This window comes from Pinus tabuliformis, chromosome 7, assembly GCF_031772625.1.
Source record: "Pinus tabuliformis cultivar Carrire ecotype Pingquan chromosome 7, CPIR1, whole genome shotgun sequence".
NCBI classification, from domain to species: domain Eukaryota; kingdom Viridiplantae; phylum Streptophyta; class Pinopsida; order Pinales; family Pinaceae; genus Pinus; species Pinus tabuliformis.
In genome coordinates, this window is record NC_142293.1 from 1125730996 (window position 1) to 1125875174 (window position 144179).

The 144179-nt window shown below is 37.7% G+C and overlaps 2 pseudogenes; both read right to left on the bottom strand.

The window, feature by feature from the left end:
* Window positions 1–33478: 33478 nt before the first annotated feature.
* On the bottom strand, window positions 33479–35444 carry LOC149251475 (D-2-hydroxyglutarate dehydrogenase, mitochondrial pseudogene; annotated as a pseudogene).
* Window positions 35445–38936: 3492 nt separating this feature from the next.
* On the bottom strand, window positions 38937–88550 carry LOC149251476 (D-2-hydroxyglutarate dehydrogenase, mitochondrial pseudogene; annotated as a pseudogene).
* Between the last annotated feature and the right edge of the window lie 55629 nt (window positions 88551–144179).

A 144179-nucleotide genomic window follows, 5' to 3' on the forward strand; every position in this document is an offset into this window, starting at 1 on the left:
TGATCTCGTCCTTCTATATCTTGCTGGTTGAAACAGTGGAAATAGGCTTTGCATCAATAATCATATTCCCGTTTTCATTCCCATTGTTGGTTTCTGACTTACATTCAAAACATGCATCTGATTCAGGACCCTTGAGTTAGACCACTAGTGACTGCTTTGCTAGACACTCACTTGTGTTGTGAGTGGGGCTCTTATGGAACTCACACCATTTCCCCATGTCCTTCTTTGTCTTTGTCATGTTGTTCTTCACTTACAACTTTGACGGGTTGTTATGGGTCACCCTACCTTGGATTTCCCTTTGTTCTATGGCTTGGGGGCACCTTTCCCTTGCTTCAGATTCACAGATCCAGAGTCTCGCTTCTTCTGTTTAAATTTCTACTCAATCTTGACTGCGTATTGATAGGCAACGCAAAGTGAGGATGATCAAGGTGGATATTAGTGGCCACCCTCCTATTCCACTTAGACCCCTAGCATTGTCTCTCTCAGTTTCCTTAATTGTAGCATAATTTATTATTTTTGGCAATTTTTTGGGTTCTAAACTTCTAGAGACATTTTGAGGCCCTAAACGACGTTTTTTGGGAAAACTGAGAAAAAAAAAAGCTTTGGTTGATGTTCACATCCGAAATTTGTATTCCTTGGATAGATATTTCTAAGGAGGTATTGTGCACATCAAACAGAGATCGTATGCCAAAGTTACGACCTCGAGAAGTTGATGTATCAATTTACCTAAACTGGGCCCATAGTTTTGGTGCTTCATCTCCTAGGGTTAGGTTTTTGGATGTTTGGGGTTTTCCATTGTTTCTCAATAATAAATCGGCCTTTGAGCCTCATTGTAATACAATCTAGAGGCATGTAGCCACCACATCTCTCCTTAGAGATAAGCTACCATCGACCGAACTAGTTTTATTTCCTTTCTGTTTGTAAACATATTTCAGTATTTGATATTAACGAAATGAAGTGTTATTTCTGCTGCATCTTTGTATTTATGATTATATCTATAATTTGTTACATTCCTGTTTAAGTTCATATCAGTGGAATCAGAGTAGTATAATCTTTCTCTGTTTTTCTTTGCATGTCCCCAATGAGGTCAGGATATAAGGAGTTAGGGATCGAATTGGTCGAACCTTCGCAAGTCAAGCCTCGCAAATCTTAACGACCTACCATGGTAGAAGAGAAGAAATACGAGGGGGTAGGAGATCCTATCAAAATCTTGCACTAATAATCCCTCGAGCAATAGAGGAATGCGATGATGCAAAAATTTACCCACATCCTCCAATGATTACCCAAAGGCAATGTATCTCCTTCCAATAGCTACTTTGAAAGGGCCACACCCTTTTAGGTACATGTTAACTTTGACATCCCCATATTTGAAGGTCAGATAGATGTGGATGTCGTAGATAAATGTTTAAATCTACTGGAAGGATATTTTCCTATTCATGATTTTTCCAGTCAGGAAAATATTACTTTTGCACTTCTCAAAGCTGCCCCCCACATCAAGGACTAGTGGGAAACCTATTGTGAGAAGAAGGATTAAAGTACACCCTCACTATTTTTAGCCACACCTGCTTGGAATTCATTCTGGGATGCCATCAAGGAGTAGTACTACCCTGTCAGTAGCTATGAGGATAAATACATAAAGTGGACCATGCTGCGGAGAGGAAGCACCAAACCTATGGGCCTCATTTGGTTAAATTGGTACATCAACTTCCTGAGGTCGTAATTTTGACATACGATATCTGTTTGACACGCACAATACCTCGTTAGAAATATCTATCAGAGGAATACAAATTTTGAGTGAAAACATCTAGAAAAATTTCATGTTTTCCGGTTTTCCCCAAAAAAATTCGTTTAGGGCGCTAAAACAACTCTAGAAGTCCAAGACTTGAAAAACTGCCAAAAATAATAAATTGTGGTACAACTAAGGAAACTGAAAGAGACAGTGGTGGGGGTCCAAGTGGAATAGGTGAGTGGCCACCTATATCCACCTAGATCAATCTAACACTAGAGCTTCATGTAATGATTGCAGATGGAGGCACCATAAATTGTTTAAAGAAGTGCCATAGTATTAAGGTCAATATTAGGGAGTACTTGTTAGATAGTCCCATGATTGCAATACAAATGGGTGGTGTTGATGTTTTATTAGGGGTCCAATGGTTAAAATCATAGAGATAATGACCTTTAATTTTCAATACCTCTTCATAATATTTACCTCAAAAGGAAAGGAAATTGAGGTTACAGGTATCCAAGGGAAACCATCTAAAGTGATAAGCTCTAATGGAATGACAAAAGTAAAAAAAATGGGAACCCAGATCTAATGGCACAAGTATGTTTAGTAAATGTTCAAATGTCAATATTAGCTATGTCATGGTATCTCCATAAATATGTCAACAATGATCCCAAGGCATTTAGATTAATTCCCAAGGGTCTTCCACCTAATCATGATCATGACCATGCTATTCATTTGTAGTTGGAAAATGTACCGGAGATAAATGAAGAAGGGAAAATCATATTAGAAGTTAAAACAATATTTGAAACAAGGATTAAGTAGCCAAGTAACCCAACAATTTTGGAGTACATCGTCAAATGGAAGAACCTAATGGTGGAAGAGATTACATGGAATGATGACTTATTATTGCAGAATTAGCAACTAGTCAAGTGTTGAGGACAACAATTTTTTGAGGCATAAGGGTATGTTAAGCCCTATATAAGCCCCATTTCAACGTAAAACCCTTATTAAGCCTTATATATTGTGTTATTACATTTCTATTATTATATTGTTATGTAGGCTAGAACCTCTCATTGTCCCATTTTATTATAATTGCATCCCTTGTCCTCTATATATACACTGGAGACCTAGTCTTAGAATAAACAAATATTTTCGTGTACATTGTATTCACTATAAAAGGAGGTTTCCCCTCAAAGGAGACTATAACTATTGGTTTCTTATTGTTTTTAAGGCACAAGGATCATAACAATTAGTTTTCAGTTTTTACATGAATAATGGACGCTCCTTGATGAGTATTTACAATTAGAAAAATGTGTCCCATTTAATTAGAAACTATGGAAATTCTTATAGAAGTTTCTTATAGCAATACAAAGCTTCTTGTAGACAAAAGACAACCTCATTCTTTTCAAGGATATTAGTTAGCAATTCATGTTTCTTCACAATGGATGCTGCTATTAATCAATAGATTCATGTAAAAGTATTTATGGCATAGTTAGGGTTTGGTCATTTAAGGTTCCATTTCTTATTTTATTGTAATCATATTCTTGCAATAGAATATATTTTATTGTTTTTGCTTCATTCCCTGTAGTTAGAAGAATAAAATTAGGATTAGTTTTATTTTCTAAGAGCAGTTTTGGCTCCTTGCAAATTAGTTTCATAGAAGTGATTTTCAAGTCCTCCATTTACTTCCTTTAAGTAATTTTCCTTTACTAAGAATTGAAAGATAATTGAATTGACATTGTTATTACTCAGGTTGTTCCCAAAAGTTGTAAGAAAGGGAATACGACCGAGGTAACCACAGACCAATCTTTTAGATACAAAATCTAGCCAATCTGTATCCAGAGAGGGCTCTCTCTTTATGATTTAGCTTTGTTTTTAAAGGTGTTAGGCTAGTTATGAAGTTCAAGGGTTTTGTTTTGAGTTTGGGTGGTGAGATTCAATAGAACAGTGAGGTAAAACAGAACAATTCAGTCCATTGGGCATGATGGAGTCAAAGAAGGATGGCTTTCTGGATTTGGTTTTTCAACAGAGGATGGCTTCACAGAGCAAGGTAGTCAAACAGGGAAGGGCAGTTAAGAATCCTTCAACATATTGAAAGAGGGAAAATGGATGATTACTGATAAGGAGCAGTTAAGAATTCCTTAGCAAATACTCAATATGAGAGAATCAGGAAACAGGAGCAATTAAGAATTCACTGTTTATGCTAATTTTGAAGAAAACACAGAGAATAATAAAGACTGAAAACAGAGTGCAGTTAAGCAAATTCTGAATTAACCTTTTTCTTTACCATTCAGATTATGAAACACAGGTGATATAATAAACATGAAAACTATAAAACACAAGATATAAGGGACTTATTGATCCGGAGGTTGATTCAAGAATTATGTGACAAGTCCTCTGCTTCAATTCTTCATCCAATAGGTCAAACAACAATTGGTTCCAACAGATTTGTATTCCAAAATGTTCAGTATTACAGCACCGTCTACGAATTTACATAGCACCAACCTCTCCAAAACTCAAATGAAGGGGGTATTTATACAACAAAATATGTACAAACAATATCTCATCATAGCGGTGAGATAATATCTATTTTTAACCTAAAACAATGTACAAGTAACATAGAAGCCACTCAAGAAAGATAACTGATGTTGTGCTGGATGCAGTCCTTTAGGGTTCGGCTTGCAGCTATCCTATAATAGCTCTGCGCCGACTGTTCGTATTAATTGTGCATTAATTTTGATGTGATTTTCTTCAATGTCAACCTGATACTCTTTAATTTTTCTGACATTCTTTATTGCTGATCTGCTTTGCCTTTAATTATGAACTGATACTCTTTGACTTGCTTTGATGCTCTTTAATGCTGAACCGACCCCTGCTCACCGCTGCCTGATATTTCGCCTAAAATTTCCCTTTTTCCAAGGACAACAGCGCGGCTATGGATATCTCCGTGGCTGGTATGTCGAGTTCTGTGGAGATTTGCTAAGAAACCACGGTAAATGATGCACTGATAGCCAATTTGTTTGGAGATAGCTGGAAAAGGTACCTGTGTTTTTAGAGGAACACTGCATGCTGTAGTTTGAATGGCTGTGAGCCCATCGGTGTAGCCCTTTCTGGTCGGAGGCGGTCTAAACCTGGAACATTTGATTTTGGTTGCTTTTACACTTGGAGCGCGATACACAGAAAAACGTAACAAAATGACCCTTTTTTCCTTTTATTGAACAAAAATGAATTTTGGTGGGAATTTATGACTTGAAGGACAGATGATGTCAGCGGTGGTATAGGATAAATGACGTGGCGGGTGGCGTCAGCTAAGGGTGAGGTGGAGGTGACATTAGCAAAGGGTCAGTGGGAGGGTGGTAAGCTATTTTGGCCCACACCACTTTTAGGGTTGCGGTTTCGGGTGAAGGGCTAGTGAGTAGGCTGGGTGAGTGACGCGTGGCAAAAGGTAAAGTGCCAAAACCGTTGGTTTCTCAGGATTTAAATATTAGCAATGGAGGGGGTTGTGAAATGGTTATAGGTCGTCAAATGAACAGGTGCAGAATGGATGGTGGACGCAATCTAGAGATGGCGGGGGGTTAATGTATGCGGGCCCAATATAATATAAGTGTTTTTAAATGGTATTGGGCGAGTTTTTATTGGTTGTGGGGGGGATGGTTATTAATTAACCAGGGTTTAATTAACTCCACTATGTGCGTGGGGAGGTTCTTAACAAGTCCCAGATGCACTTATTAATCCACCTTTGTACAATGACTATGGTTATAGTTAACTAAGGCAAAAGTATGTAAAATAGCGGGATTTTTATTATATATACATATTTACGGGATGGGAACTAGTGTATGGGAATTATATAATAACATGTTAATTGTTAATATGGATTTTGAAAAAATAGAAAGCGCCAGCGCTAAGTTCGAAAACAATTTATCTTTTTGCAGTTAAACTTAGGCTTCGGATAAGATAGGATTCTTATGAGGAACTTTTTCCAATTTCCTAAGTAAAAAGGGTTTTACTTAGGAGATGTTTATGAAATGAGATGAGATGGAGTGGCTTTTTAGGGATATTAAGAATAGATCCTTAATATTGGAGGGGGGAAATTGGGAAAAAGGATGAAGAGAAATTAGTTATGAAATCTACCTCACTTGAGCTGCTCCAAGAGTAATGTCTGCCATAGCACCTTGTGATAGAAGCTTACGTTAACACATTTTTTAAGAGACAAAACCTATCACAAGTCTCATTCTGCAACAACAATCTACCTACCCTGCCTACTTTGCCTAACATTTTTTCCTTCTTTATTTGGGTGCACTTGGACTAACAAACCCTCATCAACTTTTCTTTTCTTTTCATGGTAAGCCTACCCAAGTCTGCACTTATTACTTCCAAGGTCTCAGATCAAACTGTTGAGCTCCTTTGCTTCTCTACCTATCTACTTATCTGCCAAGATTAAACAGTTTGGATAGATTTTATTCTCTATCCCTAAAACATGAAATTCAAATATGAACTGGCCAAGATTAAGTTGTTTGGCCATTCATCAATTGTGGCATAAGGTTCACAAGCCACACACAATGCTTTATTTGCAGAAAATGAAAAAGTAGTGGCTTTTTGGACTTGCACACTTTCCTGGTCTTTCTTTATTTGGGGTTCATTTCTTCTCATTTTTTCTTTTGACCATTTTATTCTTTTTACCCTTTGATTTTTCTTTTAGGGCATACCCTCTTTACATTTTTTACATTTTTTGATTTTTTTGATAATATGGAAACCTTTACAGCAAGGAAAGGATGAACATATTACAGAGCTCATCAAGTCAATCATGAAATATGACACCTATTGGTATAGGAGTATAACAGACATAAAATAGGAATGAATATATGCATCTAGAGTAAAGAGAGAAAACATCTTTCATACACAGTGCACAACATCTCAAATATTTTATGACCTTGGGTTGATAATTAAAGTAGAAGAACTACAGGAAGGTAGCATTCTTGCTACATTTTTTAGGCCCATCACTTTTTTGCACTATTTGAGGTGCCAAAGTTTACAATTATCTCTTTCAAATTTTACTTACATAAGCACATAAAAAAGAGAAGAAAATTCTTATTATCATTATTATACTTATTCTTTTAAACAACATGCATGCTTTGACTTAGAAACAAGTCAACAAAATTCTTACCAAAACACCCTATTCCGAACCAAGAAATATTGAAGACCTTAAAAACCTTTTGGGAGAGGCAAGCTATAGAATTTGAGAACCCCTCTAAAGAAGAGGGAGCTCCATCTAAATACACCAGGGTTGAAGAAGAAGAACACCAATAGATTTTTGAATTTCTTATCATGGAAATTAATGAAGAAGAAAAAATGAAGAACATCATTCCCTATTTACTACCTCATTTCTATGGGTTACCTACTAAATACCCTAAAACCTTCTTATTTGAGTTTGTTTTTTATGTAGGAATTGCGACTACATAAATGATGAACAAAATGTTAAAATATTTCGTTCCACATTGAAGGACTAAGCTCTAAGATGGTTTATAAGCCTACAAGGAAATATAATCTCTTATTGGAATCATATGAGGCAAAAATTTAGTGAAAAATATTAAAATTATTGCAAAGTTAGAGATACTAGAGATGAAATCTTTATAATGACCCAAGGGGAAAATGGATCTCTAGAAGACTAGTAGGTAAGATTTTAGCTAAGCTACAAGAGAGCACACAAATGCATTGTGGATGAAGACTCACTGAAACTTTTTCTTTTGAGAGGACTCAGGGAAGATGTTATGAAACCAGCTCAAGAAAAGATAGATCAACGCCTTAGAATTCAGCCTCTTCGAGGGGGCAACCTCCTTTACATTACATAAATGAACAATTCTTTTATGATACAAATGAAAAAACCTCCTTTCTATATATAGGAGTCTAAGGAGTCACAATATAATCCAGCTGACCTAACAATAATAATATAAAGCCACAAAAATAACAATAGAGTGATTCTATGGGGCACAGAAATAACAACATTGGGGTAATAGGGGCACAACAATATAAATAAGGGGTATAACTACAATAGTAATGGGGTAATCACTAGTATTATAGGGACCCAACATGCCCCTCTCCTTCAAAAAAGTGTTGTCCTCAACGCTTGAGTAGTTCTGGATACTTCTGCATAAAATTCTCATCCTCCCATGTGGAATCTTCAGCGGATAAGTTCTTCCACTTGATAAGATACTCTGAAATTGACCGATTTCGTAGCTGTCGAGTTCTTGTTTCTATGACTGCTTCCGGTTCCAATATAATTTTTCCTTCCTCATCAATTTCTGGAAATATTGTTTGCACTGGGAGCTTGTCGCCTATAACCTTCTTTAAACATGAAACATGGAAAACTGGGTGCAATCGAGAAGCTGCAGGAAGCTCCAATTTGTATGCCATAGTACCAATCTTTTGCAACACCTTGTACGGACCATAATACTTTGGTGATAATTTATTATCCTTCTTAGCTTGCTTTAAGGACATTTGCTTATATGGTTGTAGTCGTAGGAATACCCAATCACCTACATCAAAACTTCTTTCACTGCGATGTTGATCTGCCTGTTGTTTCATTCTATTTTGTGCCAACACGAGGTTATCCTTTAAGAGTTGGAGGACTTGTTGTTGATGTTTGATGTGATGTTCCACTGCCTGAACCTTAGAATTTTCTCTTAAATATGATGTGATGGATGGTGGTTGATACCCATAAAGTGCCATAAATGGGGTCATTTTTGCTGCTGTATGGAAGGAAGTGTTATACCACCATTCAGCCAGAGGCAACCATTTGACCCATTGTGTCTGTTTATCAGCTACAAAGCAATGAAGATATCCTTCCAAACATTTGTTTACTATCTCAGTTTGCCCATCAGATTGAGGATGATAAGATGAGCTATGAGCTAACTGAGTACCAAGACAAGAAAATAATTTTGTCCAAAAATTTCCAGTGAAAATGGGATCTCTGTCACTTACAATAATCTTTGGGTTTCCATGTAGCTTCTGAATTGTTTCCATAAATGCAGTAGAAACTGTACTGGCTTTAAATGGATGTGATATTGCACAAAAATGTGCATACTTGGTAATTCTGTCAACTACCACCATGATGACACTCTTTCCCTCAGACTTGGGTAAACCTGTGATAAAATCCATTGAAACCTCCTCCCAACGTTGGCTTGGAATGGATAAAGGTTGTAATAGACCTGGTGTCTTAATTGTTTCAACTTTATTTTGTTGGAAAACCAAACATTCTGCCACAAACTTTTCAATATCTGATTTAAGGCCATCCCAAAAAAATTCCTTCTTAACCCTATGGTATGTTTTTAAAAATCCCGAGTGCCCTCCTAAGGGAGAAGTGTGCAATTCCATAAGAATCTTTTGTTTTAGCTGGGAATTCTTACAAAGGTATAAGCGATATTTGTACCATAATGAATCATTTTGCCAGCTAAATGTATCAGACGTACTGGAATCTTGTTGTAGCTTTCGAATAAGTGCCCACACTTCTTCATCATTCTTCGATTCCTCCCTTGCTTCATTTATCCAATCTGGTTGGATAATAGAAATGTCGCACAACAATTCTTCCACATCCTCATCATTTCTTGAGAGTGCATCTGCCACCACATTTTGCTTCCCTTTTTTGTAGATGATTTCAAAGTCATAACCCAACATCTTTGTGACCCACTTTTGTTGCTCTTCAGAGGATAATCTTTGTTCTAAAAAGTATTTAAGGCTATCATGATCCGTTTTTACCTTGAAGTGTCTTCCCATTAGGTAGGGTCGCCATTTCTTAAGTGCATGGAGTATTGCCAACATTTCCTTCTCATAAATAGCTTTGCTTAAAAACTTTCCCTTGATTGGACGACTTTCAAAAGCAATGGGTCTTTCATCTTGCATTAGAAAAACACCAATTCCATTTCCTGAAGCATCACATTCCACAATAAAGGTTTTTGTGAAGTCTGGTGTAGCTAAGACCGGTGCTTGGCACATTGCCTCTTTAAGATGTTCAAAGGCCTTTGTTGCTTCCGGAGTCCATGAAAATGCATCTTTCTTCAATAATGTTGTTAGAGGTGCTGCTATTCTCCCATAATTCTTAACAAACTTGAGATAATACCCTGTCAACCCAAGAAATCCTCGCAGATGCTTTATGGATGTGGGGATTTTCCATTCCTTAATGGCTTTAATTTTGCTAGGGTCTACCTTAACTCCTTCATGAGATACAATATGACCCAAATATTCCACCTCTTGGACTCCAAAGAAACATTTGGATCTTTTTGCATATAATTGTTTCTCCTCCAATAGTTGTAGCACCCTGTCAACATGTTCGACATGATCCTTCCAAGTCTTGCTGTAGATTAGTATATCATCAAAAAATACTAACACAAATTTTCTAAGGAATGGTTTGAAAATTGAATTCATCAAACCTTGAAATGTTGAAGGTGCATTAGTAAGGCCAAAAGGCATGACCAAAAATTCATAATGACCCTCATGAGTTCTAAATTCCGTTTTCATAATGTCTTCAATCTTCATTCTGATTTGATGATATCCCAAACGAAGATCCAACTTGGTGAAGTAAATTGATCCATGCAATTCATCCAGTAATTCATCAATGACAGGAATGGGTAACTTATCTTTAATAGTGAGCTTGTTGAGCTCCCTATAATCCGGACACATGTGCCATGATCCATCCTTCTTGTGCACCAATACTACTGGAGCAGAGAAAGAACTTTGACTTGGTTGAATTATACCAGCCTCTAGCATTTCTGCAACCATACGTTCAATTTTACTTTTTTGGACATAGGGATATCTGTACGGCCTGATGTTTGGAGGAACACTTCCTGAATCAGATGAATAGCATGATCATGATCACGCATAGGTGGGAGACCTTTGGGAGTCTCAAATACATTGGAATGATTATCCAGGGATTTTTGGAGATCTGGAGAAATAGATGATTCCAATGTGGAAACATCTAGCGAACATAATTGTGCAATTACACCTCTTTGCTCCTTTTTTAGAAGCTTTGTCATACCATTAGAGCTGATTATCTTTCCTGGTTTCCCTACAATACCCCTTAATTCAACTTCCTTTCCTTCCGTAGAAAATTTGATGAAAAGTTCTTGAAAATTAAAAGCTATTTTACCCAAGGATTATAGCCATTGGACTCCTAGTACAACATCAACACCTCCCATTGGAATGGAAAGCATTGGGCTAGTCAATACATATTCTCCCATGGATAGCTTGATATTATGGCACCTTCCAGAGCAATTTATTGTTCCTCCATTTGCAATCATCACTTGACACTCTGGTGCTGGATATAGGAAGCAATTCAATTATTTTGCTACCCTACAATGAATAAAATTGTGGGTGCTTCCTGAATCAATCAACACTATTACCTTTTTCTTCTTGATTTGTCCTTCTATCTTGATGGTTTGAGGAGTGGTAATTCCCACCAATGCATTACAAGATATGGTCGGATTTATTTGTTCTTCATCTAGGCTTTGTTCCTGGAGTATATCTTCTTCTTTTGACCTTTCTTGCTCCTTTTCTTCTTCATCTTCACAATCTATGTAGAATAATTTCTTCTCATCACACTTATGACCTTTAGTGTATTTGCTATCAAAACTGTAACAAAGCCCTTTTGCTCTTTTTTCTTCCAATTGTTGTGGTGTCAACCTTATAGGTTGTGGAAGACTAGGGGCAACAACACTTTCGTCTTTATAGTTGTGAGTGGTATGCTTCCTGGTTGCCATAATTTTGCTTTCCATTTTTCTTGCTAACCTGAATGCCTTCTCTAATGAATCAGGTTCCCAAAGGTGAACATCATGTTGGATATTATCCTTTAAAGACCCTATGAACACATCAATCCTATGCTCCTCTAGAATATCTTTTACCCTTATGTTCAATTTTTGGAACTCCTCAATGTGCTCCATTACTGAACCCTTTTGTTTGATACTTATCAATTGGCTAAAAAAAATGTTGTTTTTTGTATCTTCATAATGTGCTATCAATTCTTCCGTAAAAATTTCCCAAGTGATAAAATTTTTACGAGAGCAAAGCCATTGATACCATACAAACTGATTTGGTCCCAAATATACAGTTGCCATATGTACCTTTTGTGTATTTTGCACATTATTGAGATCGAAGAACTGCTCCATCTGTAATATCCATGTGGCAGGATCCTTGCCATCAAACTTCCTCATATCGATTTTTGGAATATGGTGGGTCTTCGATACAACATTAGCATCTATGGAATCATGATTAACATTACTTTTGTTCACATCATGAGTTTCCTTTACAACCTTTTCACCATTAGTAAGTATTTCTTGTAGAAAATTTGTCAAATTTGTCTTCAAATCTGCCATGTCTGCCTTCAAATCTGTCCTCAAATCTGTCTTCAAATCATCCATCTTAGCTTCCATGCCCTTTATCTTAGATTCCACACCATTTATCTTAGATTCCACGCCACTTATCTTAGCTTCTATTAGCTTTTGTGAGCGTGACATTTGTTGCACTTGTTCTTGTAATTTTGATATATCATGTAGCATTTCTTCCTCTTCTTCATGAGTCATGCTAGGGCTTTTAGGTTCCTTACTAGGTGTTTGAAATTTCTTTCCTTGGGGCATCAGTTACCAATAATAATGCTTTACTATGCCCTTTGAATTCCGTTAAACCAAGCTTACACAAAAATTAAAAAAAAAACTACACACCTTTTTTCACTTTATAGAAGCCTGATATTGAATCTGATGTATCTCTGAAATTTCGGATCATCCAGTTCTGAAATTGTGACCTGTAGTAGCCTTCTGTGTCCTCTTTCCAATGCCACAAGTCTGACCCAAATTGGATTCTCCAAGGAATAGTTATGTGAAATCTCCCACAATGACTTGCTTTTAGACTAGTTCAGTAGAGCGAACTTGTACAACGTGCCATGAGTCACTGTTTCAACCTTTGAATCTGAAACTCGCATACAAGAAACTAAAATCTGTCCTCTTTCTGTACCTTCTTACGAAATTTCAATCCGATCCCCAGAGAGAAAGTTATGACGATTTTAACCAAGTCACCTGTTTTGAATGTAATTCAGGGGTCTGCAAAAAGACCAACTTCCTCAGATCATATCTCCACAAATATCGTGCAAAAAGATCTGAAATTCTGACCCAAGGTTAAGCGCGATTTCTTCTCAAATGGGTTTTTTTTGTGACTTCTGAAACATCACAGAAAAAAAAGTTATAGCGAAAATGCCACGATGACCTGTTTGGAGCAGCGAAACCCTAGAATCCAAAGCTCTGATACCAAATGTTATGAAACCAGCTCAAGAAAAGATAGAAAAGATAGATCATCACCTTAGAATTCAGCCTCTTCGAGGGGAAACCTCCTTTACATTACATAAATGAACAATTCTTTTATGATACAAATGACAAAACCTCCTTTCTATATATAGGAGTCTAAGGAGTCACAATATAATCCAGCCGACCTAACAATAATAATATAAAGCCACAAAAATAACAATAGAGGGATTCTATGGGGCACAAAAATAACAACATGGGGGTAATAGGGGCACAACAATATAAATAAGGGGTATAACTACAATAGTAATGGGGTAATCACTAGTATTATAGGGACCCAACAGAAGAACTCATGGAGACACTTAATATCCTAGCAAATGGAGATCTACAACTAGATTATGGGGGCATTACGCAAATTTCTAGGAATCACAAAAAAGATAGTAAATAAAAGGGAAAAAATGGTAAGAGTAATAAATTCTTCTCCTCCTTCCTCTGCAGTCACAAAATGAATAGGTGAAATCTTAGAAGATATAGAAACATAAATTATTCACTTACTATCACTAAATATGGATACTTTACAGGAAATTAATAAAAAGGAGGAGGAAGCAGTAACGACATTATCGATCGTTTTCCCTAAATGCGTCCACTCAATATTATAGAAATATTTTCCTTTTTAGAAGAGTCTCATCCAACTGACAAGTTTCCTTGAATTCTAGGACTCAATGACATATAACAAGGAGTAGAAGTAAACATGGAGTTAGTATGCTTCATCAATTGAAAGAGACTGATAGCACTAAGAGCCTTCTAACAAGGTATGAATTATAACCTCCATTGTATTTTAATGGATATAATCCACAATTTCAATCCTAACCTTAGTGTCAAACTAGTCCACCTCCTTATGCTATGCCTAATCAATGGTAGTATATAAATCAACCCATTAGTCCTTATAAGCAATTCCAAAGCAAAAACTCTCAATGGAATAAATTTTCACAAGGATGGAGGCTCATAGTGTCTCAACCACTAGCCTTGATGCCTCCTCCTCCTCAACAACATAATATGCCTGAAAACGCCACTCCTTCTAAACAACGTCAACTTCCTACTCAAGTTTTTCCTAACCTCATAATAAAAAAATTAGCCCATGTACAATAATGGGACTTCATACCAAAACTATTACCTAAAAGTCCATGAAACTAACCTTATACCAAATAAGGTACTATATGCTCCTCTTACTCCCCCACCAATAGGATATATACAAAAAATAAGGAAATAACATGTTCCCTAACAAACTCCACAAGTTCTATCTTATCCTGAAAGATTAACCATGGATAAAATAAACACATATGAAGAAACTGATATTTAAATAGAATTTAATAACTTGTGTGTAAAAATTCCTCTTTTATAGGCCATTAAGGATGTTCCCGTATATAATAAGTACATTAATAAAGAATGTCATAGGATCCATAGGAGAAAAAATAAGGATGCCCCTACCATAAATTTCATAGAGTAGTTAGCATACCTTATGCTTGGGAGGCTCGTTATCCGTAGGTATTTGTATATTGGAAACCTTGTAGTAAATCTCCATATCAACCAAGTCTCAATTTATAATACCATAATTGATCTAGGTGCAATCATTAATTTCATGACCAAGGAGACAATTCTGAAATTCAATCTCCAATATTCTCGAAGGCAAACAACTATAGTGCTTTAGCTTGTTTATGGACCAACAATGTGTTAGTTTTTTGTAGTAGTGAATAGGTGTTCTAGTCTCTATGGTATCTACAAGGCTAAGGAAAACAAGATCTCCAAAACCCAAGAAAATTTTCATTAGAAACACCTTAGAAATACCTCAATTAGATTAATTAGCCAATTATTAAATATTTCCTAAGTCTAACTTAGGAAAACTAGTTAATTAAATCAGATTAACTGAGGGAAATCGATTTTTCTCTAGAGATGTCTGGAAAAGTGATTTGAAGGAGTCAAGATGATCTTAGCCATCGACTAAGATGTGATCATGGTCATTTTGAATCCAAAAAAAAATATTATAAGAGCAAGTCAATGGGGTTTGGAGAAGTGACACAAAGCATTTGAGCAGTTTGACTTACCGAGTTGCAATGGTTCAGAAAGGGTGTAGTCAAAGCAGAGGTAGACATTGAGAAACTAGGTTTCAACAAAGATTTAGGAGTAGGATTCTAGAGAATATTTCCTCATATTTTCCAGTGTCCTAGTGACAGGAAGAGGAGGCCGAATTTATTTGCATAGGAGGTTGATTCAGCTAGTGCGAGTAGTCGGTTAGCCATTGTGAGTTTCCCAAAGGAACTTATTTCAATTTTTCAATGTCAGATGTATCACCTGGAGACAGAGTGGGTCAAAGGAGTTGCTGGAGGCAGAACGACTTGTAGGGAGGCATTCCTAGAGACTATGCGAATTTACCCATAGCTGCAGTGCACATTTATGACAGGCTATGTGAGTGCCAGGGAGAAGTGTAAGTGTCTTGGGAGAGGTCGAGTTTGGTTGCATAGGAGACTTTGAGTCTCCAGATTATTTTGCCAGTAGATATTAATTTTTTTCGGAGCTTTTCCAGTATCAGACAAGAATTTTATTGTACTCTCAAATTGTTGAACAATTAATAATATTAAAACCCTCATCTGCTCCATTGGTTTTCCCTTCGGGTGTTTTCCAGGGACGATTGTCCAAAAATATTGGTGTTAGATTTATTTTGTGTGTGCATTATTTTCTTAGTTTTAGTATTTTATTTTCCAGAACATTTTTATTTCATGAAGATTGTAATAGTGTATTGTTCATTATTTATAGTAAGTAAATTCACAGAAGAAAAATAAACTACATAAGTTCAGATAGTAATACCCAGTAGCTGCAATCGTGGAAATTTCACATGGTATCAGAGCAAGGTTAGTGCAGATAAAATAGATTAATGCACTAAATAATAGATCTAGTTCAGATGTTTTTTCGCAAAATAGTTTTGCATGATAAAATTAGCATATGGCACAAGAAGAGAAAGCATGAGGGTTTCGTAACCCAGCTTATTAATTTCTCCAGTGTATTTGAGTTTGCATATTTTCTAGAGATGGCAAAAAAAGGATTTAGAGACTAGGATAATTTAGATTTGTCTTCCAGGTTTGAAGATGAATTCACTTAGATAGCTTGTGTCTCTAGCTCGACTTCATAGGGTGTACAACATATAGACAATGGAGCATCAACACATATCACAGAGGTTATAGACTACTTCTCTAGATACAGGGAAGAGGAGATGGAATTCCAGATACAGATGGGAAACAAAACAAAATGTACTACAGTTGGGGGAGGTACCGTTGACAATTAGAAGGAGTCAGGTACAAGCACCAATGTTATAGATTTGTTGCATGTGTCAGGTTTTGGTATGAACCTAATTTAGTTTCTAAACTACAGGATAATGAATATGATGTCTACTTCGTATAGAAGAAGGTGTTCATAAAGCACTATATTTGGAATGAGGTGAAGCAGATTGGGGTTTGAAACAACAAATTATATATGTAATGTCTCCTCCCACAGTTACCCACTTTTAAAAGCTCTCCAGGGTAAACATGAGCTGAGTGTCACTATGATATGACCTGTCCTCCAAGTTCTAGTTATGGAAGTGGGGCCTATAAACTGAAAGTAAACTAACATCTCTTAGAGACTACAAATCACTTAGGAGCCTACAAACCACTCTAGGTGATCAATCTCTGAGATGGAACTCATTTTCACCAGGTTTGCACCCCAACCAAACCTTTCACACATTGTGTGTGCAGTTATGAGGCTCCAACCGCATCCATAAGTCTGCCTGCATGCGATTGTGACCCAAATTCCTCCATTTTTTGTATGTAATCGCAAGATCTATGCCACTTTTTTGGGCTAGCCTCTAGAGCACTACTCAAAACTACTTGTAACTTTCCAAAATCATAAAAATGGTGATAACAATGTTAAGAAATCAAAACTTGAGTAAGAACTTAACTTAGACGTGCCTAATACCAGATATACATTTCATCAAACAGATAGTTAACATATATGCTATAGGTCATGAATGCATATGTGATCATAAAATTCTGAATTTCAACTGGAAATCACCAAAAAGGCTCAATGCCTTCTCAAGCTAGCTGCAACAACACTTGTTATCCCATGCATTCATCAACCATCCAATAACTCATCAAATCATGAACAAGAGCCATAACTAGATGACATCATAAAAGCATGCATATAACCAAAATAGTAATCTTGGAAAATCAACCATAAGATGACCATAATAACTAGTACAAGTGCTCATAGATCACAATAGGAAAATAACTCATATTAACATATGAAAATGCCAACCAAGTTAGGGACTTCCACATACCACTCGACCATAGATTTGGCTGAACGAAATATCTCTTTTAGCTAATCACCCCTGTGCCATATTCTAAGCATGAATGTGGGATCAGAAGGGTTAAAAAAAAATAAAACCAACTAGGGCTTCCAAAGTCCAAGCCACCTCAACCCTCAACCATAGTTATTTCACCTATATGGTCCATAAATCACTAACATCAACCAGATTGGTCTCTACCCAAGCTGTCTAGGGCTCCAGGAACTAGTCTCATCCCACAGCCTCCAGGGAAACCAATTTTTTTTAGGGATATAGAGAATTTGTCCCAAGCCACGGGCTTTAGGGACTAGTAACTCAACCACAACCTCGAGGGAACCCAAGTTGTTTCAGGGCTCCAAAGAATTTTTTCCAACCCAAAACCATAGAGAACTTGATAACCAACCAAAAAACCAAATGGGAAAACCCATTACATCATGGTTATCCAGGAAATGGAAAGGCAAGGACGAAGCCACTGTCAATCCAGGCAAATATCCATGCCAATGACAACACATAACTAAGGAACCGCATGCATATAATATGCATCCAAAAACCAACAAGGAGATCACACATGCAACGTGCTACCTACAAAGTAAGCCTGATGTAGCTTTTGATCCAACTATCTCATTGCACTTCCTTACTTTCCTTGCTTGCTTTCTCCAAATCCAAATGAATGCTAGAGTGATCCAAGAATACTCTAAGTGTGCAAGAGTGTAAGGGAGCCAAATGTTAAACTGACAAAAGCCATCAATTGTTTCTATGATGCTTTTTTTATTATTGATGTCTCCTTTTCTTCATTTTCATTCATTTTTCCTCTAATTTCCCTTGCATGCAAATTTGTGTCCCTACATCTTCCTTTTCTCCTATTTTCCTTTATTTTCACAATTAAATTCCATTTATTGTCTCTTTTCCTTTGTCAATTTCCATAGCCATTATTAATCCACAAGTGATGCCCACTATAATGTTTTCCCACCATTCAACCTGGAATATGTGTCCCATGACGTTGGCCTTATTTTTATTTACATGGAAAATCAACTAGGGGCTACTACAACAGGGAAACATCTAGGGGCTAATATTCACAGGTGGGCTAATTTTCCATGCTTTTCCAAAAAAAATATTTGCCACTTTCCATTTTTTTGAAAATTATTTTACCCTAAAAATCACTAAAATTTTATATATACTAATATGAAATAATTAGAAATCTAAACATTTTTACAAAAATATCATAAAAAAAAATTAAAATTACATATTGAGGACTAGTAAGATTTGCCAAGGTTTCTTAAATTAAAGATAAACTTCCATCCTTAAAATTTTCCATGTACTACAAATGCCTCCCCCTTGGGTGAACATCGTCCTCAATGTTAAACGATGCTTATAACAGTCAAAACATGCTTCCCATGGAGTTTCACAACACAAATCGATGCAACATTTACATCATACCAATCTTCTGAACTAGGAAAACAATACTACTTATTAGAGATTTATAACACAACTCAATGTAGTATTTACAACATATTGATTATTGAAGATTATAACACAAATCATTGAAATATTTACAACACACGCACACACACACATATCTATATATATAACCAAAACACATAAACCAAACATATATTCTCGACCAGCAACTCAACCATCAAGTAAGGAAGGATACAAAGCCCGCATCTGATCAGCCATCACCCATGTAGATTCATCAACCCCAAAGTGCTTCCACTTCACTTTAACTTGCTCTATTGCTCGATTCCAGAACATGAACTATTTCTGCTGCAAAATGCACTATGGCTTTGGCTATAATTCTCCCTCCAGTTCCACCTACAATACAGACCAATCAATCAAATGATCAACATCCTGGACATATTCTTAAGGAATTAAACATGGAAGACATCATGGAATTTCACTATTGGCAATAGTGCAAGTCTATAGGCCACTGGTCCAATCCTCTCAAGGATCTCAAAAGACCTATAATACTGAGGTGCTAGCTTGGTACATGACCCAATCCTAAAGGAGCTCCTCTTGGGATTGATGCGCAAGTACACATGCTCTCCAACCTAAATCGTTAATGCTATATGTTGATTTTTATAACTCTTATTCATATCCTATGTTTCCTTTAAATTCCTCTTAATAACTTGAATCTCTTGCTCCATCTCAGCCAACATATCTGGTCCAATCAACACCTTGTTCACTGGATCACTCCAACTGATAGGAGTATTACAACTCCACCCATAAAGAGCCTCAAATGGAATCATCCTTGAGGAATCCTATTACCCAATATTATATGCAAACTCAACCAGTGGAAGATACTCCTCCCACTTCCACTATTGATGCATGACATACATCCTCAACATATCCTCAAGAATCATGTTAATCCTCTCTGTTCGTCCATCTTTCTACGGATTATAAGCTATATTGAAAGCTAACTTTGTCGCCAAGCCTACAAACAACTCCTTCCAAAACCTGGAAGTGAACGTGTCATGCATCTCTATCTGATATGATCTTATTGGGAACACCATGCAATCTCACTATCTCCTTGATGAAGATATGAGCTACCTCACTAGCTGAATTAGTATATTTCATTGCAATGAAGTGAGCTACCTTTCTCAACTTGTCAACCACATCATGATGGAATCATGCTTTCTAGATGTCCTTGACAAACCTGTAATGAAGTCCACTGAAATGACCTCCCATTTCCATTATGGAATCGGAATAGGTTGTAAAAAAATAGCTAGATGCTTACACTCTGCTTTCACCTGCTGACATTCCAAACATCTTGCAACAAAATCAACCACCTCTTTCTTCAAGTTCAACCAATGATAAAAATTCTTGACTGCTATCAAAGTCTTCTGGTATCTTGGGTGGCCTGAATATGGCTTGACATGAAACTCCCTCAAGATAATTTTCTTAATATCACTATTATCTGGAACATATATTCTATTCCCAAATCTCACCAAGCCATTTGTCGTGAGGTGATACTCCTTATCTCTATCACCTTCACCTTGTTGCTACAATGTATGCTTCAGCTATTGATACCTCTCATCATGCTTCCCTGCATGCAAGATCTGCGCCTGTAAATATGTCACATAAGAGCTCACAACTGAAATGTGATTCACCTGCACTATTCTACTAAGAGCATCCACAAATCTATTATCCTTGCCTTTTGATGTACTTGATCTCAAAGAAAAACTCACTCAGGGTATGCAACCATTTAACTTTCCTGGAATTTAGATTAGGTTGGTCAAACATGTACCTCAACCCACTATGTTCACTCATAAGGGCTAACCTCTTACCAAGAAGATAATGTCTCCACATATTCAATGCATGAATGGTAGCTACCAACTCAAGATCATGAGACATATTTCCGTTCGTGCTCATTCATCTTCCTTGACTCACAACATACCACTTGCCCTTCCTGCATCAGGACTCTACCAATTCCTTCCTTACAAGCATCTATACATGCCACGAACTCCTTATCAGGATCTGCAATCTTAAAAACTGGAGTATTTGTAAGCAAATTCTTCAACTAATAAAAACTAACTACACACTCCTAATTACATTCAAACTTCTTCCCTTTCCTCTACAAAGATGTAATAGGATATCCAATCTGTGATAAGTTCTTGATGAACCGCTTGTAATAGCCTCCTAGTCCTATGAATGATCTGACCTCATCCACATTCCTAGGAGTTGGAAACTCCATGATATATTTAATATTTTATGGGTCCACTGCTATGCCTTCCTTGGAAACAATATGGCCCAAGTAATGAAACCGAGATTGAAAGAAACTACACTTGCTAATATTGGAATACACTTGATGATCTCTCAACAATCTTAACATTGCTACTAGGTTCTCTTCATGCTCTTCCTAATTCTTGGATTATATCAATATATCATCAATACACACTATCAAAAACTTGTCTAGGTAAGGGATGCAATGCACTATTCATCAAACACATGAAGGTGGATGGAGCATTGGTTAGACCAAAAGGAACTTACAAAAACTCTTAATTCCCATACCTTGTACGAAATGCAGTCTTGTAAATTTATTCTTCTTTGATGTGCACCTGATGATATCCTGATCTTAAATCAATCTTTGAGAACATTACAGCTCCCTGCAGCTGAAAAAACAAGTTATCAATCCTTGACAATGGATACATGTTCTTGATAGTCACCTTGTTCAATAACCTGTAATCAATGCATTATCTTAGAGTACCATCCTTCTTTGCAAAAAAAAATGCACCCCAAGGCAACACACTTGGCCGCATGTATTCTTTATCGAGCATATCCTTTAGCTGCAACTTTGATTCCACCAAATCTGGAGTACCCATCCTGTATAGAGCCTTAGATGTTGGTGCTACTCCTGACATCAACTCAATAGAAAAGTCCACCTCTCTATGTAGAGTTAGCTCTGAAATATTTTACGTAAACACATCTTGAAACTGCTGCAAAATAGGATTCCTCTTCAATACTTCATCATTATCAACATCCTTCCCTTTGTCACTGGAAATATGAAATGAAAATAATACACATCCTTTCCAAAAAATACGCTTTTCCTGCATAGTTGTAACCATTCATACTAATGCAGGCTTCTTCTATCCCTGCAAAATTCTCCTTTCCCCATCATCATCCAGGCACTCAATAGCCTTATCATAGCAGTCCACTTTAGTCCTGTGAATGAACAACCAATCCATGCCCAAAATCATACTATATGATCCCAAAGGAAGCACATTTAAATGTGCTGATGTAGGAATATCATTAAGCTCAAATGCACAAGATCTCTCCCAATGAAGAAATCTTCTCTTAATGCTCCCTGTAGCCAACTACACCAACCAAGATTTTGCATGCACTTCTTTATTCAGCAACACTTATCCACCAGGTCAGGAATGATATAACTATAATTCAATATAGGATCAATAAAAAAGGAAACAACTTGATCACAAAGCTTAAATTCCATCTCAATAATGGATGCCTGATGATCAACCTACCTATTATCCGTTGTTGCATAAATATGAGGAATACTTTGACCAACATCTCCAACTGTATGTGCCTCCTGAGCACTATAAATATGAGGCCTGCCACCCTAGTGCCATGGGAAATCACTCATGCGATGCTCTCCACCACAATTCCAACACCTCAAAGGCTTCCTACCGTTTCCCTTATTCAGATCCTCAGGTTGAAATACATGTCCTTTGTCAACTGTATTGAACTTCTTATAAGGTGCCACATTCTCCTTGTCACTCACATCCTAAGGTCTTCCTCACTTCTTAGCCCTTTCCTTTAGTCTTCTCATTAATTTTCCAATCTTGCTAAGGATCAAACTTGGCTTCAATTGCTCATAATAATTCTTTACCTTCCCAATGACTTCCTCTAATGACCGAGGCTCATCATTCTCAATCTAATCTTTAAATTCTAAAGGAAATCCATTGATTAACCTTTGGACCTTTGTATTCTCATCCTTGAGGTAGGGCACATACCTCAATATCTCCAGAAACTTGGTCATGTACACTTTATATGTCATGGAACCCATTTTCAACTCATAGAACTCCTTGGCCTTCTTGTCATAAATATCTCTCAGACAAGTACTTCTTCTTGGAGAGTCTTTTAAACTCATGCCAACTTAGATCCTCTACCCTAATGCCTCTAACATGCTTTACCTCTTCCCAATAAATATATACTTTTCCCTTAAGCCTGAATATAACTATCTTGGCTTTCATATTCTCTGAATAATCATGCAATCTAAAGAGCTTCTTCATCCCAAGCAACCATGCTTCTAAATCTTCTGGTTTCTTCACATGCCCATCAAAAGTAGGAGACTTGGCTTTCTTGAATTCTGTGGAAAATACTTCATCTCACTCCTCCTATAAGGATGCTTGTGGTAATGAAGATGATGCCTCTTAGAACTGGAACTAGAATAAAATCCATGAGTGCTAGCCTGCCTATCAGGTGTATCGAAAGATCTCCCACCTCTGACTATATCATATATGTCCAACCTGTATCCTGATTAAGACATGCTACCATATTCCCCATTAGTATTCTCCTCCTATCCATGACTGACCCTCAATTGTCTCTACTTCTACAAATCTGAAAGACTCCAAAGGATGACTGCATTAACCTCTGCTTTCTTTTCTTCATCTCTAGCAATCCTTTCTGTTGCCTTAATAAACCTACTATTATCTACCTCACAACTTTTGATCTCTGCCTTCAAACTTCTCAATGTATCTACTATATCAAGAGAGTACTCTTCTCCTTGTTGCTAAACTGACCTATCCCATTCCATTGATTTCACATTAGGCCTGTAAGGGGAGTCATGTGAACTGTAGTCCACCATTCTTCTCTTCATATCTGATATTCTATCTCTTACAAACATGTCATGTTAGATAAACCAAATAGAAGACATAATCAAAATCATACCTTAGTGTATTTCAAGGGAGGATATCTCATCTACATAATCAATCCATATTAGCCTGATATAACTTCACAATCATATCAAATCATACATAAATAAGGTCATGATATCCATAACAGTAACTAGATAAAATGCATACATGATAAAATGATAAACAACTAATATGCATGCATAACAATCACATATACACCAAGGTCTAGTGATGCAACCTCGCTCTGATATGGCCTTGTAATGTCAGTATCAGAGGAAAGGTTGTATGGAATGAAACTGCTCTGATACCACCCTGTAATGCCTCCTCCCACATTTACCCACTTTGAAAATCTCTCCAAGGTAAACATGAGCTGAGTGTCACTATAATATGACCTGACCTCCAATTTCCAGTTATGGAAGTGTAGCCTACAAAACAGAAGTGAGCTAACATCCCTCAGAGACTACATATCACTCAGGTGTCTACCAACCACTCCAGGTGATCAATTCCTGAACTGGAACCCATGTTCACTATGTTTACACCCCAACCACATCCTTCACACACTGTGTGCGCGGTTATGAGGCTCCAACCTCACCCATAAACCTTCCTACATGTGGTTGCAACCCAAATTCCTCTGTTTTGTGCATGCAGTCGCGAGATCTATGCCACGTTTTCAGGCTAGCCTCTAGAGCACTACCCATAACTACTTGTAACTTTCCAAAATCATAATAATGATGATAAAAATGCTAAACAATCAAAACTTGAGCAAGAAGTTCACCTTAGGGGATTTTTGAGGTCTAAAATGGGCCTCTTAAGAAAAATGTACAATCAAAATAAAATTTATCAGAACCAATAGGATTCAAGATGGCGATGTCAACCATGGGGGATGATTCACCATTTTTGGGGTACAAAAGTAAAAAGATTAAAAAATAATAAAATAATAAAACTAATTTTTCAACTTGTATTTTCAACTTATCTCCCTAAGGTTTTACTCAAATTTCGAGCAGGAGTACTCATTAGATGCAAAATTTAATTCCTCATCCAAGGAGTACCCATGTTGCATACTTTCTATGGATCCTGCTACATGAAAAATCGTGATTCCAATCAAGTTTTTCATGTATTTCTCATTTTTCGTGTAGTGGGGTCCATCGAAAGTATGCAACATGGGTACTCATTGGATGAGGAATCAAATTTTTCATTCAACAACAAGTGTTCCCGCTCAATATTTGAATAAACACATAGGGAGAAAAGTTAAAAATACGATTTGAAAAAGTAGTGTTTTCTTTTTTGCCTCTAAAATTTGGTGATGTAATCTAATCGTATTTTATTATTTCCACTATTGTTTTATAATTTCCTTAGGAGGCCCATTTTAGATCTCAAAATTCCCCTAATGACCTAGACATGCCTAATACCATATAGACATTTCGTCAAACAAATACTAAACATATAAGCTACAGGTCATGAATGCATATATGACCATAAACTTCTAAAATTCATTTGGAAATCACCAAGAAGGCTCAATGCCCTCTCAAGCTAGTTGTAACAACACTTATTAGCCCATGCATTCATTAACCATCTAGTAACTTATCAAATCATGAACAAGAGCAATATCTAGAGCACATCATAAAATCACGCATATAACCAACTTATAACCATAATAGAAACCATGAGAAATCAACCATATGATCACCATAATAACTAGTACAAGTCCTAATAGATCAAAATAGGAAAATAACTCATACAAACATATGAAAATTCCAACCAAGTCATGTACTTCCACATACCACCCAACCATAGATTGGGATGAGCCAAATTTCTCTTTCATCCAATCATCCCTGTGCCATATTCCAAGAATGAATGCGGGATCATAAGGGTTAAACCAAAATAAAACCAACTAGGGCTTCTAAAGGCCAAAACACCTCAACCCTTAACCATAGTGATTTCACCTATATGGTCCAATAATCACTAACATCAGCCAGATTGGTCTCTACCTAGGCTATCTAGGGCTCCAAGAACTAGTAACTCAATCCACAACCTCTAGGGAACCTAAGTCGTTTTAGGGCTCCAGAGAATTTGTCCCAACCAACAGGTTCTAAGGACTAGTAACTCAACCCACAACCTCTAGGGAACCCAAGTTGTTTCAGGGCTCTAAAAACTTTGTTCCAACCCATAGCCATAGGGAACCTTAGGTCCAATTAGAAAATCAAATGGAAAAACCTACTACATCATGGCTATCTAGGAAATGGCAAGGCAAGGCTGAAAACGCTGTCAATTCAGGAAAATATCCATGCCAATGAAAACAAATAACCAAGGAACAACATGCATTTACCATGCATCCAAAAATCAACAAAGTTATCGAACATGCAACTTGTTACCTGCAAAGTAAGCTTGTTGTAGCTGTTAATCCAACTATCTCCTTGTGCTTCCATGTTTTCCTTGCTTGATTTCTCCAAATCCAAGTGAATGATAGAGTGCTCCAAGAATACTCTAAGCGTGCAAGAGTGTAAGAGACCAAATGCTAAACTAAAAAAGGCCATCAACCATTTCTTTGGTGACTTTTTATTATTGATGTCTCCTTTTCTTTATTTTCCTTCGTTTTTCCTCTAATTTCCCTTGCATGCAAATTTGTGTCCCTTCATCTTCCTTTTCTCCTATTTTCCTTTATTTTCATAATTAAATGTAATTTATTCTCTCTTTGCCTTTGCTAATTTCCATAACCATTATTAATCCACAAGTGATGCCCACTATAATGTTTTCCCACCATTTATCTTGGAATATGTGTCCCATGACCTTGCTCTTATTTTTATTAAGTGGAAAATTAACGGGGGGTTGTTACAATATAAGTTGCATCTCGATTCTCCAAAGGCACTAGTTAGCAGCTATAGTAGCAATGGTAGAGAGTTGGGTGAATTTTGGCATAGGAGAATGGTAAATTTACACCATGGAGCACTGAAGATGCCCAAGGAGAGAGTGACTAGTGTTCCAGAGTTAAGTGAAAAACACGATGATACATACAGGGGTTGTGTGGTTGGGAAGTTCACTAAGGTAGGGTTGCCAGGAAGTGATAGTAGAGCAGATGGTGAGTTGCAACTTAATTATACATTCAGATATTTGTGGCCCAATATTCACCATATCTCTCAAAGGGTATGAATATTTCGTAGCCTTCATAGATGACTACTCCAGAAAGACATGGATCTACTTTTTGAAGACAAAATATGAAGTCTTAGTCACTTCCAAGAGTTTAAGGCTCTTGTGGAGGACATGAAAAGAAAAAATATCAAAGTTCTTTGTACAAATAATGGAGGAGAGTACAAAAATAGCGACTTCATGGGGTTGTATGCAAAGGAGGGAATCAAGAGGGACTGGATAGCTCCATAAAATCCACAAGAGAATGGAGTAGTGTCTCATGGAAGAACATGACTATTTTTGGGGTAGAAAAAACTACATTGTATGACCAGGTTATGCCCAAGTTCTTATGTGCAGAGACATGTAGCACATCGATGTATGTATAGAATATGGGTCCTCATAGGGTGTTGGGGAAGATAACACCAAATGAGGTCTTCACAAGGAAGAAACAAGAGGCCGGTCACTCTAGAATCTTTGGTAGTATAGAATACTACAATGTGCCAAATGATAAACACGCCAAGCTAATTCATACTACATAGAAGGGATATTTTGTTGGATACAACAAAACATGCAAGGCATATGGGATCTATGTTTCGAGAAATAGGAGGATCATTGTGAGATGGTACATGAAGTTACAAGAGGATAAATCCTTAAGGAGGTCTTGCGAGTTGCCAATAGCTGATTAGAGTGAAACAACAAAATCTCCAAGGGCTGAGCAACAACAACAATAGGAAAATTCACAAGAACAACATAGCACGAGTTTAGTTACCAATATAAGGACTAGCTTAGGTGTAGAAGGTCCCATGTCTCCACAATAGACATAGCAAGAGGGGCAGGATGAGGAGCTAGAAGCACCACCCACCACCAATGATAGAACCAACAGAGAAGTTCGTTAAACGTTGTAGGATGCACATGAGTTTGTGGTAACTGTTAGGATGGGCAAGAGGGAGGGTGGACAACCCGACTAGTACAAGGTGTTAGTGATAGGGGTCGTTAATGAAGAATGTTCCAGTTATGAGGAGGCTGCACAACATCAAGTGCGGAAGGATTCCATGGTGGAGGTATATAGCTAAATCATGACAAACAATGTATGGAGGGTCATGCCTAGACCTGTCGATAGGTCAATTGTAGGATCCAGATGGATCTATAAGATCAAGTACATTGTAGATGAAATTGTAAATAATTATAACTCTAGGTTTGCAACCAAAGGGTATGCGCAAAAGGAAGGTATAGATTATGAGGAGGCCTTCGCACCTGATGAGCCCCAAATTTGGTAACATTTTGGGCTCATTTGGCCTAACTACCCTTGTTCAATCCTTCATTTTTCATAACTTATGCATTATTTTTTAGTATGTTTATGTCATTTGTACGAATAAGGGTAGTCACTATTCCTAGGTGGCTAACATGTGCTCATTTCAGGATTTTTTGACACATGTTGAAGCAAAACCGAGCAGACATGGGCTAGGAGACAACCAAGCTTGGGTTGAGGATTCATAGGGGGGTTGTCTATGGCATTAAAAATGCCTCCCTCAAGATCTTCACCCCCAACTCCGAGCTCCAAAGGCCACCAAAACCGGATCTAGAAGGCAGCCAAGCAGATTTCTTGGAAGGAGTTGTTCACTCACAGTTTGGGTAGCCAAGTCCCATAAACTTAGGAGGCTAGCTAGGGCCTCGTAGTGTATAAATGTTAAGGATTCAGCCTTCGAAAAGGACTTTTTGAAAAACTCTTGCATATTCTGCACTACGGGCTGCTAGCTCTGTTTTGTTCTTTTGTAGCCATTATTGGCATAACTCTTGACTTATGATTGTTTTTTGATAATGGAAAGCAGTCAGATTTGATATCAGCTCTGAGTTTTTTTATAGGAGCCATAGCTCTCAGGGTTGGGCCCAACATGAGAGCCTAGGGCCTCCTTCTTTGTATTGTTATCTTTCCTTTCAGCACTGTGATTTTCCTTTTTATGCATCTGAAACGAAGTTTGTTGAGCTAGACTTAGTTGTGTTGGTTAAGTAGGTTATTGTTGAGGAATAGAATTACTTCAGATGTGTAGAACAGATTGATAAGATAAAGATTGATAAAGCTCCAGAAGAGGGTTGCCTGCACTCTCAGTTTCACCTCTCCCTTATTGGATCAGGGGCTGGAATTGTGGAACCAGTGCTGCTCAACAAAAACACTAGTTTACTTGACCATGCAATCGTTGGTGTAATGTTTTTCATTTGTAGAAGTTAATCATGCGTTCAGACATTTTTAGATGTTCCTTTGATTAAGTGTTGTACATGGTTCTCTTTGGAAATAAAGTTGTTGTTCATTTGTTTCGTTGACAGTTTGGATAGATTAGCTAAGATTTCGATTGTATGCAGAATTTGGTTGATTCAGTTAAGTGCACACCGTGCAAGGCATATCCATATTTCTCTCATCCACCTAAGCTTTGTCCAGGCCAGCTGCTCCATCTCCTAGTTAGCTTCTTCGTCTCACAACTACTCTTCTGTCCACGTAACCCTACCTTCTTGCTCTTCCATTGCCTTAGCCTTCCTTAAGACAAGTTAGCTCTCCACATCCTCTCATCACTTCATCCCTCAGTCATTGGGTCATCTCAGACCCCTACCCTACCTCCCTATCCATTCATGCATCCTCTTTCACTCACCCATCTTCCAAAATCCAATGTCAGAACATCCTGTAGAAATCCCTGAAACATCCTGTAGAACCCCTGCAGACTTCCTGTAGGAGCTCACAAGTGAGGTTGCTGGATAGCCAAACTTGGTGAAACTTTCTGGAAGGGTGTTAGGGACTCCTTAGAACCTCTCTGAACCTTCCCAACCTTTTCCAAGCATTTCTCCTCCTTGATCCACCCCTGCACAGTAAGAAGCCAGTTAAAAGTACATGTATGATAATTTTGATAACGTAATCAAAAATACAAATAAAAATGTGTTCTTTAGATAGAGATAGCATAGGCATGTGCATTTCACCTTTGTAGAAGTAATGGCATCTTTTTCAATAGTTTGCATCCTCTCCTTTGCACAGTAGGACTAGCTAGTAGAATTAGGGTTTGCCAGGGTTTATGTTACTCTTTGGTCTTCAGTTTCTTTCTGCAAGTAGATCAGCTTGCTTTGAGTTAGCTTCCATCCATCAGGTACAAACCTTCTTCTAAGAGCTCATAGAAGTTGGCTTGAGCCCCTAGGGGACTTGTGCCAGCTGACCAAGTGACAACTGCGGCAAGAGCTAGTACTTGTGCATACAACACCATCGCTTCCAAGTTTGTTACGAACTACCGGGTTGATAAGAGTAAAGAAGGGAGTCCCAAGAGTTGCAGCATTATTGCTGCAATACTGGAGCCCACCATCTTTTTGGCGCCATTGCGGGGAAGCGTCAGAGTATTGGTGATTGCTACTTTTCTTCTATTTTTCTACACTCGCCTTCTGCTAAATAGTTTATTTCATTTCCATTCTGCAATTTCATTTCCGCAAAAGTAAAATAGATATTTCCTGCTTTCATAGAATAGCATTTCAATTCTGCAATTTCAATTCTGCAAGCGTAGATTAGCAATTTCAATTCTGCAAGCGTAGACTAGCAATTTCAATTCTGCAAGCGTAGACTAGCATTTCATTCCTGCAATTTCATTTGAGCAACGTAGCTTAGTCCTTTCCTGCTTTCATTTCAATTCTGCATCTTCATTTCAGCAAGATAGCTAGTTGCAGATTCAATCTATTTTAGTTTTGCAGGTACAAGCAGAAAAAGCAAAAAGCAATCAAAAGCCTTTCCATTTCATGCCTCGTAGGAACAGAGGTAAAACCGACAAATTCTTACCCAACACCCCCACCACTTCACTGAGTCACCCTTCTCTCTTCTTTGGTGGCAGTGATCCAAAATAACCTATAGGCGAGCCTCCTGAGACATACGAAGATCCTATACCAGAAGAAGAGTTAGAAACCATCCCACCTGAAGCCATGGCTGAAGATGGAAGAGAAGATGAGAGAATAGAAGGTGCCTTTCCCATCCGAGAGACCAATGGAGACATGAAAATGAAAAACATAAGCCCCTCCGCTTTACCTCACTTCCATGGATTGACTACTGAAGACCTTGATATCTTCTTGTTTGAGTTTGCTGTCCTTTGTCGAACCTATGACTATACAGAAGATGAGCAAAAACTGAAACTCTTTCCCTCTACCCTCAAGGATGCAGCATTACGCTGGTTCATGGGATTACCTGGAAACAATATCACCACTTGGGCTCAGATGCAGCAAGCTTTCAATACCAAATACCGGGACTACTGTAGGTCTAAGGAAGCCAAGGGAGAGATCTTTCGGATGACCATGGGAAATGATGAGTCTTTAGAAGATTATGAGGAAAGAATCCAACTTAGCTATAAACGGGTCAGGTGCACACTCGACCCTGAATCTCTCAAGTTGGTCCTGCTCCGAGGAGTCCCTGAAGGCCTCCTTGATACCCTTCACATGCTAGCTGGAGAAGACATCTACCAACTACCTTACGAGGATATAAAGACTGTGTTTAGAAACCACTCTAGGGCAACCCAGAAAAGAGGTAGGGAAAACCCCCTTTCAGCTAGTGCTACTTTCTCCAATCATGAGTTTGTTAATCAGCTGGAGGACCTCAAAAGTGAGGTGAGACAGACCATTGCCATGCAACTTTATACATTCCGAATCCAACAAAAGAAAGAGGAAGCTGAGAGGGCTTTGGCCATCTTCTGTCCTAGGTGTACAAGGAAGCACCCTAAGAACGAGTGTCCCTTACACTCAGTGGAGGTATGCTTCATTTGTGAGGAGGACCCGCCCACGAACCAATGCCCAACCTTACCTAGGTTTAAGGCCATGTACCAAGGAACTGAGGCACCCACTGAACCTCTCTACTTCCTCAACCAAAGAAGGCCGCATGGACCTAGACCTTACCAGCAGGGGATGCAAGGTGTTAGCGCTTGAGATTTCACCTCAGGCTGAGAAAGGTAAACCTCAAGGCAACATCAAACCATTCAGCCCCGTAGCTAGCCCTACGGGGCAGGAAAAGGCTCTCTCCGGTCTATCTTGTAAAATCTTCAATTAGGGAGATGACCAACTAGGTAACACTGATATTAGGCTAGTAAAGTGATTAGAATGATTGATTTGGGGTTTTTAATTAAATAACGGGGTTTTTCTAGGCTGCATGGGCAAAATCACAGCTTCAAACAGAGAAATATAATGAACAACACAGGTTGACGACTGAGGCAAGGTAGGCAAGGAATTTAGCATCAAATCTAGATTTTAAATGGGATGGCAAGACTGGTGAGGAGCTGACAAGGGCATAGAACTGAATCCTTGTCAAACAGAAGAAAACATTGAATTGAACAAACTTATAGGCAGAGCATATAATACTATGAATTCTACCTAAACACTTCATTTGCTCAATTAGAAATGATCATGAGGTGAATGAAACATAACAGTTTACATATGAGACAAAGGGAAAACTTATGCTAAATTAACATACCACATGAATCTCAGAAGTTAGAGCTGTGAAATTTTCATTAAAAATCCCTGCAGAAAACTGTACATTGAAAGCTCTGTTCCAGCACTCAGCACTCAGAAAACTCCCCTCTTCCCTCACTCTCTTACAAACTGATTATTTTTATACATTAGATAAACTATTCTAAAAAAAAAAAAAAAAAACAAACAAACAAACAAACAACAGATCAACCCAACAATAAGGGCACTGTTTGAACTGTAATTACAAAAAATTAGAAAGGAGCGTTCATCTTTTCTAAAATAAAACAACATCTCCTAAAAATCTTCCGATGGCCGACACATGGAATAACTGTTGGGGCGCAGCTACCTTTAAATCACTAACTGGGGTCTTGAAATAGGAGATCACCAAAGATAGAATCTTTCGCTGTCCATTGCTTGTATGCAGAGCGATGCCAACCAATCAATTGGATGCAGAGCGATGCCAATCAATAACTGCAAGGCACTCGAACGGAGCCTTTGGATCCCATTCAGCATGAAAGCAAGTCAAGTGACCATTAAAATCATAGCTATCGACAATCTCAAGGCTTGTACAGCGCAAATCACCAAAGATAGAATCCTATAAACGTATCCGGTTAGCTCGGCGGGTAGTTATGATTTTACTGCCAGTTGTTGGCGAAAAATAAGCAGGGTTCACAACATGTGGGTGTTCCAACTCTCCGAGGAAGGCCCCAGCTCCTAATTGGCGAATATCCCAAAGACAAGCAAAATGATCATTGCCACAGCTGATCAGCCAGTGAAGGCTTCTTTACAAAACTGAGTTGCTTTTGCTTTGTTTTCTTTTCAAGTCCTGTTGCTTTAAATGTTTCATTCGAAGCAAGAACTGAAAATATCCACTCCTCATAAGCATGTTTCAGCATTTTCTTAGGCCTTTTCAATCCTCTTCTGTGCAACTTTTATGGGAAATCGTAACTTCACCTGAGATTAATAAATCAACCGGGATGGAGAATTCCTCAGCAGCATTGTGTGAGCTCATTACCTATTCTGCATCATCAGCATTCATCTGGTTCTATTTTGAACACATAAAATAATGGTGCTACGACTTAATTCATTCCTTGCACACATCTAATCCCCGGGTTCAGCTTTGCGAAAATAAGATTGCGCTTCAATGCTTCCTGATCTCCAATTGCAAATGTACAATCTCCAGAGAAAAATGCGTATCTGGCTGTGTACGTTTTACATCACGCTCAATCTGTTCGATTGTCTCTGTATCCTGTTTGATTGTCTCTGTATCAATAACAATGGCATAGAACGCAAAACTCGAACATCCAGCAGGGGAAAGTAAGAAATCTCCTGGACCTGCACTTAACCAATATCGCAAAGATCCTTTCCCGCAATGTGAAGCAGCTACAGTCTGAAGAGAATGCTCCTTAAAGATAAGCGATCAAAAGGAGGAATAATCTTTGCCACAGACGCAGATCTCAGAAACCGGTCCAGGTGTGGGTCCAATTCATAACCATTAATTATCATAGCAGTTTCAAACACACCATGCCCTCGTGCGCATTTCATCAACAAGTTCATATAGGTGTTGAATAGGTAGTGATAAATCATATTTGTAAACAGCACCTGCTCTCCCTAGTGCCTCTGCAATACCCTCACGTATTCACCAAAATGCAGCAATCTGATTGTAGTCTTGTGCCACACTACCATCAACAATGAGACTATTTTCAAGACAACTCTCCAGAAAGGCATCCAACTTTGCTTTGTCATGCAACTGGTTGCTACCAGTAGTCTCAATCAAAACATAGAATTTCCCCTTTGAAGAAGGTAAAGGGTTCCTGACACCTTCCAAGTGATTCAAAGCCATGTCCAAAGAAGCAAGATTCAAAAATTCAAATGTTGAGATAATCTCTCCCAATTTCCTTTTAGCTTCAGAGAGAAGTCTCTTGCAGCTCAAGTAATCTCCACATGCAAGAAAGGCAAGATTTATTGATGAAAGCCTTGGTGGTACAAGAATTGAAACCTTTGTGACTATGCCAAGGGTGCCTTCACTTCCAATGAATAACTGCTTCAAATCATATCCCGTATTGTCTTTTCTCAAGGTTCCAAGCATATCAACCACAGTGCCATTTGCAAGAACAACTTCAAGCCCTAGAACATTTCCACGAAGAGACCCATATCGAAAAAGACGTATGCCCCCTGCATTTGTGGAAATATTTCCACCAATTTGACAGCTACCTTTTGCACCGAGGTCAATGGGCATCATATACCCCTGATCAGCTAAAAATGTGTCAAGATTCTCCAGGACGCAACCAACTTCACAAACCAAGATGCCACTAACCTTATCACATGAAATTATGTTGTTCATCAACCCCAGATTAACAATCACCTCATCAAAAACAGGGACACTCCCACCCACGAGGCCAGTATTACCACCTTGTGGAACAACTGCTAGACATCTTGAATTACAATATTTAGGATCTGTGAGACTTCTTCAGTGTTCCTAGGACGAAGTAGGAGTTGGCTTGAACCCTTATATTTCCTCATCCAATCATGATTTTCCGTAGCCAATTCATCTTTATCCTGAATGACATTTTTCTCTCCAAGTATATTTTGAAAATGAAGAATATCTCTAGCTTCTATAATAGAAAAGGAAGGATTTCTCTGTATTTTCGTAGCTGCAGTTCCATAAGATCTTGTCTGGGAATCATATAAACTTTCTAGCTCTGGAAGTGGAGGAAAAATGAGAAAACCAAAAAGACTTGCATGCTGATTGAAAGGGCTGTCGTTTATTCATAAGCCTCATGCTGAACTTAGGGACTTTTTTTTCTATCAGTTCCCAATTGAGGTAAAACTTCCAAACATAAATTGTCCTCCGATCTATATAACTTGGAGCACATAAACGAAGCATATTCAAGATGGTGCTGACTTGCCGCCAGATGAACAATCGGAGAAGATGTTGGCAGTAATTTCGCTGCTCGGAGTTCTGGGCACTTTGCTTTGTCAAAGCCTATTACTTCTCCCCAACAAAAGTATTCATAAATTTCAGCATCACCAGCTGAAGCAAGACAAGCAGCAACTAGAAGACGAGGCGATGAAGATATCAGCCCAACTGACCCAACAGGCAACATCAATTTTCCAGCATCAATTTTCCAGAAGAATTCTTTTTCTCACGTGACCCCTCTCTAATTTCATCCAACACACTTGGAGATTTTTGGTTGCTCATTCAAGGCAGCCTCTGCTACATGAAAAACTGGATTTTGATTTACTTTCGATTCGTCATCTTTGCTTGAAGTAGACTGATCTTGGAAAGATTCACAGCTTGTCGTGTACGAGTAATGGATGAAGGAGCGGAAGGTATTGTTGATTTGATTATTAAATTGCTGGACTTTGATTGTTGATGATGCTTTGAATTGTGCTTGTGCAGGGATAGGAGCTTGAAGTTGCTGCTGCCTTTTGAAGAGCTGGAGATAAATTACATAATCTAAAACAACACATTAATGATTTCTTCTTCAAAACAGGGTTTTGAAGAAGAATCAATCTCTGACATGAGACAGAGTCTAACATCGGCTCCACTTGGGATGGCAGCTGCCGCTCCGTGGAAGTGCCAAGAACCGCAGAACTTTGGGAGAGCAGACAGTGCCTCCACCCATTGGGCAATGGAGTCATCATCAACACAACTCTTGAATTATTTTCAAACTGAAACTGAACTCAAACAATCTTCAAGCAAACTAAAACCAGATGCTGCCCTTATGGCTGCTTATTTATTTACATAGCTACCCTAATCTGCTGTACAAACACTAAATCAGGTAATACGAAAGTGCCAAATTAACCATTCGAGTAAACCTGAAAATGATGCCGCTTGAGAATGCTGCCACGAAGTCACAGATGCAGTTGCTGGCAGCCCTTCATGCACATACTGACCCTGGTCATGGAAAAGACAGCCTGATCTGTCAATCAAAGTGAAAAATGTGTCCATGTATGCCGCAATAGGATCACGGAAGCCTGTTGGCTGCCCCAACTCTGCAACACATACTTCCAACTGCACAGTGTCAATGTAAACCTCTATAGGCAAGTCTATGATTTCTTGTTTCGATGGAGGAAGGATTTCCAAAAAAATTTTAGGGTCTTGGAAATCGTATGACTGAATTTGCTCATCTAACCATTGAATCTCATCTTCAATTCTTTCAACAATTAACTCACACAATTCAATTTTGAAAGACTTTAAAGATTTCAACAAATGAAGCCAGGTACTGTAAACATCTTCATCCAATTTAGTAGCTGCTAATAAATTTCTTATTTCTTCTACAGCTTCACACAGGGCAGGGTCTGCCACATACCCTTCCATTGCATGAATGGATCAGCAAGCACTGGAATGTCTGGATCGAGTTGGAGTCGCCAGGTGAATGGTTCAGCCTGCATATGTATCTGACTACTGTCCACCATCAGCATCAGATCTGCACCTTGATTGCATGTACTGGGACAAAACAATCAACAAGTCGAATGTTCTCCCCAGTATGGTCGCCACTATGTTAGCGCTTGAGATTTCACCTCAGGCTGAGAAAGGTAAACCTCAAGGCAACATCAAACCATTCAGCCCCGTAGCTAGCCCTACGGGGCAGGAGAAGGCTCTCTCCGGTCTATCTCGTAAAATCTTCAATTAGGGAGATGACCAACTAGGTAACACTGATATTAGGCTAGTAAACTGATTAGAATGATTGATTTGGGGTTTTTAATTAAATAACGGGGTTTTTCTGGGCTGCATGGGCAAAATCACAGCTTCAAACAGAGAAATATAATGAACAACACAGGTTGACGACTGAGGCAAGGTAGGCAAGGAATTTAGCATCAAATCTAGATTTTAAATGGGATGGCAAGACTGGTGAGGAGCTGACAAGGGCATAGAACTGAATCCTTGTCAAACAGAAGAAAACATTGAATTGAACAAACTTATAGGCAGAGCATATAATACTATGAATTCTACCTAAACACTTCATTTGCTCAATTAGAAATGATCATGAGGTGAATGAAACATAACAGTTTACATATGAGACAAAGGGAAAACTTATGCTAAATTAACATACCACATGAATCTCAGAAGTTAGAGCTATGAAATTTTCATTAAAAATCCCTGCAGAAAACTGTACATTGAAAGCTCTGTTCCAGCACTCAGCACTCAGAAAACTCCCCTCTTCCCTCACTCTCTTACAAACTGATTATTTTTATACATTAGATAAACTATTCTAAAAAAAAAAAAAAAAAAACAAACAAACAAACAATAGATCGACCCAACAATAAGGGCACTGTTTGAACTGTAATTACAAAAAATTAGAAAGGAGCGTTCATCTTTTCTAAAATAAAACAGTATCTCCTAAAAATCTTCCGATGGCCGACACATGGAATAACTGTTGGGGCGCAGCTACCTTTAAATCACTAACTGGGGTCTTGAAATAGGAGATCACCAAAGATAGAATCTTTCGCTGTCCATTGCTTGTATGCAGAGCGATGCCAACCAATCAATTGGATGCAGAGCGATGCCAATCAATAACTGCAAGGCACTCGAACGGAGCCTTTGGATCCCATTCAGCATGAAAGCAAGTCAAGTGACCATTAAAATCATAGCTATCGACAATCTCAAGGCTTGTACAACGCAAATCACCAAAGCTAGAATCCTATACACGTATCCGGTTAGCTTGGCGGGTAGTTATGATTTTACTGCCAGTTGTTGGCGAAAAATAAGCAGGGTTCACAACACGTGGGTGTTCCAACTCTCCGAGGAAGGCCCCAGCTCCTAATTGGCGAATATCCCAAAGACAAGAAAAATGATCATTGCCACAGCTGATCAGCCAGTGAAGGCTTCTTTACAAAACTGAGTTGCTTTTGCTTTGTTTTCTTTTCAAGTCCTGTTGCTTTGAATGTTTCATTCGAAGCGAGAACTGAAAATATCCACTCCTCATAAGCATGTTTCAGCATTTTCTTAGGCCTTTTCAATCCTCTTCTGTGCAACTTTTATGGGAAATCGTAACTTCACCTGAGATTAATAAATCAACCGGGATGGAGAATTCCTCAGCAGCATTGTGTGAGCTCATTACCTATTCTGCATCATCAGCATTCATCTGGTTCTGTTTTGAACACATAAAATAATGGTGCTACGACTTAATTCATTCCTTGCACACATCTAATCCCCGGGTTCAGCTTTGCGAAAATAAGATTGCGCTTCAATGCTTCCTGATCTCCAATTGCAAATGTACAATCTCCAGAGAAAAATGCGTATCTGGCTGTGTACGTTTTACATCACGCTCAATCTGTTCGATTGTCTCTGTATCCTGTTTGATTGTCTCTGTATCAATAACAATGGCATAGAACGCAAAACTCGAACATCCAGCAGGGGAAAGTAAGAAATCTCCTGGACCTGCACTTAACCAATATCGCAAAGATCCTTTCCTGCAATGTGAAGCAGCTACAGTCTGCAAGAGAATGCTCCTTAAAGATAAGCGATCAAAAGGAGGAATAATCTTTGCCACGGACGCAGATCTCAGAAACCGGTCCAGGTGTGGGTCCAATTCATAGAGATAACCATTAATTATCATAGCAGTGTCAAACACACCATGCCCTCTTGCACATTTCATCAACAAGTTCATATAGGTGTTGAATAGGTAGTGATAAATCATATTTGTAAACAGCACCTGCTCTCCCTAGTGCCTCTGCAATACCCTCACGTATTCACCAAAATGCAGCAATCTGATTGTAGTCTTGTGCCACACTACCATCAACAATGAGACTATTTTCAAGACAACTCTCCAGAAAGGCATCCAACTTTGCTTTGTCATGCAACTGGTTGCTACCAGTAGTCTCAATCAAAACATAGAATTTCCCCTTTGAAGAAGGTAAAGGGTTCCTGACACCTTCCAAGTGATTCAAAGCCATGTCCAAAGAAGCAAGATCCAAAAATTCGAATGCTGAGATAATCTCTCCCAATTTCCTTTTAGCTTCAGAGAGAAGTCTCTTGCAGCTCAAGTAATCTCCACATGCAAGAAAGGCAAGATTTATTGATGAAAGCCTTGGTGGTACAAGAATTGAAACCTTTGTGACTATGCCAAGGGTGCCTTCACTTCCAATGAATAACTGCTTCAAATCATATCCCGTATTGTCTTTTCTCAAGGTTCCAAGCATATCAACCACAGTGCCATTTGCAAGAACAACTTCAAGCCCTAGAACATTTCCACGAAGAGACCCATATCGAAAAAGACGTATGCCCCCTGCATTTGTGGAAATATTTCCACCAATTTGACAGCTACCTTTTGCACCGAGGTCAATGGGCATCATATACCCCTGATCAGCTAAAAATGTGTCAAGATTCTCCAGGACGCAACCAGCTTCACAAACCAAGATGCCACTAACCTTATCACAGGAAATTATGTTGTTCATCAACCCCAGATTAACAATCACCTCATCAAAAACAGGGACACTCCCACCCACGAGGCCAGTATTACCACCTTGTGGAACAACTGCTAGACATCTTGAATTACAATATTTTAGGATCTGTGAGACTTCTTCAGTGTTCCTAGGACGAAGTAGGAGTTGGCTTGAACCCTTATATTTCCTCATCCAATCATGATTTGCCGTAGCCAATTCATCTTTATCCTGAATGACATTTTTCTCTCCAAGTATATTTTGAAAATGAAGAATATCTCTAGCTTCTATCATAGAAAAGGAAGGATTTCTCTGTATTTTCGTAGCTGCAGTTCCATAAGATCTTGTCTGGGAATCATATAAACTTTCTAGCTCTGGAAGTGGAGGAAAATGAGAAAACCAAAAAGACTTGCATGCTGATTGAAAGGGCTGTCATTTATTCATAAGCCTCATGCTGAACTTAGGGACTTTTTTTTCTATCAGTTCCCAATTGAGGTAAAACTTCCAAACATAAATTGTCCTCCGATCTATATAACTTGGAGCACATAAACGAAGCATATTCAAGATGGTGCTGACTTGCCGCCAGATGAACAATCGGAGAAGATGTTGGCAGTAATTTTGCTGCTCGGAGTTCTGGGCACTTTGCTTTGTCAAAGCCTATTACTTCTCCCCAACAAAAGTATTCATAAATTTCAGCATCACCAGCTGAAGCAAGACAAGCAGCAACTAGAAGACGAGGCGATGAAGATATCAGCCCAACTGACCCAACAGGCAACATCAATTTTCCAGAAGAATTCTTTTTCTCACGCGACCCCTCTCTAATTTCATCCAACACACTTGGAGATTTTTGGTTGCTCATTCAAGGCAGCCTCTGCTACATGAAAAACTGGATTTTGATTTACTTTCGATTCGTCATCTTTGCTTGAAGTAGACTGATCTTGGAAAGATTCACAACTTGTCGTGTACGAGTAATGGATGAAGGAGCGGAAGGTATTGTTGATTTGATTATTAAATTGCCGGACTTTGATTGTTGATGATGCTTTGAATTGTGCTTGTGCAGGGATAGGAGCTTGAAGTTGTTGCTGCCTTTTGAAGAGCTGGAGATAAATTACATAATCTAAAACAACACATTAATGATTTCTTCTTCAAAACAGGGTTTTGAAGAAGAATCAATCTCTGACATGAGACGGAGTCTAACACAAGGGACATCCCAAGCCTATTATATCCCCAACCAATCTGCTCCTATTCCTTCTTGGGGCCCCCCTGCTCATCCTCCCTGGTCTTACCCACCTCAATACCATACTCAGCCCACTACTCATTCGTTTCACTCACATGTCCAGCCATAGCCTCAGTGGAATGCACCTCAACCGGGGTGGAGGCCCCAATACAACACTCCTCCCGCCATTTTGCCTCCACCACTAGCTCAACCACAACCATTACCTCCTGCTCCTCCAAGACAACCCCAAATGCCTGCTCAACCGAACCCGAATCCCAACAACCGACAGGCCCAACAGGTATATACCGGGGAAACAATCTGCCCTACCTATGCTGTGGAGATCCAGGAAATCTGGGAAGACTCTTCCAGATCGCCAACCTCCTCCCCTAGAGGACGAGGAAGATAAATAGGAAAGTGAACCCAAGACCACTCCACCCTTTCCTGAGAGACTAACAGTAACCACACAACCCGACCCAGAGGAGAATGAGCTTCTGGGAGAACTCAAACAGTTGTGTGTGAGAATACCACTTCTCCAAGCCATTAAAGATGTACCAATATACAAAAAATTGGTTAAGGAAAAGTGTTTCAGGCACCCAAGCAGGCGAAAAAGAGATGCCTCAACCATCAATGTCATAGGACAACTGTCTGATCTTATGTTGGGGCAAGTAATCTGTCCAAAATATTTGGATCCTGGGAGTCCTGTAGTTGATGTCCACATCAATGGCACCATCATACCCCACACTTTGATTGATTTAGGGGCTACCATTAATGTGATGACCAGGGATACCATGCTCAAACTCAACCTTTAGGGTTCCTTAAGGAAGACCTCAACAGTCCTGCAGTTGGCAGATCGTTCCACCGTGACTCCCGAAGGGATTGTGGAGGATGTCTTGGTCTCTGTTGACTCTTGGGAGTATCCTGCGGATTTCTTGGTTCTTCAGCCAAAGGAAAAGCTTACCGGATACCCCCTTATTTTGGGAAGACCTTGGTTAGCCACTGCGGATGCTACATAAGCTGTCGAGCAGGAAACATGACCATCAAAAATGGTCCTATGTCCAAGCAGCTAGTCTTATACCCTCCTGCCCAACCTCTATTAGAGCATGACTTACCACTTTGGTTGGAAGAAGGAGAAGAGGATGAGGTGTACTCTGCACCCTTGTGCACCTTAGAAACCACTAGGGGAGGTCCTCAAACTGAGGATGATTTGATTGAGACCTTGATTCAGAATCTGCCTCCCAGTGCATTGTCCTTAGAGAAATTGGTGGAAGACACTCAAGCCAGCACCTTAGTGGACCTTTGTGTGACCGATCCACTCTCTCCCAGAGTAAAAATGTGGAGTTTGGCCCCGAGAGAACGTTAAAGATCAGCTCCTCCCTATATCCTTCCCAGGAAAAGGAGCTGTATAGTCTGTTGGCCAGTCATCTAGATGCTTTCGCTTGGAGCTATAAGGAGATGAAAGGAGTCCACCCTTCGGTCTGTACCCATCACATCTACATCAAAGAAGAATGTAAACCAGTCAGGCAACCTTAGAGGAGAATGAATCCAGCCCTTAAGGACATTGTCAAAGAAGAACTGCAAAAATTTTTGGATGCAGGATTCATCTACCCCATCTCGGATAGCGAGTGGGTGTCCCCTCTGGTGTTGGTACCCAAGAAAAATGGAAAGTGGAGAATCTGTGTGGACTACCGAGAACTGAACAAAGCCACCAAGAAAGACCACTTTCCTCTGCCTTTCATAGATCAAGTGTTGGATGGACTAGCAGGGAAGAAGTTTTTCTCTTTCCTAGATGGGTTCAACGGGTATAACCAGATCCAAATCAGCCTAGAAGACCAAGATAAGACCACCTTCACTTGTCCTTGGGGTAACTTTTCTTACCAAGTCCTTCCCTTTGGGCTATGCAACACTCCTGCCACTTTCCAAAGAGAAGTATTGAGCATCTTTTCTGAGCTGGTCCATGATTCGGTGGAAATCTATATGGATGACTTCACTCCCTATGGGTCCAACTTCCAAGAAGCATTGTCCATCTGGGAAAAGTCCTAACCAAGTGCATTGAGATGAACCTATCCCTCAATCCTGAAAAATGTGAATTCTTGATGACTGAAGGGACCGTGCTAGGACATACCATTTCTCACCAAGGATTGCAGGTGGATCCTAATAAAATTGCTCTCATCGAGAAGGTTCCACCTCCTCAAAAAGTAAGAGATGTTAGGAGTTTCCTAGGCTTAGCAAGATATTATAGAAGATTTATTAAAGACTTCAGTAAGCTAGCCTCGCCACTGTTTGGCCTCTTAGCAAAAGATGTTGAGTTCAAATGGACGGACGACTGTCAAAGGGCTCTGAATGAATTAAAGGATAAGTTGGTGTCCGCCCCGATATTAAGAGGTCCAAACTGGGCCCTACCTTTCCACATCCACACTGATGCCTCGAACAAAGCCATAGGGGCAGCCTTAGGATAGGTTGAACAAAAACTCCCATATGCCATATACTTTGTCAGCAAAAACTTATCCAAGGCAGAACTGAACTATACTGTAACTGAGAAAGAGTTCCTGGCCGTGGTCCATGCCCTGAACAAGTTCCGACACTACATCACTGGCTATCAAACATTTGTACATACTGATCATGCTGCAATTAGATATTTAATGAATAAACCAGATGTGAATGCTCGTATTATTAGATGGTTACTTCTGTTGTAGCAGTTTGATTTGACTATCGTTGACAAACCAGGTAAAGAAAATGTTGTTGCTGACTTCTTGTCTAGACTGGATTTACCTGTAGGTGAAGATGGAACAATGGACGACCAGATGCCAGATAAGCATTTGTTTTCTATCTCAGTACTCTCCCCATGGTTTGCTGATATAGCAAACTATCTGGTCTTAGCACAGTTCCCTCCGCATCTATCTTCCAAAGAGAAAAGCAGAATTGTAAGGAAGAGTGCCTCATTCACTTGGATCGGGAGCAACCTGTTCAAACTTGGCCCCGATCAAATCTTAAGGCATTGTGTAAGGGAGGAGGAAGTCTTTGACATCCTCCTAACCTGTCATGACGAGCCTTGTGGAGGACATTTTGCAACCAAGAGGACTGCCTTCAAAATTCTACAGGCAGGCTACTATTGGCCCACGCTTCATCAAGATGTCAAGAGATATATCAGCCAATGTGACCGATGCCAAATAATGGGGAAGCCAACCCCAAGGGACGAAATGCCTCTCCAACCTCAAGTGACTCTTGAACCATTTGAGAAGTGGGGCATGGATTTTGTGGGTCCTATCAATCCTCCTTCAAGGCAAAGGTCTTACATCATTGTGTGCACAGACTATCTGACAAAGTGGGCAGAAACCAAGGCAATCAAAGCAACGACAAAAGAAAAGGTGGCTGAGTTTGTAAGAGAAAACATCTTCTACAAATTTGGTTACCCAAGAGAGCTAGTCACCGATCAAGGAAGCCAGTTCACCTCCAACTTAATTGAAGATTTGCTTGCTCATCACAAGATCAAGCATAGGACTTCCACCCCCTATCATCCTCAAGCAAATGGGCAGGTGGAAATCACCAATAGAGCATCAGAAGGGATTTTGACTAAGGTGGTGAGCAGCAGCAGAAAGGATTGGGCAGATCGCCTCGTTGAGGCCACCTGGGCTTACAACACCACCTGGAAGACCAAAACCGGTTTCACACCTTATGAACTAGTCTATGGGAAGAGAGATTTGCTCTCAATTGAGTTCGATTACAACACATTGAGGATGGCAGCTCAGCTGGACCTAGATCTCAGCCATGCCCAACAAGAAAGGTTATTGCAGCTGAATGGGCTAGATGAACACAGAATGCAGACCCTTCTCCACTCAGAAGTGGTTCAACTTCAGAGAAAGATATGGCATGACCGGCACCTCAATGACAAGTAATTCCAACCGAGAGATTGGGCGCTATTGTATGATTCCAGACACAAGGATTTCAAGGGGAAGCTGAGGACAAGATGGTTAGGGCCATATGCAGTGGAGAAGTGTAATGATAATGGGTCTGTTCTTATCCGGACCATCGATGAGGAAGCCATCCCCATGCTCGTCAATGGGCATCGACTAAAGATCTACAGGAAACCTCTTTCGAGGCAAGAGTTCATCAAAACTGTGGAAAAATCAGTGCTGGTCATAGAGAAGGGTTCTGCCTCTGTTTTGGGCATACCCTGAGCATCCAAAAAAAAATCATAATAAAAAGATCCTTGGGTGAAAACCTTTCTGAGGCTCCCAAGGCAGATGGTAGGAGTGAAAACCTCATTGAGGCGCCCATGCTGTCTCTCTGAAAAAATTGGAATAAAAACAAAAAGACCCTTGGGTGAAAGCCTCTCTGAGGCGCCCAAGGCAGATAGTAGGGGTGAAAACCTCATTGAGGCGCCCCTGTTGTCAAAAAAAAAAAAAAAAAAAAAAAAAAAGAGAGAGAAAAAACCAAGGAAAAGAAAAAAGAAAAAAAGACAGAAACAAAAAAACAGGCTCAAGCTTTGGAAATTAATGCAGGTTGCAGGTATTCCATGCAAAGAAGGAGGCCTCTCAACTCAAGGATAAGGGTCCCTACCATGCTACTAGGTGACCTCACCAGCACTCCCTCCAGAAACACTCATCTCTTCCAAGCTTTGGGCACGGTCTGGTCATAGTTTAGCCTCCTACAGGAAGCTACAGGACTTTCTACAGGAAGTTCTGTATTTCTATAGGAAACTTCCTGTAGAATCTTGGGACGGGCCAGGACCGACTATGTAGAAGAATTTGAAGCCCGAAATCCAATAAGGAGGCATGCAACCAATGTTTTCTCCATCACCCACTGCTGTCGCCTCCTTCCACCACCATTGCTGCCATACGATTGAAATACCTGCGCAGTCAAACCAGAACGTTGGACTCTAAGAATAAGTCATTTTCAAATGAAAAACAAAGCATGCAGAGGCCGCTGCGCTACCTGTCAAGGCAATCCGAAGACCCTGCAACCGTGAACGTGACTCCACCATTTCAGCCTGCACCTGAGGAGGAGAAACAACTACAGGATGTCCTACAGGAATCCTGTAGCAGTTGATCCGGCTAGAGCGCACGCCATGAAGATACCTGAAACTCATGAGCCGGCGCATGCACCATCCACAGCCAAGCAACCGGTCTCGTAACCAGCAGCAGTCAGCAAAAAGGAGCTCCCGTGCCTGTGCACGAAGCGGCAGCAAGCGGATCCGTCACCCTCGTCCTGAAGCATGAGAAAAATAACGTCACGGCCGCACAGGTAAGTGCCTCACACTGTTTCGTCAAATTACCTGAACAATACTTCAAAATGTGTGTAAATATGAAAATGAATGGGTTGAGCAAGTCGGGTAGCCATTCAACTGGCCACCACAACCAGCCCGACGGCCTCGTCCGATCCGAAAAGCTTTGGGTGTGTCGACGAGACAGGAAATGGACACGTGGGAAGAGTCCAGTCGGAGAGAAGCGGCGATCTAACAGGAGTGGCGGTGGTAGATATGCAGGGAATGATTCGGCGGTCAGGCAGACATGCAGTGGAATGATCACAGGTGACGTCGGCCAACGGGCCGACGAGGACAGCTCACCCCCGCGCCATGAGTTCCGCAGAGATTCAAATCTACCGGCTAGATCACGTATGGCGCACTACACTCATTTATTCCCAACCGCTTTGCAGCCGAGTACGCATCCGCAATTTCCTGAAGGTTGATACTCCGAGTTCTCGGCCTGTTCAAACATCTTGTTGTTGCACAGAAGGCCCAGAACCACTGAAGCGCTCCCCAGAACCCGTGCACGACTTCTACAGGAAGCTGCGCTACAGGAAGCTCAACGTTACAGAGAAATTAAACTGTTCACGTCAAAGGTGGCAAGTCTGGAACGAGGTAAGCCTGAACATAGTCCTCCCATGCAATTGGTTCGAAAGGTGGTGAAGTCGACGTATCAAAGGGGTAGAAAACCGTAAATTTCAGTCTGTGCATGAATTTGCAAGTGTCTTCTTATTTCTGCATGAGAATTGTCATCGTAGTGTGTATGCGGGATTTTCTACAGGGTTTGGTTCATAATTGAGCCACTATCAAGGCTCACCCGTAGACAGCCGTGAATTTATAAACTGTGTGCATGATAGAGGCGTAACTCTCTGATCTGTCTAAGGAAATCCCAAAGATCCATATTTTTATACGCGCCAGCCAGCTCAGGCCAACACAGCAAGCTTTTACCATGCCGGGTGGGTTCATCAGGAAAGAGCCTACAGACTCAAAGAAGCTACGGGAAACCCCTGAGGTGGTAGACCTGTTTTCTTGTGCACGGTGGATGACATTCTATGACAAGCTTCAAGGTCACAATGACAAGGTTGCAGAGGAATTCCTGTGATCCTTGCAGCCAAAGTCCAAAACGTTGGCTGTTGTCAACTTCAGAGGTTTGACCCTCAGACTTACCCCACAGTTCATTAGCAGGGTCACTGATCTACCGATGGGGGTACCTTGGGATAAGGAGGAGAGAAAACTGGGCTAGAAGGCTAAGAAGGAATTCTTTTTGCCGGAGGAGCAATTCTCAGAAGACAAGAATGGAGTGCGAAGAACTAGCCTACATTCGTTCTGGAGTGAGGTCAGCCTCCAAATTATGAAGTATATCACGTGCGAGGGGCGGTTCAGCATCGTGTATGGATACCATTTTCGGCTGCTCACAGAACTTAGGCACCAAATGGACCTACACTCAGAGAAAAAGTTGAGCATCCCTTACTTCCTCCTGCAGTCCATGACTGAGTGTGCCACTAAATTGAGAGAGGGGACGCCAGATCAGATAGCCCATCATGGGCTCATTAAGCTCCTCGTGGAAGATGCACTCCACACGTATATCGTCCCTCTCTCCTGGGAAACCTTCCGAAATTTGACTAAGGATGATGACATCCGAGTGCTGGCTGAGGAGCTCACCTCCTCCAGCAGCGAGGAGAAGGAACCAATTCAAACAGAGAAGAAAGAGAAAGGCCAAGAAACCATGGCCAAAGCACCAAAGAAAGAGCACAAGGGAAAACAAGAGGAAAAACAAGCTGCCAAAACAGAGGGTGACAAAACCACATTAACCCCCAGGGAGAAACGACTACAGAGCAGGGTGGAAAGGACTGAAAAGGTCCATGTCAGTGAGGGCACCTCTAAGGCAGCCTCAGCAAAATTGAAAGAAAAAGCACCCTCAGCCAAGAAGACTAAAACGGTGCCATCTGTTTCTACAGGAAAATTGAAAACGGCTTCTACAGGAAGCCAGAAATCAGCCACTACAGGGCTTTCTACAGGAAGTCCTGAGAAAAGAATACAGAAGGAGAAGACGGCCGAAATTATTGCTCGGGAGGCAGCAGCTGTGCTGGCCACCCTAAGTACCTCTCCCAAGCCAAAGGAGAAACGTAAAAGTTAGACTCCTCTGTATTTCAAAGCGAGGAGAAGTGTAAGAATTAAAACCGGCAGGCCCCAACCTCCATCTAAAGACCCAATTACCATCGAAGACACCCCTACCTCTCCAAAGGAGAAGTCCCCCTCCAAAGTATCAGTCACTTACGAGCGGGGGAGCCCCAAGACAACTACCTGGAGGGAGAGAATGGAAAGGTCAGCTTCAAAAACCCCTCTACAGGATGCTGAAGCAGTTCTACAGGAAACATTAGCCAGGCTCAAGGAGACCGAAAGAATGGAGGGGGAGGCAGCTACATCACCACAAAGGGAAGAAGAGGTAGAACACATTATGGAGCCTAGCCCCCAGCCCAGCTTGAGCTCTTATTATAACTTTTTGGAGGCTGGGAAAATTATTCCACAAAAATTCATAGTTCCGCTTTTCTTTGTGCTGGAGGAAGAACGAGTGAGGACCCACACATGGATGAGGATAGCTAAATATAAAGAAGTAGCAGATATAGGCCCCTTGGAGGAACAACTCAAGGAGGCCAGAAGGGAATTAGCTATGGCCAAACACGTGGGAAACTGCCAGCAAGTATTTCTACAGGAAGAGAATGAGAAGCTCAAACTACAGCTACAGGAACAGAGGAAATAAAGGGGCACAGCATCAGAGGACACTACAGCAGAACCTCAAGGCAAAGAAGGAATGCAAGCTGGTCCTAAGGAACTAAACCAGCATCTACAGGAAAGGGAATTGCAAGCAAACATAGAGATACAAGCTCTCAAACAGCAGTTGCAAGAAAAAGAGGCACAACTGGCCTGCATGGCCAGTTGGGCTATGGATGCTCTACAATGTAGGCAGCCGGCCAAATCTTATGGCCTATACCTACGGGACCAGTGGCTGCAATTCCAGATTAATGCATTAGCACAAAGGGGTATCTCCCAGATCCAAAACCCCCAGCAGTTCACAGATTTATGCAACAGCAGCTCCTCAGAGGACAAGGCCAAGCTATCAGAGTTCTACCTCCATAATTTGGCCCTTCCTAATGTAACTTCATGGGATCCCAACACAGTTGTGGGAGATATGCAGCTGATGGCATTTACCTCTTGGTTAAACCATGAAGAGAAGAGAGCGACAGAGGTCAAAGATGTTATGAACCGAGAATTACATGAACCACTGTTAATCAGAGCAGAGCCAGGGGACCCCACTGCATTGATATCCGCCCACCAACACCTAACAACCAACCCGCAGGCTTTACTAAAATATATGGATCAGCAGGCTCAGGCTATAGCACATTTCGAGGATATGGAGTGACTACTAGGGGACAATTGTGTTCATGCTTGCACCCGGAGGTGGAACACATTGTCCCACAACCTCAAAATCAGGGAGTATCACACTCCAACTAGAATGAGGGAGGGCCTAGTACGGGTACCTCTCTACAAGAAGTCCATGCAGAACCTCCAGGCCAGCTGGATCGGCCTCAAGCTAAGCCCACCTTTGCTTCTGGGATTGGTAGAAGGAAGCACAGAAAAAGAAGAACATAAGCAATGGGAAGAGGTGGAAAAGAAGGTCGGGTTCCATGACAGTGAGGAGGATACTACTTTAGAAGCCTGGGATGTGAGAGTGGCGGTTAAAGTAATGAAGGACGAGGAGCTGGATTAGTTGCTCAAGGATGAGCAATCATTTTAGCAGGGGGGTGATGATGAGCCCCAAATTTGGTAACATTTTGGGCTCATTTGGCCTAACTACCCTTGTTTAATCCTTCATTTTTCATAACTTATGCATTATTTTTTAGCATGTTTATGTCATTTGTACGAATAAGGGTAGTCACTATTCCTAGGTGGCTAACACATGCTCGTTTCAGGATTTTTTGACACATGTTGAAGCAAAACCGAGCAGACATGGGCTAGGAGACAACCAAGCTTGGGTTGAGGATTCATAGGGGGGTTGTCTATGGCATTAAATAGCCTCCCTCGGGATCTTCACCCCAAACTCCGAGCTCGAAAGGCCACCAAAACCGGATCTAGAAGGCAGCCAAGCAGATTTCTTGGAAGGAGCTGTTCACTCACAGTTTGGGCAGCCAAGTCCCATAAACTTAGGAGGCCAGCTAGGGCCTCGTAGTGTATAAATGTTAAGGCTTCAACGTTCGAAAAGGACTTTTTGAAAAACTCTTGCATATTCTTCACTACGGGCTGCTAGCTCTGTTTTGTTCTTTTGTAGCCATTATTGGCATAACTCTTGACTTATGATTATTTTTTGATAATGGGAAGCAGTCAGATTTCATATCAGCTCTGAGTTTTTTTATAGGAGCCATATCTCTCGGGGTTGGGCCCAACCTGAGAGCCTAGGGCCTCCTTCTTTGTATTGTTATCTTTCCTTTCAGCACTGTGATTTTGCTTTTTATGCATCTGAAACGAAGTTTGTTGAGCTAGACTTAGTTGTGTTGGTTAAGTAGGTTATTGTTGAGGAATAGAATTACTTCAGATGTGTAGAACAGATTGATAAGATAAAGATTGATAAAGCTCCAGAAGAGGGTTTCCTGCACTCTCAGTTTCACCTCTCCCTTATTGGATCAGGGGCTGGAATTGTGGAACCAGTGCTGCTCAATAAAAACACTAGTTTACTTGACCATGCAATCGTTGGTGTAATGTTTTTCATTTGTAGAAGTTAGTCATGTGTTCAGACCTTTTTATATGTTCCTTTGATTAAGTGTTGTACATGGTTCTCTTTGGAAATAAAGCTGTTGTTCATTTGTTTCATTGACAGTTTGGATAGATTAGCTAAGATTTTGATTGTATGCAGGATTTAGTTGATTCAGTTAAGCGCACACCGTGCAAGGCATATCCATATTTCTCTCATCCACCTAAGCTTCGTCCAGGCCAGCTGCTCCATCTCCTAGTTAGCTTCTTCGTCTCACAACTACTCTTCTGTCCACGTAACCCTACCTTTTTGCTCTTCCATTGCCTTAGCATTCCTTAAGACAAGTTAGCTCTCCACATCCTCTCATCACTTCATCCCTCAGTCACTGGGTCATCTCAGACCCCTACCCTACCTCCCTATCCATTCATGCATCCTCTTTCACTCACCCATCTTCCAAAATCCAATGTCAGAACATCCTGTAGAAATCCCTGAAACATCCTGTAGAACCCCTGCAGACTTCCTGTAGGAGCTCACAAGTGAGATTGCTGGATAGCCAAACTTGGTGAAACTCTCTGGAAGGGTGTTAGGGACTCCTTAGACCCTCTCTGAACCTTCCCAACCTTTTCCAATCATTTCTCCTCCTTGATCCACCCATGCACAGTAAGAAGCCAGTTAAAAGTACATGTATGATAATTTTGATAACGTAATCAAAAATACAAAAAAAATGTGTTCTTTAGATAGAGATAGCATAGGCATGTGCATTTCACCTTTGTATAAGTAATGGAATCTTCATAGTTTGCATCCTCTCCTTTGCATCAGTAGGACTAGCTAGTAGAATTAGGGTTTCCTAGGGTTTATGTTACTCTTTGGTCTTCAGTTTCTTTCTGCAAGTAGATCAGCTTCCTTTGAGTTAGCTTCCATCCATCAGGTACAAAGCTTCTTCTAAGAGCTCATAGAAGTTGGCTTGAGCCCCTAGCGGACTTGTGCCAGCTGACCAAGTGACAGCTGTGGCAAGAGCTAGTACTTGTGCATACAGCACCGTCGCTTCCAAGTTTGTTACGAACTACCGGGTTGATACGAGTAAAGAAGGGAGTCCCAGGAGTTTCAGCATTATTGGTGCAATACTGGAGCCCACCAACACCAATGGGCATATATCCTTCCATTCAGGCAGTGATATCTCTAGTAGCATAGATAGGATGTCTGATTCCACAGATGGTTGTCAAGGCAACATTATTGAATAGGGTGGTAGAGGAGGAGGTATATATCAAACAATCAAAGGGTTTCAAGATGCATGAGAGAGGAACACACATGTGTAGGATGAATAGAGCACTATATGGGCTCAAATAGGTTAATAGGGCATGGTATGGTAAGATAGATAGCTACTTACGACAGATGGGTTTCATGAAGAGTGAAGAAGACTCCAATCTCTATTATTTTATGGTTGGAAGTGAGCCACTCATCCTAGTTTTATATGTGGATGATCTCTTTTTGACTAGGTCATTAGGGCCCATAGAGGAATGTAAGTGGTACCTGGCAATAGAATTTGAGATGAAGGATTTTGGGTTGATGCATTATTTATTATGCATGGAGGTGTGGTAGAGGGACGAGGATATTTTCCTTGGTCAAGGGAGATACACTATAGAAATCCTGAAGCGGTCTAGGATGCAAGACTATAGATCCATTTCCACTCCAATAATTACTAATTAGAGGTAGATAGATGCATCAAAGGATGCATATGTGGAGCCAACCTTGTATACGTAGCTGATCGACTCACTCATTTATTTGGTCAAAGGAGGTTGGACATTTTTTTAGCAGTTACCACTCTCAATTAGTTTATGGTGGAACGTAAGAGAGTGCACTAGAAAATGGCAAGACATATTTTGAGGTACTTGCATGACACAATCAAGTATGGTTTGAGGTATGATTGAGGTGATGGTGTAATTTTATGTGTATATACAGATACAGACTGGGAAGGAAGTTCAATGGATTGGAAAAACAAGTTAGGGTGTTGCTTCAATATTGGATTAGGGGTTGTCTCTTGGTGCAGTAGGAAGAAGAATTTTGTGGCACTGAGTTCTACAAAGGTAGAATACATGGCATCTAACATGGTTACATGAAATTTTATTTGGATTTGGAAGTTGCTAGTGAGTTTGTTTGGTTAGTGGATGGACTTGACCAATATCTATTGTGATAATCAGAGTTTCATTGAACTCTCTGAGAATCTAGTGTTCCATGATAGGTCAAATCATATCGACATAAGATACAAATTAATCATATATTTTGTGTAGTGTGGACTAGTTCAACTACACCATGTTCCCATAGATTACCAGGTTGTAGATATACTCACAAAGGCCTTGGGTAAGGAAAAGTTAGTCTACTTCAGGGATAAGTTGGAAGTAGTGGAGAACACCTTACTCGCTAAGAGGAAGTGTTAGTTTTTGGTAGCAATGGGCATGTGTTCTAGTCTTTATGGTGTCTAAGAGGCTAAGGAACACAAGATCTCCAAAACCAAGAAAAGGTTTTGTGAGAAATGATTTAAAAACACCTCAATTAGATTAATTATTCAATTATAAATAATTCCTTAATTAAATAAAAATAATTGAGGGAAATTAATTTTTCTCTAGATGCTTCCAGAAAAGCGATTTGACAGAGTCAAAATGATATTAACCATCAATTGATATGTGATTGTTGGTTTTTGTAGAATCAGAGGTGTTCTAGCCTCGAAACTTTGTGGAGATCCTAAAACACAGTAGTTCTCCATACTTGAGAAATAATTTTTGGAAACTCCACCTAAAAGTGTCTCAATTAGATTATTAGCTTATTTTTAAATATTTCTTAAGTCGAAACTTATGAAAAGGGGTTAATTAATCAATATTAATTGAGAAAGGTGTGAATCATCTACAAAATCACACAGATCGACTAGGAAATAGTTTTAGCCCTTGATCAAGTTTTAATATTGTATGTTGGAGTACCTATAGAAGATTATAAGAAGAAGTTGATAGGTAGATGGACAACACACACTTGAGATCAATTTCCTTGGGTTGTTTGATTTCTCTAGAGAGCAACAACAGTTGCCAGAAGAGTTTGAGTCATAGAAGGGAAGCAGAGACAAAGAGGGGTAGGGACAGTGACTCTGGAGGAAGTTATCTAGATTCATAGAGTAGCTTGTAGGGTAATATAGAGATAGCCACATAGAGGCTAACACAACGGTTGCACAGAAGTATCTAGAGTGAAATTCGATTTAGCTGGAGGAAGGACCATTTCAGGTGCTAGTGGTTGGAAGAGTTTTTAAAGGGCCAAGCTAGAGGAATCTAGACCAATGGTAGTTAGTAAGAAGGTTCCTCCTTACTAGACCCCTACCATCCATGATAGGCATTTCGTCAGGCATGTCACAAGGATGCAATATACAAGTTTAAAGAACATATACGAGCATACGGGCCTCATAATTATCTAAGAATCACTAAGAAGCATTGATGCCTCATCAAAATAACTGCATTACCATCTATTAAATGATAAATTCATTATACATTCAGTTATTAACCAAAACATGATGAAAGCCATACATTTCCATTGTCATAAAACTCATTCGTAACACATAAATATCAAGGTTATAACAACCATATAAACCACATATAAATAAGTATATTTAGCCATAAAATACCAAGGAGAAAGAGAGCTCTTATTGATGATTTCATAGGCCAACCAGGTATGGTACTTCCATGAACCAACTGACCGTAGACTAGGCTGAACCAAATATTTCTTTCAGCTAGTAACCCCCATGCCATTTTCCAAGCATGAATGTGGGATCTCATAAAACACATCAATCAAAACCACCCAGGGCTTCTAGAGACCAAACAACCTCAACCCTCAACCAATTTTTCCACCTCATGGTTGGACATCAATGACCATCACCAGATTGGTCTCTACCCAAGTTGTCCAGGACTCTAGAGCGTTTGTTCCAATCAGGGCTTCCAGGACTAGTAACTCAAACCACAGCTATTGTTGGGCTTCCAGAGTGTTTGTCCAACTAGGGCTTCTAGGACTAGTAACTCAACCCACCAAGGGATTCTAGAGAATATGTCCAACCAATGATTCTAGGACTAGTAACTCAACCCAAGTTGTTAAAGGGCTTCGAGAGTGTTTGTCTAACCAAGGCTTCCAGGAACTAGTAACTCAATGCATAGCCAAAGGCACAAGAAAACCAACCTGAAAAAAAAAAAAAAAAAAGTAAGAACCACAACACCATGGCTATCCAGGAACTGGCAAGGCTAGGAAAATCCACTATCAATCTAGGAAATCCTCCATGCCAATGACATATCATAACCAAGAAGCCACATGTATATGTCATGCGTGCCAAAACTATTGAGGAAAACATACATGCAACTCGGTACCTATAAGAAAAGCCCATTGTAGCTACTGATCTTGATGTCCTCTTTCTGTTTCCTGCTCTTCCTTTGCCTTCTTGCAACAAAACTCCAAGTATGCCACACACCTCCAAGAGTGCTCCCAGAAAACTCTAAATTTCCAAGAGTATGAGAGAGAGAGAATAGAGAGATAGCTCCAAAACTGAATTGACAAAAGTTTATGAACTGATCCTTAGAAGCCTTTTTATTAATGAGGCCTCTATTTTCCTCATTTTCCATTATTGTCCTTCATTTTTCTCCTCACATGCAACCTGTGACCTTTCACCTCCATTTTCTCCTAATTTCCATTACTTTCATAAATAAAATTCCAATAAATGCCTCATGCCTTTCAAAAGCCTTAGCCATTTCCTTTTCCAATTTCTTTAGCCATTAATTAATCACATGTGATCCCCATCACTATGTTGTTTTTCCCAACATTCAACTTGGAGTACGTGTCCCATGACCAAGGTCTTATTTTACCTTTATTAATTTTACATGGATTTTTGGATAGGGTTGTTACACTCAGTTTCTAGAGTTTTTATTTTCTGTAGTATTCTTGTGAAGATTGTAGTGTGATTATTTCATTGTTTTTGTAGCAATAAACTAATAAATTATTTTACTGTTAGAAGAAATAATTCCAATTTCTACAATAAGATTTTAGTAGTGAAATTTTAATAGTGACCATGATCGTTGAGAGTCCAAAAAAATATTATAAGAGAAATTAGATGGGGTTTGGAGAAGTGACACAATAGATTTGCGCAGTTCAACTTACCTAGTCAGTGATTCAACAAGGGCGTAGTTAAAGTAGAGGGAGACACAGAGCAGTGGGATTTCAACAGAGATTTGGGACTAGGATTCTAGAGAATATTTCCTCATATTTGCCAGTGTCCTAGTGACAAGAAGAGGAGGCCAAATTTATCTACAAAGGAGGTTGACTTAGCTAGTGTGAGTAGCTAGGTAGCCAATGCAATTTTCCTTGAGGAGTTCATTTCAATTTTTCAGTGACAAATCTATCACCCAAAGACAGAGCAATTGATCCGGAGGAGTTTCTAGAGGTAGAACGACTTGTAGGAAGGCATTCCAAGAGGTTGTGCGAATTTACTCAGAGTTGCAATATGAATTTCTCATAGGATGTGAGATTACTAGGGAGAAGTGTGAGTGACTATAGAGAGGCTGAGTTGGGTTGCCGAGGAGACTTTAAGTCTCCAGATTGCTTTTCCAACAGAGATTACTATTTTCTGGAGCTTATCTAGTATCCAGTAAGGATATCACTATAATCTCAAATTGCTGAATAATTAATAATAATAAAACCCTCATATATTGCATTTTCTTTCCCTTCGGGGTTTTTCCAGAGACGATTGTCCAAAAATATTGGTGTTAGATTTATTGTGTGTGTGTGTGTGCATTATTTTCTCAATTCCAGTATTTTATTTTCCACAACATTTTTATTTTGTGAAGTTTGCGGTAGTGGATATTTTGTTATTTTCCATAAGTAAATTTACATAAGACAAATAAACTGCATAAGTTAGGAGAATAATACCCAGTAGCTACAATAGTGGAAATTTCACATAATGAAACTTGGAGGGATGATAGAGGATTTCATGGTTTCTATTGATTCTTGGGATCATCCCAGTCACTTTCTAGTTCTATAACCAAAAACTTGATTCAATGAGTATCCACTCATTCTAGGAAGACCTTGGCTAGAAATAGTTGATTTCGACATTAGTTATATAGATGGTGATATGACAATAACCATTGGGATGTCCCAATATGATATCATACTTTAACCTCCTACTTAGCCATCAGATGAAGTAGAATTACTAACATGGGTGGAGGAAGAAGATGAATATCTTATTCACACATCCACTTATTCCATTTGCACTACTGAAAAATTCCTTATCAACAAGTACACGAATTAAAATACTCTAATTTCCATTTTTTTATCAAAATTACTGCCTTGTTATCATGCAAATAAATTTCCTAAATAAGGAAAAAACATCTAAAATTTCCATTTGTCAAAAGAATAATTTATGGGAATAATTACTTCTAAATCTAATCAACCTACCACCAAAACCATAGAAGTGTGCTCATCTAAAACACTAAAAATAAGCACCACCCTTGCTATCGAACAAGAGAAAAAATTAATCATTGTCTTATAAAAACTTGTTGTAGCATTTTAATGGGACTATAGAGCAATGGAGGGCATTGACCCCTCCATTTGTACTCACCATATTTGCATCAAATAAGGTTACAAATCCATGAAACAACTCAGTACAAGAATTAACCCTATTGTAAAGTGTATTTTCAAAGAAGAGATGCAAAAAATTTTAAATGTTGATTTTTTCTATCCAAATTCTAATAGTGAATGGGTATCATCCTTAATTATTGTCCCTAAAAAGAATGGAAAATCAAGAATAGGTGTATTTTATAGAGAACTTATTAAGGCCACTATAAAGGAACATTATCCATTTCCCTTTATTTTCCAAGCTCTAGATGTCCTAGCAGGAAATAAATACTTCTCATTCTTGGATGGTTTCAGTGGATATAGTTAGATGAAAATATCCTTTAATACCAAGATAAAACCAACTTCACCTATCATTGGGGAACCCTTTCCTATAAAGTTCCTCCCTTAAGCTTATGTAATGCTCCTACCACATTCCAAAGGGTTGTGCTTATCACATTCTCAAATATTATATATGAAACTATAGATAACTATATGGATGACTTCACATCTTATGGGAACTCTTTTCAAGAAACCCTCACAAATCTTGATAAATTTCTTTAGAAGTGTGAAGAGATGAATCTCTCCCTTATTCACAAAAATTCCATTTCCTTATGACTGAAGGGATTGTTTTGGGCATCATTTATCTTCATGAGGAATTAGGGTGGACCAAAGAAAATTAGATAACATAGAACATCTTCCCAACCCTCAGAAGAAAAAGACATTATAATACTATAGAAGGTTTATCAAATATTTCAACAAAATTGCTTTTTCCTTGTTTTTACCACTAGCCAAAGACATGATTTCTTGGACACCTTAACATTAAGAAGCCTTTGATTGCATAAAGGAGAAAAGTCAACATGTATCCTACAAGTCCCTAATTGGAACCTACCCTTCCATATCCATATTAGTTCCCCAAAAAGAGCACTAGGAGAATTGTTTGGTTAACAAGAGGATATAATGCCTTATGCATCATCTTTCATTAGCAAAAATCTAGTTAATGCGGAGCTAAATTACATAGTCACCAAAAAATATTTCTTGCAATTATTTATGCTCTTAATAAGTTTAGGAACTATGTTATTGGTTAGAATTTTTTTGTGCACATCGACATGATGCCATAAAATACCTAATGAATAAGCCGGATATCAATGGTAGAGTTATCAAATGGGTCTTGTTGTTACAATAATTTGATCTAACCATAGTTGATAAAGTAGGGAAACAAAATGTTGTTTTGGGTTTTTTTTTGTCAAGACTAACAATTACTAGAGATGAAGGGATGATAGATGATCACTTTCTAAAATGAAAATATCTTTGTCATTTCAATCCATATCCATTGTTTTATATACATACCCAAATATTTAATAACATGGAGGTTTTCTCCACATTTTTCCTACGGGGAATTATGTTAAATTGTTAGGAAGAGTGCCCCCTACATGTAGGTTGCGTGATGCATGTTCAAATTGGGAACATATTAGATTATGAGGAGATTTGAAGGGAGGAGGGATATCATATACTAGAATCCTACCATGATGGGCTATGTGGTGGACAATATGCAGCAAAAAGAACATCATACAATATCTTTCAGGCTAGTTACTTTTAGGCTACCCTCCATAAGGATGCTTATGGATACACATGTCATTGTGATGAATGTTAAAGGATGGAAAATCCTACCAAAAGAAATGAGATGAAAATACAACCACATATATCACTAGAACCTTTTGATAAATGGGTATGAAATTTATAGGACCCATTGATCCTCCTTTCAGTCAAAATAAATATATCATCATGTGCATTAATTACTTAAATAAGTGGCATGAGGTAAAGGAAATCAAAGTAGATATAAAACAAAAGGTAGTCAAGTTCTTAAGAGAAAATATTTTCTACAAATTTGGATTTCCAAGGGAGATAATTAGAGACTAGGATGCTCAATTCACTTCCAACCTCATTCAGAGAATCATAGAGCAACAACAAATATACCATAGTAAGTCCATTCCTTACTAGCCACAAGCCAATTGACAAGTTGATGTGACCAATACGAAGTTAGATAACATCCTCACAAAGATAGTTAGAATGCACAAGAAATACTGGTTGAAAAACTATAGAAGAGACATGGACATACAACAAAACACAAAAGATAACTACATGATTCACCCCCTATGACATAGCCTATGGCAAGAAAAACATACTACCCATTGATTTTGGGTTTTCCACTATATGGAAAGCCTCATAATTGGACACGAATTTGATATATGTACAATAAGAGAGAAGGGAACAACTCAATGCACTAGATGAATATAGTATGCAAGTTATTTTCCACACGGGAAAAATACAATTGCACATAAAAATTTAGCATGATAAATGCATCAAACCTGGGATTTTCAAGAAAGGTGTTTGGGATTATATGATTCCAAATTCAAGGATTTTAAGGGAAAACTAATGACCTTATGACTTGGGCCATACATAGTTGAGGAATGTTATGACAACGGCTCTATTAAAATCATAACAATAGATGAAGAACGAATTCCAATTTTGGTGAATGGTTTCAAGCTTAAGATCTATAAAAAGCCTTAAACAAAGGAAGAGTTTATAGGAATAGTTAATGGATGGGATTTGGAAGTGATTGAAAGTAGAAATAATCTCATTCCACCTCAACCCCTAAATAAATAATATAAAATAAAAATACTCAAGTGAAAATCTCATTGAGGTGCTTAGGACAAACTTTTAGATGAAAACCTTCTTGAAGGAAGCTCTAATTTTAAAATAATATTCTTTATTAAGTTTTTTTTTTTTTTTAACCTTGGTATAGTAGGGAATTGGTGAAAATCAAAGATGCCATCATTAATCTTTCAGAGGGAGATGAAAAAATAAAAAGGGAAAAGAAAGTATAAATTTTGTGTTTTTGTTGAATGCATGAATTGTTAGGTATGTGTTAGATTATATGCATGACTAGCCCCACACATTCTACATTGTGATAGGCGACCCCTAAAAAAAAATTGGGTGGTTGTTGCGTTCGTATTTGGCAGTTTTCGACACACAATTTTTGCTAAAAGTGGTTTTCATGTGGTGTATTGTGTTTTTCCCGATGGTTTTGTAGTTTCAATTAAGGAACTACAATTGTAATCTAATTCAATTTAAATGGAGTGGAAATTTATGGATGTCGTGGGGTATATATTGTATCGTAATATTGTATAGAAAAGACACATATTAAAAATCTTGCCGATTTTCTTGGTTTTGGGTTTCTAGGATAAAATCTTTATGTTAATCTGTTTTTTTTCCATTACATCTTTTATGTTTTCATTAAGAATCTATTTATAGTAATTAATATTATAGGGTTAAAACTTACATTTGGTATCAAAGCAATTTTGGCTTCAAGGGGAGGCCTTTGTCACTAAGGGGGTTGGCTCACACCTATGGTAGACCCTGTTTTAGTAGGAGATCTAAAAAAGTGATTCTTGTGATGAAAATGTAAATGAAAATAATTTCAAAGATAGAGATCAAGAAATTCAAGCGGGGGATTTTTTGAGCTATGGAAGCTTAAAATGGAAGATTTGTTGGTGGATAGAGATTAGTGGATCATTGAGGATCCATTTCCTACACCAACATGGACTTCAACAAAAAACTATACCAAGTTAGATTGATTGTGTCTCTCATATTCAATATTACTAAATGTTTTAGGGAAATCTACAACAAAGGTTTTGTGGGATAAGTTAGGGACTTTGTATCAGTCTAAGTCCTAGGTAAACAAACTGCCCTGACAAAAGAAGCTATAAAACATTAGGATGAAGGATGTAGACTCAATGATAGAGAATCTAAACACCTTCAATACTATGGTAAGCCATCCATTGATATTAAGATTTTATATGAATATAAGTGCATCAATTTGTTATGTTCTCTACCAAACTCATGGGATAGTCTAATTGTCACCATAGGTAGTAATGAAACTACATTAAAGTTCAATGAAATAATCTCATCCTTGTTGATGGAGGACACGAGGCAAAAAGCATGGAAAACCAAAATGGAGATGCCATGTATATAAGAGGATGCTCCAAAAATAGAAATAAAAACTTTGATACAAACATTCATCAATTTAATAATTAGATCAAACTTAGATCGTACAATAGGTTTTTTTTAGTCCAAATTTTTAGGATAGGAAGGTTAATTGAATGGATAAGGTTTCTCTATAACTGGATAAGTTTTCCTTATTGGGGTTCCATTATTTAGTATATTAGGAGTATCCTCCTACGATTCTTTCAATAATTAGAGGGGAGTCTTTCTCACTGTTAGGCACCTTTCTTGATCTTAATTGGATATCTTGTATTCCTATTGGAGTAACTAGATAGGTGGGAAAGGGCTATAACTTGACATTAAGAGTAGGATGAACTACATCATTATTTAGGTTAGGTATTGAATAAGAAGGTAGTTGAGTGAATATTGGAGGTGGAGAGGGTGGATGTTGTAAATATTAAGATGGTGCAACTTGTGGTGGTTGTGTGGGGTATTATTGTTGAAACTACGAAGGGTATGGTTGTTGTGTATATTGTTAAGGTGGTGTTTTCATCGGAAAATAATAAGTAGGCATGTTCCCATAACTTGGTCCTCATCATCCTTGTTGCCAAGGAAGTTTTTGGGTTTTATATTGAGGCCATTCTTGATAAGGCATCGTATAATTCTAGATTTGTGATGCATATATTTGACTAGAGTAATGTGAAGAAAATTGAGGTGTAGGGTTGGAATATTTATCTGGTGCTCGAGGTTGGCATGGTTTATTTGGTGTGAGAATGCAAAGCTTCTTCATGGCCTTATTTCCTCCCTAAAACATTGTTTTGAGGCTAGGTAGAGAGAGGAAATTATTTTTTGAATGCTCTCCTACACAAATGGTGAAAATTTTAATGTTATCCAAATGGCGTTCATCTAGTGATGGAAACTTACTTCTAAACCTAGGTTAGAAAATAGAGAGAGATATATTTGCTTCCTCTTGTTTCTTTTTAAACTATAAAGTTCCTAACTACATAATAAGAGTACCAAGAATATCAATCTTGAAAATTTCTAATAGGTTCCCCAATTCAACCCTAGTTACTCAACTAGTTGAGAATTTGATAACTTTAGAAAAATCATCTCTAGATCCCTTACTCGATATAGCTTGAATTTTAGAATATCTCTTGCATACTCATTGATTTAATCAACTATCAGTTTAGAAACATATATTCCTCCCATTAAATTAAGCAAGTTTATATGTTGATTTGAAATTTCTCTCAAAACTATGGTCATGATGATATATTGACCTAATTTGTTTTGTTTGGAATATTGGAGATTATATAAAAAAAACTTTCAAGATAATATTCTAAGATCTCTTCTTCTTTCAATTCATTTTAAAAAAACCTTCTCTCAAATTCGTGGCTTTATAATATTCTTGATATTTCGTAAGGAAGGTCCTATGCATTTCTTCCCAAGCTCGAATTATGTTTCCTTCCAACCCCATAAACCAATGAAATGATATGTACTTGTGAGTACTAGGAAACAATTTGAGTTTTTTTTCATCTTTTGACTAAACATATCTGTGACACAAAATGTCAAACTCAAAAAGAAAAGCATCAGGATCTTTGATTACCATACCATGAAAATAAGGCAAGGCTGATGGAGGGATGTTCTTCATGTGTACCATTGTGGTGGAATCCAAAATTGAGAAGCCAAAAGTTACTTCTTAGTCTTCATTTATATAGGTCCCATTGTTGAAATGCATCTTACCCTCGCCTTCTACAATATTTCTACCCTCAAAAAAGATAAACATAGATTCTTGATATGCAGATTCTGGCTCCTGATTGGATTGAAATCCTCTTCAATTTTTTATTGCTTGCTTGGCTCACCTATTCCTATTGAATTCACTATAAGATTTGTTGGAGATGCTTTGAGATTCAATATTTATATTTTTATATATATCTTCCTCCTTGAGCTATCCATTATAGGCCTTGGGTTTGGTCATATCATTAGAGTTCATTTTTCATGTCCTCTTAAATATTTTCCTTCTATCAAGTTATTATATGAAGGAGGGTGACTTGGGTTGATGGGAAATGCTCTATTAGTCCCTTTATTAAGAAATATTCCTTTTTTATATCTTTCCATATTCAAAAAATATTACCATTCTTTCAATATCTCACTATATTTACAAAGCATATAAGAAAATCCTTAAAAAAAAAGTGAATCATAAATGTTGTAACCATTTTTAGCATTTCCCTAGAAATGAGCCAAAAATGTCAGACAATTTAAATGCTTAAATATTGATACAATAATTTTTCAATCTGGGGTTGTGTACCTAGAAACTCCAACACTATATGTGTAGAAATAGGGCATAAAAGATTCCTAAGCTATGGAATTATTTTTAAAATTTAATGCTTCTAAGACACACATTAGAAATAAAATTCAATTACAATGGAAATTAAAATATTATAGAGGTTTATTTGATCATTGGAATTAGGTATCCAAGAGAAATTTAAGGGAACTAATCAAAGGCATCAAATGATTCTATGGTACCTTGAGAATCACTTTCATTCTTCAACCTTCAATTTCTAAATTATGTAGGGGTTTCCACATTGCATTTTAAAGTTAAAATCCAATCATACATAAAGTAAAATGATTTATAGGTTTGTTGGGTCACTGGGCTTATGTTTAGGATATCATTTTACAAGCATCGATCACAGTGCTTTGTTTCAAATCAGAGGCATAAAATGGTTTTATAATACACAAAGAAGAACTTTTGTTCTCCAACCTTCAATTCCTAACCTTTATAGGGGAATCCACACTTCAAAATTTAAAATGTAAATCCAATTATACAAAAATTAAAATGCTACATAGGTTTATTTGATCATTGGGCTTATGTTTAAAAAATCACTTTACAAACAACGATCACAACCATTTGTTTGGCATCATAGGCATTAAACAATTTTGTGATTCCTGGAGAAGCAATTTCATTCATCAACCTTTAATGCCTAACTTTTGTGGGGGGATCCCCACTTGAAATTAAAGGCATGTAAAGAGCTCAAGAACTAAAATGAAAGGAATTGAAATATTAATCTATGAAACAAAAATACAAATAAAAATATATCTAAATAAGTTAAACTAATTAAGAAATACATGCATTTGTAACACAAACTAGGTAGTGGGCCCTACCTACTAACTTATGCTGCAAAGAAATACAATACAAGTACTTTGTTATTACAATCATGAAGAGGGCTTGCATGCATAGTCTTAGCATGAACCCATATATGTTATACCATCAAGCTACAGTACACACCATACGACCATTATATTGAATTGATTGATTGACTTTGAGATTGATAGACTAATTGCTTCGTTATCGATATCTTTCTCATGATGTCAACCTATTCCATTTACATTACACAAAGTTTATATAAAAGAGGGCAGGGCATGTTAATCCATTATTGGCTCCCTATTTTCAAGAATATACAAAATCTTTAACTACATATACACCAAAAACATAGCACGAGACAACACCATGATAAATATGACCTCTCATTGACATGGATAAGTCGTTATTGTTGGAATGGGATAATTTCATGACATAATGTATGAAAATATCCTTTCCACTTGTCGAAACCTCAAATCTAACTAACCACTTAATTATTGCTATGTTGTATGGTTGTTTTGACCTTTGTTTGATTGAAGCATTGATTGTGAGTTGGTACATTCCTCATTCAACTTGGGAGGGATCTGGTAAATACCAATCCATCCTGAACTACCTAGCAACAAAACCGATGTAGCATATTTCTACCTTGATGCACCTAGATATGTCAATAAATGATTTGGTGTACCAAAATTGTACTAGGGTTACATGATCTAGTACCCTTCCTAGTAAAATAAAGCTCTAGCTCAAATAATTCATAAAAATAATGGAATATCATTAATTTTAATAGAATTATATCTCCATAGTTTCTGGTGACCATTGTCCTTGTAAAACCAAATGATTATGATAAAAGTGATAACAAAACAACTATAAGTGGGAGTGGAAAAGGGAAAAAATGACACTTTTGATAATAGTAAAAACCTATAAATTAAGGCCCAACAAGGATTAATATTTACAAGGAAGGATACAAAATATCCCTCTCGAATATCAAGGCATGATGGGCAAATAAATATCCAATTATTTTTAGGGAATTCCAAGTTATCTTAGTAAGGATTTTCAAATCCTTGGAAGAAATACATGGAATTAACCTCATTATTGGTAGGTATTATGAATTCCCATGCAAACTATGCATAATGCTTTCCATCATGAGTATATATAAACCACCCCCTATTCACCCCCACACACCCTCCCATGCTCCTCATAGAAAGTTGTTTAGAATAGAGAAACACACTAGGCGATGAAGACAAATTTGTACTATCTAACAACCCTCCTTCCTAGGGGGATTTTACATACATGTACATTTATTCTATGTTAAAACCATTAGTAATCTCTATCATATTCTAATTAATTTCGTAAGAGTGAGCACAACAATGTGATTACCAAGGCCCTTCCAAACACAAACAATGAAAAATCAAGACATTCATTCTTGTAACTTATCAAGTATTAAATGCAGTAGTGGAAATAATACATTAATTACTTGTAGTTCCTTTGCCTCAACATATATTGGCACTAGTCCAAACTAATACTCGACAAGCAAACTGTGATCCAAGGGAAATTGCACTCAATGATAGATTTTCCACCCAAGAAATATAGTTACTATAAGCTAGGTACTACCCCACTAGTAGGGGGTCCCCTAACTAAGGGTATATGGTGAAAATATATTTCTACCACTTAGGCCCTTAATGAATACCCTTTTTTATTAAATTATTATTCATGGCAATGGTGCCCCTTTTCAAGGATGTTACTACTACCCTAGCCCTCGATGAGTACCCTTTGTTAGACAAGTATCATATGTGAAAGTAGCATCCTAAGGGTCCAATAAAAAAAAAATCTAGGTACACATTGTAATTAGTATCCTTAGTTAGAAAAATACACTTCTGGCCTCATTAATCTACATAGACTAAGCTAGAGCAACTATTAGTCTACTCCCCTAATATCAAAATCTAGAACAATACATTTCTTTATTAGGAAAATTTCTCAATTATCTCTTCATAGGCCAACCCCTTCAAAGAAGACATGCAACCTATTTTCTAATACTTCAAGGATAACAAATCCCTCTCTAGAATATCTCATGGCCTTCCCATCCTCCCTATAAAGACAAACATAGGGTGAAAATAGACTTAGGAGCAAACACAAGTGTCAAAAAGTGGGAATCATTTTTCGGGTTATTTCCCTTCCCATGGCTTCCAAGGCAATAGGAATAGGTGGTCACCTTAATTGAACATGAACCCCTTTCCCTCAAATATGACCTTTCGATTAATGCCTCAACTTTCAAAGATTATCCTCCTCAACGCACATTTGAAACATAGACTATCATAATTATTGCAAATTGCAATGCATCATACAAGAACGTACATACATACATAAATACATACATATACATATAATCTTCAAGGTAAGAATCAATACCTATCATAATTATGAATGAATTACTTAACACATGATAGTGGAAGGATCCCGATAATAATATTTAAATAAACACCATACAAACATGATTCGTCATCAACAGAAGTGAAAATAAATCATAATGTGTCAAGGGATACTCATCAATAATCAATGTAAAATAGTCAATAACATTACCGGTCATAATCATCATGGTCATAATGAACTATTAATATCAATCAAGAAATTACTTATTAATAAGTCTCTAAGGAAATACTCATCATTGAATATTAAGAAACTATACGTTAATAATTCATCAAGGAAGTATTCATCACTAAACATCATGGTAATACATATCTATAATTCAACAAGGGACAACTTAAAATATGTCATAAATAATCATCACCAATGACATGACTAGTCACTTACTACAATCATTGATAATTTTAACAATACAATCATCAATAGTATCATAATGTTCATCCTAACAAATAAGTATCAATGAAAAGGCCTTTAAAGCCTATGTCGGTTGGAATAAGCAAGATGCACTAAAATCGAAAGTCACTTCATCTTACAAATACATAGGACATCCTGTCATCCATAATGCCATCTCTTAATAATATAAGAATTCTAATCAATAATGAGTTATCAAAATAATTTACCATTTAAGTCCTTAACTATATTTCTATTTACAAGTTAAGGGACATCATAACATTATATCATGAAATCAAGTTAATCACAATATACATGAATCATAGTTTTACATATTACCAAGTGATATATGAATTATTAGTTATGTCTAATATTCAAATGGAGCACCAATCTATTAGTTATGCCTCAAAAACCAATTTTATTAGTTATTCCTGATATTCAAGTGGAGAAACAATCACATGAAGTACATTGATCATAATTTTTTTTTTATCTAGGGCCAACATTCGACATGAATTTCATTATTGTCTTCTGAGGTTATCATAATGATGCCTTAAGATATATGCATTTTATGGAAAGGTAAACTATATAGAAAATCCAACAAAAAAATCACACAACCAAACAAATGAGGGGTTACATTCTCCTATAAGTCTAGTCATTAGAAAGTATACCACTAACTTGGCTTGGCTTTGATTAGATGATGAAGTTATTATCTTCATGCCACATGATTCCACTAGTCACATATTCTCAATAGCCATATTAGTTGGTACACAAACTCTTCCATAATGATTCCTTCTTCCTTCATCTTATTTAAGTTTCCATGCTCATTCCTTTCCATGTACGAGTTATCATTGGCCACCTACACATCAAATTTTTTATACCACTTCATGAAGTCTTTTGATTCAAAAGTAAGACTTCATTTTTAACTTTATATCCACCTAATGCGTCTATCATCAACTTTTCATCTTAGCATTATAGACATAAGGAAATCTTGCATGAATACCCCCAGCACAGCTAACAAGCTAAAGCTTGCATGAATGGTCCCAACACAGCTAACAAGCTAAAGCTAGGTGAATAGAAAAATAAAGGTAAGCATGACATAGACAATAAATAATAGGTAAGCAATCTTGCATGAGTGCCCCCATATACCTAACTAACTAGATCTAGCTGAGTAGCAAAAGGAAGGTATGCTTACTTTTCCTCTTTCTCTATGAAAATAAATGTGAAGGGAGTGGTCACAGGTTCATGCGGGGTATTCAACACTTTCCCTGTCCCGAGGAGAAATATTATTAGAAAGAAGGGTTATTTGTAACTCAATAAAGATAACTTTATGTGTTATGTTTTTCCTTTCCTGGAGGTCAAGGTAATAAGTTGCAGTAACTAAGGAGAGTAACACTAAGAGATAACATAAAAATAAATTGTTTAAAAGGATAATTATATATTTAGTAGTTGATATTTGCATGCATGCAAAATTACAATAGATCTTTTCTCTTGGATAACTAAGGGGTATTCCGACATTTTCCCATCCTAAGAAGGAACAATAATAGAAAACAAAGATATTGGTAATTCAATAAATATAACCTAATATATATTTTTTTCCCTTTCATGAAGATCAAGGAAATATGGTGCAGTCATGAAAGAGAATAACAATGGGAGGGAGAATAACATAATTGTTGAAAAGGATAACTATATATTTAGTAGTTGATATTGTTGATGTTTGTATGCATGCAAAATTACAATATAACTTTTCTCTTGGATAAATATATACCTAATAATTAATATTATTTACATTTGTATTAAATGTCATATAATACTGTATGCAAAATTATGGTTGAAGCATACTCTTGAATACCTACATACCTACATACCTAGTAGTTGATATCGATGTTAACATCAAATGTTACATAACATTGTATGAAAAATTGTGATGCATGCGAAATTGTGATGTTAACATCAAATGTTACATAACATTGTATGAAAAATTGTGATGCATGCGAAATTGTGATGGAACTCTACTCTGTTGGTGACCTAAAATGATTGGTTTTGATATCGTATGCTTATGTGTGATGGTAATTTTCTAAAATTGTGGAACTCTTCGCTGGATAAGAGAGAGTAGGAGTTGGGGCCCCAACATGATTGGTCTTAATATCATATGCTTATGTATGATGGTGATGTTCTAATATTATACATGTTAGATGCATTTGACACTAAATATTGGATGTGTTTGATCAGAAATATTATATATTAGCCATATTTCTCACCGATTAGTTTTAATATCATAAGCTTATCTATTGGTTTTAATATCATATGTTTATGTATGATGTGATGAAAATTGTATCATTGTAAATTTTGAGAGTTGGGGACCCCAACAAGATTAGTATTAATATCATATGCTTATATGATGGTAAATTTCTAAAAGTATAAATGACGGATGTGTTTGTGTTTAATAGTAAATATTAAACATTAGCCATATTTCTCATCTATTGGTTTTAATATCATATGTTTATGTATGATGTGATGCTAATTGTAGCAATGTAAATGTTGAGTTTATTTGATAATAAATATTTAAAGTAAGTATTAAACAATAGCCATATTACTCATCCATTGATTTTAATATCATACATTTATGTATGATGGTAATTATAGAATTGTAGTTTCCTAGTTTTTACGCATTACATTTGAGGTTGATCATATCTAGTGATGGGAATATGAGGTTGAGGTTGAAGTTGCAAAAATCCAAAATGTTAGCATTCTTCCCCTCACTTATTTATTTACTCTAGCCATGTTGCTTTTTCCTTATGCATAGATTGGAAGGATGTTTAACCTCTAGATATGTGTAATTTGTGGAGATCATCAAGCCTTTCCTCTCATGAGGAAACCCTAGCTCTAATTTGGGTTATCATTAATGATAACAATATTTGGTGGTAGAGCATGAGGGAAAAACTTTAATTGAGATGACCTAGTTCTCTTTTAAGAGTATTTGGAAGCTATGAGGATATTCAATCCCATCCACTCATGGGGGAAACCCTTGATGACATTTGGGTTATCCTTTAACGATAAAAATCTATATTGTTAGAGCAAGATGAAAAACCTTTAATTGAGATGACCCAATTCTATACTGGGAGGTTGTTTAAGAAATGCCTATAATGAGTGGGTAAGGTCAGACTCATTACATTTTTAAGGGTCATATTTTTCAAGAAAGACCTGTACTAAGTGAGTGACATTTTTATTGGTCACAATTAGACAAGGTTGCACTAGCCCAGGATCAAAGAAAAGTTTCATTTGGACCATTAAATAGGTTCAATGCATTAACCCATGAAAATATGATTCATACATTGGTATTAACAACCCTAAGAGTTTGGTGATGAAATTGGAAATAGGGAGAAGCACCACACACCATTATGTTCAACCCAAGTCAAGTTCAGCTAGGGATGGGATGTGCTAAGGCCCTTCTGATATTTATTAATGAACTCCAATCAGAAAACCTATGTCTTCTTAGTGTGCCCCCATATGAAAACCAAAATTGAAACCAAAGAATGCAATGTTCACTAGGCGTTTTTGAATAATGGGATGGCTTCCAGTGGGATAAAAGCTATCATACATAGGATTATGAAACCCAAGTTTCCCATAAAGGGGTAGCCTCCAAGCACTTCTTATTATTATGCCTTGTCTATGTTTTTATCTAATTTTATCTTCCTGAAGAACTTTGTATTAAATGCATAAAAACTAGTGACTTAGGAGCTATGTAATCTATTATGTTATGAGTCAATAATCTATTAATTATCACATTAATTGTGAGAAATATTTTTTATAGCATCATTTAGCAATCCTGTAGACTTGATGCTCATGTATGGCCTTGGGAAGCCTTTTCCCATGCAGACTTGATCCTATATTAAAAAAAAATATTTCAAATTCCATACACGACTCTGCCCATTCAAAAGCGTGTACATACGCGGGTTCTATAACTGCATACCTATGTATACCTTTTTAAATATGAAAAAATAAAATAATATGCTATTTTTCAGGTGGGGTTCACGGGTTTTACCGAGAGCCCACCTACAGGAGCTCGTAGCACAACTGAATTAACTAATTTCAGGTGGTATATATACACACCTTGGGTAGGCTTAAAATACATAAGAGAAGGGATATCGAGATTATACCCATTTCTCTCCCAGATCAAGTCTGATTCTCTTGTGCCTCCTACACTCCTAGTCTCTATGGAAAACCTGGTTTCCTTTGAAGAGATGATCATCATCTTTATAGTATCTCCTTGCATTTTTTAGAGAGGTTTTCTTTATGGCTCGAGTTGGATGGATCCAGAGGAAGGCTTCGTCGACGCTTTGGCTTGGATCAAGTTGTACCTTTCCCGTACCTGTTGTTGATTATCAATAAAGAAGCTCATGCCTTGTTCCTGATATGTTATTGTCTCATGAATAGAAATTTATATGTTTATATATGATGATCTAACCTATCTTTGTTTATGAACATTGAATTATATATCATGTATATGCTTCTCTAAATTAATTTGCAGGCCTGCTCAATTTTGGAGGAAGAAGAGGGTTTGGACCCTAATAGAACATCATCAATCGTAGGACCTCTGGACAATTTTCCAAGTCCACATTTAATGATTCACATGTTTGGCATGTTTGCTTAACTACTTCTTGTTTATTATCTTGTTTTGTTTTGTTGATGTTTTCAACCCTTACCTTAGGGAACTTTTCCCACCAATAATATTCAAAACTATAAAGTGCCTTTTACACATGCAATTGTAATATTAGTAAACATAAAATTCCAACTTCAATTTAAGTATAATATGAACATGGATTTGACTTATTTCATTAATTTATTGAGTATTTTATTTTTTGGTTTGCACTACTTATTTGATTTCATATCAACTTATTAGATCAAAATTAATTTATCAAATTAATTAGTACCTCTTCTAACTCGATATATTTTGCCACTAGTATATTTATATATTGGTTGGGTGTTTGTTTGTAGGGATACATCCTTGGTGTTTCTTAGGAGTTCTATTACAATGGGAGGAATATGTTGTAGTGACATTGGGTATGTTCGTAAGGTGCTTACCATGTATCTAGTTTGGATGTTTCACCCAAACTTGTTACTTTCAGTGGTAACAAGATGCAAGGTAGGTTTTCAGAGAATAACAACATTAGAGTTAGAAATAGTATAATTGTAGATATGTTACACAAGGGTGTGCAAAATTTCAAATTTGGGCCGATGATTGGCCAACATAATGGGAACCCTATAGGATTACTCCTAATTGAGACCAATCACAACCATTTGTTTGGAATTAGAGCCATCAGATTATTTTGTGATAGATGGAAAAACACTTTGTTCTTTAGACTTCAAGGTCTTATTTCTGTAAGGGAATCCACACTTGTAATTAAAGGCATGTAAAGAGTTCAAGAACTACAATGAAAAGAATTGAAATATCAATCTATGAAACATAAATAAAGAAACAATTCTATCTAAATGAGCTAATCAAAATAATAAATAAATGGATTTGCAATGAAAATTACTACGTAGGGGACCCTACCTATTGAATTGCGCTGAAAAGGAAAATGGATGATGATTGAGATGATGTCTATATACTGCTATGATGATGTTTATACATGTTTTGTGATAATTTGGTTGACCTTGCAGATGAGATATCCTCCCCTGAATTATAGTGAGGTATGTTGATTATGTTTATATTTTGGTTTAGATAACATGGTATACTTGTAGAAAGAAGATCCAAGATGACTAGCAAGATGGTAGAATATAGTTCACGAGACTATCCCTATAGATCAAATGAGTAGCAGGGTAATGAGTACTCCCCTCACATAGCAAACACTTTTAGAAGTTTGAAGGTAGAAATAAGGAGTTGTAAAGCAGATAATGACAGGATAATTCAGTCACAAGAGAGATTTTCCAAGGCACATGAGAAACAGGCAGAGGTTAATGCAGTGATTCTTCAGATCTTGTTGGACTTGTAGAGGTAAGGAACGATTAAGATTAGTCATGGACAAGAGGACAGGACTAATGGAGCCTATGGTAGCATATCTCATGATGGAAACTTGTCATAGAAGGATGATACCATCAGGGATGGTATATTCTTGGATACACTTGATAAGAGAGGTAGTGGACATGAACATTATTCTAGTTCTGATTCATATAGGTACCATGGTCATCATCACTATCATCCGTACAAGAGGAGTGATGGGGAATATTTTCTGGATGAGTTCAAGAAAGCCAAGCCACCGACATTTGATGGAGAAATGAAGAATTAAAAAGCTGTAGAAGCTTGTTTTCTTGGAATGAATAAGTTCTTCAGATTATATGATTACTCAGAGAACATGAAGGCCATAATAACTACGCTCAGTCTTAAAGGTAAAGCAAACATTTGGTGGGAATATGTGAAGAAGGTTAGAGGAATTCGAGAAGAGGAGTTGACTTGGAGGGAGTTTGAAATATTTTTCAAGAAGAAGTATTTATCTGAGAGATAGTATGATGACAGGGCGAAGAAGTTCTATGAGTTGAATATGGGGTCTATGACCGATGAGGAGTATACTAGCAGATTCTTGGAGTTGTTGAGGTATGTGCCTTATCTTAAGGAGGAGAAAGTGAATATTTAGAGATTCATCAGTGGGTTGTTGGTAGCGTTCAAATACAGGATCGAGTTTGATGAGCCTAGATCATTAGAGGAATGCATCAGAAAGTTGAAACATTGTTATGAGAAATCGAAGCGTAAGACAAAGTCTCAGAAAGATTGGAAAGGGAAAGACAAATCTAAGGGAAAGTGGCCACTAAAGCAAACAAGACCTTAGGATGCAGGTGAGAAAGAGAATGTCTTTCCTTATAAGAAGTTTAATTTAGTTGGATAGGGACATGGATCACACGCTGAAGGGCAAAAAAATAAAGGGGATGGTAAGGGACAACTACAGTGTTGGATATGTGGTAAGGAGCATCTCAAGAAGTATTTTCCATCGTATCACAATGGTAGGCCTCAGATATATAGTTCACATGAAGCGCATACAATTAGGGATGTTGGGCAGAGAATTCCTCATATCTAAGCAACATTGGATAAGATGCAGGTAGATCATGAAGCATATATTATCAACATGGATGGTAAGGCTTTTTATCAAATTGTTTATATTTTGATTGACCCTGGATCTAAGTATAGTTATGTTAATCCTCACTTGGTAGAAAAGTGTGGTTTGAATAAAGAAGTACATGCAGAGTCTTGGTTAGTGCAATTGGCTACAGGTGCTAAGAAGAGAGTTCATCATTGGGTAAGAGCTTGTACAATTGAGTTGAATGGTAGGCCTACATCAATGCATTTGAATGTGCTTCTGTTGGGATAATACAATATGTTGTTGGGTGCGGATTGGTTGTATCTCCACAATACCAAAGTAGATTGATATGACAAGGATACTAAGTGCTTAGATAATAAAGGAGAACAAAGAATATTGCAGGATAAGAAGAAGGTTACATAACTTAGAATGGTTATAGCTATGAAGGTGAAGCGTAAACATAGGAAAGGATGTGTATTGTTTGCAGTAAATATTTCTAGTGATAAAGGTAAGGATGTTGTGGATGCAGAGGTATTGAGGGGTTGCTTGATCTTACAACAGTTCTAGGATGTGTTCCCAGTAGAGATTTCAGAGTTTCTACCTCATAAGGAAGTGGACTTTTCTATTGAGGTCATACCAAGGGTAGCACTAGCATCAAAGGCACCATATAGGATGAGCACACTAGAGTTAGTGGAATTGAAGTTGTAGTTCAAGGAAATTCTTTAAAAAGGATACTTTATGCCAATTGTATTGTTGTGGGATGCACGGTATTTTTTGTGAAGAAGGATGGTAGTCTCATGTTGCGCATTGATTACAAGAATTTGAACAAGGTAACAATCAAGAACATGTACTTGTTACTGAGGATTGATGACTTGTTTGATGAGTTTAACGGACAAGCGATGTTCTCAAAGATTGAGTTTATATCAAGATACAATCAAGTACACATCAAAGAAGAGGAAACTTACAAGACGACTTTCTAGACCAGGAATGGAAATTATGAGTTTGTTGTAGTTCCTTTTGGTCGAACTAATTCTCTAGCTACTTTTATGTGTTTGATGAATAATGTGTTGCGTCCTTATCTGGAAACTTTTTTTATTGTATTCATTGATGACATACTAACATATTCTAAGAATGAGGAAGAGCATCCCAAACACTTAGAAATAGTATTAAGATTACTAAGAGAACATCAGTTGTATGCCAATATTAGCAAACATAGTTTCTTTCAGAGAAAGGTACATTACGTGGGGCATGTTGTTTCCAAGGAAGGCATACCAGCGGATTTGGAAAAGATCAAAGCTATTATGGAATGGGTAACTCCTAGGAATGTGTATGAGGTCAGATCATTCATGGGGTTGGAAGGTTACTACAAGAAGTTCATCAGGAACTTCTCATGGATTTCCTATCCCATCACATCATTGCAGTGAAAAGGGAAGAAATTTGAATGGACAGAGTAATGTGAAGCAAGTTTTGAGAAGTTGAAGCAATTGTTTACAAATGCTCCATTTCTAAAGATTGCAGATCTAGATAAAGAGTTTGTGGTGTGTTAAGATGCCAACAAGAGAGGACTTGATGGATTCTTGATGCAGAAGGGTCAGGTGGTATGTTGCGAATCAAGGAAATTGAATGAGCATGAGCAGAAATATATGATGCATGATCTTGATTTGGCGATGATCGTCCATGCATTAAATATGTGGAGAAGTTATCTTCAATGGAGGAGGTTTGTATTGATGAGTGATCACAATGGATTGAGACACTTGTTTGACCAACCAAATCTAAATGCCAGACAAGATAGATGGTTGGCCATGATCAGTGAGTTTATTTATGATATCATGTACATTAAGGTAAAGGATAAGAGGGTTGCATATGCTCTTAGCAGGAAGATACAGGTAAATCATATAGAAACATGAGTTCTTATGGGACATATTTACAGGATCAGATCTAACAAGCAAGACAACAGGATGACATATATAGAGAGCTTAGGAATAGGTTACAACAACAAGGTATAGGTTATCAGCATGTGGAATATCATCTCACAGTGGATGGTTTGGTTAGATTTAGGGACAAGATCTATGTGTCAGACAACAGTGAGCTCAATAAGCTTATCTTGAGGAAATGTCATGCTAAGTCGTATTCAGGTCACCTAGGATATCATAAGACATTGACAGCGGTGAAGAAGTTATATTATTGGCTGAATCTGAAGAAGGAAGTGGTAAAGTTTGTGGCTAGATGTTTGGATTTTCAATAGGTAAACGTAGAGTGTAAGCATCCAGGTGGTCTACTATAGCCAATTTTGATTCCAGATTGGAAGTGGGAGGTCATTTCCATTGTTTTAATTACAGGTTTTTCAAGTACATCTAGACAACATGATTCTATTATGGTTGTGGTTGACAGGTTGAAAAAGGTAACACACTTCATTCCAGTGAAGTCTACATATTCGTCTAGTGATGTAGCACAGGTTTTAATTAGGGAGATAGTGAGGTTGCATGGTGTTCTGAAGAATATTGTGTCAAACAAGGATGCTAAGTTCACTTCCAAGTTTTGGAAGGATTTATTTGTAGGTTTGGGTACATAGTTTGCTTTCAGCACAACTTATCACCCGCGGATAGATGGGAAGACAAAGAGGGTCAACAGGATTTTGGAGGAAATGTTGAGAATGTATGTTATGCACCAGCAGTGGAAGTGGAAATCGTATCTACCATTGGTTGAGTTTGCTTCCAATAATTGGTATCAGGAGTCACTAAGGATGAGTCCATTTGAGGCACTTTATGGGTAGAGTTGTAATACTCCTATCAGTTGGAGTGATCTAGTGAGCAGGGTGTTGATAAGACTCTATATGTTGGCAGAGATGGAACATGAAATGCAAGTTATTAAGAAGAATCTAAAGGAAACACAAGACATGAAGAAGAGTTATGCATATCAACACAGGGAATTTAAGGGTTTTAGGTTGGGTAACATGTGTACTTGCACATCAAGCCCAAGAACAGCTCCTTGAGGATTAGGTCATGTGCAAAGGTAGCACCTCAGTATTGTGGGTCTTTCAAGATACTTGAGAGCATTGGACCAATGGCCTACACACTTGCATTGCCACCGACAATGAAAGTCCATGATTTTTTCCATGTTTCATTGCTTCAAATATATGTAAAGGATGTTGATCATGTTATTGATTGGTCTGTATTGCAGGTGGAGTCAGAAGGAGAATTCTAGCCAGAACTTTAGTGCATTTTGCAGAGAAAGATGCTCATGCTCCAGAATCGAGAAATCGAGTAAGTTAAAATTTAGTGGAATAATTTTGGGCCCGATTAAGCTACATGGGAGATGGTTGATCAGACATGGGCTATGAATCCTTCCTTGTTTGTCAGTTGAGGAAAATTAGTCTTGGTATATTTATATATGTCTATGGATGTAAATACCACAACAAGTTGTGTTATAAAGCTCCAATAAGCAGTATGGTTGTCATATTGTTATGTTTGTCATGTTGATTTGTTTTTTCAGTAAGTTTTTCATTGTAAACACTACAACGAGCTAAGTTATAAAGCTCCATGAGTAGCATGTTTTGCTTTTCAGCGGTATTGCTAGTTGTAGGTTTCATTGAACACTGAGGAAGGTGTTCCCCTAAGGGAGAGAGGTTTGTAACAACCCCGTGTCAAAAGTTCATGTAATAAAGTTAATAAAGGAAGAAAAAGAACAAGGTCATGGGTCACTTATTTTAAGCTGAATGTTGGGAAAAACATCCTAGTGGGTGTTCATTTGATTTATTATGGATAAGGGAAATTGCCAAAGGCTTTGGAAAGGTAAGAGGCATTAATTGGCATTTTGTTTATGAAAATAATGGAAATTAGGAGAAAAGGAAGGTGAAAGGTCACAGGTTGCATGTGAAGAAGCAATTGAAGGAAAAATAATGGAAATTGAATAAAATAGAGGCCTCATTAATAAAAAGGCTTCTAAGGATCAGTTCAACACATTTGTTAGTTCAGTTTTGGAGCTCTCTCTCTATTCTCTCTACTCTTTCATACTCTTTCACACTTAGAGCATTCTTGGAGCACTCTAGCATTGGAAGAAGGAAGGAAAAAGAATGAAAAGAAAGCAAAGGGAAGCAAAGAGAAAGCAAGGAAGAGTTCGATCAAGTGGCTACAACGAGATTACTTGCAAGTATCGAGTTGAATGTATTATTTCCTTGCTAGTTTTGGTATGCATGGTACATGCATTTGTGTATTTGGTTCTCTTCTTGTCATTGGCATGGGTTTTTCCAAGTGTTATAATGGTTTTCTGTCTTGCCTTTCCAATTTCATATAGCTATGGTGTGATGGGGTTCTTTTACTTGGTTGAGCTTCATTTTCAGATGGTTCGAAACTGAGTGGGGTGATCTCAAGAGAATTCCCAAAGGCATAGGAATCCCTTGACTGGTAATGGCGGGATAGATGATAAAGCCTAAGGGTGGAGACAAGAAAACTCCTCATGGTTTAGGTCAAGAGATCCAAAGAAATCCATGCCTGTTTAGGGCCTAGTGATCCCTTGACCAATATATGGCAGGATTGTGGTAAACCCGGTAGTGTATGTTTCTTTGTTTGGGCCTAGGAATCCCTTGACCGGTAATGGAAGGATACACTATAAAGCTTGGTGGTATAGATGAGGGTTTGGGGCCTAGGAATCCCTTGATCGATAATGGTAGGATACATGGTAAAGCATGAGAATCCCTAGTTGGTTTTGTTGTGCATCTCACATTCAATGCTTGGAATATGGAACGGGGGTGATTGGCTTTTGCATATGTTAATAAGATCTATTTTTCTCTTGTGTTCTATGTGTAAATCTACTTATTATTATGTGTCTTTAATGGTTGTTTTATCATTGATATTTCTCTGGTTATATGCTAGTTATAAGCATGGTTTTATGAAATACTTTAGTTATGGTTCTGTTGTAGTGGCTACAACCACCTCCAAAATTTTGGCTCACTCAAATTTCAGAGCCTACTGTCGATCCTGTGATCAATCGTTCCTTGGTCACTTATTGGTGAGCTTATCATCCCAAGCCCCCTCCTTGATCTTAAGAGTTGTTCACACTCACATCTTTATGCAACATGTGTCATTTTTGGGCATCAGGATTATTTTTCGTCATGCAAAGGGAATTTTGTTCCACTTCAAGGGGAAATCTTGTGCGTATGGGTTGTTCTCCTCACATAGACATGTTTCACACTCACTTCACGCACTCGTGTCACGAAGGTTGTTTCATCAAGCAAGGTATATTTTATATGTTTCTTATGATCTATGTTGTATCACTAAGTGTTAAAGTGTGTGATCTTAGTCAAGTTCTATCACTGTTTACATCAATTTCACTGATCCCACACTTAGCCAATTTCCCAAGAAACCTAGCCTCATCCAACTTTCTAACACTGCACACTTTGCTTTTGCAATCCTCTAGATTTTTCCCTAAGCCTGCTGGAACTACACAATGTGCAGGAACCCCAACCTCTCTTAGCATCCAAAATGCACAGTGGTTTCCTCCAGTGTCCTTCCCTTAGCTGAAACCTATTGTATCTAAAATCTATGCAGTGTTGTCCCTCAGCTGCCCAGTCTGTCTTGCATTCAGGAACTACACAGAGGTGTCCTCTGACGAACCCATCCCACAATAGTGTCTTTCATCTCAAAAATGTCTAGTGTCATCCTAGCTATCTGATTTGCCTTGCATTCAGAAACTATGCAGATGTGACTCCCAGGGCCTCATCCCAACAACAGTCACTGCCCGTTGAAACTTCACAAATCTATCTCTCAGTGACCATAAGGAAAGAGGACATGCCAGATGACTCTCAAGGAGTTGAGGAGAAATACCAAGGAAATCTGTTATGATACAATAGTAGGACCGCATGCAAACTCTGTCGGATGCATAACCATCTGAAGGGTAAGTATGGTAAGTAAAGTACACCTTTTTGAAGTACATCTCTTAGTGTAGCTTGAAGTATTGTTGATCATTGTCATATAATTATGTATTCAATAACATGCATGCTTTCAAACACTGAAAGTTATTCCATGTGTTTCCTCTATAGGTCTTCCTCCCTTTCGCTTGTTGGACCAACTATTGCCTTTGGCATATTGATTGTTGTGCCTTCCTTGCGATCTTGTTCTATTGATGTCGAAGGTTTGTCTTTGTGTGTTTGGGTTGTCTTAGCTATGTGAACACCCATCTCACTCACACACAATGTTGTAAGCATTGTAGTGCAAGTGTCGTCACGGTCGTCCGAAGGTCTATCCCAAGTGTCACACTTGTTTCTTTCACCATTAGATAGTCCCATAGAGGGTCATGCTTTGCTATATTGTTCATTTGGTTAGTGTCGTTGTGTTTTCAAAGTATGCTAAGTGTGTGATCACCATGTCAAAGTCATCACAAGTTCACTTTCTTCTCACACTTGGCCATTTTCTTGAAAAATCTCTTGACAGAACAACCTCACTTCGCCGGACCTCGACCGAGATGCGCTACACAGTCTCAGCCGTCAGTGGTGCTACTCTGCTATCTGGAACTGTACAGTGCTTGAGGTTGTACCCTGAGCCAGCTACACTATCTAGTCCTGGAAATGAGCAGTTGTCTTCCTTCCCAGAACTGCGCAAAAACAACCTCACAGCCTAACTGAGCTGCGCATTTCCCAAGCACAGTCATCAAGCATATCTCTTACCTACTAGAGACCTGTACTGCAATGAGTCTTGGGGCTACACTACTCTCCAATACTGCAGAGATATGCCCAACTGATTCCCCTATTTCCCCTATTGAATGAATTGTGTTGTTGGTTTAACCCATCACCCCGGATTGTGGACTATGCTGCTTCCAACCCATGAATTTTTTCTACTCGCGTGTTCCTTTTAGGTTGTATTCTATTACAGGCTTCTAAGGGATACACTTTATTTACCCTTTCGTGTGTTTGAACCTCCCCATGCATCCCTCTTGACTCGTCGCAAGGTCACACACTTGCTTCCAACAAATATATCTTGTTTATCTCAGTGCGCTACCACGGTCAAGGCACTACTATACTACTCACTGCTGGCACTCCTACTGCAAATGGTTTGAGGTCTAGTTGGGACTTCTTATGGGGTAGATCTCCTGACATGTTGGTGGGGCCATCACCGTAAAAAATTCTAGTGTTACAAGGAGGGCCAGATGACAAGCTGAGTCCTCAAAGTATATTTTGAATCTTTGCACATCTTTCATGACTTACACTACAGTTAATCCTCCGAAATGTCTATCTTATGGAAATGATTTTGAAGTATCGAAGGAGCTTTGGAATGACTTGTCACGTAACACATATGATGGTGAATGTGGAGTAGCCTTGATTATACATAGAGTTTCCTTCATAGGCTTCTGTGAAAGGAATGAAATCCATGAGGATTACATTTCCTGCTTCTTGTTTGCATTCACACTTCATGGGAACGCATTGTTGTGGTGTGTCACACTGCCCAATGCCTTTATTCACTCCTTTGACTAGCTAGTCAGAGAATTGACACATCCTTTCTATCAGTATGATCATAAAGCACTCAATAAGAAAATTCTGGAATTATAGAAAGCACCTGATGAATCTCTTGTGCAATTTTGGGAATTCTTTTGTAATATCGCATATCAAATCCTTAAAGATGAAATTGATTGGAAATTTCTTCATGAAATATTTCAGTATCTTCTTCACATATTTGAAAATCCGCATATCTTAGAATCATTCAAACCCCTCCCAACATACCTCGGTGTTAGTGTTGCCAAATCCAAGATGAACAAGGTTGTTGTCACAAGTTATCGTTCGTCCTCCTCTCATCAAACAACTCTAGCTCTGCAGTGCGAGGTGGGAGAAGGTGCACGCACATCCGTTGAACTGTCACATCCTCCCACCCCAACTAATCTAGATATATGTGTAGATTTGGTTGGCAAGCTTGATGGTTGTCACATGAAATAATTCTCTCAACCTCTATCTTCTAGTTTCATTGATCCTTCAGATTGTACTGTTTGTGTTCTCTCTTTCCAGACTCCACATCTTGTGTTCACAAGGATCAAGTTTTCAATGGATTTGATGTTGTGCAACCAACTTGTGCTGTCATTTATGATGAGTGTGTGTGGGAATCTGAAGAAGAACTTGTGGTGAAGGATGACTTCCTTCCATCCACGCTATCCTGACATCTCTTGTGATTCTGCCACTTTTGATTTTCCTTGTGAAAACTCATCATCAGATGTTGCTACTTTTTATCATTCGCAGGACAAACCAGATGTTTTACATTACATAGAGGACACATATTTCTCTAAAACTCCATTCAAACTTTCATCTGTCATTTTGGGAAATGAAGAGGGTGAACATCCTTGTTTCTCATCAACCCCTCTGCATGATTCATCAGATCATGAGGATGTCGATGAACATCTCAAATTTTCTTATTGTGGTTGTTGTGATCTCATTATACCTTCATTTGGTCACAATGTTGATTCACTCACTATTGATGTTTCTAAGCCACTGGTCTTTGATGATCTACCCGTTGATGAAGTGGAAACCCCTCAAGATGTCAAGGCACTTCAACCTGCACTGATGGTTACGTCAGGCCCTCGCTGTCGTAAGGTCAGTTCCAATTACGATTAGGAATCTGTTGAAACACCTTAGGCTCCTCATCACTCTCATGTTTGCATGGAAGATCAATCTATATCATAGATTTCACTCCCTCCACCAACATCACACGATTTTGTCGACCATGCACTGGAGGAGTTTTACACAAAGAGCACTCTTGCGAAACATAACTTTTCTTCCTTTTTCATGTTTGCTCATTTTTCATAGTCAAAGGAGTGTACGTGCTCATCATCTGCGCATAGCGTGTTGCAACACCATGGTATGCCCATAGAATGTTTGTCTTGTGCATTTACTCTTTTCTTTTCTATGCAGTGTGTTGGTCGACATTGTCTTATCTTTTTTGTTAGTTGGTTTACATGCTTATCTTTCTTGTCTACCATTCCTTCACCAATGCAGGCCAATCAATGCGTCGATGGCTACATTGGAAATATCATTTCGCGTGAGTAGGCCCATGCACTGTTTAGCTTAGGAGTAGGAGTAGTGTTTGCTTTCTTACTTTGCTTTTCTTTCTTGTTTGCTTTGTTTTGCTTGAACGTTTTTCTTTGTCTGCTTGTTTTTCTTTCACTCTACTTCTGCCCTTTTCTTTCTTGTTTGTTTTCTTGTTTTCACCCATAGGTTAGCTTCGCATGAAACTATGTTTGTCTCTTGAGACAAGCTGAGAAAATGTAAGAGGACTTGTATAGCTATCAAAATTCGGTTATCTGTTGTCCTCTTTCTTTATGAAGGGCTTGTTATCTTCATTCTATGATTCACTGATGGAAAATACATTATGTTCAGAGTGAGTCTTGGTGAAAACACAAAACTTGCATTTTTAACTAGTATCGCCTACTCTAATCGGTTTTGGGTTAACCCTTGTTAGCTCATTCAAGTAGAGTAAAGTGAGGGGGAAAACCTTAACAACTATGTCAGAGGTATATATAACATACTTCTCTGAAGGGACAACCTCTTATGCTCTCAATAAGCTTGGATCCCTCTTTCGCCTCATGAAAAAAATAAGTGCCTATGCACAGTCCTTTGAAAATGAAAAAAATGAAAAATGAAAAATAAGGACAAAGAAGATGAATACTTCCCGCGCAGAGAGGTGATGCAAGTAACTCCACCAGGATAGGGAACAGGCTCGCTAGAAGCGGAGCGATGCTTGTGCTACACAATATTTTGTCATGTCTCATGTTCACTTCCCATGCCATATCCTAGAGTGCCAAAAAATTGACTACTGTGCACAATATCCATCATGATATACAGATCAAAACCTCCCTAAAGAATCAAAGGAAAGCTTCCGTGAGATCATTCTGGAGAAAGTTGCCTTAAAACCTAATTTTTGGCATCAACACATTTTTCTCCACTGCCTACCTATGCTAATGGCAGGTTTCTCAGTTATACGCTCATGCTGCCAGCATGGGTTTTTATAGGAAAACTCGCGCTGGACTCCTTCTGGCATGGTTTCCCAAATTGGAGGAGAAGCTTCGCTCACTAGAACCTTTGGGAACAATGCTCTGCATATTGGTTATTGTTGATATGGTCGACCTCTCTCATTTGGGCCTCTTGACCTTATCATCATGGGCTTTCCCCTTGAGATTTGGACCTTCCTCCCTCTTTTGTGGATCCTTAACTCTCCCTCCCTTCCTATAAATTCACCCCCTTCCATTCCCAAATGGTTGGTCATTGATTGTTGCATCCCTATGCTAAGATTATGCTTACATGCTTCCCATTTCTAACTTGGAGAAGGAGTGCTTGAAGAGTCTTTTCTTGGACTTGGACATCCACTCAAAGGAAGGCCTCAACATCAAGGCATAGGTTGTATGCTTCCTTTTTCAATTTCTTAACATATACATCTGATGTTCACTTTCCATAATTGTGTAAATATTTATGCAATTAGCTTAATGCTCCTTGATATGTTAAGTAGTTAATGCTTGATATATGTTACATATGCTCTCGTGTCTTGTATAGTACTTTGATCTTCCTTGCAGGTTTCTAGATGCGATGAATGACTTAGGAGCGAGGCCTGAAGCAAAAGATTCAAAGCCATCTCTGAAGAACAAGCGATTAGCATCAGAAAGAGGTAGGTTCCTCTTTCTCATTGAATTTGTCAAGAATCAGCTAGGAAAGTTAATATTAGATCATTTGGTTTGTTACTAGACCCAATCATTGGGATAGAGGGATCGCCTCTGTCCGCAAAGGGGATTTTCCTTCACAAAAATATGGCGACTCCACTGGAGAAACTATAGCTTGTTCATCCTCCTTTCTCAACTGATCTCTTGATCAGTTTGACCGACCATCATGTTCTCAGTTAATTTTGGTTGATTTAGGTTTGCACAATCACTGGATATTGTCTCGGAGTGCTCAGTCTGGAAAAGTTTGTGAAAATATTTTTATTTTTTGCTTGTTTCCTTGACCAACATGTTTTGGGATCTGACAATTGTGCTACCAGTGCATTTTTTCTTAAAATAGTCACACTTATCCCCTGTTAAGATCTTGTTTGGCCTTTACAACTACGTTGATCCTCAAGATTGGATAAATCTATGGTTTCTCTGTCAAACCCTAGTGTGTCTAAGCCCCTGAGATCTTGTTTTGTCTTGTATGATTGATTTTAGTTGATGTTTTCATTGATTACCTTGTTTTAATAACAAATCTTTACTTCTTTGGACTTTCAAGTATATAAGTGCAATTTGATTGATTTTAGAGTTTGTAGGCCAATTGGTTGCCTCTTGTTGCTTGTAAGTGTCTTTAAGTCTCTGGTTTGTTGATGATTAGGTCTTTTCACTTGGTAAAATCGGTTGAAACATTGACTTGCATTGATTTCGGTTTATCTTGTGCAAAGTTGTTTTTCATGTGTATTAGGTCATCTAGCATTTGAAATCCATATTTGTCACTTATCAAGCATATATTACATTTTTTGTTTTGAAAACTAAAATGAACATATTTGATTATCTGTTTGAAAGAGAAAGTGAAACACATTTTGTTGAAGTGCTTTGAATATGGTGTTATTTTGATTGATGCCTTGTTGCATTTAGGAGAATTTTGGAACAAAATATTCATTTTTTCTTTAGTTAAAGCTTAATTGCATTTAGACATTTGAAAATCAAAGAGTATCATATAAGTAAAAGTGCATTTTAGTGAAATGAGTATTGTTTTTTTCTTTCAATAGATTGCATTCTCATTAGTGAAAGTGAAGTGTAGTTTTTGCATTTTGCATTTGGAAAAGTTAGGGAGATATATTTAGATGCATTTTGCTTGATTGATGCATTTATTGATTGTACTCTCTTCCCTCATTAGCATAGAATTCATTGAAATGAAAGGTTTCCTTTTTCTCATATAATTGCATACTAGGATTCAGGTGACATCGTTTGAGCCCAAAATTGAAACCTAATTTTGAAGAAAAACTTTAAAATTTATTGAATTAACCTAAGGAGCATTTGGAACTTAATGCAAACAACTAGAGTTCTAGGCCAGAGACATGTTACAACATCTATAAACCTAGCAGCTATCGTTAACTGCATGCATTCTATCCAGGGTGAAATCTCATTCTAGAACGGAAGTATTTCGGAGGTTCTCTAGTACTCTAGGGTATATTGGAGGCATTCTATTATGGAAAGTATATGGGAACTCTCTCACTGAATGGTTATGCATTAGACAATGCTAACACAGACTTGTGCTCCCCATACTAGCGAGTGTAAACTGGGAGACCCCATTAGCTTTCTATCGTTTAGCCACAGGTAACCGAGTCAGTTGCCTTGTAAATGTGATACACCAAACACAACATTCGGGGATATCGGTTGTTGTAAGTTAAGTTCTTGGTTTCGGATAAGGTGTATATAATGGTTCACGGATACTTGGTAAACCCTCTTGCCTAGTAGACCCCTTTTTGATTTATTTCTTGTTTTAAGTTCTAAAATTTAACTACCCACGATAATATGTCTTACCCATGCAATTATCCTTGACTTCATATTGCCTAATTAATAATATATTTTAAATTGTAGGCTCAAATAAACCACCTCTTTTATTGTTTTAGAGAAAAAGGTCATCATGGTTGAACCATCGAGTTCACCTTACATTTCCCTTCATCATATGATACTGAAGGGTCATCACAAGGAGTTCATCCTGAGTTCTCATAGTCACTTGAAGCCCAAGGTCTTGAACTTGGAATTATCCCAAGCATCCAACCCCTTGCTTCTCGTCCTCCACCTCGAGACTCATCATCATCTCAGGAATCTGATCCAGAAACTCCTAAGAGTCCATAGGTTTGTTTTATTCCCTCTGAATCCGCTTTTTGATCTGTTGGTTATATCTTCTCAACAACCTTATAGTCCATGACCAACCTAGTGTTCCTTTGGAGTTATCTCCACGACCATCTCAAATTCCTCCTCGCTATTTGTTTCCACCCATGGCTTTAGAAGGTGATTTTCCATCCTCTTCTCAAGGTCCTCTAGAAGTCTCGGCTACTCATACTCCTGGTGTTGATAACGATTCTGAATTCAAATCCCCCCCTAAAGGTTATCCGTTTGTGGGAAGTGTTGCACCTCCACCACCCCCTGAAAGGAGTGGGCCTATATTTCCACCTGGTTATACATCATTTGCTCAAATGGTTTCAGGTACTCCAAGTGAGTCTTCACTATATCACAATCCCATTAGTCATCGGGTGGCATGCCTACTTCATGTCCGTTTGTTTCAAATGTGGCCTACCAAATTCTTGTACCAACTATAGTTTCATCAGTTCTTGTACAATCGATAGTTACGGTTAGGGAATTCAATGTCCCTATAAGTTCCCAAGGTCCTCCATTAAGTGGAAAATATGTGCCACCACCTATTCCACTAATTGGGGGTAACAACCACCTCCACCTTATGCACCTACTATTTCAGGTGGACCTTATGTGAGTGCACCAAACTGACGCTACCATAGCTAAATAAAATTTTGGTAGTGTACCTTATCCTAGTGGATCATCCATTCCATCTGGATTGGGCCAGATCTCGTATCAATAGTACTTTTTGGCTTAGATACCCTACCAACAACCATACCCTCCGTATGGCTCTTAGAAGCCTCATAATGCACCATTTTCTCAACAGACAGGCCCTCAGATGCAGCCTGGTTCAAATCCCTCATTTGGGGTAGCTAGTCAAGATGGAACTTATCAGTACCAGCCTGAAACTCAGCAAATTCCATAAGGAACTTACCAACAACAGCCTTACGTACAATAAAAACCTTTCATTCAATAAGGACCTTATGTATAGCAAGGTTCTTACCAGCGACCATTGCAGTAGCAAGAGCAGCCCTTGAAGTAGCAAAACCAACCTTTATATCAACAAGGTCAACCCTTGTAGCCACATGGTCAACCCTTGCAGCAATAGGGCTAACAGTTTTATCATCAGGGCCAACAATTGAAATGACTACCTTATAATCCATACGTTATGCAAGTTTTTTATCCTCCTTATGGTTCTCAAATGCCTATGGCAGGTCAGTATCAACCTTACCCTGGTCAAACCCACCTTTGTGGGGGCAGAATCCACCTTATGGTAAGGGTACCCCTCAATGGGGTAAATATGAAGCTCCTTATGGTCAAAATCGCGTCTTTGGGGGAAAAACCCATACCAGCAAGGATGGAATCTACAAGCTGGGATTTATCAAAGTCCTTCCATGCCTTTCAACCCACAATTTCCATTTCTAGCAACGTTGGAATTGCCAGATGTGTCGAGGCTCACTAATATTGAATACTTCATTCACCTCATTGGCCTCCAGTTCCCACTAAGATTCCTAGTGATTTCCCAAAGTTCAAAGGAAATTCTGGAGAAGACCCCCAGGCCCATGTTATGACTTACCACTTATGGTGTTCATCCAATTCCTGGGTTGACGACTCTGTTTGTCTACGTCTTTTTCAACGAAACTTGATGGATGTTGTCGCGAAGTGGTACTTTGAGTTACCTCGAGGTGCCTATCAAGATTTCAATTCTTTGGCAATGGCCTTCCTTACTCACTTCTAGTTACAGATTCATTATGAAACTGGTACCCATTTGCTTATGTATCTGAAACAGAATACTACTACCCACATCTCCGATCACATCCATGAATGGAGACGTCAGCGTCACCTTATCAAGTTTGATATACTTGATGAGTTGTTAACTAAATGGTTTACTAAATCATTCATCAAAAAAATTGATGCAGACATAGCAATGGGAGGTTGTGTTACTGAAGATCAAGCCATTTCCCATGCCCAATATTTAGATTTGGTAATATTCCCAATATGGCACGTTATATGACCTCTTACTTGATGCTCTAAGGCCATCTAGAGATCCAACATCTTCTAAAGCTCCAGACATACCACCTGTCAATGGTACTATTGGATCAGTGTCTCAAACTTCCAATAAAGATTCTTCAAAGAGAAAATACGTTTCGAATACTGCATCCAATCCTCCTTCAAAACCCTCTTCAAATCTTGGTAAAACATATGAGGTTAATTCCACTCAATATACCGTGATAGACAAGGCCTCAAAAGGTAAAAAGAACGGTAAAGGAAAAGAAAAATATGATACCCCAATATAGGATCCTCCAAAGTCACCTTCTGATCATACCACCAAATGTAAGCCTAAATATCCTTGCCTCATTTGTGAGGAAGATCACTATACCAAGGATTTTCCCCATCATGTGAAAGTTAGTCGCTTGTTAAAAGACACTCAAGGGACAACGACTGTGAAGGAACCTCTTCCATCACAACAGACCCAATTGGTAGAACAACCATAATCTTCTGTCTCTTCAGGTTCTTAGGTTTACATGAGTGGAATAGTGCCTATTACTATGACCACCTGATCCAAAGATTATCAAACTCCTCAAAAGAAGATGGTGGAGAAAGAAGCCATTGATACACCTTCTACTTCTACTCCACCTAGTTCTAGTCCTCTTCATATTGAGAGACCCAGTAATGACTCTGTTATCCGTCCACCTCCCAAAGGTGTTCTTTGGAAATCATCTTACAATCCGAATGCGCGAGCTGCCCAGCATTACAATATTGTTAAAGACTTGGCTCAAGTGCCTTTGACGATGTCTACCTTGGAATTTCTCCAAACTTTTCCAATGCAGAGGAAAGCATTACTGTCCACTATAGGAGGGATTGACCCTATGGATTTGAATTTGATCACTTTTGACCTGGAAAATCATGTTCCTCGTCTTCCCCATGAATTTGTGTTTCTAATCCAATTCGTTATTAAAGGAAAGATGATTAATTGAATTGTGATTAATGAGGGTGCTTCCACGTGCATCATGTATGTTTCAAGCTAGAAAGTCATCGAATATCCACCCCTAAACCAATCTCCAAACACCTTAGAAGAATTTGATGGTAGAGTATCTCTTCCTTATGGTATTCTCACGAGTTTGCCCATCACTTTGGAAGGGAAAACTATCAAATCGGAAGTAGAAGTCGTGAATGCAAATTTGAATTATAACCTTCTACTTGGACGAAGTTGGACTCATGCTATGTTTTGTGTGGTTTCTTCTTTGTTCCGCGTACTCCGTTTTCCTCGTGAAGAGAAAATAGTTACCATTGATAAATTGGACTTTTTCTATTTCGGTTCTTTGAATGGCAATGTGCCATATGTGGGAAATATCAACATTCCTTATGAGAGCATGGGGGAAGGTCTTTTCAATATTTTTCTCTTATGGGAACCTTTTCCCTCCGATCTCCTCATGTCGCTTCTGTCAAGATGATCTCTACAATTTACAATCCTTGGATCATTCCATCTCTCGATCAGGTTGATTCTTTCGGCAATGTTACGCTACTCAGCCCTATAGAACAAGCTTACCAAGCTATTGTTTTGGCTTCAATGGCCATTTTTGAAAGTCATACTACTCTTAGTATGAACCTAGATGCGTATTCACAGTGTCCTTGGCTTGGTTCTTGGGATTCTCCGGATCCTTTGAACGAGATATTTACTACTGATGGGAGTATAATTGAGGTTATGTCTCTTGACGAAACACCCTGGAATGATGCTCATCATCATTCCTCATTTCTTCCCAGTCTCGATAAGATTTCATCGTGTCTAGATACCTTTGTTTCCCATACACATACCCATCCACTTAAAACACCCATCTTAGTGCATGAAGTTTTGTATGAAGGAAACATGGGAAATATCATTGCTACCATGCCTTTCAACATTTCTGTTAAACCAGGAATTGTTGAGAACATTCATGTCGGGGTTTCTTGTTCTCCTTATGAGATCAAGATTTACACTACCCTTTTTAAGGAATTCCACGATGTCTTTGCCTGATCATATGAAGAAATGCTTGACATTGATCCGAGTATAGTCGTGCACGAAATTACTACTTATCTAGATGCGAAGCCCATTCGTCAATGACCTCATCCAGTGCACCCTACAAAAGGTAAACTCTATTAATGGAGAGGTTGAAAAAATTCTAAAGGCTAGTTTCATCTACCCTATTCCATTGACAGATTGGGTTTCAAACATTGTCCCAGTGACTAGGAAACAAGGGACTATCTGCGTTTGTTTTGATTACTGTGATATCAATCAGGAATGTCCCAAGGATAATTATCCCACTCCTTTTATCAATCAAATCATTGATGAATGTGCTGGGAGTGAGATTTTTTCTTTTATGGATGGTTTTTTTGGCTACAACCAGATCAACATTCTTCCCACTGATCAACATAAAACCGCTTTTATCTGTCCATGGGGGACCTTTGCCTATAAGAAACTCCCTTTCAGTCTAAAAAATGTTGGTGCTACCTTCCAATGAGCGATGTCTTATGATTTTCATGACATCAAACACATCGTTCAACCATATCTTGATGACTTACCAGCTCATTCTGCTAAGTGTCAAGATCATCTTGACCACCTACGAGCAATTTTTCTTCATTGCAAACATTACAATATTCGTTTAAATCTGCATAAGTGTGTCTTCTGCATTGAATCTGGTCGTCTCCTAGGGTTTGTAGTATTGAAGGAAGGCATCCAGATTGATCCCCTCAAAGTTGAGGCCATTGTAAACTTACCCCCTTCGTCATCTTTGCATCAGTTGCAGAGTTTGCAAGGGAAAGCTAATTTCCTTCGTCGTTTTGTACCTAATTACATTGAGCTTGCCAAGGGATTTACTCGTTTGCTGAAAATATGGATCCAATTTATTTGGGATGAAATCACTCAACGATCTTTTGATGCATTAAAGAACACTCTCATCAGTGCTCCTTCGCTGCATCCCCTCGACTATCATCGAGATTACTTCTTGTACTTAGCCACAATCGATAATATTATTTCCATGGTACTAGTGCAAGATGATAATGATGGAAATGAACACGTGATCTGCTACTTAAGCTAGAATCTTATTGATACCGAGACTTGAGATGGCCATGTTGAGAAGCTTGCTTTAGCTGTCGTTCACGTTGTTCAACGGTTTCACCACTATATTATTTTACAAAAAACCATTGTTCTTTCTGATTGTAGCCCCATGACCTACATTCTAAATCATCAGTTGTTGGGGGGGAATACTCTATGTGGATTGTTATCCTTCAATAGTTTGATTTAGAGTTTGCTACAACCAAATCAAAGAAATTGTTGGTTTTCATTGAATTAATTTGTGACCTTCCCTACAACCATGTCTACTGCTTTTGATGAGTACATTACTAACAAGACTCTCTTTCTCATCAACACTCTTGACCCATGGAACAAGGATATTATTTTCTATCTTCAAACCAAAACTTTTTGATTAAAGTTGTCTAATTCTGAACGTCGTCGCATTCGACATCAGTCCCAACCCTATCGAATCATTGGTGATACTTTGTACCGTGTTGGTGTTGATTCTATCCTTCATCAATGTTTGACACTCAAAGAAGCTGAGAGAGTTCTCAATGAATGCCACTTTGGGGCTTGTGGTGGTCACATGTCTGGGTATGCTACTGCTCAAAAATCCTTCATGCAGGTTATTTCTAGCCATCCATATTTAAAGATTTCATCTTAGTAGTCCAAAAATTTCACACTTGCCAGATTTACAATTGTAAACAACACGCCCCACCCACACCCCTCTACCCAGTTATTACTGTCGACCCCTTTTCTAAATGGGGGATTGATTTCATGACATGTACCCCTCGCTCCGTCGGGGGGCATGGTTATATTATTGTCGTCGTTGATTATTTTACTAAATGGGATGATGTGATGCCCACACATGAAGTTGATGATAAAACTACCACTCAATTTATTTTTAACCATGTCATAGCTCGATTTGGTGTTCCTCAAGCCATCGTTACTGATCATGGATCTCATTTCCGAAACCACATGATGGCAGAGCTTACTGCTCGGTTGGGTTTGCATCACGACAACTCAACCCCTTATTATCCACAGGCCAATGTCCAAGTTGAGGTAGTTAACAAAGTCTTGGTTACTATGCTTCAATGTACCATTGTGATGCATAAATCAAATTGGCATCTTATTCTATTTTCGACTCTTTGGGCTTACCGAAATGCAGCTAAGACTGCCACTGGATTCACACCCTTTCAGTTGGTGTATGGTCTGGAGGCAACTCTTCCAATTGAGTGTGAAATTCCTTCATTGAAACTAGTTGTCGAATTAGTCCTGGATACCTCACCTAAAGAGGAACGTTTACTTTACCTTGAAAGGCTCGGTAAAACTCGTCACTTCACAGTGTTAGTAATTGAAGCCCAGAAAAAATGAGTTAAGGCTCAATACGATAAAACTATTTCTCCTCATGTTTTTGTTGAAGGTGACTTGGTATTGCTTTATGATCAAGCCAATGACAAATTGGGAGCTGGGAAATTTGAACCAATGTGGCATGGGCCTTACATTGTCAAGCGAGTTTTACAAAAAGGTGCCCATGAGTTAGTTGACTATGAAGGAAATGCTTTGACTAAGCCCTGAAATGGGATTTACTTGAAGAAGTATTATGCGTGATTATCCATATAAATACTTGTGTACATTACTGTGCATTTTCATTAGTGTGCAGTGTGATTTCGATGTCTTATTTTGCTTTTTCAAACCTTTTCCTCTGCTTACCTCATGCTCTACTTAGTTTGTAGATGTCATCCAACCATTATGCTGGTTTTGCTGATGGTGCTTGTTGTAGTACACAGAATCTATCTTCCGCTACATGGGCGGTCTATGACCCTAATGGTGAGTTAGTGAATTTTCAAGGTATATGTTTAGGTCAGAAGGCTAATAACATTTCCAAATGTAGTGCGGTCATCGAAATTTTGTTAGAAGCCATCTCTTTTGGCATTAGAGAGTTAATCGTAAAACTTGATTCGCAACTCATTGTACTACAGCTTAATGGATAATATTCAGTTAGAAACCCTCAAATTTTGAGAATGTATTTGCGAGTTCATTTATTGGAACAAGAATTTGATTTTATTACTTATCATCACATTCCAAGACGCATGAACACATTAATAGATGCATTGGCTAACTATGTGTTAGATAGACATTTGTGAAACTTGTAAATCATAGAACATCACACATTGAATATGGTAAACAGGAAAACATGTATATATATATATATATATATATAGTGAGTGTTTGCAAAAGATTTTGCTACATCAAAATAACAAAATTTGTGTTCCAAGACACATGAATTTACAAGCCTACATAGTGCAGAAAGTAAACTAGAAGTTGGCTATTCGCCCACATGGTGCTCATGATAGCACGAGACAGACCTAATCACTCGGCCACGCATCTAACGTAGTCTGGCGAATACTCCTATTGTGTGCCTATGATAGCGTAAGGACACCTCATTGATCGAGGCATACTCTAGAATCCCCCTGGTTAAGCTTTCCAGGTTCCACTCAACCTCGATGATGGTATCCACTCCTACATATGGGGAAGCATCCTTGATTTTGCGTGCCACTAGCCTAGCTATTGGAGAAACCCCTGGAGGTCTTTCTGATCCCATATCTGCACAACATTTCAAATCGAAACTCAATACACATAAAAAAAATGATATAAACTTCAAAAAAAAAAAAAAAAAAATTTACTGAATCAGTCCATTGTTCCCTTGGAGGAAGTGGAAGATCTAGATCTCCTCAGAAGTTTGTCCCTACATACGCCAATTCATTGACCATGATTAGTTGTTGATGTAGCCATCCGAAGAATATTGGAGGGAAAGACATATGTTGACCGCCCCTATGTCGCGGCATCAACTCTCCCCATCTAAGCAAATGTGGATCTCTGGGTGCTGGTAGATCCACTTCCAACCACTGGTAACGAAATAATGGCACATGCTCCAGGACAAACGTCACCAGAATAGATCCAAAACTAAATCTTTTCAAATTTACCCTCTTACACTTGGTTAATTGGCATTTCATGCATACCAATAAACCTTCACACTAGTTGAATACCATGGGATTTAGGCATTCGATCATGTACTAGAAGTGAGACTTTGACGCCTCATGCAATGCTTGCGCCCTTGATATTCGAGCCATATTATGTAGGATTGTGCACAATGGAAGATTGTTGATGGTTGCCATGTTAATCTTCCTTCTATTACTCTTTTTGGCTCTTGGACAATGTATCACAATGAGCATGTCCGTGCTCTCTCCTCTAGATCATGACCCAGATAACTATACCTGTTGTCACTTTTTGGACAACCCAGTGATGAATTAGATGTCAACGACCTCTATCTCAAGCTCTTGATCCCCGAACATAAATATTTGGTGATCTACATCCCACCAACTGATTAAATGCTGCAATAATTCTGGTTATGCTATGATCCCAGGAATCATGAAGAATTTGAGCAATCCACATGCTTAAAGGGAATCGATACAGTCTTCATCCTGCATTTCTTGATGGTCTTCAGCTTCATGACCCCTCTCTTTCCCTTCAATCACCATTTTGGACTAGTTTTTGTGCAAAACATCAACAAACCAGCATTTTATGAGCACCCATGGAGAGAAAAATCAAGATTAACTATTTGTCATGGAGGATTTCATTCCATAATTTTTGAAATATTTTCACGCTACCAGTGCGAGTGCCTAACTAGCCTCAGGGTTAGCAGCACGGCTCGAATGGGTGAAACCCGCGCTGGTCACCCAAGATGTACATTTTTGAAAAATCTTCCTCACAGCCTACCCTATGGATGAATATTCTTAAAATGACGGCCAAAATGAAGAGGATGAACAAATATATTACCTGTAACACACAAATCAACAAATGGTGTCACAGATTGCTCATGCTCCTTGCCTAAAACTCGAGGTAAAATGAGGTAAAAATGCTCCCGCAAGTGAAAATTGGTAAATTGGTAAAGTGACTTACTTTTTTCCTTATTTATAGTTTTTAAATAATATTTTTACCAAAATAGGGCATATTTCACTCATTTTTTATATTTTTCCTTGAATCGATAATGTGTGTTTCCTTATGCAGCAACATGTCATATCTTCTAGATGAAGGTGATTTACATTTACTAATTCAACAAGTTTTATTTTATCACGTTTTTGGAGTCATAAAAAATAAACAAAAAAGCAACCCCCTAGAGTCATCTTTGAGCTTGACTCTGAAAAATGAAAATATTGTTGAGTACTTGTCATTTCGAACTCGTAAAAGTAAATGAAATGATGTTTACTCAGTATAAGTTTAAAACTTTTCCAAACTAAGATAGACTACTGTATGAAAAAGGAACACTTTAGTCGAACATGGCTCAGAGGTTCTCTTGGATGTTGTTTTCTACCTTTTCGGATTTAAGAGATGATTTATGAAAATGGACCTTTGGAGTTTTATTTTCTGCTTCTTTTTCAAACTCTATAAACATGAAAAAGATGTTGAGTTTCACCTCCGTCGGACTCGTAAAACTTAAACGACACAGGACTTATCACCATGACGAGATTGAGTTCCTCCTTCCTAGGGCTCGTAAAACTTACTAGGATGGATTCATCCAAAGGGTGAACTTATATGGAAAGCATATGATATCCCCTTCAAGCTTGTGATATAAAATATATGGGGTACTCACCAAAAATGGTGGGGGGAAAGTGAAATTGTCCATATTTTGTATCCTGTAAAGGCAGCATGTCACTCTTGAACATGACACTCATCTATTACTCGTGTCAGGTTTGGGATATCCTCACTTCATCACTTTTCTTCCTGGGTTTGGGAAATCCATTTTTCCTCTCATCTGATCATACCATTATGTCATCATGACCTTTGATCCTATGTTGAGTCATGCTGCCAAACTCCAGAGTTGTGTCACCGATATGTTTAAGAGAAGTCCTAACTGCAGTTCTTTACCGCTTGTACATTGTCTGACTTTTTGCTCCAGTCCTGAGTCATACTTATTTACTCTACTACATCCTTTCTTTCATGTCGATGATGTGGGATTCATTATGGCCCTCCTTTGAAGGATCACTTCCTGTCAACTTCAACTCATTATTCAGGAAGGTGATCTAGAAACTCCCTTCTAGTACCTTAGAGATTGCATGCCTCAATGGCAAGTTCTTCCCATTTGATGACAAATTTACATCATTGACCTTCGATCAGATGACCTCGCGGGTGTTCGACTTCAGTTCAATTATTCACATTCATGGATTTTTTGATTGTAGATTGAGAGACATTGTCATTACTGGTGGTTTCTCTCGTACCTATTAACAATTTACATCATTGACTGGTATTGAGGTGGTTTTCTATCATGTTCAACTTTGACACATCTATTCACATGTTAGAATTTGTACATTGATCGGGTCGAGATGGAGTGCAAGACCCTGGTTTTTGTCTGATAAAATCCGGGTTGCGTGGAGTTATGAGTCATTCAAGATGTATATATATTTCTGCTAGACGGATGGCTAAGACCATACCGTGGCTTTGCATTCACGATCCTTTCTATTCGGATGGCTGCGACCATACCGTGGGTCCATATTCATGATCCTTTCTATTCAGATGGTTGCGACCATACTGAGGACATTTGCACATGATCACTCCTATTCGGATGGTTGTGTCCATATCGTGGATTCATGTATCATTAGATGCCTATTCCTGTATTTTTAGGCATGATCATGAGAGATTTTAGATATGTATATGTATATGCTTGATTTGCAGGCTTCCTGACGATGTTGTTCTTGTCCTTGCACTGACTTGTAAAGCATCTCAGCTATCACTCCATGTTTTTCCTTCATGCTTTAGGGGGCATCTGTTGCAAAATATTTTGTCATGTCTCCTGTTCACTTCTCGTGCCATATCCCGAAGTGAAAAAATATTGACTATCGTGCAAAAATATCCATGATGATTTACAAACTAAAACCTCCCTGAAGAATCGAAGGAAAGTTGCCATGAGATCATTCTGGAGAAAGTTTCCTTAAAACCTAATTTTTGGCATCAACGCATTTTCTCCACTTCCTTCCTATGTTGATGGCAGGTTCCTTAGTTATACACTCATGCTTTCAGCACGTGTTTTCATAGGAAAAGTCACGTTGGACTCCTTTTGGTAGGTTTTCCCAAACTAGAGGAGAAGCTTTGCTCACTAGAACCTTTGGGAACAACAAGCTAGATATTGGTTATTGTTGATATGGTCGAGCTCTCTCATTTGGGCCTCTTGTTCTTATCATCATGTGATTTCCCCTTGAGATGTGGACCTTCCTCCCTCTTTTGTGGACTCTTTCTGGCACGTTTTCCCAAACTAGAGGAGAAGCTTTTCTCACTAGAACCTTTGGGAACAACGAGCTAGATATTGGCTATTGTTGATATGGTCGAGCTCTCTCATTTGGGCCTCTTGATCTTATCATCATGGGATTTCCCCTTGAGATGTGGACCTTCCTCCCTCTTTTGTGGACCCCTAACTCCCTCTCCCTTCCTATAAATTCACCCCTTCCATTGCCAAATGGTTGGGTCATTGATTGCTACATCTCTATGCTAAGATTATGCTTACTTGCTTCCCATTTCTAAATTGGAGAAGGAGTGCTTGAAGATTCTTTGCTTGTACTTGGACATCCACTCAAGGAAGGCCTCGACATCAAGGCATAAGTTGTATGCTCCCCTTTTCAGTTTCTTAATATATACATCTCATGTTTACTTTCCATAATTGTGTAAATATTTATGTAATTAGCTTAATGTTCCTTGATATGTTAACTAGTCAATGCTTGATATATGTTATATATGATCTCGTGTCTTGTATTGTACATTTATCTTCCTTGTAGGTTTTCATATGCAAAGAACGACTTCTGAGCGAGGCTTGGAGTGAAATATTCAAAGCCATCTCTGAAGAACAAGAGATTAGCATCAAAACAAGGTAGGTTCCTCTTTCTCATTGCATTTTTCAAGCATAAGCTAGGAAAGTTAGTATTATATCATTTGGTTTGTTTCTATACCCACTCATTGGGCTAGAGGGATCGCCTCTGTCCTCAGAGAGGATTTTCCTTCACAACAGCTTGTGTTCCCACGTGACTCCACTGGGGTATTGTCCAGGCCTACTGGTAGAAAAGAAACACCAGAGATGAAGCTAAAACTTTGACATTTATATTATTTATGCATAAATATACCCCTCATCCCAATAAAAAAAACTAAGTTGACTTGGCTTGGTTTGTGTGTTGACTGATCAAGAGAATGGTAGGGACTACATATTTCACTTAAGCTAGTGAGGAATCCATGACGATCAAAGAATCGAACAATATTTCTGAAAGAGTTAAACTCACATTCACGAGACAATGTCCATACAAAGAGCTGGAGTTCTACTAGTCTATCGCCAATGTTGTAGCGGCTACAACCACCCTCTAAAATTTTGGCTCGCATGCAAATTTTGGAGCCTACTCTCAATCCTATGATCGATCGTTCCTTGGTCACTTATTAGTAATTTTAGCATCCCAAGCCCCCTCCTTGATCTTAAGAGTTGTTCACGTTCTCATATTTATGCATCATGTGTCATGTTTGGGCATCGGGATTATCGTTCATCATGCAAAGGGAATTTTTTTCTACTTCAAGAGTAAATCTTGTGCGTATGGGTTGTTCTCCTCACATAGACATGTTTCACACTCACTTGACGCACTCTTGTCATGAAGGTTATTGCATCAAGTAGGGTGTATTTTATATTTTTTTGATGATCTATGTTGTATCACTAAGTGTTCAAGTGTGTGATCGTAGTCAAGTTCTATCACTATTTACATCAGTTTCACTGATCTCACACTTAGCCAGTTTCCGGAGAAACCTAGCCCCATCCAACTTTCTTGAACTGAACACTTTTCCTTTGCAACCCTCAATATTTTTCCTTTTCCTACTACAACTGCACAATGCGTAGGAACCCCAACCTCCCTTGGCATCCAAAACTGCACAATGGTTTCCTCCAGTGTCCTTCCCTCAACCAAAACCCACTGTCTCTAGAATCTGTGCAGTATTTTCCCTCAGTTGTCTAGTCTATCTTGAATTCAGTAACTGCACAGAAGTGTCCTCCCAAGACCCCATCCTGCAGCATTTTCTTGAATCTAAAAATTGTGCAGTGTTGTCCTAACTGTCTAGTCTGCCTTGCATTAAAAAACTACGCAAATGTGCCTCCCATGGCCTCATACCCGCATTAGTCACTTCCCATTGAAACTACATAGGTCTATCTCTCAGTGACCATAAGAAAAGATGACATAATAGATGACTCTAAAGGAATTGAGGAGAAATACCAAGGAATCATGTTATGATAAAAGATCAGGACCGCATGCAAAATTCGTTGGATGCATAACCATCTGGAGGGTAAGTATGGTAAGTAAAGTACACATTTTTGAAGTACATATCTTAGTGTAGCTCGAAGTACTATTGATCATCGTCATATCATTCTGTCTTCAATAACATACATGTTTGCAAACACTGAAATTTATTCCATGTGTTTCCTCTACATGTCTTGCTCCCTTTTTCTTATTGGACCAACTTTCGTCTTTGGCATATTGATCGTTGTGCCATGCTTGCGATCTTGTTCTGGTGATGTCGAAGGTTTGTATTTGTGTGTTTGGTTTGTCTAAACTATGTGAACAGCCATCACACTCACACACAATGGTGTAATCATTGTCGTGCAAGTTTTGTCACAGTCGTTTGAAGGTCTATCCCACGTGTCACACTTGTCGCTTTCACCATTAGACAATCCCACAGAGGGTCAAACTTTGCTATGTTGTCCTGGTGGTTAGTGTTGGCATGTTGTCAAAGTGTGCTAAGTGTATTATCACCATGTCGAAGTCATCAAAACTTCACTTGCCTCTAACACTTAGCCATTTTCATGAAAAGCTTATCAACGGAACAACCTCACTTCCCAGACCTCGACCAAGCTACCCTGCGCAGTCGCAGCCGTTAGTGGTGTTGCTTTATTGTATGGAATGCACAGTGCTTGAGGCTATCCCCCGGGACAAATGCACTTTTCAATCTCGAAAATGAGCAGTTGTCTTCCTTCCCATAACTGCGTAGAAAATGTCTCACAACCTAACTGAACTGTGCATTTCTCAAGCACAATCATCAAGCCTCCCTTTTTCCTACCAAAAACATGCACTGCACTGAGACTCGGGGCTGCACTAATCTCCAATATTGCGCAGACATTCCCAGCTAATTCCCCTGCTACCTACCCCACACTTCCTTTAGAAACTATGCAGTTATGATTAGCAAGGCCTCTACTGCCTTGCTCTACACTGTCTCCAGAAATTGCTTAGTCCTATCGAGAAGGTCCCCTGCCAGTTTGCTATGCATTGGTCTAGGAAACTATGCAGAATTCCTAGCTGGTCTCCTGAGTGGCCTGCCTTGTCTTCCCCTTGAAAGCTGTGTAGCAATGCCCCCGCACCCTACCTTGTTTTCCTCCCAGAAATTACATAGAATTGACTAGAAGCCCCTCTGCAACTTTCCTTTGTCCTCCCCATGGAAACTGTGCAAAAATGCCTAGCAGCCCTACTCTATATTCCCTCTGGAAATTGCACAGAACTGCCTAGTAGTCTCTCTATAGCCCCTCTTTGTCCTCCCTTGGGAAACTACGCAGAAACTATCCCCCTCAGGATCCCATCTTGCAATTGACACTGGTGACAGTCACTACCCAATTCTGCCTCCTAATGATCACTACGCATTTTTTCTCACTAGTGCAGACTGAGCTCTAGAATCCCTTATCCCAACTTGAGCTATGTTCTACGCAGTTTCATTGTCCTGTCCTCCCTCCCAATCACCTAAACACGAACAGGGAAAATAATGCATCATTCTAAACTAGGAGATTTTCAGTTTTGATGTTGTCCCGTCATGAGTGAAATGCAGGAACATGTACACCAATGGAACATGGCAAGACAATGAACGAGATGAAGAAGGAGTGCATGTTAAAAGACTTGCTTGCGGCTGGATGAACATACAAAGCACATCGAGCAGTAAGCAAAAGGAGTGCATGCACGGAATCATCTTGCAGAGACAAGACCATTGGTGACCCTACAACACCAAGCTATGCAGAGGTGAAGACAAAGCACATCCAAGAACACATCTTCTATCACTCAGCATTGCAGTAGCTTGACATAGACACCACAGTCAGCCAGTACATGTCAGTAGTGTCATGTCGAGTTGTGTCATGAGTTGTTTCAGCCACCTCACTACTATGAGGCGTATCTGTTGTAATCAAATGTAATGTAAATTGAAATTCCAAGTGTCATTAGTGTAATACAAACAATCATATGTAATGTAAAGAGGTATATGTCAATAAGTTGAAGATTCATGAGGGTAGTCCAAGAGTCAAAGGGGAATGTCAAGGGTCACCCCACCCTTTGCTATATATAGAACCTCATAGCTCATAGAATGAGCTTTTAGGAGCCAAGCATTGGCTAAGAATTGCTTAGAGAAGGCTTAGAGAGTATTGTGACGAGCCTTGGCTTCTACATAGTGTAGAGTGAGTACATCTTTTTGGAGGAGCAGGCGGTGTTGACTGTAATGTTCCACTATTGGGGCTAGTAACTATCAATGGTGTATGTATGGATGGAACTTTCACTTTGTATAATGTAATAGAGCCAGAACGTCTTCATGCATATGTTTTTATTGTATTTCAACTATTCTGGTTACTTTAGAAATGTATGTTGTTTAACTTACGCATCCATTTATGAACTAATTTGTATATGATTGTATGAATCTTGTCGGAATTGTGTTGTTGGTTTAACCCATCACCCTAGATTGTGGACTATTCTGGTTCCAACCTATGATGCCTTTCTGCTAGTGTGTTCCTTTTAGACTGCATACTATTACACGCTTCTATGGGATACACTTTCTTTCCCCTTTCATGTGTTTGAATCTCCCCGTGCATCTCTCTTGACTCGCTGGAAGTTCAAACACTTTCTTGCGACAGATATATCTTGCTTATCTCTGCGTGCTACCGCAGCCAAGGCACTATTGTACTACCCATTGTTGGGACTCCTACTCCAAATGGTTTGAATTCTAGTTAAGACTTCTTAATGGGGAGATCCCCTCACATGTTGGCAGGTCCAACACCATCAACAAGGTCTCAACATGTTTGATTAGTAAATGAAATGTTCATGAATGTATGACCTAATAGATGATAATGCAACTATTGTGAGAGGGCATTTGACATTCTTGACAAATATCAGATAAGTATGAGGCCCCTATGTTTAGATGTTTTTTTTATGACCTGTACATTACATGTTCAAGATGTGTTTTCCAAAATTCCTGTCATGGTTAGGATGAGTCACGATAGGTCATTGTTCAATTTTTGCATTAGAGGCCTTGTCTTATTGTTATTTATCATTTTTTAGAGTTTCATTAAGTTCTGAGCAGAAGCCTAGGTCCCAACCTTGAAAAAGTGGCTTAAATCTCGCAGCCGCTAACATAGAACTAGCTAAAAAATACTGTAGTCGCTGGGAAGCAGACCTTTGGGAGAGGTTGGAAGGTTTAATTCACATGGAGACCTTGTCATGGGAGTGACTAGGGGTCTAGTTTAGTGAAAGGCTAAGTTGACTTTTGGGTTGGGCACCTGGATTGGTTAATTAGCTCCTGGGGGTCCTGTAGCACATGAGGGATGTCTATAAAGTGTTGTTTCATTGACTCCACTTCCTTAAGGTGATCTATGAGGTCAAATCATATCATTGTAACTCTTTGTCACATGTTTACCCCAGTGGACCGATTAGCTAGGGTAAATGTGAAAGGAGGGTATTACAAATTTGTGGTAGGTTGGTAAGTCGGTGGCTTAAGCCATTAATTCCTTAGACATGATGAATACTAAGTCACCAACCTTGGTAATATTTCCATTGAAACCCATGAAAAAGATTTGGTTACCAGGTCATTATATCCCTATAACTTTTGGAAAAATGGTTACCAAGCTGATGCTCCAAATATAAACTTGCATGTGTTGAATTATGGGTTATCTTTCCAATAACTCCATGATTATAATTTCTTTCCTCACCACCTGTTTCTTTATCATGATGCTAACTCTCGCCATGGGAAATTCATTTGGACACTTCATCTCTCGACCTTCATTGTCAATGGAGTAAGTGCATAGGAGACTGAGGGATGTTTGAAATTTGCCTAGACTCTAGTCGTATTTTCAGCATTCAAACTTTGTATATCACTTGAGATGAGGCGGAGACCATCATAGCAAGGGGAGGTTGGTTAGAAGGGTTTCCAAGTACAATTCCATGAAGTTGAATGGTGATCATGTCATGGTGAAAGGTTGATGTAGTAATAATAATGTGGAAAGATGGAAGAGACATGGAGACAATGAACATATGATGTTGAAAAGTGGCATGTAATGCCACATATGGATATGAGGAATGGGGTATCACGTACATATATGTATTTGTTTGTAGTGAAGTGGAAATCAAGTTAAAACATAAAGGTTCCTTTTACAATCACATAATGATACATGTATAAGCTCATAAGAATTGTTTAATGATTCTTTCCCTAAATTTTCAATAAGTTAAAGATTTTGAGATTTTACTTTTACTTGGTATCACTTGAGCAAGGACTCGAATTTCACTTACATGTATGTTGGTTTGTTGGAGGATATATATGAGAGAGAAGAAAAATAATTTTGAAAACATATTCCTTGTATCAAAATAATGTTGACGATATTCTTTTGATATATTGAAGTGATGTTGAGTGTTGGCAATGATTTTTGAGACAAATAAACCTTGCTGCCAAAGAAGAAAACTACCTAGAGAATTGAAGGGGCCATGAGATTCCTGGACACTTATGACCTATGAATTGGAGATAGTTACCGTCAAAATAAATTCAAACTTTAGAATGTATCTTAAAAAACATGTTACAAGTCATCTGACAAACCATGAATGTTTACCTTCTTCTAGTGATCAAAACAAAGGAAAATTGTTAAGGAATTTAGACTTCTGTGATCCATAACATTGTTTAGAAAATCTTCGGCAAAATCACATAATCAATCTTTTGTCGACGCGTTTCGAACCAACTAGTGTGGTTCATCGTCAGGACATGGTGAAAGGAAAATTGTGTGTTTAACACTATGGTCACCATTAAACTTTCTTATGAAGAGTTAAAATATTAAATTCTTTTGAAAACCCTTGGGCCTTCCTTATTAAGAAGGATGTTTTGATGAAGGACATGGCCTCTGGAAAATGAAAGATTTCTAAATTATCACTCACCCTAGGATGCAAAAAGGAAGGCCACCTTGTGGAATTTATTCTTGAGTTTCACCTCTACAACCGAGAGAAAAAAAAAGAAGGATGCTAAACTATGATTGTTGAGTAAAGTTCCTAGAAAATGGAGAAAACTCAATTATTGAAGGGTCTTTCTGGAATTCTATCTACTTGAGACTTGGTTTCAAACAAAATTCATGTTCACCTCTACCATAAGATTGGTTTTAAATTTTGAATGTTTCTTTTCTTTCTTTCTCTTTTCCCTTTTCTTCCCTTCTCTTTTTTTCTCTTTTTTTTTAATCTTTTTATTCTTTTTTATTTTTATTATATATATATATATATATATATATATATATATAGGTTGTGAATCTTCCCTACCTGCTACCTCTATTATGGGTTGTTGTAATACATACTGAATAAATTCCTCTTTCATCATAAGAGATGATACAATATTAATATATGGTCATTGAACAAGAAATACATTCCTTGTTTATCAATAGTTTTGATAATCACAGAGCTACTGTTGTAGACAGTTACAATTGCATAAGGGCCCAACTAGTGAGTATTGAGGTCCTCCTTAAAATTTTGAATTATGAATCAGAGAGGAGGGTCCAATTCCATGTTTTGATCTACTTCTTCTAGATGAATTTATCATGCCACTTTGTTCTCTATTGTTGGATGGGATATTTTTATTAAATGGAATCCTTTCCCATCTCATCTAGTTCATTGATCTGAGATAACCTCTATTATTGGGTATCTGAGAGATTCATTCCTAACTTAACTATCATCCATAAAATATTCTCTTGAAATTTGGTTGGCAAAAGAACAAGCTTTCCATACACCAACCCATAAAGTGTTTTCCTGGTTGTATTCCCCCAAGTAGTTTGATAAGCTCAAAGTTCATTAAGAATTCGAACTGCCCAATCTTAATGATGTATCTATATGGTCTTAGTCAAGATTATTTCAATGAATTTGTTGGTGTATTACACTTCCCCATTAGCCTTTGGATAGTATGGAGAGGAATTTCAGTGCTTTATTTGATATTGTTGAGTGAAACTATATGAGATTTGATGTGAACTACGTCCCATGATATGTAATGGTTTCTCTTGGGACAACAAAATATGTGAAAATATTCTCAAATATAAAATATATAATTAATTTTTTCAATGGCATGAAAAATAACTTTAACTTCTTCCCATTTAGTAATATAATCAATGCAAACCAAAATATACATTTTCTTCCTTGACACTAAAGTGATTTGTCCTACAAATTCAAGAGCCCATTTTTCAAAAGGCTCAATAAGTGTTTATGGCTATAATGAAATCTTCTCATATTGTACTATTCGACCCATCCAATGATAACTATCACATTTATGAATGTATTTCTTGGGATCACTGAAAAGAATATGCCAATACTACCTTGAGTTAATTACCTTATAGGTATTTCTCTTGTCAATGAAGAGTCCGCCACATGGTTTATCATAGAAATATTGCAATATACCATGTATTAATCTCCTTGCATGCATATTATGATGACTAAATCAAGTCTAGTGTTGAAGAGGTCTTGTTCAATCCATGAATAAGGGGCACTAAGTGAGGAGCCTCGGTATTGCAACAAGAATGTTGCAACTCCCAAGGCTACCAATTTTAATTATCAACCTAAGGTTCATACAAACTTAAGAGTTATCAACACTATATGTGTAGGATACAATGTGTCCTTCCTTTGTTGTCATGATGTAATGGATTGCATTTAATGAAATCAAATCCTAAACTAACTGTAGAAAATGAAATGCTCGAAATGGAAACCTTAACCTATTGCAAGAAAGAAAATACAAGAAAAGAAACCTATTCTAATTGCATATAGTAAATATCGTGAATTAAATGTCAACCATTATATTTAAAAGAGTTTAGAACCATTAACAAAGTTCATTGGATGTGGCAATCAAGAAAATCATCATTGTATTATCCAATTCATGGGTAAAGAGGCAAGTCCTAATTAGTGTTTATTCTTCCTCAACCATTGACTTAGAGCCTAGGGGTCATGATTCAATCCTAAGGGACCGAAACCAATATTTTTGAGAAAATATAGGCAAATATATACACGCTGGAAGAGTACTATAGGAAACAGTAGATTTACTACAGGTAACTATAATTCACTGAATGACGAAGCAAATCAAATCCAAATTGGATGTGACAGATTTGGTTATTGACTAGGATTTCTTAGGTCTCCATTCCAAGTGGAATCACTCAAAAATACCTTAGTTAACCTATTATCCATGATAACTCACTAAAATAAATTTTAGTTTTATTAGTCAAGGTTTTCCACCAATGATCTTTGCATCTATCTGTTGCTTTTTCTAAAAGAGGTTGTTGTGTTTTAAATTTGAAGATTAAGAAGGAAGGACAGGTCTATTCTATTTGTTTCATAGAAATTCCCATATTCCCATATTCTCATCCCATTCCATCAACAAACCCATTTCCAACTCTATTCATAACCCATTTCTTTCACTTGACCCATTTCCTACTCTAAGCCGCATTTATCCATTTCCAAACTCTAGTTGTGACCCATTCCCCTTTGAAATACTTTATAATATGTCGTAGTCCTTTTATAAGGTTGGACCTGCAAATCGTATCGCTATTGGCCCTTCCCTTTTTCCTTTGCATATATCTTCGTTCGTCCCCCTTCCCGATTGCGATTACGATATGGTATATCGCAATATCCCTTCCTGCCGATTATCATATCCAATTCCTCCTTTGCTCACCGATCGCAATATTACATCCTCTGCCGATTGCAATATTGCAGTTCTCCACCAATATTGCATATCGCAAAACTTTCCCGCCTGTCACAATAAAATTCTTCTCTCCCCACCAATTGCGATATCGCAGTTCTTTGCCAATATCGCATATCACAAAACCCTCCGCCGATATCACATATCACCACATCCCCCATCGATTGTGATATTGTTTCACCCACCGATTGTGATATCATAGTTCTCCTTCGATATCTCATATCACAAAACCCTTTTCCGATATCATATATCGCCACATCCCCCGCTGATTACGATATTTTTCTGCCCATCGATTGAGATATCCCTCCTCCTCGCCGATTACGATTTTTGTTCCACTGCAGACTGCGATAGACCTCCTTCCGCTGATTGTGAGATCCCAATCGAGGATCACATAGTCAACTTTCCCGCTCCACGAAATCCTTTTCGACTTGCAATTGCGATCCACAAGATCCCTGCCTGGATGCAATTTTCTATGTGATATGTTCTATAAACCATCACGTTTGGAAAATGGAATATTACTATGAACCGGTGTTAAGATGACCCTCTCCTGTGTTGCAATTGTGATGTAAAAAAGGCTCGGATCAACGGCCCATGTTAAATCAGCTTGGATCAACAACCCAAATCAACGAATGTTAAAATATCTATTTCGCTTCTGCTCTGTGAGACAACAAGGGTGTTTTTCAACGTTTCTTTGGTAGCATGGTCATTAAACAGAGCGCGAAGAACAAAAGGTAGCAAAACAAAGAGACAACAAGACAAAGATACAACGAGGCACTCTAAGCACGTTTTACTAGAAACAACACAGCAAGATTTCGAAGAGCCAGATGTTCAAGTTTCCACAAATACAGTGCCATGCTACAATGATTTGATTTTCCTAAATAATTGTAACTGTTAGATAGGTTCGGTTCATATGACTCCCATTTGTATTCAAACTCTATTGTAACAAAAAATCCTATGAAGGCTCATGTTTCATTAGTCAAATAGGATTAGATCTCATAGATATCAATTAAATCTAGCCCAGGTGGTAGATTATGTAAAGGGATATCTTCACTATAAATATGTAGATTTTTTACTCTTCACAGATGGGGGATCGATGATGTGAGAACCACTGTTGTATCGTTTCAATTAATAGAAAATAAAGTTGCAGCATACACTATTTTAACCTAAGATTCGTTCCAGTTTCAGTCATATCCTTTCATGTTCCTTTGTTATTAGTTTTCAGACCTTATTTGATTACTTGGAATTCAATGTTGCATTGCTCCAACTTCCTTCAATTTGTTTTGATTATTGTGAATGTCCATTTCGACATTAGTAAACCAAAGATGCCTAAGATTCCATAAAACAATGTTGTTTTATGTTGTTTTTCTTTAATTTACTCCATGCTCAATGGTGGCTTTCCTCACACTCTTTCACCTAAAAAATCAAATAGAAAACTAGATTTAGGCATTTGCATTCTTAAAAAATATTTAGAGAGCCCTCTCAGATTGGAAGGGCTAACTTCCAATTAAATGATGGTTTGAAATAGTTACACCGGGTTGAAAGTTTGACACAGCCCGACCCCCACCAGCCCGGTTGATAACATAACCCATGCTAAAAAAAATAGCAAAAAGTTACTAGTCTAAAATCTAGAAATTCGAGAACAAGTGAGCTAGTAAATCTATCTAATGTGTAACCTAATTAACTCGATTGAAGCTCATTAGCATGCTCTAAAAAATAGCAGAAATTTGTTGTTATTCGCCATAAGGAACTTCCAGAAATCAATATTTGGGAATAAGCAAGCTATTCCAAGTAGCTCAATGATTACTATGACCATCAAAATTTGTTCCAATGAAGAAATGATGCTTGTGATCCTGCAAAATAACTTACTTCAACCATTTAATCCAATCCTACAACAAGAAATCATTAATACTAAATGCAGAAATAGAAAAAAAGACAAGAATAAGAGATGCATGTGAATAAGAAGTGAAAGGAAGAAAAGTAAATGATACAAACTGGCTCTGAGGCTCCTGGGATGGCCAAGCCCAAGGAAAATTAGATTCCTAAGGAGGAGACCAAGACTTAGAAGCTGAACATGGCACCAATCTTCATTATTTCGATTAATACAATTACATCCCTGCAAGAAATTAAAGTGGAGCTGCAAAAATATGAGTTCTCTCCACAAGAAGACTAATAAAAATCAACCCCTAGAGGAAAATTCGACTTGGTACTTATACAAAATTATTAGGAAGAACTCCCCATGAAAGGAGGAAGCTTTCCCCACAAAAATCCCTTAATTAGTGGATCTGGTTCCCAATTCTAGGAAACTGCACTAAATGACATGGAACGCATTCCTAGATTTTCTCAATCATTGGAGCTCAATCTGTGCAATTATTTCATAATATTTTCTTGATTTATTATTTAATATTGATCCTCCTATGGTAGGGAGAAAGTCCCTAAATTATCTCCTCCTTCAAATCTTCATAATCTACCCAATATTCTCACAATATTTCACAAAAATAAATAATATTAGGCACAAATATGCAATTATCCATAAACCTTCATAATGAACATATTAAAGTTAAAAATACATTATCTAATGAAATGTTTAATGTGCTGAAGGATGGTCAGATGGACCTTAATTTATGTCTAATTTAGAGGCATGGGACTTAATTTATGTCTAATTTAGAGGCCCATCATACCCCCCTGCTGAAAGTGTTTCTCATCCTTTGAGCAACTTAGTGACCTCATTGTGCCTCATTCATGGCCCTGGTGGCCTATCTCTTATGCATTCCTTAGTCCTTTCTCTTAAGAATCTTGGTTGTAAGTTCTGCAAGGACAAGCACAAAAATGTAGTTGTTCTTTTCATGATTGTTTAACAGTATTTCAAGCAAAAAAAAAACATAACTTTCCTCTTTGCAAGTTGATCTGAAATTGATTTCTAGTTAATGTTGTGCTAGTATCATTTCCAAATATAAAATTTTCTTTGCATTGGTTTTGCCTATCCATAAAGAATTTATCCATGAGCATGTGATTGTCAATTCATCTAACTTGGTGAAATTTAGTGTTTTGCATGAACTTAAAAGCATGAATTTAAATGGCTGAATAGCAACATACAAAAAAACAATAAGCACAAATAATAGAGTTCAATACACAATTTTTTGTTGAAGGAGTTCACCCCTCCTGGACTACATCTCCTTGGTCCAGCTTCATAGTGTGGGCCTTTGTATTAGCCTCAATAGTGCTCAAATTTCTGTTACATGCATCCAATTCTCTTGGGATATATTCAAATGAGTTTAAAACATTCAAATCTATCATAAATGACTATTTTTTTACTCAATTTGGTTACCAGCTACTCTGGGAATGGCCTCCAACCCTTGGTGGCCCTAGGCTTCAAAAATATTCAAGTGACCAAAAACACCTATAGAAGAAATCTTTTGCCTCTACAACCTACTCCAATGAGTTCAAAACATGACAATTAGCTAGAAATGACTATTCATTTTTGAAATTTGGCTGAGAATTGAGTAAGTTATGGCTCAAACAGTTTTTCCTAGAAAACCTCCGCTAAATCTGGAGAGACTCCAGTTAAGTATGCCAAGTTTGGTGGCAGTTCCAGAATTAGTGGCTCCATCATAAATTCCACCAACTTAATTACAGATTAATTAAATGCTAAATTGATTAGTGGCACACTAATCCCACTTAACAGTTGGCCCCTAGCTCTTGGTTTGGGTGCTTTGTCACATGGGGTGGGGGCTGGCCCTGCGGGGCTTTTTTTATACCAAACTGTCAGAAGCTCTAACTTTTGCATACTATGTTTTTTTTTTGAACCGTTCATGGCGTTAGAATCCTAGAGACGAACTCTATCCATTCATTCAAGTCTGAAGCAATTCTAAGCACTTTCATTTTTTAGCTAAAATACTAATCCCTGATCATTCCTCCCCACTAGAAGCCTTTTGGACCCCAAAAGCTCCCTTGATCACTGATTATGTTGATGAGGGGACTATTCCCTCATCCTTCCAATCTTTATCCATTGAAAGTTTCCTAATTTCATCATTTGGAGCTTTTCATCAAAGGTCAAATTTTTCCTTGATTCCGACAACCATCTATTGTTGTCTTTGACACCGTTATACTGCAATATTTCTGAATTTGCAGAACAAAAATCTAATTTTGCAGAAAACATATTGTTCCCAACTTGGTCAACAATCAAAGGAAACTTGGAATCTTTCTCACCTTGCACTTTGTCTCTATGGCAATTTTTAGCTGCTTTTGCCTTGTACTTGAGTCGACTCTTGCCCAAGTTTCTTTGCCATTGTAATGTGCCTTTTGGAAACCAGCAATGAACATTTGTGAAACCCATGCCTTCTTTGCCAAGCTACTTTGTCCTCTTCTCTTTGACCTTTGCAACTTCTTGCACCGGCACCTTGTTTTCAACACTGCTCAACACCAATGTTGGCTGTTGCAAATGTTTTTCACCTTCTTTCAAAGGCAACCTGTTATCATTCTGAAACAACTCATTACAAATATAAGCATCTTTATGAAAAGTATGATTCAAAACATCTCTTTTTTTTATCATCAACAATTTCAAGTTCTGGCTTGCATTCACTAACCTCTTCATTTTCCCTACATTAACTAAAGAAATATTCAGTTTCTTGTGATGAGCTCTCACAATATACTTCACCTCATCTTTAATCAAATGATATTTGTGCTCATAGCAATGAAACACCACTTTCCTATCATACAAATATGGAATTCCCAAGATAATTCCAAAAGTGTCAAGTGGAACCACGTCTAACTCAACTTCATCAACAAAGTTCGTAGTAATAGAAAATCTAAAAATGTGTTTCCTTAAAACCTGTAAATTGGCATCCTTAACTATCCAACCCAAAGGGTATGGCCTATGATGTGATACGTTTTCAAGTTTAAGCTCTTTAACTAATTATTCTGAAATCAGGTTTGCTTATGATCCACTATCAAAGAGTGCATCAATCTTGGTATGATTTGAGATTACTTTGACAGTGAACAAATCTTCCCTTTTGCCTTCATTTGGAGTGTTGTTATGATTATTTGAGGAACTAGTGCTTTCAACATGTTGATCTTTCAAACCCATATCTGTAATTTTTGTCTCATCTCCTGAATCTGACCCTAAGTCTTTTTCAGCTATAGCTACAATTTTTCCCTTCTCTTTGGCTTTAAATATATCTGGTTTTAATTTTGGATGAAGTTGCCAACAATGGTCTTCATCATGGCCAGTCTTTGAACAGTTTTTTCATGTGAGTTTTTCCTTTTCATTTTTATACTTGTATTCTTCTTTCCCTTCCATTTTCCTCCCTTCTCTTTTCCCTTACCCTCACTTTCACGTTTCTCCTCTATGTTTTGTTTTCCCCTTGCCTCAAGATGTGTGGGTTGCACACATTCTTCATCTAAGTTGCTTGGGTTAAAGATAAGGATAGTATGTTGCAAATAGCAATGTAAACCTCCAATATATTTCAAGAGTGTGTCTTGTGAATTCAAGTTTACTCCCAAAAATAAAGCCCTCTTCCTAAAATCCTGAGTGTAGTCTTGGACAGTTTGGCCTTTTAGTTGCCTAAAATTCTACCAACTCATAATGGCTTTTTGCATATAGACTAAAGGATAAAACTGTCTTTTAATTGTAGAAACAAATTCAACCTAAGAAATGGATATCTTACCATGGATTCACATTTCCTCTTGAGTCTTTGCTTCCCACAAAACTAGTGCAACTCCTTCTAGCCTCGTGAAGCCAACTGGATCTTTATGTCATCCTCTTGAAGGTTTTGAATTCTGCAGTATATCTCCAACTGTTGAATCCAATTTTCCAACTTTTATGTATTCACTTCTCCATTGTACATGGGAAGCTTGAATTTTATGTCCAATTTCAGTAATGGAGTTTTTCCTTTTGGGGTTTTTGAATGAGTATGGGCAGTGGTGGTAGTGGAAGATGATGCTGTGTGAGATGGTGAAGATGATGAGGATGGTGGAGATGGAGGTGGCTTTCAACCATTCCCTTTGGAATCCTTCTTTTCATCTTTTTTGTTCTCTGAGCTTCCTTCTCCATGTGGAGATTTAGAACTCTCTCCAAACATCCTGGTGTTCCTCTGTTCATATAGGACTTTAACCATCTTAGTCAAAGTGTAGAAATATTTTTTGAATTCTTCCTCTTCTGAAGAGGAACCTTCATGCTCTTTTTCTCCATATATAATGACTATGAATTCAGGCTCAAAAATTTGTATCGATTGTACCTCTTCAATCACTTCAACCTCTTGTGCAATTTGTGTCTCTTATATCTCAACTGATGGAGATGGAAATTGAGGTGATTCAGGTGCTTCCTTGAGTGGTCCTTTGGGTGAGGATGGTGCTTTCTCAACCTTCTTCCTTCTTTTCCTAATCTCAGGACTAGCTATCAGTAGCTTCCCTTCTCCTCTCTGCAACTTCAACCTTGTAATCATAACAACAATTGCAACTATTAAATCCTTCAAGCATATCAAGCAAGAAACCTTGTGCTCTGATACCTACTTGCTCTGAAATTGATTGCTAGTTAATGATGTGCTAGTATCATTTCTAGATATAAAATTTTCTTTGCATTGGTTTGATTATCCATAAAGAGTTTATCCAAGAGCATGTGATTGTCAATTCATCTAACTTGGTGAAATTTAGTGTTTTGCATGAACTTAAAAGCATGAATTTAAATGGATGAACAACAACATATAAAAACACAGCAAGCACAAATAACAGAGCTCAATACACAATTTTTAGTTGAATGAGTTCACCCCTACAGGGCTACATCTCCTTGGTCCAGCTTCATAGTGCAGACCTTTATATTAGCTTCAATAGTGCTAAAATTGATGTTACATGCATCCAATTCTCTTGAAACCTATTCCAATGAGTTTAAAACATTCAAATCTATCAGAAATGACTATTTTTACTCAATTTGGTTACCAGCTGCTCTGGGAATAGCCTCCAACACCTGGTGGCCCTAGGCTTCAAAAATATTCAAGTGACCAAAAACATCTGTAGATTACCTCTTCTACCTCTGAAACCTACTCCAATGAGTTCAAAACATTCAAATCTATCAAAAATGACTATTTTTTTACTCAATTTGGTTACCAGCTGCTCTCAGAATGACCTCCAACACCTGGTGGCCCTAGGCTTCAAAAAGATTAAAGTGACCAAAAACACATGTATATGACCTCTTCTGCCTCTAAAACCTACTCCAATGAGTTCAAAACATGACAATTAGCCAAAAATTACTATTCATTTTTGAAATTTGGCTGAGAATTGAGTAAGTTATGGCTCAAACAATTTTTCCTAGAAAACCTCTACTAAATCTGGAGAGACTCCAGTTAAGTCTGCCAAGTTTGGTGGCGGTTCCGGATTTAGTGGCTCTGCCATAAATTCCGCCAACTTAATTATGGATTAATTAAATGATAAACTGATTAGTGGCGCACTAATCCCGCTTAACAGTTGGCCCCTAGCTCCTGGTTTGGGCACTTGGTCACATGGGGTGGGGGCTGGCCCCGTGGGGCTTTTTTTTAACCAAAATTTCAGAAGCTCTAACTTTTGCATACGATGTCGGTTTTTTGAACCATTCACAACGTTGGAATCCTGGAGACGAACTCTATCCATTCATTCATGTCTGAAGCAATTCTAAGCACTTTCATTTTTTAGCTAAAATACTAATCCGTGATCACAAGTGAACTTTGTTGGCTTGTAGATCCATTTCATTCATATCCTCTCCCTCGAAACCTTCATTCCATTTTCACTATTTTTTCCAAAATTGTTTGTGCATAAAAAAATCACAATGTTTCTTGAGAACATTAGCATGCCTTCTTCTCCTTATTCAATATGAGTTCTTGAATATTTTTCAGTTTGGCAAGGTCTTCCACATCTTTTTCCAACCTTTTGCTACCTTTTCGCACCATTTGGATGCCTCTAAAACCTTCAAAATACCTTTAGAAGAGAACTAGGACATCTTGTAGTAATCCCTGTAGTAACTACAGGAAACCCTATAGTGACTTGTAGTAACTATAGGAAACATTGTAGCAGCATGTTTAAACCTGTTTTGAGCATAAATGACAGTCTGAGCCTAGGATAGGCCCTCAGTTTCGCTTCCATGACTTTCTCCCCTTTCTATAACATCTTTTAGGCCTTCGAAAAAAGCTAGAAAGAGATTAGAGACCTCTTGGAAAACCTCTTTTCATTGCAGTTTGAGTTCTATTTTGATGGTGAGTGCCTTCTTTCCTTTTGTTACCTCATTCTTCTCTTTTGTGGCCTAGATGATTGCCTAATGGCCTTGGAGTTCTCAATTTTGATTAGGTCTCTCTTAGGCATTGCAATTTTGGCTTTTTAGCACAATTTGTTCCTTTCTTCCTTCTTGTAGTATCATTCTACCTTCTTGTAGCTATCATTCCTTGTCTTCTAGGGTCTTCTGACTGTATGGGAGTGACGAGAAATGATGTAGAAGGGTTGGAGGATGATGCTATGGCTTAGAGGGAGTAGTGTAGGTTTGTGAAAATGGAGAGGATGTGATCTGTGTATGTTTTTCAAGAAACGTTCAGGGTGAGACATAGTGTAGGGTTTGTTCTTGAAAAATATTATTTTTTTCTTATGAAATGGGATCAATGAATGATGGATAGATACAGGATATGAATTGGATGGAGGGCTTGGAGTGCTATGGTGACTTAGCCTTTGCAGAAATTTCTTCTTTTAACTGTTGTCCCCATTCCTCGAAATCGTCACCCTTCCTAATTTGGCTTTTCCACATTGCATGAGTGAAGGAGTGAGTTTTAGTTAACTAGTTGAAGGTGGTCGAGACTGATGTCCCATCCTTAGCTTATAAAACATCATCTCTCATGCACTGACAACAAGTTTCTAACTATAATATTCTCAAGAGAAGAGGTTAAGAATATTTCATACCTGTACCTACGTGATGGTTGTTGGAGAGGCTTGCATGTTGCTGTTGATTTGATGATTGATCCATGGTCCTATGGAGGTGATAATTTCCTTTGTTTACTTTTGCACAGGTCTTCATAGCTTGGTGATTCTAAACTTTTGTCTTCCAGTTACCATGAGCAAGCTACTAGTCAAATCCGGCCTTTTTGGAGTGTTGGGTTTGGCCATGGATGATGTTCACCTTCCCTATACCTTATTCCACCATTAGACACCTTTCCCACACTTTATTTCACCTTCCATACCTTCCTATAGCTTTCAGCCTGTTTCTTGTAGTAAACTAGGACATCTTGTAGTACTACATGAAACCCTGTATCAACTTGTTTAAACCCATATCTCCCAAAAAGTATAGTGGATTGACCTGAAATTTTCTAAGCATGTTTCCATCATACTTATGCACCTCCCCATAAAAAAAAGTTTGGCTAATGGATGCATGAATCTTGAGAAAAATAAAAAATGACTCAAGTTGATGGAGGTCAATTTCTTGGAAACTGTGCACTGGAATTTGCTGAAATTTCTTGAGCATGTTACCATCATCCATATGCATCTCCCCATGAAACAACTTTGTAAATGGATGCACAAATATCGAGAAACTTCAAAAATGGTTGTAGGTGATAGAGGTAGGTTTCTTGAAAAAATTGCACTGGTATTTGCTAAAATTACTTGGGCATGTTACTATCATCCATATGCATCTCCCCTGACACATCTTGGTAAATGGATGCATTGTTTTCAAGATATGACAAAAATATCTTTTTGCTCTATGTATTTTTGTTTCCTGTAGTATTTGAGGAGAACAAAGAAATTGAGTGGTAAAATCTTGGGAACGATGAGTTGATGGTGGAAATAGATGAGGGTGACGGATTGACATGGTCTTGGTCCTTCTGGAGCATCTAAGCACAAGAGGAGAAAGTCCAAGTTTGACTTCCTTTTACTAGGCTTTTGATCAACTTTTCTTTTGGTGGCTAACTTTTTTTTGTTGCTGGTAGAGTTTGGAGAACACCTGCATTCATGAGAGAGAGATACATGGAGCAAATATTTTTATTTTTTATTCTTTTTTTTCTTCTAGGCCTACTTGCTGCCTCAATGAGGTTTTCAACTAGTAGGTCTTCCTAGGCGCCTCAAAGGATGTTTTCACCTAGGATCTTTTCTTTTTATCTTTTTTCTCTTTTTTCCAACCCATTGACCACCTCCTGGAGGTTTTCAATCAATGAGCCAGTCTCAGGCGCCTCAAAGGAGGTTTTCAATTGATATTTTTATTTTTCATTTATTTATTTATTTTTCTATCCTACTCTACTTGAAAAAAATAAAATCATTTTCAAGTGTAGGAATACTTCCAATGGAGCCATGTGCAAATCAAGATGATAGATAAATTGATGTGTAGGCTTGCAATATATGATTTTACATGTACCTGAATTTCAGAAACCAAATGATTTGACTTTGAAAATATCAAGCACAGTTGAAGAAGAGAGTATTGTTGCAACTTAGTGACTGTCTAAAACCATATCTAAATATATTTGTGATGCCTCTGGTCCACTTGTTGATTTGGATAATCTTAGATATCTTCTTCTTCCATGAAATTTTGATCTTCTTCTTTTTGTTGATTATTCTCATGAACACATAGAGGATTTGATGATAACCATGAGGGAGCTTTCTTAATCTCTAATTTTGAGGTCTGTTATTCATCAAATGCAACCCGTGATCCTTTGGTATTCTCATTTGAATCTTCTTCTTCTAGATGTGGTCCTTAAATGATATCAAGAGAATCTCTTTTTTGCAATACTTTTCTTGAGATAAGATGAATACCATTTATATCAAGAGGAGATGTTTGAAATTGTTGTGCCTCAACATTTTTAGTCGGTTGATCTACTTCCTTGTGTGGGTTCGGAAATGGTGGTACAGGTAGTTGAGTGGGAGTGGATATTAGAGATGGTTGTGGTTGTGGTGGAGGTGAATGGTAGGGATAACATGGAGTTGAGTATGGAGGATATTGAGGATATTTTGGATGGCTCTCATAAGTTCCTTGCCAACCTTGTTGCCAAGATTGGTTTTGGGGTTGAGATGGCCAAGGTTTCCAAGGAAATGGTGCATTCCAATTACTTTAAGTTGGATGTGGATAAGCTTGAAATTTTGACTTAGGTTCTTGCATCATATAATGTTTAATAGGCTGCTATGGTCCTCTTGGAGATACATAACATAGCTGCATTAACAATTGAATTGCTCCATTGTCCTCTTGGTAAACTTCCTTCAACCTTGGTAATGATGGACATATTTAACATCATGTGATTTTGCATGGACAACACAAATATCAAGATCTTGTTTTTATTCATATTGAATTCTTACCATTTCTACTTGTTTGGTTAGATTGCTAAGAATTTATGTTTTAAAGTCATCAAACAAATTTCCAAGTTTAGCTTGACTTACCGATAGATGCTGATTTACTTACTCTTTCCCTTCCTCTTGATATGTGTTTGCACGTTTCAAAAATTTCTTCAAATGATAATTGATATACATCACCTTTACTCATGAAATCAAGGAGATCAATCCATTCATCCCTAATTGTTCTAAGTAAGATGGTTTTTAGTGAGTTGAACACTAAATGATGTAGTTTTTCCCTCTTAACATTATACATTAATCTCTCTCTATTAGATCCTCAAGGCTCTTATCTTCTTTTTTATTCATTCTAAGTATTTCTTCTTTAATATCATGATCTTTATACCTTTTCTAGAAATATATTTTGCATATCATTCCATGATCTTATTGAATTAGTCCTTAAAGGTCATGAACCATTTAAGAGCTCTATCCTTCAATGTTTCCAGAAACAATCTCAATTTTTGAGTGTTTAATAAATAACCATACGATCTATAAAGGATTTCAAATTCAAAGAGAAAGGTTTCTGGATCCTCTGACCTTAGACCATGAAATTTTGGAAGAAAAGATGGAGGGATGTTCTTCATGTGCACATTACCATCAGTCAGTATCTTGAATGGGAAATCCAAGAGGATCTTCCTAATTATCATAATCTACATCCATTTCTTCTACATTCTTTGCCATCTCTTCTTCTTCTACCTGCAAAAGTGGATGGTGATGTGGCTCTTACTACACCATGTGATCAAATGGGGAGGTGGGTTGTTGTTGGAGATTTTTTTTGTTTTTATGATTGAATGAAGACACTAATGCAATGCACTTTTATGTTTTTGAAATGAAATATGCCTAATGCAAATATTTTTTGTTTTTGCAAAAAGTACAAATAAATGGATCAATTAGGGAAAAAACAATGCATACTTTGACACCTTCCCAACAACAATGCCAAAAAGTGATGAGCCTCAGTATTGCAATAAGAATGTTGCAACTCTCAAGGATACCAAATTTAATTATCAACCCGGGGTTCGTACAAACTGAAGAGGTATCAACACTATATGTGCAACATACAATGTGTCCTTCCTTTATTGTCATGATGTAATGGAGTGCATTTAATGAAATCAAATCCTAAACTAATTGTAGAAAATGAAATGCTCTAAATGGAAACCTTAAATACCAGGAAAGAAACCTATTCTAATTGCATAAATTAAAGATCATGAATTAAATGTCAACCATTACATTTCAAAGAGTTTAGATCCATTAACAAAGTTCATTGGATGTGGCAATCAAGAAAATCATCATTGTATTATCCAATTCATAAATTTGTCCATTAACCCAAATCACTGAAATGTTTTGCATGGGTAAATAGGCAAGTCTTGATTGGTGTTTATTCATCCTCGACCATTGATTTAGATCCTAGGGGTCATGATTCAATCCTAAGGGACCAAAACCAATATTATTGAGCAAATTTGGGCAAGTATATACACATTGGGAGAATACTACAGGAAATAACAAATTTACTATAGGAAAATATAATTCACTGAATGACCAAGAAAATCAAATCCAAATTGCATGGGACAATTTTTTTTATAGACTAGGATATATTAGGTCTCCATTCCAATTGGAATCACTCAAAAAGACCTCTATTGACCTATGCTAAAAAATAACAGAAAAAATACTAGTCTAAAATCTAGAAATTCGAGAACTAGTGAGCTATTAAATCTATCACATGCCTAACCTAATCAAGTGAAAATGCAATGGGGTAATTTTTGTTATTAACTAGAATGTCTTTTTGATCTAATTCAAGTGGAATCAACTCGATTGAAGCTAGTTAGCATGCTCTAAAAAATAGAAAAATTTATTGTTATTTGCCACAAGGAACTTCCAGAAATCTAGATTTGGGAATAAGCAAGCTAATCCAAGTAGCTCAAGGATTACTATGACCTTCAAAAGCTATTCCAATGATGAAATGATGCTTGTGATCCTGCAAAATAAATTACTTTAATCATTTAACCCAATCCTACAACAAGAAATCATTAATACTAAATGTAGAAATAGAAAAAAGACAAGAACAAGAGATGCATGTGAAAAAGAAGTGAAAGGAAGAAAAGTAAAAGATACAAAAGGTTTCTAAGGCTTTTGGGATGGCCAAGCCCAAGGAAAATCAAATTCCTATGGAGGAGACCAAGACTTAGAAGCTGAACATGGCACCAATCTTCATTATTTCCATCAACACAATTACATCCCTGCAAGAAATGAAAGTGGAGCTGAAAAAATATGAGTTCTCTCCACAAGAAGACTAATAAAAAACAAACCCTAAAGGAAAATTCGACTTGGTACTTATACAAAATTATTAGGAAGCATTCCCCATGAAAGGAGGAAGCTTTCCCCACCAAAATCCCTTAATTAATGGATCTGGTTCCCAATACTAGGAATCTGCATTAAATGATAGGGAACACATTCCTAAATTTTCTCAATCATTGGAGCTCCAAAATCTGTGCAACTATTTCAAAATATCTTGTTGATTTATTATTTAATATTGATCCTCCTGTAGTAGGGAGCAAGTCCCTAAATTATCTCCTCATCCAAATATTCATAATCTACCCAATATTCTCACAATATTCCACAAAAATAAATAATATTAGGCACAAATATGAAATTCTCCATAAGCCTTCCTAATTAAGATACTAAAGTTAAAAATACATTATCTAAGGCAAAAAGAAATGTTTAATATCTTGAAGGATGGTCAAATGGGCCTTAATTTATATCTAATTTAGAGGCATGGGCCTTAATTTATGTCTAATTTAGAGGCCCATCACTATGTCTGATGATACCCTATTTCTCTCTAGATGAGAAATGCAATGGAAATATTCTCATAGCTAGGAAATTAACTATATCTGTGAACCAAGGAGAGTTAGTAGACACAGGGAATAAATGTTTGTCAGAAAAATTGTCATTTATAGGAATTACTTGTCCTTCATATGAATTCTAGAAAGAAAGTTTGCCACTACATTCTCCTTTCTAGATATGTCTAGGATAGTAATGTTGAGTTCCTATATTAATAACAACCATATAGTTATTCTGCATTTTGTTATAGTTTTGTTCATGATATACTGTATGGAAGAATGATTGGTGTGAACAAAGACCTCATACCTAGTGATGTAGTGCATGAATTTATTCATTATATGCACAAATCATAAAAAAAAAAATTTGTTATTGTGTAATTTATCTCAAAAAGAGAAAATTTTATATTATCAAAGTAAATGGCATAAAAGAAATAAGTCTTCTTTTTCCTAGTACTACTCCAAAAGTTGTGTTAGAATCATTAGTAGAGATATGAAAGGGAGATACTAATTGGGTCATCTTATGAGCTTCTTCTTCCAGGTGTCGAAGGTATTTTAACAATGTTCATCCCAAGAAAAGGTAATATCCTTGGCAAATGACTTAAACATAGTAGCTATTCTTGAAATGTTTTCTATAAAACACCTGTAATAATATGAATGTACCAAAAAGCTTCATACGTCTCCTAAAGATTGTGGAACTTAAAGTTTTGATAATACATCGATCTTTGCTTGATCAACTTGAATTCCTACACAAGATATGTAATGACCAAGAACTATGCCTTTAGTCTACATCATACAACATTTTTCATTGCTCAATACAAGGTTAGCTTCTTTACAGATTATCAAAAGTTTCTCAAGATTTCCTAATGCTTCCTCAAAGGTATCACCATAGATAATAAAATAATCTATATATACTTCTACACAATAATGGATTAGGCTGAATAAGAATATTAAAACTACTCTCTGGAATGTAGTAGGGGAATTACACAATCCAAAGGGAAACACTATGTAAGTAAATTCTCCCCATGGACACATGAATGTGATATTGTCATGGTTTTCAACTGAAATTTGTATTTGGATGTCACCACTGAAGCCATCAAGAAACTAAAAATATTACTTACCCTCTAACATGTCCAAGATCTAATCGATCAATAGGAGAGGGAAGTTGTCTTTTAAAGTGGCTTTGTTAAGTTCTTGAAAATAAATGCAAATTTTCCACTTACCATTCTTTTTAGGTCTCATCACAAGGTATGAGACCCATTGACCATCTAAGATTGGATAAATGAAATCAAAATCAAGTAACCTTTGTAATTTTTCTTTGACAATTTCCTTTAGAGTTGGATTCATGTGTCTTTGGGGTTGTCTGATAAGTCAAGAATTTTTCATGTATATAAGTTTGGTATGTTCTAGTATCAAGATTAATGACTCTAATGTCATGATAAAATCAAGAAAATGCATTAATATGTTTTTGTATCACCTTAATGACCTATTATTATTAAAGGTTGTCCAATATGGAAACAATATTATAAATTTACTTGTACTAATTTCAACTACGGAAACAAAATATTCCAATGATTTAATAGCTAGCGTAGAAGGTTGTAGTAAGGAAAAGGTATTTAGATCACAATTCTCTTGAAAATATGTACCCAATATATGATCAAATCGATAAGAAATTGACCCAAAATATCAAGGAATAATTAAATTAGTGAGGAACTTACGAATATGTTTTTCTTCACTGATTTCTTTAAGATGCATGGCTTGGTCTATTGTGAAGATTGGATGCACATTTCCCTCATCCCTATTAATATCATCAATCCATGAAGTATTTTTCCAAATCATTGAAATATTTTGTAAGTGGATACAAAGTTACATTTTACTAAGTCAATATGTGAAATAAGCATGTTTATGGACCAACAACCGATGGATTCATCTGCATTAGCTATCCATGGCATTCCTAGGATCAAGGGATGCCCTCCCAAAGAATATTTAGGTTGAATAACCATAAAATCAATAAAGTATCCCATGAATATAATTGTAGACTTTTCTGTAGATTCAATAGCTCATGTGATATACTAAAACACAATACAAGAATATACTCTACTCTTCTCAGCGAAAACAAAAAATGATCGATGAAAACAATAAGCAGAAAGAGGAAGAATATCAATCGCACATAACACAATATTTCTCTGGGGAAAACCACTGCTCAAAACCCCAACTATCTATATTGCATTAACCAAAATACTTGAGATGAAAATATAGTGCGTGTTCACACTAGAACAATTCTTGCACAAGTATGATCTAACTCTTTGCCTCACAAGCCAGCTCAAGCCAACACTTAGCCAATTTTGCTACCTTCCAAGCCCCTACTTCCTTGCCTAATTCCTAGAGGAATCAGCCCATATTTAATTGGTAAATCCACTCTTCATAACTGCGCAATCCAAACATAGGTTCTCAAATTATTGCATGCACCAACTGTACAACTCGGAAAATTATACAACTCATAATACATTGTCCCTGCACCCTAGTCTCAACTAGATCTTCCTCTGAACTGACATGCATGAGTTATTTATGAGTGAATATTTAGTTATATGGTGTGGTATTGGGGATGCACTAGTACACTACTCCGCTAATAGACCTCTACTAGTTCCTCCAACAATTAGAAATAGTCTAACTGATTATAACTCAGTTAGACTAAGTTATCTAATTACAACTCAAAATAACTCAACTTGGGACCCTAAAATTTAGGTATCACTCTACATGACTCTAGATAGACTTCCAACTTGAATTTCCTAAGTACATTAAGTCAATTTAGCTTAATTAACTATTTCAAGTTGCTATGAGAATAGAATTAAAATTTTAAATCACAATTTAATTCAAGGAAAAATTAAATTGGAATTTCTTATTGCTATTTTTAACACTCCCTCTCAACATGAAATGGATTATCAGCTACCCCGATCTTGTCTCTGTGAAAATCGAATTTACATATTGACAATGCCTTTGTCAAAATGTGTGCATCCTGATCCTCTGTGGGAATGTACTCCAACAACATAATCCACCTCTACACATAATCTCAAAGTTGATGATACCAGATATCAATATGGTTGGACCGACCATGAAAAATTGGATTTTCAGAGAGTTTGATATAACTCTGATTGTCATAGTAAATCACAATTGAATCCATTTGCTAACCAAACAAACCAACCTGAATCTTCCTCATCTATATAGCCTCACAAGCTGCTTGACTAGCAGCCATGTACTCTGCATCTGCTAAACTGAGTGCAACTGATTCTTGTTTCCTACTGTACCAAGAAACAACTACTGATCCAATACTAAAAATCCCTCCTGATGTGCTCTTCCTGTCGAATGGACTCCCTACCCAATCTACATCTATGAAGCCTTGAAGCTTCACTCCCTCTGTCCATTTACCATAAACCATACTAAGTAGTGCCTTTGGGGTATCTCAACACATACTTGGATGCCTTCCAATACAACTTGGTCAGCCTAACCATCACTTGACTAAGATGGTTAACTGCATAGCCCATGTCCAGTCGTGTATTCACCAAATACATGAGTGAACCCACAAGATGCCTGTAAATGGTAGCTTCCACTACTTCACAGGAAGTAGTATCCTCCTTGCTCCAGATGCCTCCTAGAGGAGTCTCCATGAGTTTACTGCTCTCCATGTGGAACCTTTTCAGTATCTCATTGGAATACTTTCCTTTGAGAGACAAAAATTTCCCCATCACCTTGCCATACTTCCATGCTAAAAAAGTAGTGCATGAGCCCCAATTCCTTCATTTCAAAATCTCTTACAAGATCCTCTTTGCAAGCCTTGATCAACTTATCATCACCTTTTAGAATCAAATCGTCAACATATAAAACAATAATCAACAATTTTCCTTCAACCATAATATGGTAAAGGTTTGCATCTTCTTCACTTTTGGTGAATCCTAACCCAGTGAAGTAGCAATCGATCCTGGTGTACCAAACATGGGGTGCTTACTTCAGCCCATATAACACTCACTTGAGTCAACACAGACGTGACTCTCATTCAAAGGTCTCAAAACCTTCAGGCTGCTCAATATACACCTCTTCCTCAATCATGCCATTAAGGAAGGCAGTCTTTACATCCATATGATGTATCTTACATCCCATTTGCACTGACAAAACCAAAATGGATCTGATTGATGAGTACCTTGCAACAATATCAAAGGTATCATCGTAATCAATCCCCTCCACCTAAGAAAATCCTTGGTCCATGAACCTAGCCTTATGTTTCTCCACACTACCATCCGCTACTTTCTTTACCTTGTAAAGTCATCGGGAAATCACCATTGACTTGTCCATTGGTCTTGGGACCAAATCCCAAAATTTTTTCTTGATAATGAAGTCATACTCCTCAACCATGGCATCAACCCAAACTAGTTGTTGCACTACCTCCTCAAAAGAAGATGCCTTTATCTCAACACATCTACTCATAAGAGCCATGTATCCAGTGTACCTCTCAGGTGACCTCCTCTGCCTGCGTTGTGATGTGGGTTCTCCCACATTCTCTCTTGCGTCTTGAAATAACTTGTCAGCCTCTCTGATGTGCTTTCTCCCATCTCTGGAAGACTCTGCCTGAGTGGATGTCTCCACTCCCGGATCCTCTACATGTGGTTGCTCCACATCAATATGAGGTTCCTCCTTAGGAGCTAAAAGATCCTCAACCGCATGTAGCTGAAGCTCCCTCTCAAGGGAACATCTCATGGCCTTCTCTTCATCGAATTTTACATCCCTGCAAACCATTGTCATCTTACTGGTTGACAAGTACACCCGATAGTTGTGAGGTGTATCAGTGTACCCCACAAATATCCCCAACTCTGTTGTTGGCTCAAGCTTCTTCCGTGCATCTTTAGTCACATGGAAATATACCGATGATCCAAAAATCCTGAAGTGACCCACATCTAGTCTCTTCCCTAAGAAAGCCTCCTTTGGTGTACTCATCCCAAGAATTCGATGAGGGCTTCTATTCTACAAATAAACAATTGTGTTGCATGCCTCGACCCACAATTGTAGTGGTAGGCCATGATCATGCAACAATGGCCATGTTGCCCCTGCAATGCTTCTATTCTTCCTTTCAGCCACCCCATTTTGTTTTGGGCTATGAGGTTCTATCAACTCTCGTCGAATGCCTTCTGTCGCACAAAAGTTTTTAAACTCATTTTACACATACTCTCTACCGTTATCACTCCTAAGAGCTTTAACCTTCTTGCTAGTATCTTTCTTGACTAATGCTTTAAATTTAGAAAACTTTTCAAAAGTATGATCTTTCTCCTACATGAAAAATATCCATCATTTACGAGAAAAATCATCAACAAATATAACATAATACCTTGCTTGGTCATGGATGTTATCAAGAATGGTCCACACACATCTGAATGGACTCAATTGAGGATCGCCTATGCTTGATTGCCTTTGTCGTGAAAGGAAGCTTTGGTGAAATTTCCCAAAGTACACCCTTTGGATGTGTCAACTTGCTCTAGTGTACCTTTGGGAACACTGGAAGAAATTTGCTGCATGATTTTCAAAGCACCATGATTCAAGTGACCCAACTGCCTGTGCCACAACTCACCAATGCCTTAGCTCTGCACGTTCTCTACTTTCGTGCTCACGGTAGAAAAATATTCTAGCTCCAACTTGTAGATATTCTTCACCCAAATCCATATCCTCTTAACCTATCCTATGGCTATGTGACAAAGGAACACATTTCCCTTACTAAAGATCACATTGTAGCCTCTATCCTCCAACATGGAAACAAATACCAAGTTCTTCTTCAAACCCGGAACATACATAACATCTCGCAAAGTGAGGGGAGCACTCGGATCCCTTTGAAAGGTAATTGTACTAAGCCTGGTAACACTAGACCTCCCATCATCACCCATCTCGATATGCATCTGGAGATCCTTCTTCTCCAAGTTACTGAAGGTATCCTTGTTACCAGTCATGTGGAAAGAATCTCGATTTTTTAGGTACCATACACTACCCATCATCGATGACACCATATGTGCAATGAAGGTAAATTCTAGTTTGAATTGTGAGGCAAGAGCCTCACCTGCCGCTCCTCCTGAGGGCTTCTTCTTGGACTTCTTGAGTAGACAATTTGTAGCAAAATGTCCCAGCTCATGACAATGAAAGAACTTTAATTTCAACATGTCCTTCTTCTTGCCTCCATGACAAGAATCTGATTTGGAATGGGATGCCTTCCCTTTCCCTTTCTTTGCCTTAGCTGCTAAGGAACAATTTTCCTCATCATCAATCTTTGATGAGGATTCGTCTCTAGTGTTCCTCTGAATATCTTCATTTACCAAATCTATCCACAAACATTCCCAATCTGGCAGCTTCTCCCTCCCATTGGAAAAGTCTTGATAATTGTGCCAATTCTTGGGAAGTCCTAAAAGAGCTAGGCTCACCATATCGTCCTTAGCAACAATAATCCCGACACTTCCAATCTCATCATGACAATGAGTGAACTTGATCAAGTATTTTGGAATTGAGTTGCCCTTCTCCATCTCGATCTTTCTGAGTTTGCCCTTCAATGCCAACTTCCTGTGGTCACTGCTATTCTGAAACAGTTCTGTCAATTCCTTCCACATTGAGTATGGAGTTTCCTTTCCATGGAGACTCGAGAAAATGTGATCTCGAACTCCCTCAAGGATAATCTGCCTCGCCTTTGCCACACACTTTCTCCATTCAGCCAGATCTTTAGCATTCGACGTTGGAGGCTTACAAATGTATTGATTAATGAATTTCTCGAGGCCATTGTCTTCCAGCACTGCTTCCATCCTATCCTTCCATGTTATGTAATTCAAGTTGCCTTCCAAGGCACACTAAAGTTGCAACCCATAGAAAGGCATATTGTTGATCTGAAGTATGAAGTTACAAATTCGATTTTCACCCGCACAACAAACTCGAAATCTCCTCTTTTATATTGTCTTTAACTCTGATACCAGTACATTTTTCTATAATCTACTCTACTCTTCTCAGTGGAAATCAAAAATGATTGATGAAAAAAATAAGCAGAAAGAGGAAGAATATCAATCACACATAACACAATATTTCTCTGGGGAAAGCCACTGCTCAAAACCCTAACTATCTATATTGCATTAACCAAAATATCTTAGAAGAAAATACAATTATGGTTCACACTAGAATAATTCCTGCATAAGCATGATTTAATTCTCTACAATTTCTACCTACCAAGCCACTACTTCCTTGTGCTATTCCTAGATGAATCAAGTCAAATTTAATTGGGAAATCCACTCTCCATAACTGCGCAATCCAAACATAGGTTCTCAATTGATTACATTCACAATTTTTCCAACTCAAAAAATTATACAACTGATAGTACATTGTCCCTACACTCTATTCTCAACTAGGTCTTCCTCTGAACTGACATGCATGAGTTATTTATGAGAGAATCTTTAGTTAGCTGGTATGTTATTGGGGATGCACTAGTGCACCGCTCCACTACTATACCTCTACTACTTACTCCAACACTTAGAACTAGTTTAACTGACTATAACTCAGCTAGATTGAGTTATCTAATTACAACTCAAAAGAACTCAACTTGGGCCCCCAACATTTAGGTATCACTCTACATGACTCTATATAGAATTCCAATTTCAATTTCCTAAGTCAATTTAACTTAATTAACTATCACAAGTTGCTATAAGAATAGAATTACAATTTTAATTCACAATTTAATTCAAGGAAAAATTAAATTGGAATTCCTTGTTGCTATTTTTAACAATAATGATATGATGGCATCATCCAACACACCTTCTAGTTTAATCTTGGTTTTGGTTTTCTAATTCAAGAATTGTACTACGTGTAGGATGAGTATTGGTTGGTTGTAATTGTTCCATAGATTTCTTTGTAGTTATATTGATGGCTTCCCCAAGGTATGTTAGAGTGTTTCAAACAAGGATGTTATTTATGTGCTAAAACAATTAGATTGTTGGGATCAACATATATTGCTATGGATATTTTTCATGACATTAAGTATGCTTATTTTCCAATGAATTGAATAGTTTTGGGTTCAATTTTCTTCCTTCCTAGTTTCTTTAGGTAAAGCTTGCTAACTATTTCAACATAAATGGGTATATATTTGATAGCTTACAATAGGAGAAATTTGATGTAAACATTATTCAATTTATTAATTGGATCAAACTTATAGGGTGTAGTAGAGTTTTCCAAGTCCAACCTCTCCAGATAGGGAGGCGAATTGGATGATTGAGGTGGATCTATAATTGGAGAAGTTTTCCCTTTTGGGGTGTCAGTATTTAGTATAATGGGAGTCTCTTCTGATCCTTGTTCAATAATCAGAGCAAAGACTTTCTTATTATTAAGTACCTTTCCTGATCTTGATTAGGTATCTTACAGACCTACCGAAGTAATCAGATAGTTGGGAAAGGGATGAAACCTAGAGTTAAGAGTAGGTTGAATCACCATATTATGTAGTTAGGGATAGAATGAGAAAAAGTTAAGTGAGCCTTATAGGTTGAGATGGTGGAAGCTATAACTACTAAGGTGATGCTACTTGTGGTGGCTGTGTTGGGTATTGTCATTGAAACTGTGAATGGTATGGTTGTTGTGGATATTTTTGAGGTGGCTCTTACATAGGGTAAGAATAAGAAGGCATGTTCCCATAGCTTGGTCCTTGCCATCCTTGCTTCCAAGAGAGGTTTGGGGTTTGCTGCTAAGGTCATGTTTTCCAAAGCATAATATAATTCTAACATTGAGATGTATATTTCTAACTAAAGTAATATGAAGCAAATTTAGGTGCAAGGTTGGAAGATATAATTGGTGCACAAGGCTGCCATTTTTTCTGTGGTACAATCATATAAATTTGATCCGTGACCTCATTTCCCCCCTAATAAATTTCCTTGAGTCCAAATAAAGAAGGGAAATTATCTATTGAATGTTCTCCTACACAAATGGAACAAATTTCATTGTTACTCAATGGGCATTCTTTTAGTGGATGTTACTTTCTACACCCAGTAAAAAAAATAGAGAGAGATGCATTATCTTCCTCTTGTTTCCTTTTAAATTGTAGAGTGTCTAAATGCATGTAGTAAGAGTACCAGGAATGATAGTCTTGAAATTTTCTAATAGGTTGTCCAATTCATCCCCAATTACTTCACCAGTTGCAAGTTTGGTAACTTTAGAAAAAGTGTCTCTAGATCCCTTACTAGATATCGATTGACTTTGAGAATGTCTCCTACATATTCATTGATCTAATCAAAGGATAGATGATAAACATCTTCGAATCCCATTAAATTAATAAATTTTACACATTCATCTAAAATTATTCTAAAAAATATGGTCATGATGGTATCCTGATCTAATATATTTTCTTTGGAATGTTGGAGATTATATAAAAAAAATTCGAGATAATATTCTGAGCTCTCTTCAACTTTTTTAGTCATTTAAAAAAAATAAAAATTCTCTCAAATTTCTAGCTTTGTAATATTCTTAATATTTCTTAAGGAAGGTCTTATGCATTTCTTCCTAATTTTGAGTTGTGTTCCTCCCAACCCCATACAACAATGCAAGGATAAGTCCTTGAAAGTAGCAAGAAACATTTTTGTTTTTTTTGCATCATTTGAATAAGAATAGCTATTACACAAAATATCAAGCTCAAAAAGAAAAGAATTGGGATATTCCATCATCATACCATGAAAATGAAGTAAGATTGATGGAGGGATGTTCTTCATTTGTACCATTTCGGCGGGATCAATGTTCGAATTTCTAAGTTTAACCATTAGAAATTCTTCCTGTACTATCTGGTTTATTTCTTCCTACTTGTTTAATTACTTAACAAGTTATTTACCATGTAAATACTAAAAATAAACACAAGTACAATATCAACATCTACAGATCATCAACTGAAAGAAAACAATAACACAAGTGACACCATTATTTTTGGACCAATGTCCCCGGAAAAACCCAATGCGGGAAAACTGGTGCAGCTATTCAGAGGGTTTTATTATTATGCAGTTTTTAGAATACAACTAGGGTGCCAGAAATGGTTCACCCAACAGAGAATTCCCTCGGTAGTAGTACCTCTCCTTGGACACATATATTCCTATTGAATAATCACTAGATGAATGATCCCACATCAACAATTGCAGCTTCCACTGCTCTGCGTCACTCTGATAGGACTGCGTCACCCTATCCGGCTCACTAGCACCTAGTCTGCCCCACGAAAATCCTCCTAGCGCTGCCTCTTGGCCCTATGTCAGCTCTGCTAGCCTTTGTACAGCTACTGAAGCTTCTGCATCAGACCTTAGGCCCTATGTGTCACCCATGTTGGCCTCTTCTAGCTTTGTACAGCTCCCAGTTTCCTCTGCGTAGCACCCAGCTACCTCTGTGTCAACCTCTCCAGGCTCTGCATTGTCTCTCTGGTACTAACTCTGCCTCTCTGAAATGTACTCACTACCCCTTGTTGCTGATCATTGATTCACTTTTGCTTAGTAACCCTGTTCTAGCAAAATGAATGGTTGATCACTCTAGTGTATCTTCCAACTGACCCTTAAGCCTCTTCTTATACTTTTCTTGTTGGTCCTTCAACGGATGAGATTAAATCTCTAATCAATGGCTAAGATTATATTTAGCTTGATCCATGACTTTTGGAACCTTCTAACCCAATTTTATATTAATACCCATTAATATTTTATTTTTCCTAAGTTTAGACTTAGGAACTCCATTAAAAATATTAATTATTTTAATATCTCCCAAACTGGTTAGAATCTTCCCAAACAATTTCTAGGTCTTGGATATCTCATGTGCTTTAGCCTCTCCACAAATTCTCATGGCTAGAGCACATCCTATGCTACTCCAAATCAACACTCCCTCTTAGCAAGGACTGTGCTCTAGTAATACTCCACATTGAGCATCACCCTGATTATCTGACATCAGTCGCTATGTTGATGATAGGCCTCCCCACCCAACATCCTCTACAATGTTGCATCCTATACTTATTCCCATGGCCCTGCCACTACCACTGTTGCATCCATATGATAGCTCCCTCTGCATTCGTGATGTTGCTCGTCCATCCTCCCAGCACTGCATCCCCTCTCATCATGCTCCATCATGCTACTGCATACTGCTACTGCACTGCAACTTAGTTACTGAGAAGTAAGTAATTGATCCACCCACCTTCTGACAACCCTATCAAGCTAGAAACACTCATGATGCTGAAGTTCTCTCTGCCACTAACAAGTGCTCCCTCTATTGACCTTTGCGCTTATGCAACAACTCCCTGCATCTCGCACCATTGTACACCTCTTGGTGCCATCCTGCACTGGTGCAACACTCTCATGCCTCTCATACTGTTGCAACCTGCTAGCCTCACGTTGTCCCAAGACTCCTACACTGTAGCACTCTCTGCCACTCCAACCACATCCGTCTCTATCGACATCCGCCAGTCCTGCTACTCCTCTTTGGGGCTCCCGTAGCAAGGTATAATCCAAGAGATTGGGTACCTCAAGGATCCTACCCCTCATCACCTGTAGTCTGTCTGGCTACAACTTGATGTCTCCCCACTTCTTCTCAAGTGGCACATGAGCACTCATGACACAATCGTCCTCCTCCTCGACTTCTTTCTCTACCTTTGCAAGCACTTCCTTCGAGTCCAAAGCCTCTCCCTTACTCTTGTTCGTAGGACACTGGTTCGCAAAATGACCGAGTTCCCCACAATGGAAGCACGTGACCTTGGAGAGGTCCTTCTTCTTCCTCTTCTCCTACTTTCTCGCAGATGTTAGAGCCGCATCATCTTCTTCCTCCTTCTTGATTCTGACCCCTCTGTTGCTACTTCCTACCTTGGTCAGCCGTTTGATCTCTTATTGACGAAGAGTTTCCCACAGTTCTTTCCAATCTAGAAGACTCATCCTGCCCAGTATGCTCTGGAAAAATACCTCCCAATCCTTGGAAACTTCGTTCAGTGCAGTCCTCACCATCAATTCCTCATCCGGCGTGGCTCCTATGGAAGTTAGCTGGTCACATATCTCCTCTAAGCGGCCGAGGAAGACATCTATCTACTCTCCCTTCTGCATCTGGTATGCCCTTAGCTGATTCTCCAAGAAAATCTTCCTCTACACAGAAGTATGTTAGTAAAATGTCTTCAAGGCATCCAACATCTCCTTTTCCATTTCCTTGTTGGTAATATGTGGTACCACATGATCCTTGGCCCCATCAAGGATGGTGCACTTAGCCTTCGCTATTGCCTCCTCGTACCTTTCATTAGCTACCGAGTCAACTAGGACAACTATCACTCATGTGACGAATCCCTTGAGGCAATGTTTGTCTAGAATGGATAAGATCTTGGCCTTCCAGACCACAAAGTTGGACGCTCCGTCCAACCTATCATGATCTCTCAACCCATTCACGGACATCTCGCTACTCTGCTTTCGACTCTTCTAAGTCTCTCTACTTCCTTCTTGGAAGTCCCCTGTTTGAATCCTGCTGAGTCTCTCAACTTCTCGTTTGGAAGTTCTCAGTTCGACTCCCTTTGAGTCTTAATGTCCCTTCTGGAAATCCCTCTGCCAACGTCAAGTTGCCCCACTCCGACCGTCTGTGCAACTACACCATTGATCCGGATTCCTTGGCTAGAAATCTGCCTCGATAACAACTCCCTCCACCTTTGTCTTGCCATGTTAGGTACTGTTTTGACCACAATACCCCACCATCTTCACTTTGCAACTTACCCACAGCCTCTTATACGCCAGCAACTGAAGGATTGAGCCACTTGGCTTTGCGCAATCCCAACATCGGCAAATTAACTCCCCGAGCCAATGGCATCAGCCCTCCTGGCCTCTGCGTGAGCCTGATTCTGCCTCCGTTAGCCTCTGTGTTGCCCTTCTCTGGCCTAGAATGATGACGCAGTCCCTCTGTGTCACTCCTTGCTTTGTTGCCTTCTGCAAGGATCAACTTTGTCACTCAAGACAGTTGAATCTGCTACAAATGCTTTGCTTATTTGATGCCTTCAATTTTCCTGTGATCTGCAACCATGCTCTGATACCATGTTGGAATTTCTAAGTTTAACCCATTAGAAATTCTTCCTATACTATCTGGTTTATTTCTTCCTACTTGTTTAATTATTTAACAAGTTATTTACCATGTAAACACTGAAAATAAACACAAGTACAGTATCAAAATCTACAGATCATCAACTGAAAGAAAACAAGCACACAAGTGACACCATTGTTTTTGGACCAATTTCCTCGGAAAAACCCAATGTGGGAATACCGGTGCAACTATTTAGAGGGTTTTATTATTATGTAGTTTTTAGAATACAACTAGGGTGCCATAAATGGCTCACTCAATAGAGAATGCCCTCGACAGTAGTACCTGTCCTTGGAGACAAATATTCTGGCTAAATAATCACCGGATGAACGATCCCATAGCAACAATTGCAGCTTCCACTGTTGTGTGTCACTCTGATAGTCACTATGTCACCTTGATAGTCACTATGTCACCTTATCCGGTTCACCAGCACCCAGTCTGCCCCATGAAATCCTCCCAGTGTTGTCTCTTGGCCCTGCATCATCTCTGCAAGCCTATGCACAACTACTGAAGCTTCTGTGTAAGCCCTTAGACCCTCTACGTCACCCACGCTGACCTCTTCTGGCTCTGCACAGCTCCCAACTGCCTTTTCGTAGCACCCAACTGCCTTTGCATTAACCTCTCCAAGCTCTACATTGTCTCTCTGGTACTAACTCTGCCTCTTTGCAATGTATTCACTACCCCTCATTGTTGATCACTGATTTAGTTTTACTTAGCAACCCTGCTCTAGCAAAATGAATGACTAATCACTCTAGTGTATCTTCCAACTGACCCTCAAGCCTCTTCTTATACTTTTCTCGTTGGTCCTTCAACAGCCGAGATTAAATCTCTAATCAACTGCTAAGATCAGATTTGGCTTGATCTATGACTTTTGGAACCTTCTAACCCAATTTTATATTAATACCCATTAATATTTTATTTTTCCTAAGTTTAGCCTTAGGAACTCCATTAAAAATAGTAATTATTTTAATATCTCCCAATCTTATTAGAATCTGCCCAAACCGTTGTTGGGTCTTGGAGATCTCATGTGCTTTAGCCTCTCCACCAATTTTCATGGCTATAGCGCATCTAATGCTACCCAAAATCAACAATAAAAATTAGGAAGCAAACATTACCTCTTATTCTTCATTTGTATGGGTCTCACCATTGAAATGTGCCTAACCTTCACCTTCTGCCATATTTCTACCCCAAAACAAGTTGAACTCATATTCTTGATAGGGATATTTTGGCTCCATGAATGGATTGAAATCCTCTTCAATTTTTAATTGCTTTCTTGGTTCATATATTACTATTGCATTCGTTGTAGGATTTATTGGAGAGGCTTTAGGATTCAATATTTTTCTTGTTCTAGATTTGTACCTCCTTAAGCTATCCACTATAAGGCTTGGGTTTGGTCATATCACTATATTTTATTTTTCCTATCCTCCTCTTGGAGATTTTAATTCCAACAAGTTAGTGTTTGAAGGGGTGTGAATTGAGTTGATGGGAACAACTCTACTTATTCCTTTCTTAAGAAATCTTCATTTTTTATCTCTTCCCCTATGCATACAATTTTATCATTTTTTCACTATTTCACTATAATTAGAATGGATATAAGAAAATTAATGAAAAAAGGTGAATCATAAATGTTGTAATCCTTTGTATTGTTTCCACAACAATGATGTTAAAATGTCAAACAATTTAAATTCTTAAATCTTTTTATATTCAATTTTTAATCCACGATTATATACCTAATGACCAACTCTATCATATGTATGTGAAAAACTAGCGCATAAGTAATTCATGGTGTATGAAAGGATTTTTGCAATATAATGCTTCTAGGACACATTGGCAATAAAATTCAATCATAATGGAAATTAAAAGACCACAGAGGTTGATCCTTGGGATTATGTTTTTGATAGCACTTTATGGGAACTAACCGTAATCCTTTGTTTAGAATCAGAGGCATGAACACTTCTATGATATCTTAATATACACTTATGTTCTTCAACCTTCAATGTCTAACTTTTGTAGGGGAATTCACACTTTCCAATTTATAAGTTAAAATCCAATTAGACATAAAGTAAATTGTTATAGAGGTTTATTGGATGACTAGGCTTATGTTTATGGGAGCACTTTATAGGCACCAATCACAGTCCTTTTTTTAGCGTCAAAGGCATTAAAATATTATGTGGTACCTAGAGAAGCACTTTCTTTCTTCAACCTTCAATGCCTAACTTATGTGGGGGAATCCACACTTTGCAATTTAAAAGTTAAAATCCAATCAGATTGAGAGTCAAATGTTATAGATGTTTATTGGATCAGTGGGCTTATGTTTGGCATTGAATCCTTTGTTTGGCATCACAATCCTTTGTTTGGAATCAAAGGCATCAAATAGTTCTATGATACCTCAAGAAGCACTTTCTTTCTTCAACCTTTGGCGCATAACTTCTATAGGGGAATCTAAACTTGCAATTAAAGGCATATAAAGAGTTCAAGAACTAAAATGAGAAGAATTGAAATGTGAAGCTATAACATAGAAATAGAGATACAAATTTATCTAAACTAACTATTCTAACTAAGAAATAAATAGATTTACAACACAAAAACGAAGGGGGGCCTACATGTTGACTTGTGCTTCAAAGGAAACTACAATACATGTACTTTGCTATATCGTATTTAATCTTAGAAAACATCACTTATGTTAAAATGGTGATATACAAATTCACAGCACAATCATGAAAAGGGCTTGTACAAATTTAGCATGGACCCACATACTCTCTACCATCAGGCTATAGTACACACCAGCATACAACCATTACATTGGATTGATTGACTTACTCTAAGATTGATAGATTGATTACTTCATTGACTAATCTATTACTCTCATGATGTCAATGTCTTGCTTTTACATTACACAAAATTTATATAACACAAGGGAGGGTTTGTGAAGCCATGAATGGCTCGATATTTTCAAGAACGTATAAAATTTTGAACTACATATACACCATAAATAGAGTATAGCCCAATGCCATGACATACATGACAACTCACTCACAATGATAGTTGGTTATTGTTGGCATAGGATATTTTCATGACATGTGACGCATGAAAATCTCCTTACCATTTTCAAAACCTTAATTAACCATTTAACTGTTTTTATGTTGTATGCTTGTTTTACCCTACATTTTATTGAAGTGTTGACCATGAGTTGACACCTTCCTCATCCACCTAGGAGATCTAACCAACACTAATCCATCTCGAGTGACATGGAAACAAAATCCATGTGTTGGATTTTTCCCTAGATGCACGTAAATCTGTCAAACCAATTATTTAGGTTACCATGTATATACTGGCATTATAGAATGTGGTACCCTTATTAGTAAAATCAAGCTCTACCTCAAATAATTCATTAAAATTAAAGGAATTTTAACATCATTATACCTCAAGATATTGCAATGACCATTTTCCTTGTAAACACAATTGATTGTGATAAAAGGGATAATAGTAGGGATTTAAAAGGGAGTGGAAAAGGAAAAAAATGATAGTTATGACAATAGTAAAGACCTAAAAATGAAGTCCCATCAAGGATCAATGTTTAAATGGAAGGAGAAAAATTATACCTCTTTAATCACAAGGCATGATGGGTAAATAGATGTCCAATAATTGTTAGGGAATTCATATTTATCTTAGGAAGGATTTCCAAATCCTTGGAAGACAGACATGTCTTTAGCCTCATTATTAGTAGTTATTGTGAACACCCCATGAAAAAAATGTATGTTTTTATACATCAAGAACGTATATAAACCACCCACATGAAGCCGCACGCACCATACCCCCCCACCCACCTTGCTTTACCATGTTACTTTTAGAAATTCCTTTAGAATATGGCAACACCTATACGAGGAAATGAAGTCAAATTTGTACTCTCTAAAAAACCTCCTTCCTAGGAGGGTGTTAAATACATGTACGTTTATTCTAAGTTCAAGCCACTAACACTTTCTATGATATTTTAATTAATTTCATAACAATAAGCACAACAATGTGACTAGAAAGATCCTTCTAAAAATAAACAATGAAAAATCAAGACATACATTCTTGTAACTTAACAAGTATTAAATGTAGTGATGAAAAAAATACATTATATACTTGTAGGTCCTTTGCCTCATCATAGACTATCACTAGTCCAACCATACTCCATAAGAAAACTATCAACCAAGGGAAATTGCACCCAATGATAGATTTTCCACCCAAGAAATATACTCACCTAAACCAATTCCTACCCACTAGTAGGGGATCCAACTCAATGAGGTGAGAAATAGAAACATAGAACACTTAGTAGATGGTTCATTCAACTCACAAAGTAATCCAATGATTTTTCATCCAAATGAACCACCATAGTAACGTGGAGAGATTCCTAGGCTTACAACATTCCTATAATGCTAAATGTTATGGTGTGGAAATATATTACTACCACTTAAGCCCTTAATGAATACCTCTATTTAGGAATTTATTATACATGGTAGTGGTACCTCTACAAGAATGTTATTACTAGTACCCTAGCCCTTGATGAGTACCCTTGGTTAGGAAAGTACCATATGCGTAGCATCCTAAGGGTTCAATAATAGCAATTTCCATGCATACATGATCATTCATATAGTTATTTAGAAAAGTACACTTCTTGCCTCATTAATATACATATACTAGGCTAGAACAGCTATTATTTACTTCCCCAATATCAAATCTAGCACAATACATCTCTCTATTAGGAAAATTTCTCAATAATCCCTTCATAGGTCAATCCCTTCACATAAGACATGCAACCTATTTTCTAATATTTCAAGGGTAACAAATCCCTCTCTAGAATGACTCCTACCTTTATTGTTCCTCCTACCAAATCACACATAGGGTGAAAATAGGTTTAGGAGTGAACTACAAGTTTCAAAAAGTGGGAAAAGGTGAATTGTATTTTTCTCACCTTAAGACTTTTACCCCATCTAATTATGGTAATCATTTTTCAAGCTATTTCCCTTTCCAAGGATTCCAAGATAGTAGGATTAGGTGGTCACCCTCATTGAACATGAGCCACTTTCCCTTAGATATGAGCCTTCTCAATGCACATTTCAAACATGCACCATCATAATTATTACAAATTGCAATGCATCATACTAGAAGGTACATACATATCATCATCGTTGTCATCATTGTCAAGGTATCAACACATGATATTAGAAGGAAGTTGATAATAATCATTAAATAAACACATCTATCTCAACATGAATCATCACTAATAGAAGTAAGCGTATATCATCAGTCATCAAGGGACACTCATCAAATAATCAATGTAAAATAATCATCAACATGATCAACCATAATAATCAAGGTCATAATTAATCATCAATAACCATCAAGGAACTACTTATTAATAATTCTCTAAGGAAATACTCATCACTAAACACCAAGATAATACACATTAATAATTCACCAAGAAAATATGCATCACTGAACAACAAGGTGATATATATTTACAATTCAACGAAGTGTAACTAAAAAATACATTATAAACTAGTGTATAAACTGTTGGTAAATTGCCAATAGGAATCAATCCATAATAAGAATTAATACATTATAACTTTATTTTAAATCACATAGTCCAACTAATAGACGAAATGACCATTTTTTGGCACTTTTTATGGTCAATTTTGCCCAAATTTTGGTAGATATTTTTAATAATCATAAGTTTTAATTGCTTAGTCTACAAAGTTTGAGTCCCTCGGTGACTTTTTATGGTGCTGAATCCATTTACGCATTCAAAAGCACATTTTAAACAATAAGAAATCACAATCTTGCTCAAACTTTTATTGTTGGATTCCAACCAAAAAAAGTAATTTTGTGTATTAGTTAAAATATGCCATTTGAAATTATATATATATATATATATATATATATATATATATATATAGCCATGGAGATTTACCCAACTTGACCATGGAGATTCACCCAACTTGACCATGGAGATTCTTAATTCATAAATATGTTTTGTTACAATATCATATGCCAATACCATGGCTTATAGATACCACATGCCCAAAAAACCATAACTCACTTCATATGACACTTCTTCACATGACATTTTTTTTAATTAATCAATTTAATTAAAAGGAAAAAATGGCATAACTACTTTGGAGATAAATCTCAACCTTTTTTTGTGCATATTACTAAAAATATACTAGAATATTCCATGGAGGTTAAATACTTATCATCCACCTAATAATTATTGATTATTAAATTAAAATTCTAGGAGCCCTAATACAAAATAAACATACCTATCAATATAATAACCATCACTATGACTAATCACTTAATACTCACATTAAAATCATTAATAGTATCATAACGTTCATCATAACAAATAAAAATTAGCATTAAGGTCTTCAATTAAGTATAAGTTGGAATAACACACTTAAGGGGGAAGTCGCTTAATTTTATAAATAGATATGACATCCTCCCACCCTTAATGTCATCCCTTAATAATATAACAATTCTTATCATCCCTTAATAATATAACAATTCTTATCAATAATGATTATAAAAATGAGAAATCATTTAATTTTTTGTTTAAACCTCTGAAATCAAATTAACCCTAGTATACGTGAGCCATAGTTTTATGTACTACCAAAATGATAAATGGATTGTGATTATTTAGTTATGCCTCATATACAAATGTAGCACCAAACTTATTTGTTATAACTCGTATTCAAATGAAGAACCAATAACATGAAGACATTGCTCATAAGTTTTTGTATCTAGGGCCAACATTGTGGAATTTCATTATCAAGTTCATCATAATGAGACCTTAAGATATGTGCATTTCATGGAAAGGTAAACTAAATAGAGAATTCAAAAAAAAACCTCAACAATCACAACATTGAGATGTTACATTCTTCTACAAGTTTAGTCCTTAAAAGCTATACTTGGCTTTGATTAAAGGATAAAGTGATTATCCTCATGCTACATGATTTCACTAGTCTCATATTGTCAATAGCCATATTAGTGAGTATGAAAACCCTTTTTAAATTATTCCTTGTTCATTCATTTTATTTAAGTTTTTTGCGACTCGTGCTCATCTTTTTTCCATCTCTTTTCATTTATAAATTTTAGATATTGCAATCAACACACCAAATTTGCCACCTACACACCAAATTTTAGATACTACAATAAATTTTTGATTGAAAAGTAATGCTTTCAGATGGTACAAACTTCATTTTAACTTATGTTCACCCAATGCCTTTATTATCAACTTTTCATCTTAAAAATAAGGAAAGATGCCCCGATATATCCAACTAGCTAGAACTAGGTGAGTATCAAAAGGAAGGTAAACTTATTTAAAAGGAAGAAAGCTTATTTGGTTTTTTTTCCTAGAGAAACAAGAGTCATGTGGTGTCAATGTAATTGTCTTTTTTATTTTTATTCATTATTGTAATAAATACTATATAGGAATTAATAAATATATAAATACAAGATATATTATTGATTTTCCTATAACATGAATATAATTGAATTATAAAATGATAAAAAAAATAAGTAAAGTAACTTGACATATTGATTTATAAGAGCATTAGACATGTGTTCTGAGTTCAAGAGAAAAAACATTTTTTTTTGCAGAAAGCATAAGACATATAGAGAAAGGTATCTTTTTTTTTAATATATATAGTTTTTAATGTTTATAGTAATATAATAGTTAAAACTTCAGCTATGGTAGAATAAAATGACATAACTAAACACAAGTTAGCCAAATTGTGTATGTTGTTCGACTCATAAAAAAACCCAACAATTTTTTTTGAATGTTGGATTTTTTTTATTGTTGATTTGTTCTTTTGACAAACATAAGCATATTTGCTATAAGTGTTTTTCAAAGAAAAAAATTGCATTCTAAATATGCACAAGATTGGCAACTGGATTAATAGTCTTTTAGAGTAACTAAAACAATACTAACATGTAATTGGAACAAAATTTGTGACAAAGAGTAATGAAAGAAATATTAGTGAAAGAAAAGTAATCTGAGTGCAAGAATAATGTGCTTGAAAATGTTTTAAAAGAAAATAAAATGTACTATGAGACAAATCCTTTTTTGAAGATGGATACATTGATAGTAGAGAAACTGCAACAGTTGATGACGTTGTAATGGTTGTTTATAGTGGCTTGATTTCAGCGATGATGTTATCAAGTGTCAAGGTGAAAATGCCTTGGACATAAATCTTTCTGAGGGCAAAGGATGTACATGAAATGTTTTGGAGATATTGTTGAAAACTTGTTTCAACAATGGCTGGACAATATTCTTGTAGTTGTGGCATTTGTAGTATGCAATCTATTTTTCCATCATGTGTTTCCAATGTGCATTCCACACTAAGGCTATTGTAGTTTCGTTATAGAATGCGCAAGTTGAGGAATTTGGAACCATGGTATCTGCACACTTGCTACATATTTGTTGATAGGGT